Source organism: Phalangium opilio, unplaced genomic scaffold (genome assembly GCF_054372755.1).
Source record: "Phalangium opilio isolate 3A_F unplaced genomic scaffold, DU_Popi_V2 ptg000014l_1, whole genome shotgun sequence".
In the NCBI taxonomy this organism is placed as follows: domain Eukaryota; kingdom Metazoa; phylum Arthropoda; class Arachnida; order Opiliones; family Phalangiidae; genus Phalangium; species Phalangium opilio.
Genome location: NW_028324149.1, coordinates 26 through 144,204, shown reverse-complemented (window position 1 = coordinate 144,204; position 144,179 = coordinate 26). Strand labels below are relative to the sequence as shown.

The window sequence follows — 144,179 nt, the reverse complement described above, 5'->3', positions numbered from 1 at the left end:
CCTCCCTAACTTGAAACCTTTTTCAGCTACGCATTATTATATAACGCGTGTAGTTTATGAGAACGTAGTTTCTGTGGACATTGGGGTGCATTTTGTGGTTTGGTTTATAGAGATTGGATAAATGAAGGCCTTTTCAAAATACAGCCTGTGGTTTTTAACCTTCTTGTTTTCATAAGTCGTCAGGCTTTCATTAGAAGAACGGGTTAATACATAAAATTCAATCTCACCTTAACTTGGGTTTAAATACACTCTATATCGTTAATTACTGTTAGTTAAAGCTATATTTTAATTACGGTAATTCCGATAATTAATTCTAACTTAAACATAAAAATTTTACCACCGATTTAAAATACACGATTGGTTTTTTACTCCTCTCAGCCATTTTTTAAACAGAAGCAGACGATTCATTACTCTGAATAGGTTAGAGGTCAAGACTGGAAATAAACCTCATCTTGGAAAAATATTCATTTTCTTATCTATTTATTTTTTTTTTTGAAATCATAAAATTCTTAATTCACTGACGATTAAACCATAAATATAAGAAACATAAAACTGTCAGATAAAAACATAGATATATTAATAAAATAATTGTATGAAAACCCAAGAAATATTGAATGTTTTCCTGAAGATAGGATTTATCAAAATCTATATTTATGGTCGTAAAATGAAAATCGGCTAGGAGGTCAAATCCTTGAAAATCCGGCTTAGCCTGCCCTAGACAGCGAAGCGGCTGTGAAAAGCTAACTTCATTTATCATTGAGCTAACACCTGTCCTTTGAAATGCAAAAGGTGAACTCAATCCCTGACTAGACTAGATATACTATTTGAGTCTCTTAGAAAAACACCCCAAAAATAAAGGAACCCCGATTGATTCTCGATCGTTACAAGCTGCTAAGACACTACATAATAAATAGATCTAGTAAATGTAAGCTTCACTAACGTTGGATATAGTTTGTAAAGAGATCATATAGGAAAAAAAAAATTATTTTAGAAACTAAACTTGATTTTATGGGGACTTTTTTCCTTACTAGCTACTTCTTCAACAATATCTCAAATTTGCTCTGGTTGTTCTAGTTCTAAAGAAACATCAGGCATAGTCACCGTAATTTAATTATAGTATATAGGATGAAACTACTACATTATAGTAGGATTATACTATCCATGATAAGCGCGGCATTACAAGCTATATATCATGCTCATCTTATTACAAGCGAAGCGTAATGTTTTTAAAAACAAGGGCAATTTTTCTAGTGAAGCGGAGCAATTCATAAAAGGCAGAATTTTCTCGATTAAGATTCTGGCGACGCGACATCAATTTAATTAGCGGTGCGAGCACCAAGGCAATCAACATATTACACCTGTTAAAAGGGGCAACCCCCCCCCTTCCCTTCCCTCCGGCTTACCTCTCTTAACGTCCGTTATAGCCAATAGACAACGTTACTTGACACTAAAGGCTATTATCTACATATATAGCATATATACCTGGTATTAACTGACAGGTTAAAAAGACATTTACGGGCTGGCTCTACGTGCTCTTGTCCAAAGGCTTAGGACTCTTGTTAGTCAAGCAATGTTAGGAACTAGTTGTTCCAGGAAATAAAGCTCGGCCATACCCCCACTGTTATTTGTTTGGAAAAATTACTGGGACAATAATAAAAGTTAATTGTTTTTTCGTTCTAGCATAAGTCTACCGTCGTAAGTCCACGAGTCTTATATGGGAAAGACATAATACGGAGATAAAGAGAACGTGTAGTCGTTAAGCCTAATCTTAAATGAAAATTTAGAACCATGAGTAATTTTTCTCTCGAGCGGAACTTGAAAGATACTCTAGATGTTTTTGTACACGTTTTTCCGCAAGAAAGATGCGTAACATAGTGGCTACCCACAATTCCTCGGGTTATGTGGTATAAAATTTTGCACCATTTAGGTACAAGTGCATTGTGGGATTATTTTTAGTAATCTATATTGATAAAGATGCACAATTCCCCGGGTTATGGAGGTACAAAATTGTACAAGTGCCTTGTGGGATAGTTTTCAGACGCGAATTGTATCTCAAATTCGGTATAAAAATCGTTCATTCTTTGTACAAACGATACCGATGTTAAACTTTCCCATAATTCCACGCTTCGTAGCCTTTATCGAACGAGTCTCCGCGAGGGGGCCGTAACCTTCTAAGTCCCTTATGGTGGATGAAGACTTACGGGATATAAACCTATGGTCCGTTTGTTTTTTAGGAAAAATTTCGAATTAGGCGCGAGTCGTTGCGCGGTTTGCATTAAAGAATGTCGCTTCTCTCTCTTTTTTCAATTAGCTAGCTGCCTCGTTCGACCGTTGGTCTTACGCTTGGACGATGTCCGTCCACCCGACAAGGATAATTAAACTCTATATTTATATAGGAATGGAAGGTCAAAACTCGGACGAAAACACCCTAACGCATTTTACCACTTTTTATATAATGGCTTTTCATATTTATAAGGACTGTAAGATTATACTACCACAAAAAATAAGCCTTGGCTTAGCTATTCGAGGAAGGTAGTATTTCCCTACTGCAATATAGGGGTTTTCACCCTGCATAATAGGAATTAAAACCATAAAAACTATTCAAATAGCTAAGCTACTCTGTAACGAAAAAGGCGTGGCAACTTCTAATATGAGATATGACGTCATAATTGCCAGTGCCGCGATTTTTAACAAAAATAAAACTAGAGTTTCATTTAACACCAGCTATGTTTAGGAAACTAATTAATAGAGGTATTTTTTAATTGCGTGCTAAGATAAGAAACCCCGCACGCTCCGTTTTACCCTAATGCGTAGAGTTATTCAAAACACGTGGTACTCTTAAACTTAGAATAAACCGTTGAAGGACGCTGCCTTGAAATCTTACATTTTAGTAAGACTTTAAATTATCAGAGATATTTAGCGATTTAGTAAATTTTAATTAACCGCACCGGTCGCCGAAAATTGACAAACCATCCAGTAAGGATATTTGGGAGCCTTTGGGTGTCCTTTTAAACCAGGCGGAAATGGACTGAAAATTCGTCTCCAGTCAAAGATAACATCCCCCCTCCGATGGTGTAAAATTCACGTATGCTTTACAAGGAATTTCTCCAGACATTGACTTTGTATTTCTGTCAGGACCGGCAAGGTAATAACGTCGCGACCATAACCAGTCAGCTTAGGGGAATACATTCTTTACTCCCCCCTACCTTTACAAACAGTGACTCTTTTAAATTAATAATTTTAGAGTGACCTTGGTATTCCAGAAAAAAAAGTGATTAGCTCAATATAGGGATTTCTGAAATTAAATATGTAAAATTTGCCTTGAGATCTATGCCTATTAGAACGCTAATCTTAATATCTTTCTCGTGTATTCCGTTATTATATATTTTTGTATCGACAAATTAAATAAGAGATCGATCTGCAGTTTTCCAATCCCGTATACTCAGTAAGGTTTGTCAGATCCATGTTCTAGTTATAATTGAAAAATATAGAGGTAGGTTGTTTGGGATTCCTTTTGAGAGGAGATACCGTGAGAAAACCCTGCGGATTTATTTCAAGTTTGTCAAATGGAGGCCTATATTATGGTTCTACTTTGCGACGTCAGAGTTCAAGACTTTTCAACTTAGCGTAAACCGTCGACATTTGGCCCATGCGCAGTAATCCTCACAATTTTAACCCTTAAGGTCGCAATCCACACTTTCCTTCCTTAGCCAGTCGACATCTCCTTTTATCCTCCATGGTTCCTCGAACTGATAAGAGCCCCAAGGAAAATTTCCCCGAAATAAACATTTACACTGTATCACTATCACATTTTCGTTTGTGTGTTAAGGACACCGCCGATTACAATTATATAACTTAAGTTACAAGATTCCGCTCGACTGATCAGTGTTTAAGTCGTATCGCGCTGTATACCATAGAGAATATATCAAAAGGAGTAGAAGCTTAACTTTGAGACAGCGCTAATGAGGTTTCAATTTCTATTTACGATTAGTCATCATAAATTTTTCCATTTATGCAGTAACTCTGACGTCAAAAGACAACAAACCAATAAGAGGAGTCGCTAATAAACCCTAAAACGGGATGTAGTTCTCTAAAAATATGCTAACTTCCTATTCCTTTGGTTAAATTTTCTCTGTCTGTAGTAACTAAATCCTTCATAGAACAATTGATAATGAAGGGAATTATGGGAAAATGAAATCGCTGCAGATATAGAACGACTATGGCTTCATTAATTTTTCTATATTAATATTAATACAAATTAGTTTTAATATCCATATAAATTTTAAAACTACACTGAATTTCCCTTAGAAATTTTATGATTTAAGATTTTATCATATAACAATAAATATTTTCCATAGGTTAAGAGCCGCAATTTTCAGTTTAATTCTCTATTTAAAACTATAAACCCTTACGAGAAATCCCTTAACCTCTCTAATCCGTGACTTTTCTTAGCTATATTTTGTGTTAATGTTAGTTCACAGTTAGATAAAGGTGCTAAAATGGTCTCTTTAATATTGACCCTGATGTAAGGTGACCCTTTAGTGGGTCTGGAATAATTGCTTTGTTAAAAGTTTCACTGCTTCGAACTTTGGTATAGAATCATAATAAAAGGCGCCTGTGTTGAAAATAACAACCGTAAAAATGTTAACGGGGTTTCCGACGGACGAAAATTCGTTTAATATTACAACATTCTTGGAATAGGTTGAATTTTTAACTGAAATAATTGATTTTCTACCTGGATTTCGATGCATTTCAAGAGTGAGATTGCTACGGAATTCGGGCGGTAGTCTATGATGCTGGGTAACATCCAGGATAGGAGGACACACAGGAGGTTAGGTTTATGGCCCAATAAGCCTTGGTCTTTGAAAGACTTTAAAAAAAAGAAAGACAGAAGGTAAAGGCTTATCGTGACTTAGCAGGTAAGGATTTATGCTTTATTTATGCTTTTCCGGCTCTTTTTTTACTCCAAACATCCGGTTTTGAACTTTCTGACCATATTCCTACTTTAGAGACCAGAACCTATATAAGACCCGAGAACGTATCTTAGGTTTCCGCAACATGGCGTCGATGCACAAGGGAGCATTCAATTGGGGAGCTAGGGGTCAAGAAAGAGAGTGTCTACAGCTTGTCGGGCACAGACTCAGAGACTTGTATCCTTTTTTTTTTTCATTTTTCGAAAAGGCTTGGCTAATTTGAATGAGTAACAAAGATTTCTACGGAAGGGTGCTTGGGGGGTACGACCCCATTAAAGTTATTGCTTCGCCTGTTCTATTGAATAAAATTATGTGTGTTCCCCCTTAAATATTTCGCAAGAAGAATGGAAGATTGGCTTTCCCCCGTGAGCCCACCGAGGGTGTTATAGATATACCCCATACACCAATTCCCGCCCTTACAATCCCCCCTCCTGGGCATGGTATGGTTCTCCCTTTCCGTTGGGTCATTTATCAAGAAATCTGGGAGAATAATAGAGAATCTAACTCTCTCTCCGCTAAGCCTTTGCCTACATCCTAAGCCTTACCATGACCAACCTGAACGTCGAAAAGGGCAGTTCTCCGAGTTTTAGACTGATGAGACGAACAACCGGGAACAGTTAGAGGTTTCCTCACAGTTTTTGTCAAAAAATCTAGCCCAATTTCTAACAATATAGCCCAATGTTATTCCCAACATTGTACATCGGATACGGACATATTACGAAGAAATTTCAATAAATGTTTTAATAATTCAAAGAATATTAATAGATTATAGGTAGGTAGATTTAAATAATTAGAATGTGAAAATTTAACCTAACAACTTACTTTTATTTGAAAATCAAAAATATTTTGTAAAGAAAAAAAAATAGAAAAAACTATATCGCCAAATAGAATAAAAATCCCGCCAAATGTGATAAACTCCAGCCAAAATTGGCAACCCGGCAAACCTCATAGGGAATTTTATACCTAGCTACGGGACAAACGTGATTTTCATTACAAATCCTTAAAGGCCATCCCAAAAAACGAAGGGAAAGAAGCTAGAATGAAAGGCGGGAGAAAAAAAGAAAAATCAAAAGACGTGAAATATCTCCGTATTTAAATCTTTCTATAGCTATACAGCGAAAGGCTCGGTTTGATATAGTGTATATATAGGACGAGAGAAAAGATTGAATACATTTCGGGAATTCCTTCAGGAGGAGTGTATGGGGGAAAAGGTATGTAGAAAAGGCGGGAAAAGGTAAAACCCTTAAAAGGCGCGCGCGGGACAAGAGGACCTCGAGCACTTTGATTTATTACAATCTTACGCCTTACGCATATTCATTATTGAAAAATTTCCAAATTCCGAAAGAGAACTGCTTCCCGTTTTGCCCAAAAATCTAATACAGTAGGTTACATTGTAAGAATTAGCAAAAATAACCCAATAGTATTTAACTTCAATGCCAATAGGTGGCTCTTTTCAAAAGTCGGGGGTAGAATGAGATGTTTAACCGCCTTGTAGCTATTTCATTAAAACCAATTCAATATTCATGGAATTATTGAAAAAGGTACTATCTTATATTTAATATAAAATTGGTATAAAAAAGCCAATTAGTTTAATTTTTCTTTTATAATACGATATGAATTTTTTAAGGATTAGGATAGTGTGGGCGAGAAATTTAATTACTATTGCAAATGAGTGACTTAGAAGGTGATCAACTTTGACTATAAATATCACAGGTCACAGATGGAATTATTTTTGAAATTGGGAGCGCTATCTTTATCACGACACAGACCATGTTTTTAATTAAAAACAAAAATAATTATTGAAAACGCCCAAGTCATCACTGCATCCTTGCATTTCACCCGATAATTTTTTGGTCAAAGCCACTGAGAGAATATAAGAAACATTATCCGAGCCGAGCTCTAATTAATATTCTATAGGCTATGGCCGTTTCGCAATATTAGAACTTATGTTAATTCTTTTTTAATAGCGAATTAATCTATTTTTGATAATATGTGACAGTATTTCCAGACTCGGTACGAGTCGCCTAATGTTAGTCGAAAGCGTCCATTAAATTTTCGTACCAAATTCACTGTTTAATTGAGAAAATTTAGCAATTTTCTAGGTGTCTATATGTATTTTTATTATTTTCGGTCGGGAAAACATAATATTTGCATAATCCGTAGTTTCTCCCGTTTGCTTCTGTTGTATGCTTCGGTTATTAAATAATCCTACTATACTATGGGGCGAATACAAACTCGTAACCTCGACGACTCTAAGCCGAACGTTCAGGGGGCTACCAAACTTTTCCAAGTGGAAATTATTTTGCATCCTTCATTCTAACGCAATACACAACGCGTTTCGGCGTAATAGTATACGAATATACCAAGTGGTTTAGCTATCACCAAAGTGGTGTTAGTTTTAAAAATAAATAAACAATATGGGTATCAGGTCTCCGGGGTAATGTAGTACCACTAGGCCCCGATTTTCATATGAGCCACTGAGCCTGTGCCCATCTGGCCCAATTGTTAGATTAGGGTAAGCAAGTATGGAAAGCGGCGTTCTGCTCTAAAAGGGTATGGGACTATGGGAGCAGTGCTCTAACCTTTAAAGGTATGGGACTATGGGACGCAGCGCTCTAGCCTTAAATGGTACGGGACTATGGGACGCAGCGCTCTAGCCTTAAATGGTACGGGACTATGGGACGCAGCGCTCTAGCCTTAAATGGTACGGGACTATGGGACGCAGCGCTCTAGCCTTAAATGACACGGGACTATGGGACGCAGCGCTCTAACCTTAAATTTTGTAAAGGCAATATTTGGTACTCACGTGTAAATTTTCACATCCTGATGATTTTATAAACAAGCTTAATCGAAGGGGGTCGCAGCTCATGACACCAAGTTGACCTTTGACGTCATTTGGTCAAACAACAACCTGTAAAATAAAATTAATTCCAGGATTTCAGTTAAAAACCATAATAACAGTTCGCGTAAATATAAAAAATCAAGCAGCTACAATACTTAACGGAACACAGATGTCAGCATTTATTTTCAAAAACTAAATTCTACGTCCTCCAAGTACAGTAGAAAAACCACTAAATAATACTAGCCCTCGAATAGCTAAACCAGTCTGTATAAACTTTAGAACTGTGGTTTTGGTTTTAAAAGTGGAGCGGCTATAGTCCCTCGCATGGTCATTTGTTAAATTGCTGACCATTTTGGCTGGGAACTCCTCCCTCTTGTAAGTAATTTTCTCCCGCCCTTTTCGCGGCACGGTGTTCGAGCTCACACCTTAAATTTTGGTATTAGAAATCCGCCAAAACTCGTTAATTTAACTCTCGCTGGTCCATATAAGCCCGTATAGATAATATAAACGCTATTGAAATGCGAGACTCAGACCAGCGCGCTTTGTACAAAATTGAACTTCGTATAATATTCCCATACCATAAGTAACCAAATATATACGTAAGTTATATTGCTATAGATTAAAACAAAAATCTGAATGCCACAAAATATTCAAATTCAAATTCTAATTCCATAACTTCTGTAATTTAAGTATAACCTTTATAGGCCAAAAATTGATTATCAATGTAAACAATTTAAAAAGAAATGTCACTTAAATATTTAACTAATTTGAAAGAATAATTATTAACCCGTGATAGATCAGGTTGGTCAGAAGCGCGTTACTCGAAGTAAACTAAACCCTAAATTGAAACCAGAACCGTAAAGTGTTGCGCAAGAGTCACGGTAAACCGACAAGGAGTTCCATTTAACCGAGTTTTGGCCATGCAGCACCTTATTTCAAAGCCTGAACGCGACCCAAACTATTTTTAGTGTCTTTCAAATGTCCGTAGCCGTGCTTCGTACATATATGTGGGGCTTAGATACAATCGTACTTGAGCCGCTAGATGACCAAATGGCGGCCGAGCGCGCGCCTTCCGTTGGACTAATTGTCGCCGAGGTTTCTCGCTTACAAATAGCCTGATTGAATCAAAAGAGACCCCGGAATTATCCGTCCCAGTTAGGGAGTTCTGTCAAGGTTCGAGTTAACCGCGGCTTCATACCTTAACGGAATACTTCAAAGTTGTCCAGAAGGGAAGGCGAACTGATATTTTTATCAGAGAATATGAATTCTAAGGTCGTCGTGTTATTCATTTTCATTGCAGTTTTTCGAAGCTGAAATTGATATAAGCAAATCGTGATATCGCAATCGCAATTTGCTTTTGTTTTAAATGTCTACTATGGGATACGATTTAATCTGCAATATTGCATCCGTGAAAACACTTTCTACCGCATTGGAAAATGGCGCAAAAGTATGTCTCTATACGCATTTAAAGTTTGCCAGTCTCAACGTGCAATATTGCACCCATAAAACAATACATTTCTTCTCAATCTGCAGTATTGTTTTAAATGGTAAAATGACTCGAACATCTGTATCCGCAATATTGCAGATACAGATCTCCATCCTCCCTTTAAACTAAGACTTGACCGGCACGGGCAATTGGCAAGTGAACCGAGCGACGCTAGGCAACTATTACTGAAGTACATATACAGCAAGGGAGAGAGCGAAGGGCGAAACCGAAATAAACTCTTAGCTATGCCATTAAATTTTATTGCCTCGGGGTAACGGACGGCACACGCCTAGCTGCTTTGATTTGAAAACCATTAAGATCTCGACTTAAATGCTTTAAATTCATCAAAATCGAAGTTATCGTTCACTCGTGCTGCAAAGCTTGCCGTGCAAGTACAAGTTTAAGAAACGATATTCTTTCAGACGTATCTCAAAACCTCCAATTGTATTTTAAGCAAAAAATTCCCAGAAACCTAATTTCTATTTTCAAACACTGATAAACAATAAAAATAATTACGAAATACGTGTCTTACCTAGTGAGCCACCCCTTCATTTATAGTTAAAATGTTCTACAACAGATCTGTAAAAATTGCTATCAATATAAACTTTTCCAATTCAACTTCTAAGTCACTTGGATGAAAAACTTTTGAAGAATGAAATTTTGTACAAAACCTTTCGGCAAAATAGAAAATGCGAGTAATAAGCAATATCGGTATAATCCGAGAGCTCTGAAGTCTACTTTCTTAGAAACAAAAAGCGATCTCACGAAAAGAAACAAGAAAAAGAAAAAAATAGAAATCCGTTGAAATCGAATAAGTCAACCAGTTCAACGATCCGAAAAATTACGTGAATCGAGTTTGCGATATCAAACGTTCGAGTTTGCAACGTTGTTCTAAGTATAGATCACGGTTTAATTTTACAAAGGAGCTTCGCTTCTAGCGTGCTGCAAATTTAAGCTGAAACGAACTATATATCTTTGTTTGTTTGCGTAAGGAGGGACGATACAGCGGAAGGATACCGATCCGAAAGAAAGGGGTGCATTACGGAGTGTGTACAACAAACACGAGCAACACACAAAAACTATATAAAGTACCGTGATTTTGGCAAATTCCAATTCCTAGTTCTAAGAGCTAAAACTGAGTAACTAGATAATACTTACAATTTTTCAAGTAGGCATTTCATATACGTTATTGGCAAAATAAATCACCTAACCATGTCTTGAATGGACCCTGCGCATGACGATAACCATTTCTTCAATTAACCATACCACTTTACGAGTCGTACTCCTTCAAATATTATTTGAATGGATTTATGGTTAATTTAAACCTTACTTACAAATGTATTTAATGTTATAATAAACTTAAATATTACCTAACCATTTTCTCAATAAACACAATAGAGTCAGGGCAGGATTTACTTATATAGGAAGCCTAGACTAATACATATTGAACCTCCAAAATACCTGGAGTCGTGGGTATCAGACACCTAATCCAGGTATAGAACTTTGGAGTTACAAGTTTTTGGCGCCAAGCTTATAATTCAGGTCCTTATGTTATTGGTGTATCGCAGGCCATATATGGAACCGGAAAGGGTTTATACTACCGGAAAAAAGTATACAAGTTCTTTTGAAGTTTTTCTCGAACCTTTCATACAATGTTATATTGACTTACAGCTGCTAAACTCGAAACTATTTCTTTTTTTCCCTTACAATGTCCTTCCTAGCTTCCTTGGCGGAATCTATCAAAAACATACATCTATAGAAGTTTCGTTACCCATGTATTTGTATTTGTTTTCCTAAGCCTTGGTTCTTATATAAAAAAAAGGCTGCAGTGCTATATGTACAAAAACCATTTTTCGCTTGACATCTTTCTAAAATAGGCCTTGGTACCAAGATCTATGCTGGTACGTTACTGCGGATCCAGAGATGTTTGGTTTAGCTTCAAACAAAGGGATATTCCATCTTAAGCCTATCTCAAGCAGACGATACCATGCCCCGCCCCTTTTCAAAAGGTTCCCTTACTTCTAATTATATACTTCTGATAACTTTCAGTAGAGACCAAGGCCTAATATTAATACCTTCATTGACCTCTTTTAATTAATAAGCCTTCTCCCACTTAATAGTAGTAGCAAAGTTTTCACTAATTAACCCCCTAGGCCTTTTATTATGGAACGATTTCGGTAAATATTTAGGTAGATTGTGTTTAATTAATTGGCTAGATCCTTTATTAAACTTAATTGGAGAAAAGTTAGTTAGGCTTAGCTACTTCTCAAAATAACTCCTAATCGTATAAAAAATTTGTTACAAATAATTCTAATCTAGCTAAAGTTGTTTTTCTCTATTTATTTATTTATTTATTATTTAGTGCTTTTGTGTTACTTGGAGTTAATTAACTTTAATTCACAATTATTTTACTTATCATAGGACACATAATATTATAATAAGTTTATGGATTTCCGTGACAGTATCACGCTTGTCTAGAGGTAGATTTTGTATATTAGAGCTAATTAAAAATTTAGCAAAAATAAATAATTCTTCAATGCAAGCATACCTTGGTTTCTCGTAAATACGTCAATCACAACTAGTTCAATTTTATAATATCTATTCAATTAACCCAAAACCTTAAATATCCGTTGGTTTAAAATTGCTATAAACGTTTCTGGTAACTTTGGTAAAACGTGTGGGAGGGGGAGAAGGTGTTTAGCAAAGAACCTTTACTAGTGATTAATGCGCCCCTCTTGAAACATTCGAAAGGGGTTGGTTCTGGTCTTGTACATAGAAAAGCGGGAAAGGAAGAAGAGAAAAAAAGACGCGGGAAAAGAAAAATTTCCCGCCATTTATCAGAATCCCGTGGAAATAAATTACCAGTGTGTTTGTTAAAGGTCTAGCTAGAGCTTGCTTCGAGTATAAGCCAGAATTTCTCTTTAACAAGACCTGTCCCCTCTTCCCGGCTTTGAGACGGACGGAGTTCAGTCTACCCTTACAAAAATCTTCTTAAGAACTCTTAAGAAAATTCCTTGGGAAATTTCTTTGGAAATCCTTAAGGCGTTCTTTAGAAAATTGGGGAATATTGGCCCCTTTTTCTTTGGAAATTACTTTGGAAATATCTTTGGAATTTTCTTGGGAAATATCTTTGGAATTTTCTTGGGAAATATCTTTGGAGTTTTCTTGGGAAATATCTTTGGAATTTTCTTGGGAAATATCTTTGGAATTTTCTTGGGAAATATCTTTGGAATTTTCTTGGGAAATGTCTTTGGAATTTACTAGGGAAATATCTTTGGAATTTTCTTGGGAAATGTCTTTGGAATTTACTTGGGAAATGTCTTTGGAATTTTCGTGGGAAATGTCTATGGAATTTTCTTGAGAAATATATAGGGAAGATTATGGGTTAATTCATTTAGTCACTTGAAACGAGGATAGTTCTCACATGGAAAACCATATCCCAATACAGGGAGTGTAGTTCTTATATGCTGAACTACACCCCTTATAGCGAGGGAAGTTCTCGCATGCAGTGTGAAATTGCTTATAAAGTCAGACATTTAATCGACTTAAAAACATCCGTAAACGGCAGGAAGCTTTAAACCTGTCCAATTGTATGGGGTACTAAGTGGGTTTTGGAGGCTTTAATGGCCAAGCAGTAGATACAGACGTTGTTGTTAAATTTAATAATGTATATTCACTGAGAGTTTTTCGAGTATCAGAAACGCGTTTAACCTAATTTTCTCTACAATGTTTTTTAAAAAACATTTATTTTGGACTCTAATTACGCTCGAAATAAAGATAAAACATGCCATAAGAGAATTAAGCAAAAATTCCGACTGACAGCTTAGATTCCCTGTAAATCTAAACATAACGATTTTAATTACTCTTATTTTACTTTTAATCTATTTCATCCTTTACAAAAACACCTCACGGATTATTAAAGGCAAAAAAAAGATAGAAAAAGAAAACAATAGGTAAATATAACATTCCATTTCAGCGCTTGCTGAGTCTTATAGCTACGGGACAAGCCTTCGTGAAACGTTTTTAATTTTCTTAAGCATCAAGTTAATGTCTATCTGGGAAAACTTTAGCTAAACAATTAGGGTAAAAATATTGTTTAGATAATTATATGTAAAGCATAATTGCAATATATCTGGCCCTTTGAAATTCATCTCTAAAATTCTAAACTAATTTCGTTGGAAAATAAACCCTAGACCTTCTTTCGAAATTTATCTCTTGAATTCCAAACGAATTTCATTGGAAAATAAACCCTAGATCTTCTTTGGAAATTTATCTCTAGAATTCTTAAAGAATTTCTTAGGAAAATAAACCCTAGAGCTTCATTGGACATTTATCTCAATAATTCATAACGAATTTCTTTGGGAAATTAACCCTAGACTTTCTTTGGAAATTGATCTCAAGAATTCCTAAAGAATTTCATTGGAAAATAATCCCAAGAAGTTCTTTGGAAATTTATCTCTAGAATGCCTAAAGAATTTCTTTAGAAAATAGTCCGAAGACATTCTTTGGAAATTTATCTCTAGAATTCCTAAAGAATTTCTTTAGAAAATAATCCCACGACATTCTTTGGAAATTTATCTTTAGAATTTCTAATGAATTTCTTTACAAAATAATCCCTAGACCTTCTTAAGAAATTTATCTCTAGAATCCCTAAAGAATTTCTTTAGAAAATAATCCCAAGACATTCTTTCGAAATTTGTCTCAAGAATTCTTTAGGAAATTCCAAGGAAGTCTTTGGAAATAGTTTCTTTAGAAAATTATCCCAAGGGCTCCGTAGGGTTCCAAAGAAATTCCTTTAGAACTCTTAAGAAGATTTTTGTAAGGGTAAGAGCGAGAGAGAGAGACCTAGCTAGTTTATTGGCTAGAGAAAAATCTTGATCGTTTCTTAATTGGCTTCTAATTATTCACGAGCCAAACGAACCCCATTCGAGACAACTTCAATCATTCCTCTCTATACTAAATACAACTACCGCACGAAAAATACTCGATGGGGTGGTAAATCAATTCAATGCATTCCACTATTTTTCAGATGTTTTTCTTACAATGGTTAGAGAGTTTTATTGGTTAGTATCACGAAAACTCCCCCGACGTAAGACGTTTGCGTAAATTCAAACAAGATGTTATCGCATTGATCACTATTTTATCATTTGATTCAATTTTCCATAGAATGTTTGGCCATTTTGAAGACTCAAAACTGCATGAGGTTTCGATGCCGATTAGAATTAATTTTAGTTAGGTTAAATCATGTTAAGAGTATTTAAACCGTGATCGATTAAAATATGATTAAATCGTGGTTAGCTCTTGACGCTATGACGCACCCTTACTTAAAGGTCTACACTTTACATTAGACCCAGACTAAAATTGGCTGCTTTTGGCTAAAATAAACTCCTTTTGGTAGGTGAGTAGTCTTAAATCACCTCATCTATTAAGCAACAGAAAGAATCTTGATCGACTCTTAATTGGTGCACGAGCTTCTAAATTATTCAAGCGCGAAACGAAGGAACGAACGAACTCGTTCTCTCTTAATACGCTGCATGGAGTTTCGTTGATCGCTCGTCGGGACAACTAGCTTATAACCGCCTGTTTATCATTCATACTAAACACAAATGAACAACAACAAACTGTTCACGACGTGGATTAGTTAGTTTCCTAAATATCCCCCCTTTCAACTAGACTACGCAGAGCCAACAACGGGAAGGAGTTGATAATAATCCATCATATTTATTCTGCTTCGTTTACCTAGAACCCACTCTCTCTTCCCGAGTCACCAAGGCTTAAGTATTCCAGTATTCCCCCCCCCAACCTTTATAGGGTGATGCGGGGGAAGTATACAACATTTGATTAATTGGGACTGTTAGGGATTCGAAGCCTTTCTTAAAAGGGACTAAAATGAAGGATTAGTGTACGTACTAAGCCTTGGTAGCCCGAGGAATTTGGTCGGGACAAACGTTTAGTTGGTTCGCTTAATTCCTTCCCGTTTCGTAACTCTCTTAAATTGTTTGATGTGTTGAATCATTTTAAATTGCTTCCAAACTACACATCTAGATCATCAGGGTCACGAGGGAATGTTTGTCAAAATAGTAGGGGGGTTAAAGGTCTAAAATTTAATTAGATTTTTAATTACGGGAAAGGGTTGTTCAATATATTTTTTGTTTCTTTTAAGTTTTATCGAACGTCATACTTATTGTTGTCACGTCACTTATGGATGGCATAAAAAATATTGGAAATACATATTTATTATTTAATTCAGATATTCACTATTATATTCTAGAATAAAACGTAAACCACACTTTTCGATTTATTCTGAACTCCTTTTTGAAAAACTCAATCTCATTTTGAGCAACTTTCGGTCCTTACAAAATTTTTAAAATCTAATTTAGGGTTTATATTATAGTACAACAATATTCTTAGATAAATTACTTCACTCGCAAAGTGACGCCGCCGTGGGGGCAAATACTATTACACTAAGGAGTTTTGTGGGAGGATATGGTATAGTCAATCCAGTAACGATCTCTAAAGTATCTATACAAGATAGGTGTCTGTATGATGTAAGCTCGTTTACAACAAAAAAGGAGATTCCCAGCATCGATTTAGAAAGAGGCTAGCTATGCAGCATGCAGTAGGAACGGTTCTCCTTTGATTTCTTAAAGACTTCTCTAACAATCTATATCGGGAAAAATCACGTGTCTCTTAGGTAGCTTCTTTAGCTTAAGGCGCTAGCCAAGTCCCTGATGCTATAGAATTCGTCCCGGGCATAGTAAACCCTTCAAACCTTTAGGTTCCCAGGTATATTTTTTGGAAATCCAATCCTTATTGTACGGAAATTATATTTCTAAAATATGAGGGGTTAAATGGAGTTTCACCATCTTGGTTTAAAATAACTCATAGGTTTAAAATACTTAATTTAAATTCCAAACAATTCCTAAGGATGATTTTTTTCTATACTGTGTAATTCAAATTCTGATAATTTCAAAACAGACGTAAGTGAACGGTTTAACCGAAACTTTAGCCTGTTGCATTTTTACAAAAACACCAAAAAAAGGGAAGGCAACCAATTTAAAATTGTTTAAAAATCAATGCAAACTAATGCTTGGGTAAGATAAATTAACATTTTTGAGTCTATTCTAGGCTGATTTAATAAAATCTCAACCCTTCATCTTCATGTGTCATTTAAAACGTTTTTTGATACCTTATAAAGTTATTTAAACCTTGTTGTAGATTGAGATCAGTCAACTAGTAGTTTAAAACATAAGCACTTTATTTAAGTTTAGTCTAACATGATAAGAGTGACCTCGACACTGCGGGCCTAGTTTATATAGCCGTTCCTTATCTAACATTGGTTTTTTATCTAAGGTCTATTATTGCGTTAGGCCTATTATAACATCTTTCTTTTCCTTAACAATTAGTTTACAATATAATAACTGTAGTACGTAAATTATTATTATTATTATTTTTTTTTTTAACGTTAAGCCTTTGTAGTTATAATATTATAGTATAGTAGCGCGATTATGTTAATAAGAATTTTTTAACTTGTTTGGAGTCGGTGTTGTAATCTTCTGGCCTATATCGTTTAGGTGGTATAAGCGGTCTGCCACTTCTTGTTGTGGGTCCACTCCTTTTCGTGTTTGCTTTCTGAACTGCCATGGCCGCTTCCGGATGTTCGGGCGACCGTCTGGGTCTGAATGCAGGTGGTAGCTCAGGCAATTCCTGGAGAGTGGCCTTTCGTTGTGTCGTTGCTATCCCTGGCGCTTCTCGCATTTGGCTGGTGAACGCAGGTGGTAATCCAGGGGATTTTTGGAATGTCGTTGCTGGTCTTGGAACCTCGGGTATTTGGCTGTTTGGGGATGTAGTTGCTCGATTTTCGTTGCTCGAAATTGACTTGGTCCTCGATTGACGTCCTGTTAGGGGCCCTATTTTTGAGATGGCTCTTGGAGTGCTATCCGTATCCTCTGCTTGTCTATGGAGTTCCGGAATGGCTTGATTTAAGCATGAAGGGATTTGTCTATGATCCTCTCGAAGATGGACTCTTGTACGTCTGAATGTTTGACCCCTTTCTGTCTTTATTTGATATGACCTTGGTTCGGGGCCTGTGTTTAGGACTCTCGCAGGGATCCAATTCCGTTGACCCGCTTGGTAGTAGATGGCCTGTCCTGGTAAGAACGGTTTTAATTGTTTTGATGTTGATGCTTGTTTTTTGTTAAATCGTGTGACCATGTCTTCTTGTTGTTTGGCGATAGCTGCCCTTTCGTTTCGTAGTGGATAGTTTGGTTCCAGTACTTTGTTGGTCACTGTGAGTGGCGTTCTTATTTTGCGGCCCATGGTGAGCTCTGCGGGAGATGGTCGATTGCTTTTTGGAGTCGTACGATATTCTAGAAGTACGTCTGATAAGTCTTTCCCGGACTCCTTGGCTTTGATTATGGAGTTTTTCAGGGTTTGGATGCTCCTTTCAGTGAGTCCGTTTGATTGAGGATAGTACGGGGAAGAAGTGACGTGTTTCACGCCCCAATCGTCCATGAAGTTTCGGAACGTAGCTGCGTTGAAGGGTGGTCCGTTGTCGGAAATTAAGCGTTGCGGTGGGCCGTGTCTGGCAAAGTGTGGTTTTAAGAATTCTATTACGGATTGGGTGGTGGTATTTATTAGCTCCTTAGCCTCGATGAACTGTGAAAAGTAGTCCACTAGTATGATGTAGTTTCGAGAGCCAATTTTGAAAAGATCCGTTCCTGCCGTCTCCCAAGGCAAATTTGGTAATGGATGTGGTTCCATTATCATTGGTGGGTTTGCTCGCTCGCGTTTTGCGCAGGTTGGACAGGTGCGGATGAAGTTGGTTAGGTCTTGCGTGATGTTGGGCCAGAATACGTTGAGTCTCGCTTTCGCTATGCAGGAATTGATCCCTTGATGTGTTGCGTGTAGCTTTCCCATTATTTCCTTCTGCATTGCCTTGGGTATGACCAGACGTGTACCACGAAAGACTAGACCGTTGTCTACGCTTAGCTCATCCTGGTATTGCCAGAAGGACTTCAGTTCGGATGGAAGAGACTTGTGTTGTTTAGGCCAGCCTCGATGCGCAAACTCCATAACCGATTGTATCGTAGGATCGTTACGTGATGCCTGTTGGTACCGGGCTTGGATGTGTTCCGGAAGCGCGGTGATAGCGTGCACAGCGGAATGAGGTCCTTCTAGGTTATCGGTGTTTATCTTTGTGTCTTTCTGGGGTGCCCTTGAGAGCATGTCGGCTATCAGTAGCTGTTTTCCAGGTACGTAGGTTAAGTTGATCTGGTACCGAAATAGGCGCATCAATAATCTTTGCAATCGTGGCGATATGATGTGTAGAGGCTTCTGTACCAGTCCGATTAATGGGTTGTGATCTGTTTGTACTGTTATTCGGGCTCCTGTTACGTAGTGATGAAAGTGTTCACAGGCATACACTATGGCCAGCATTTCCTTCTCTATTTGTGCATATCTGGTTTGCGTGGGTGTGAACGACGTGGACGCGTATTCAATTGGGTGTCCGTCCTGTAAAAGGACCGCACCTACCCCGTGCTGGCTTGCATCGACTGAGAGTGTGATCTGTTTCTCTGGGTTAAAGAACGAAAGTACTGGAGCTGTTGATGCTAGGTCCTTCAGGCGATCGTAATGAACTTGATGCGTTGGTTCCCATTTGAATACAGCTTCCTTCTTCAGTAGTGCTCTCAGCGGGGCCGTGTCTTCGTTGGCGTTGGGTATAAACTTGATGATGTAATTCACCATTCCTAAGAAGCTTTGTAGAGCGGCTTTGTTTGGTGGCGGTGGTAGAGATGTGATGGCCCGCACTTTGTGGGGATCTACTGTGACTCCGTCGGGACTTAGTATGTGGCCAACATATTGTGTTCTGGAAACAGCCAGTTGTAACTTCTTGCGACTGAAGGACAGCCCTGATATCAAGGCTCGGTCTAGGATCCGTATCAAAGAGTCTGTGTGGGTGGCCATATCCGGAGTTGCAATAAGGAAGTCATCCGTCGATATGTGAACTTCCGGAAATTCAGCTTTTGGGTAGATGCGACGCATTACTGCTTGACAGATCTCCGATCCAGTCGAGATTCCCATCGGTAGCCGTTTAAAACGAAATTGACCTTCCGGTGTAGCAAAGGTGCAAAGCTTTGAGCTATATTCATCGAGTTGAATTTGCCAGAATGCACTTTGAACGTCTAATACCGTGAATACTTTGGCGCCACTTAGCTCGGCGAATATTTCCTGCGTTGTAGGAATGGGAAACGGATTACGTTTGATGACCTTGTTTAGTCGCCGTGGGTCTATGCAGATTCGTACATCTTGTGCATTTTCAGGTGCTTCAGTTTTGGGAACAACCACCATTGGGTGAACCCAGTCGCTTGCCTCCGTGACAGGAACTATCACCCCGTGTTGTAGCATTCGATCCAGTTCCGCCTTGACTGGTTTTAGAAGGGCGAAAGGAATTCGGTGGGCTGTCGCAGCTGAAGGTGTTGCGTTTGGCTTTAGTTGTATGGTGTGCTTCCCTGGGATTTTTCCTATGTTACCGAATACCGTGTGATATTGTTGAATGATGTCTTCTGGCGTGATGGCTGGCTCTCGATCGCTGCTGGATTGCCCTTGCGATGTGTCTAAAGCGTTTATTACTTGTGGTGGTGGTCCAAGGTGGTTCCGGTGGTGCTCGATTAGGCCTAGTTGAAATGCTGCGGCCGCTCCCAGTATTGGGGTTCTTTCCTCCGTGGTGACGTAGAATGGGTGCGTAATGCATGATTTATAAGATGTACATGGTGCGTCTATTATACCGGCGATCGGGACGGTGTGACCGGAATAAGCAGTGATGACGTGCGATGGACTCCGTAGTGGTACTTTTATCGGCAGGGCTTCGTACATTTTGTTGGTTATAATGTTCACCTGGGAACCCGTGTCTATCTTGAAGGTCATGGGTCGATCAAAGATATATATCTGGTCGTAGATTTCGTCTTCTCGGTGAAGGGACTGTTGCAACGTGGTTTCTGTTAATTGACAGGTGGTGACCGGATTTTCTAGCGTTATTGCCTGGAGTGTTAAGCTGTAGTTGAGGTATTCTTGACTTGGAGCTTGCGAATCATCGTATATAGGGTAGGTTTCTGCGTCGTAGTCCGGAGTGTCTGCTACGTAGCGCTGTGTGTGGTCATATCTTGTTTCGGCAAGAGCGTTAGTGCTGCGACACTTGATCTTCCAGTGTCCTCGTGCGTGGCATCCCAGGCATCTGGCATTACGGGCAGGGCATGGTCGTGTGTCGTGAAACGTACCACAGTTCGGGCACTCTGTTTGTGGGTGGTTGGAATTTCGATGCGAATGGGCATGTCGAGGTGACCTTTGCCGCTGGAAGTTGTGAGTCTGCGTGGAACTCCCGTGTTGGGTTTGGTAGTGGTAACTGCGTGGTCTGGAAGCTCTTTCATGGTCGTGACTCCGTTGTTTAAGGAATTTTTGTCTCTTCAGCGCGTCAATGCCCGGCGTTTCCGAGTGAAATGTGGTTCGAGGTGTTGACGAGTTCATGGCTACTGCGTGAAGAGAGGAAGTTTCTTCTGCTTGACAGGCCGCTACAGCAACATTCAATGTTAGATTTGCCTTGGAGAGGAGCTCCTTTCGTAAAGTGTCATTTCGAATTCCGACTACGATGAGTGTTGTAATGAGAGAGTCTGTGAGTGGTGTCAACTCGCAGTCTTGGGCTTTGGTCTTTAACTCCGTGAAGAAGTCGTCAAATGTTTGAGATTCGCGTTGTACCGTGGTAAAGAATACGTAACGAAGATAGAGAAGGTTCTTGTAGGGTTTATAGTAGGTATCGAAAGCTGCTAATATTACCGCTACTGTCCTTGCGTCGTTTATTTCGATGATAGGCAAAGTATTGTAAATCCGACGTCCTGCCGGTCCTAGGATGTGCAAGAATGTGGCTCGTTGTGTTGCGATGTCCTCCTCGGCTAATTTCGCTGCGATGGCATAGATTTCGTAGCCTTCCTTGTATTCACGCCAGCTTGCTGCTGGGTTGGCACCTGGTACGAACTGGGCGGGACTCTTAAATGAAGTCATGCTAGGGCTTTAATTGGTGCTTGTTGTGGAATGTTGCGATTTACAAGTAGTCAGGCTAGGGTGTGGTCATATCCCACCTCTATCACCATGTTGTAGATTGAGATCAGTCAACTAGTAGTTTAAAACATAAGCACTTTATTTAAGTTTAGTCTAACATGATAAGAGTGACCTCGACACTGCGGGCCTAGTTTATATAGCCGTTCCTTATCTAACATTGGTTTTTTATCTAAGGTCTATTATTGCGTTAGGCCTATTATAACAAACCTTACGGAATATTCGGAGTTACATTAAAATAACAGACCCTATGATCAAAAGTCGTGCTATTGTACAAAGGGACTTAGATGTATATAATCCGGATGCATAGAGGAATCCGGGAATTTCGCCTTGGGGGAAAGAAGAGGCTGGCAAACTTTGTCAAATTAGTGTTTGGGTTTTCACACCTTTTCTCTCCTTTAGCTTGTAGTTCTGTCGTGGCCCTTCTCCCATGCAGCATCCCCGGTCCGTCTGTCTCGCTTAAGACGGTGGAAAGAGTTTAGCCATTGGTAGTAGATATATATATACAGGGATCTTTTCTTTTTGGCTGGGCGACGAAAACCCGAAGAAACGCGCTTCATTAGTTACCAGAGCTAGTCGAGGAGTTTCGTGCCTCGGGGTTTATCCAGCACCAAATTTTCCCTCCCTCCCTCTCCCCCCTCTCTCTCTATCCTCTTCCTCTTTTCCAAGAGTACATCCTTCATCCCTCCATCTTTCTTATTTTGCTCTTGGACTTCCCTTTTTTATTCTTTCTCATATTCGCGCATTGATTTTTTTCAGCCCTGAGAAATGGGTGGGTGACAGCTCATACATTTTTTAATAGCGTAGTACGTTAAGGAACCGCGCGCACATGAATTTCGCAGGGCTAAAATGGCCAACGTTTCGACTTTTCACGCGGTTTATCAAATTACGGGGAAAAGATCCTCAAATAAATCAAAGTGTTTTTTTTTTCTTTCATAAAGTTTCATCTTAGACTTGAGATATTTTGATTTCAAAAATGATATAAATAATTTGGTGTTTATAAAAATTTAAATAATTCGTTTGCAGAATGGATAATTTTAGACGCTAGTCTAGAAAAAATAAACTAGCAGTGGCAATTGAAGAAACAAACCAAAATGAACTAAAGTCATTATTACCAAACTTACAAAACAATTTGTAAAGAAAGCTAAGGTCAAAATATTAAAGGTGTAACCATAAGTTTATAAGATATGTTTCACAAGTCACAAGTATGACACTACCTATACTTCGTAATGCTAGAGACTTACAGCTCGAGCTAGTTCGAGAACGACGAGCGAGAATTGAAGTACTACACTCGGTTAGTTTTGCATTCCATTTTCCTATTTAGTCTGTGTTAAGCCTTTGACAACGCCTCACCAGGCGTCGCTTTACCTCGAATCTATGACCTACGTCACTTCATGACAAGCTCCAGTTTGTAACCAGTGATAAACTTAAGGAACATATCTTATGATCTTATGGTGTAACATATCTAGCCACCATTTTCCAATTGATGACTGACATCTCAAAATTCTATCCAATCTATGAGATTCAGAGACATATGAAAAACATACCGTTTTTCAGCGTATGGTATATGGAGACCAAATTACCAATTTCCTGCAAAATACTTCTCGAGCTAGTAAAGGCCTATAGTACTTCTACTTGTAAATTGAAAATTAGGCTTGGCCAATATCGAGGCGTGCAAGAGTTGTAGACGTACGGGCGAGCGTATAAGAGAATTATCGGGGATTAGGGGGTAATACTAGTGGCACTAGAAACACAGGGGCGGATTGTTAATTGATTCCGTCATCAAAGTTCTTGACGCGCGCCTTCAGTATATCGTATAGTTTCCCCTATCTAACGTTTAATTAGACTTGTGGCGGTCCTAATTCGGGGGTTCTCCGGAGGGGTTCCACCTCCTCCCCCCCTGCAGCGCGTGAAGTGGAGCTTCGTTTATACCATGGCAGGCCATCGCCAGCTAAGCTAAATCGGATTAACTCTAGGCTAGCTCGACGATGAATTCAACGAGGACAAAAGCCAATTCTCAACACCGAGTAATATAAATGAAGCAAGCTGCAGACTGCAGCCCTATAGTCGAGTTGCCAAAATTACAACTTTGGATGAGCTTATAGTATTCCACTCCAAGATCAATTTAAACTTAGACAACGTGGCGTATGATACAGGTTTTAAGGTTATCTGCCGGTTTCGAATCGATTAATTGAACTGACTGATCGATTATAATTTAAGGAATTTCGATATTAATCGCTGAGAGGAAATAATCTAGTCTGAAAATATTTCAAACTTAATAATGCTTATAAAATATAAAATTCTCATTCTTGTTTCTAATTATTACTATTTTATGTTAAATTTCAGATTATTCTTAATTTTGTTTGGTCTATTTGATAAGCATTTGCATTATCTTCGAAAAATTGTTTTAGTCGAACTAGTTTTATAAAACCGATTAATCATTGCACGGTGAAAATAATCCATATTTTTAATCGATTAAAATTCACAAAGAATTTACTATTAGAAGCTAGTTCCACTAATAGCAACTAAACACCTTTACCGCGTCAGCAAATAGCTTCAAAACTAATACGTTAAAAAATCGTAAAGCTATTTCTAATTATATTCCTGGACTGAAACTAATAATTAAATAATAATCTAATTTGATTAAGCTTAATCCTTTCGTCGGTAAGGCTTAACTAGAATTATTTTTATTAATTTTGTATATAGGAAAGTCTGCAGATACCTCCGAGGATCCTATGGAGAGGGGTTAATTACACCGATCACTTACGTGAGTAGAATCATTAGCACTGCCAACAGCTACTACGAGTGAACGGCCCCTCGAATCTCATTGAAGCCAGTTGGATTATCACCAAACGTATACGTACAATGTAGTCTTTGATACATTGGAACTTAAACTATACTAGACAAGGAAGGAGCTAGTTGTTATACATAATTAGAAATACATCAATTAAAGTAAAATCATTTTCGGCTATGGGAAGAGTTAAAAGATTTCGATTGAATTTTTACCAATTTACATTATTTGTTGAACATCAAATTCTGTCCCGTATTCTCTGTGGATTGCCAGGGAAATTTCCCCGCTAAAACTCCTGGGGCTAAATTTCCTTAAGCAAACTCTTGAAGAATAAAAGCAAAGTCGTTTCTACTTACTTTTATGTTCACGGAAAGACTCGTATTTAAATTAGTGATAGTGCAATCATTGTTTTACGTACTCGAAAAATGTGTAGCGTCGATTCAATTCCATTAACGCGGCCATCGCGAATAAAGAATTAAATTGTAACCCTCAGCAGCTTTTAGTAAAGGAACTTTATGTACTGTACATTTATGTACATTATAGATTGGAAAGTATAATAATTAAGCACGAGACAAACAAGTGATCATTGTAAAGGGTAAAAATCAATCGCAATATCTCAGTAGGTTAAAAGTCGGGGCATGAAGCTCGTTCAAACATGTTGATTTTATAGTGCCAAAAACGCTACTTAAGCCCAGAAACATTAACATTTTAATTGCTTTGAATTTTAAACTAGCATATATGCTAGATGCCGATACCTAAATGATTTACCATTTTTATATTTGGAATAAATTTTTCCACAGCCAAATTTAATAAAATCATATTTAAAAAGAAATTTCATTAAATTTGTCAAACATACTTGTAATTTATAGCGTAATTAAAGCACTAATCATTGTATCAACTTCATTTTAAAGTATCATCATCACTTGCTCGCCTTTCAGCAAGCTGACACTTGGGTTAAAAGTTTGTGATTAAAGTTAGGTCTATTTTGCTGTTGGCAATTTTTCAAAAATTTCTTGGGGGACGGGGGGGGGTAGCTTTGTGTTCTTCTAAGTATACAAGACCATCCCAATCTCGCATAGATCAGTCTTTTATCCCAAATGGAATATTCAAAAAAGTCAAAATTAATTACTTAACAATTAAAGCAAGGTCCAAGGCCTACCATACTGACTTCCGTAATTGACACGAGCGAGTGGAAGGGGGTTTCGGGGGTTTCCCCCAAAGGGATTTAATCACTATCCCCAACCTCTATTAGGAAAAGCGTGCCAGAACCACAGACAAATGCAACGAAGCGTAAATGTAGAGAGAAGAGAGAGAGAGAAAAGAGAAATCAGAATAAAAATGTCTTAAGGGTTGTTAAGGCGAGGAATCTGTTCCAGAGTACACTAGAACACATTTAGAGTTTTGGGTGAAACCGGACGGGGCAAAGCAGCTAGCTAGCTAGCTTACTCGCCGCAAAACACTTAATTAGGCAATTTATATCGTCAGATTATAGGCGTTAAAACGAGGACCGAAAACGTTCTCAGAGCCAGATAACCTTCCAGAAAACGCTCTTTCACACGTGACCAGAAATCGAGATGAACTCGGCTCAACTAAGGTTTTCCTGAAATACGAGGGGGAAAACACTCGCGAGTAATTTTACCAAAATTTACAGCGTGGCTATAGTACAGCGAATTAAACATAAGCCTTTGTTATGGGGTTTTCAAAAAAGTGTCTTAACAAATCTAAAAAGGAAAACTTTTCAGACAGAGCCCGAACCTTTCCCAACCCCAATCCAATAGGAAGACGTCCTGGCCACATTTTTGAAGAATTTAAATTGTAATCTCAGCAAGCCCTCCTGGGATAACCGGAAGTTCGATTTTCGGCTGTTTATGACGCCAAGTTTCATATACGAAAAGAAAATATCGATAGATTTCTTGGAGCTAAATCCAAGAACAAATATCTAACGCGAGTGTCCATTCCCTCGAGCAGGAAAGAGCTGGCGATACAGAGTTAAGACCCTGTGGTCAAGATTCAAGTAAAGATAGGTGGGGAATGAGGAGTTGGAGAGAGGGGGGTGGTTAAGGCAGTAAAACCGCGGGGAATCATGGGATACGTGATTTTGATAATGAAATAGCACCCGAATATTTATTTTGCTTCAACAGTGAATGACCTTAAACGATTTTGTAGGTCATAATTCCGCTTCTCTAAGCGCGGCGTGTACTGAATTCCTCTATTACATGTTTTTCATTAACGGTTCCTCAAAGGCTATTTCTAGAACAAGGGTTACGTCGTCAAAGCATATGTTGTATCAAATGCAAATAGAGATAACAGAAAGTAATTAGGCACTGGGGAGGTTAACGAATGCCTTTCATGTGGTGCCCAGAATTATGTTTACAACGTTCTCCAAATCTTGATTTCTTTCTCTCTAGCTTCTTTAGTCAATCAATCAGAGCTCTACTTAATTTACATTTTTAAATTTCTCTAAGACTAAATAGTGTTTGCGTTTTGAAACATTCGAGGAATGCGTTAGAATTTTTTAGGCTATTGAAGATTATCATAGATTTAATAATGCAAACCTGGTTATGCCCTAGAATACCGCAGAGGTCAATTGCTTCAAAGTCAACGTGAATCACGTGTCTTTCTCTCTACACCTTATACAGCCTAACTTTCCGTTATTCGTGTTTGCCTTTGTTTATATCATATAACCAACGTTACAAAGTTATACGAGAAAAGCTGGAATTGCCGTCAATATACCATGAAAGGAATCTAGAATCTAGGCCGACCGTTATTGTCCGGAGAACTAGAATGACCCTATACTTAACTACCAAACTACAATGGAGAAGATACGTATACAAAAACGGAAACACTGAAAGCCATAGTCCGCGAGTTGCAAACCTCCATCGTAATTGCTAGAATTGCTTGTCTACGTTGTGCTTGTCCTATAGACCTAAAGATTGGTCGCAAACAATACTGGCAATGTCCATTGGACCTTACAGTACACTTGATTATTACTCCTATAGTCCAATGGTATTCACCTACAAGGCAGTATATCCGATGGGTCAACTGACCTAGCTCCCCGAATAGAGAATCTTATAATAAACCCATAAAGTTGCAACTCCTACTTGAACTCAATGTTGGTATAACTTAACTTAATTCCCCATTAACTTTAGTACGTTAAAATATTCAATACCATCTTTCGAACCAAAAAAAATATTAGAACCAAAACCAGGAAAGGTTCATTCCATTTACGTTATAGTAAAGTATACTTGAGTACACAAATCTCGGAAGGAACACAAACATATAATATCTAAATATTAATTTAAACATATTGAGTGAAATTATTGGAGTACGATATTTAATTTAAAAGATCCCCCTTATAAGTATACGGGAAGGGCTTGACCCTAGGGTTCAAATCAAAATTAAACCAAGCCCAGGGAATTGGTCTTCGAAACTCAAACTTGAAATGATGGCTACACAATTAACGAGCCGTAAATGGCGTCGAAACGAACCCCAGCATCCCCGCGTCACTCCGGTGTAGCATTTGCATTAGTGTAAGTTTTGGCTTTCTCCCCCTCGCTTTTCTATAGAGAGACCTTGATGTACTTGAGGGCCGACGCGGCTAACTAGTTGACAGATTTGTCGGGAAGGTTCAAAGAGGAGGCCCCGGCGGAAATGCCTAATTTAACAAGCTTTCCTTCATCAATATCCGGGATCGATTGGCTTCTGACTCCCTTCACTCCTCTACGGAGCTGACTTCCACGCAAGCATCCGCCGTACTGTTTAAAGGATTCTACAATCTATACCTAGATCGAATCTTAACTTAAACTGAGGTCCGACCAATTACTTCCCTTTCCAATATATTTATCGTCCTTTCAGTGTTACATCATAAGTTAATAAACACGCGTAAATCTTCATCTATAAATGCGAGAACGCCTTCAGTGTTATTTGGAAAACAATTGGGCTTGAGAAATATGCAAATAAGTTAAGTTCTTCAATCCAAATACTGGTAGATAAGGTATAAATTTGGGACGTCAGAACTCTGGTCAAAACTCAAACATGGGGCTCGAGTAATCAATCAAATTATCAAGAAAAAGAGCTTATTCTCCTAAACCTAATCCATATGACATAATACTTTGAGACGCCAGAAATCTGACGTAATTATAGAGAAACATAGAAACTCTTCAAGTACTTGATAGCCCTAATTTTCCTCTATCCAACGGTACTAAATACATGGAGCTACATTTTTCATCTGGCCTCGAGAATAAATACAGCGTTTACCTCCAGGATTCTACTAATATTAAGAGATACGTGTAAACTAGATACCGAATACTTTTATACATAAACTTATGAAGTAACCTAGAACCTGGGGGGCCGGGCCTCGTGTAGGAAGTTATAACTTTGGACTCGAACGATTTTCAGTCATCTCAAATTTCTATTACGCCTGTAACAGATTCCACGATGTAGTACGTTACAAGGTTAGGTTATATAGCTAAAACTAAAATGCACGCTATAGCTTACAGGAATCCTCAATTCTGGCCTTTCAAAATCCGATAAGTGAGGAGAGCGGAATTCCTACAACCCAAAAATGATGGATTGATTTAACCTCTCGGTAAATTTTTACTATACAAGAATTCAACCTTCAAAACCATCCACCTTTTTCAATACATGTTTTTAAAACACTATTTTCATATTCCAAAATAGGCGCCAGAACAAAAGTGCACCGCAAAATAATGAGGTTTATTTGAGGATTTCAAAAAATTAGCTACGATAATAAACCTTTTCGTCGTAGAAAAGGGGAATCATACAAGAGGTTGATACAATGCCGTCTCTGCGCACTCTTATGATACAAAGAGACTACAGCGCAGGCGCCAAAATGCGAGATGAAAGGTAAAGTTTTACCCCCGTGTCTTTCCCTCTCTGTTACATAGAAATGGTCTATAACCATAATTTACAGAATGGGGCTCTTAGTTACATCGAAATGGTCCATAACCTATAGTTATAGTTCACAGAATGGGGTAGTCTTCCAAGAAGGCGACTATAGCCAATTACCAACTACTCTTAACTCAAACCGACACGTGAACAAAATATTTTGCAATCTCAATCTTAGCGATACGTAATTAAAAAAAGGAAATCAAGCGTAGTAGATATAACATCAAAGCTTGGTTGTATTGTCTAACAAAATAGTTCGTATTAGCTGATCAAACATTATATTCAAGACTCGAAGCTATTTAAACAAGGAGGGACAATACAGGAAAGTATTCTACGCCCTGAAGGGGCCTTACGTTGCCCGCGCCACACTTATACCTTGCCTACCTTCCATCGCCTCGCTTTCCGACAAAGAATAAAAGTTTCAATTTAAAAGTCCCAAGGACGTTTGTTCCACCACTTTGAAAAGCGTTCCGACTATACCATCTTAAAGTGGTACTATTATTTTGACCGAATGTTGCCCGTATATAGAGGGACGAGGCTTAAGGAAAAGGGTAACCCCTATTTTAATTCGCCAACGGTTGGATATAGCGAACGGAAATAAAACTTTTCAGGTTCGGGGCGTAGTAGGAGAGGTATGAAAAATCGTCGAAGCAGGTGAGCTAGATCGATCGACAACCTATCGATATCCAGGGCTAAAAGGTCGTAATGGGTACTTTTACGGAATTTCAAAGAGGTAACTGGATTACTAAGGTCGTAATGGGTACTTTTACTGGATTTGAAAAGGATAACTGGAATAGTAAGGTCGTAATGGGTACTTTTACTGGATTTGAAAAGGGTAACTAGACTATTAAGATCGTAATGGGTACTTTTACTGGATTCGAAAAGGGGTAACTAGATCAGTAAGGTCGTAATGGGTACTTTTACTGGATTTGAAAAGGGTAACTAGACTATTAAGATCGTAATGGGTACTTTACTGGATTCGAAAAGGGTAACTAGACTATTAAGATCGTAATGGGTACTTTACTGGATTCGAAAAGGGGTAACTAGAATATAAAGGTCCTAACTTTGACATGAGTTAGTAAAATATACCCTTTTCAAATGTCCAGGGTAAAATAGGTCGGTGTTTGACCATCATGCATCCGGTATGTGGTCAACAAAGACGTTAGACATGGCTTCAATGACTTTGGTGAATTGTTAACGCGAAAAAAAAATAAAATTCCTCATAAAGACCATTGACCTATCGTGAACTTTGGGGCGTTGTAACTTAGCCAATTTAAAAGATATGGTTGAACGCCTTCATAGTAATTTAACCCTAACTGTCCTCTATGCAACAATGCCGAAAACATGATTTTACATCAAGCGGTTGTCGAAAAAATCGTGTTACAAAAACACACGTCAACATTTCGAGTTACTGTTTTTTACCTCTGACTTTATGTATAAGCAAAAGGAACACGGTTATATTTGCTATCAATTCCTTTTACAGTTCTAAAGAAAAGGATCGAAATAGGGGCGCTTCCGGGCAAGCAAGCAAGTACTTTTAAGGGAGGGAACCCCTTTGCCTTGCCCGAGCGGTCGCTATAAGTTCAACTTCAACATTGTTGCTCCAGCCATCTTCCCGGGCGGGCGCCCGTGTTAGCCCAATCTTCATCCTTTTCGCTTTTAACATTCGAGCTTAGTCGGCACTTTGTCCCTAGTCGCGCGCTTCTAACCCTTGGCTGCCGCATGCCCTTTCGCTCGCGCTTCAACGAGCGAGAATGAAAAGCTGGCTAACGCACTTTCGCACCATGTCTAAAGTAAAAGATCCCAAATTCATTCAATATATCCATGAATAACTGGTCACCCATCGAGTTGAAAAAAGTAACCCGAAAAACCTGCACGCCAACAACGTGACTCCAACTTCGTTAAGTTGATATTTCACGTTTTGAAAATAGATATTCCAGGCCTAAATCACTACATTGATCATTTTCTGAAGCTGAAATGCGTGTATATTCTTCCATATTCATGGGAAAAATAGTCTAAATTCGCACTGTGTAAAGCTTGGGGTATCGATTCGTGGAAAAGTCCGATATAATTAAAATTTGCGCCCCGGAACGAGCCAGCGAGGAAAGGAACGGGGTAATTCATCATTTCCTAAAGAGACATTTAACTCCTCAGCCCCGGACCGACCCTCTAGCCTCTACCGACCCCAATACGATAGGAATAAAGCTATGGGCAAATTTTCAATAAATTTACAGGAGACGCGAGAAGCTAAGCCTATACAGTATATACATTTTGAAGAATTTAACTCTCGCCCAGGCTGGTTCAATTCGATTCAATTCGTTTAGAGCTTGCATGGGATGAAGTTGACCATCGTTATAGGCCTAATCGAGTTTAAATCCAGCTCTCTCTCGGATTGATTGACCTCTGAACCCATCGCTTACCTAAACTGTTAAAAGGACCGCTATTAGTTGAAGCGAAAATCCTTTTCGTCATTACGATGTTAGTGATGGAAAGAGATGACCAATCAGGGGGGCTTATCTTATATAAGATGTGATCCCGTTATAGCGCGGCGCAAACCACCAATCGCCATGAGTTGAATGCTAGTCAAGACGTGATCAAAATGGATACGTGGCATTTTATATTACAGCGTATATATAGGTTAAGTCGAGAAGAACAACCAACCGACTCATCACGAGATGATAATATTAATAGAATATTATCGAGGGAGATTCGAAAACGTTACTGAATCGAGTATAAATAAGAATTTATCAAAAATTTTAAATTGTATCTCATGCGTGTCAGAGTTGAAACTAATTTGCAGATTCAAATTCTATGACTTTCCCTGACTATTTCTTGAAATAATTTAAAGAAGATTATTTCTAAATGTAAACTGTTCAGATTGTGTATTTTGAATTTTCGAAAACACAAAACCCACTAAATCAAAATTTCCAAACCTTCATCAACCTTTGTTAAAACAATTAAAAAACTCTCGACTTTCCCTGAACATTTTAGGCGACCTAAAACGCAACCCTATAAACAATTAAATTAACTTTCCTTAACAATAGATAGAAGACGAATCGAAAAATTAAAAAAAAAAAACCAGGAAACAACTCAGGACTCCGCTTCGTATAGACTACGATCGGATCTGTTTTGATAGCGAGTGTAGTCAGTCATTGAAATCCCTAGGCGAGCTCTAGTTGCTTAGACACGATCAAGGGGGGATTAGATTCGAGTTGACACTAACTTAAGCCTTGGATCTCCCTCCCTCTCTCTCCCCTATGTAATCGTCAAAGCCTAGAAGTTATACATTATACGATAGATTACGGTATATTACTGTAAACTAGTCTAGTTATAGGTTGACGCCTGGCGATTCTCGAACGGTGTTTGCGGGAAGGAGGGGGATTTTCAGGTTTCGTCATTAGGCCCGCCGCGTCGCCTATATATCCGAAATCAATTTCAAGTTCGGACCCCGGATTTTCGTCAATCATCGATTTCAAGCATTAGGACTAAATCTTCCTAGAGCGAGGCGGGCGGCCTTTCCGGTCGCCGCCGAAAGATCTCCGCTATGATAGGCGATGCGCCAGAAAAACCAAGTGTAAAATAAATCCAGTAAAATGGCGCGAAAGAAGTGTCCCTTACTCTCTTTTATCATCCATAAAAACCATAAGTTTATCATTCTGATAAGTCTGCGTCCCTAAATATATTTCGAGTAAGCGTAGTTGGATTTCCCGGGAGGGTGGCACATGCACTCCTTGTAAGTCAACATTCTGGGCGACAAAGATTGAGGAAATGAGCCTTTTCGATGTAACTAAGAGGGAAGGGCACGGGAGTAAAACATTGCCTTCCATCTCGCTTTTCGGCGCCTGCGCTCTAGGCGGTTTGGGTCCAGAGAGTGCGCAGAGATGGCTATGGGTCAACACCCCTTTATGCCCCAATACTCGGGGTTGCCTATCCCTATTTTCACATCGAAGAGGCTTAATGAAGCAGACTTGGACGTTCAATACCTTATGCTTTCTGAACTGTGTGTTTCGCGCCCAAAAGAAAACTGAGCCCAAGCAAGTATCGTTTTTAGAAAAACTGCCTTACGTGATACCATTACATTCCGATTCTAGCAATTTCATCTCGAGGGCGGTATGGGGACTGCAAACGACTTCTCCTTTCCTTTTCGGGGACCCCATAGCTTTTCTTTCCTTGTACAATACAACCCTATCGTCTGTCTGACCCCAGTTGGTCAAAACCCCTTTCGTTTGGTGAAGGAAAGGAGACCAAGAGAGTGTAGACGAACCTACAATGATTATTATTTTTTTTACTCGAGCCTCTCCATTTCAAAGGGTCCGTCCAGTAATTGTTCCGGCGAATTTGGTAAAACCACCTTCAGAGTTAATTCAAGTTGACAAATATAGTATTAACCTTTTGTGAGTGAAAATGTTGGATTGCCTCAAAGTGCCTTAGTTGGGTTTACGTTTCAAATTATTTTTGGTCTCTAGCGAACCCTTCAAGGCCGGTCTAATTTAGGACAGAGATCACATTTCAAACCAATGTAGTGTACATTTTCAATAGGCCATTTTGAAAGCGGGCCAGCAGTGTCGCCCGCTTGATGTGCAGGAAATCAAGGACCTTAGATAAGGCTTACAAGTTACCAGTCAGAAGTCATGCCTAACGTCTTTGGAATGAACATACAGGGTGTTTCATCTTAAGAAAACAAGTCTCTATTTTACCCCGGATTTTTGAAAAAGGTCTATTCTAAAGAGAGCCTTCAGTATAAAGTGAAAAAAATAAGAGTTAGGCTTAACAGAGCATTTCTTATCTTTAAGCGTGCAAGAGATTTATCAGGGAAAACCTCCTACAATAGATTTAAATACAATTTGGCTACACCCAAAATTAGAACCATGGGTGAAAAAAAAACTAAACGGTTCGAGTTTCGTAAATTAATACAGTTAAAGGCGGCTTTTAAACTTTGAACTTTATAACTTATCCTCGGTTAGGTATCATTAACGAGGCTGTATCGAACAGAACCGCGTGACCCTAATGGATCCAGAGCGCGCGCGGGAAAAGCTCGAGCGCCTTGCAATGAAGATGTCAACTATATACTTTTAATCATTATAACATTGCAGTACTATCAAAGTTAGGGATTATCCTCGGATCTCCCTTCTGTTATTGCAAGGTAACATTGAGACTACGGGCATTGCATGATTAAGGGTGGAGTTAAGCTTGATAAAGACTTAGAAGAAAGTTAGTGCAAAGGGAATTTACTAAAGCGAAAAAAAAAAGGTTCTTCAGGAGTCTAGGATCCAGATTATAAAAGAGAAAATCAAGATTTGTAATCACGGTCGGCAACACCTAAGTTTTTACAAAGAAATTATTAAAGAGAGAGTGAAATGCCTCGGTTTTAAAAATTCCATACAACAACCCTTAATACAGGGTTTTCCAAAATCGTGTTAGGACCGAAGTAAAGTGGTTTCTATGAGATTTTGCTCCATGGGCCGCTGTAAGCGAAGACAAAATGTAATAGAAGGTATATTTTTGACTCAAAATCAGCCATAGAACCCGTTGTACTTCGGGACTCCTAGCACCCATTTTGGGAACACCATATATATACGCACAAATTAGGCTTAAGGATCTTAATCTACGCTTTGAGCATGCGTACTACGTTAATCATAATTGAATTGGTAGTTTATAGAACCGCCGCGATATTGCGTACGCGGGATCGAAGTCGGGTTTACACGGAATTTACAAACGATAATGATAATCAAACGCGACGTACAGACGTCAACACTAACTAGTAGACATCAATTAGACCCTCCCCTATATTGATTCCCAGCGCGTTAAGTCCTTGGTAAGATCTAAAGACGTTATGTTCAGTTGGTCAAAATATTCAAGTATTTCTTTCCACCTGCAGGACGTACGAAGTCGGGCCAACGCCAAAGAAAATGAGGGGCCTCTCTAGAAGTGTTTTTTTTTTATTTCGTACCCATACCTCGAGTTCAGAATCTCGAAGCTGCATGGGTTACGTGACAAGGGTTCAATACCGCCCACCTCTCAAAGGCAGCGGAGCTTTCCAACAGGATTGCCATGAATCCGTTTAATTCATCCTGAATTTTGGTCAAGTAAAACTTACGTTTACATAGTTACGACTAGATAAGCTTTACCCGGCGATTGTCCGGATGCTTTAAGGAACCGGAAACGGGGAATAGTATACAGCTTGATTTAGGGTTAGGACGCAACATCCGTTATGACTAAGTCAACCCAAGGACCATAGATAGGGCTTCAACCCAAAGTCCTTATATACTGGATATGAAGTCGTATCTAATTTTTTGGGGGAATGTCTCTTCTTAAGACAACAAGTCTGTGAAACATCAGACTGTATCCCCGACGTTTTGGAACTAGGGTCTATTAAAACCTGGCTACCCTGACTTTTGAAAAGGTCGCGATCTTTTAACTTCAGCTCCAAGAACCCCTTAAGAGTTACCGCACGAGGCTTATTGCGCATATTCATATAATAATTGCACCGATTCACATCTAGGCAAGGAAAGCGAGCGAGTTGGAGCGCGATGGTTTAGCCACTCAACACTGGTCGAAGACGTAGGCCATTAGCGGGGTAACGACCACGGAAACCAACAATCACACATTTCAGAAGGTAAAAAGGAAAAAAGAAAAAAAAATACGATATACACCTATATATAGTCATAGGTGCGAGACTGTAGAAGCTGTGAAAGCCGTTGAAACGACGTTTTGTTTCTCGAAGCTAATTTGGTCTCGCAGCCAAAACTGAGGAAAGTCACGCACTCGTCTTTGATTCCCTGGGTGCTGCAGCCTCGGACGCTTTCAACTCCCTATAAGCTAAACCAATGTAGAAGCCTTAAAAACAATTTCCTAAAGACGTATATACAGTATACGCGGAAGAAGTAATTGAACCTTTGATTCTATAAAAACAGTTCTTTTATCAAAAGAACTGAGAAATTCGTGGCTTCCTATGTCAAAGAATCAATTAATTATTTCCATTAAGTTAAGCCTTGGTCATTTGAAGGATCTTTGTTTGCTTGTTAGTTCTTCATGAATAGTCACAATTGGTTAATTTCCAAATTTAACTGCGTGCTGTTAATATCAGTAACACTATGGAAAGGTTTCTTTGGAATTGGTTTATAGAGTGGTACTGAGAGGAGAGGAGATACGGGAACATGACGACAATATTGGTAATCTAAAATTTTCGGACTGATCTGAACTGACGACTTCCAATATGGTCGCCAAAACCGAGGTAAGAGCTGGGAGGGTGTGACGTCACGAGAAACTTCGTAGTAAGCAGACTATCTTCGAGTTCTTTAAAGCTGTTAAGAACGTGCAGCAACAATTAAATTTTTAGAATTAAAGGCTAATTAATATTTGAAACTCCAATTCCAAAAATCCACGACACTATATAGAAAAATAAAATTCTTGGATCTTTTAAAAACCAAACAACATGGAACAGACTGCCAATATCAAAGGCCAACTGCGAAAATGAGCAGCATACGCGTTAAGTAAGGGACGGGTAAGTACACTGCGCGAAGGGGTACGTAGAACTGGTTACCCTAAGCCTTGGTAAAGGGGAAAAGAAAGAAAAAAATAAATAAAAACCTTACATTTATTTACCATTATTTAGAGTTCCCGCTGGGTTAACCCAGGTATCCTCCTGAATCTATGAATATTGCATGAATCGGAATGGGGCTCTAGCTCCCGTCTATCTCAGCTTAGTTAAAGGGAAGATGGAACGAATGAATATTTAAAGAGATAATCGCGGATAAGGTATCCCGTATGCCTCTTCAGGAATCTGGCTTAGAATCGGCAAAAAAACCTTCTCGACAAGGCAGATCTATTATTTTTTTGTCTTTTTCCTGTTGCCTTCCCTTTAAAAGAGACGTAGTATGTCTAGAAGAAAAATGTTGGGTCGGGTTTTTTTTCCTTTTTGCTTTTTCTTAAGACTGACTAGGGGACTAGTAGCCCTACGAGTATCTCGGGCCTTGGGTAGCTAACTCCTAAAATCATGGACTTTAGAACTCTAACGAGGACTAGCAACGAAGTAAAGTTTTTCGACCCAGCGAGCTCAGGGTAATACATCAACTTCATTTACACCCCCCGCCCCAATGGGCCTATTAAATAATTTTAAGTGACCTTGATATACCATAAAAAATACAGACCGGTCCCCTCGTGTCTATCCTTAAACAGCGAATTCTGAAAATTACCTTGCAAAATTTACTAGAACGTTAATCTTAATATCTCGCTAATGCGCATCGTTGAATTGTACCGTTTATTTTTGTAATGTTCTCCAGTCCCCTCTAGGGTTTATAATGTCCATGTTAAACCGTTGAAATATTTAAAAGCTAGGGATGGGTATACCGTATATATTAGAATTTCCGGAACCTGGAAAGATAAAAAACCGGGTTTTTTTTCTAACTTTTCAATATCTAAATCCTGAATAACATTTAAAATGTATCCGATGTCTGTATACAGGGTGTTTCTGAAAAGTCCATCACAAATTAAGGGGCGTGTTTATGGGACCAAACTGAGCGGAAAGTACCAAAGAACATGGGGTGTACAACATTTTGTTACGGAGATATGGCCTTCCAAACATTCGCCCCTAAAACAAGGAAATATCCAAAAATGAGGAGTAACACTTAAGACCGACTAACCAGCTTGTTTAAAATTACTAGACAATTTCAATAGCCTTTAATCGAACAATTGATTTCTACCTTTACTAATCAGAAGCGTATAAATGAGTAGAAGTATGCCTACGGTGGTAATGTAAAATTAATCCCAAGTGACATGATGTTTCAAGATCTTCCCAGCACCAAGTAAAATGGTTCTGATTGAAGGGACTTTTATTAGCACAGCGTAAACAACGTTATTTTCAGGAATTAGTCCAAATGTCCACGGGCGGCATTACAAAAACGAGGCAGTCTTTCGAATGATACTTGGACATGTTGGAAGATCCCTGGCTTGTTCCTGTTATCTCAAACCGTAAAAAGCTACGCAAATCTTCATCATCACGGACAACACTCTTGTACGTTAGGTATGACCTTGAGAAAACCTAAAAGGACATCTCGAATGTATTTGAAAAACCCATCTCCAATTAAGGGGCGTGTTGTTTGTTTCCAACAGAGTAAACTCGCCCAGAGAACAATTACAATGCAGAGCCACGTTTCGGCGTTAATGGCCCACAAAGGTGGTCCCAAACAAAAGAACAAACTTTAATTTGTTTCGTTCAGTAAGTGTTTCATGTGTCATAGATAAAACGCCATGATTAATGAACAAAGAAAATGTTATTGACAAGTTTTCGGACCGCGATGCTGAAATGTGGTGGTGCACCATCGTGCATGAACCACATTCTGTTTATTAAACCTAAGGGTACGTCTTCGAGTAGTTCTGGTAAATCGTCCCGTAAGAACTACAAGTAAGCCACACCGTTTAACCTGGGCTCTAGGAAATATGGCCCAATTAAATTGTCACCCACAATACTACACCACACGTTTAAGCTGAATTGTACTTTGTGAATTCTAACGCAAGTTGCGTGTGGTTTTTTCTTAATCAGCAAACCAATTGGCGGCTGCTTGTTTTTGGATCGTCCTCGAAAATAGTGAGAACTTCGCCTATTCTTAAAAAACAGAGCACTAAAACAGAGCACTATGTTTTTTAAGAAAGGAATAAAAGAGGTTTCACGTACATGTGTTTGTTTTATTAAACTCATAATTCAACGAAGTCTGTTACAATGCCTTTCTTCACAAATGCCGAATATGCGGATATGCACCTAATGTATGGACTAGCCGAGGGGAATGCCGCTGCAGCTGTACGCTTGTATCAGGAAAGATTTCCGCAGAGGCGACTACCAAATCGACTGACGTTCGAGGCTGTGGACAGACGTTTGAGGCAAGATGGACGAATCCAACCGGCTGGACCTCAACCTAGAGCGAGAGCCATCCCAGAGGCCGTAGAAGACGAAGTTCTCACCATTTTCGAGGACGAGCCTGAATCAAGTACCCGCCAAGTTGGTCGCCGATTAGGCGTAAACCACACGCTCGTGTGGAAAATCCTCAGAAGCCACCGGTTTCATCCTTTCCATGTTCAAAAAGTTCAAGGTTTGAATCCAGCGGACTACCCACGACGCACGGCGTTTTGTCAGTGGTTTCTGGCTAAAGTAAACGATATCGATTTCCCACGGGATTTGTTGGTTACTGACGAAGCTAACTTTTCACGGGATGGTATTATTAACTTACATAATAAACATCAATGGTCCCAGCTAAACCCCCACGCAACTTGCGTTAGAAGTCACCAAGTACAATTCAGTTTAAACGTGTGGTGTGGTATTGTGGGTGACAATTTAATTGGGCCACATTTCCTAGAGCCCAGGTTAAACGGTGTGGCTTACTTGCAGTTCTTACGGGACGATTTACCGGAACTACTCGAAGACGTACCCTTAGGTTTGGTAAACAGAATGTGGTTCATGCACGATGGTGCACCACCACATTTCAGCATCGCGGTCCGAAATTATCTTAACGCGACCTTCCCTTTGCGGTGGTTAGGTCGAGGTGGACCTGTGGAGTGGCCTGCTCGATCACCCGATCTGAACCCTTGTGATTTCTTTCTTTGGGGCCACCTGAAAGACTTAGTTTATCAGACTGAAGTGCCCGATGTTGAAGAGCTACGTCGACGAATAATTCACGGCTGTCAAACAATTCGCGAAACTCCAGGCATTTTTCAACGTGTAAGGGAATCATTTGTAAGACGTGCTAATGTGTGCCTTAACGCGGGTGGTGAACACTTTGAACAATTTTTGTAACTAGTTGCAATTAAATGTTAAAACTTGTCAATAAATTCATTTTCTTCGTGCATTAATCATGGCGTTTTATCTATGACACATGAAACACTTACTGAACGAAACAAATTAAAGTTTGTTCTTGTTTTTGGGACCACCTTTGTGGGCCATTAACGCCGAAACGTGGCTCTGCATTGTAATTGTTCTCTGGGCGAGTTTACTCTGTTGGAAACAAACAACACGCCCCTTAATTGGAGATGGGTTTTTCAAATACATTCGAGATGTCCTTTTAGGTTTTCTCAAGGTCATACCTAACGTACAAGAGTGTTGTCCGTGATGATGAAGATTTGCGTAGCTTTTTACGGTTTGAGATAACAGGAACAAGCCAGGGATCTTCCAACATGTCCAAGTATCATTCGAAAGACTGCCTCGTTTTTGTAATGCCGCCCGTGGACATTTGGACTAATTCCTGAAAATAACGTTGTTTACGCTGTGCTAATAAAAGTCCCTTCAATCAGAACCATTTTACTTGGTGCTGGGAAGATCTTGAAACATCATGTCACTTGGGATTAATTTTACATTACCACCGTAGGCATACTTCTACTCATTTATACGCTTCTGATTAGTAAAGGTAGAAATCAATTGCTCGATTAAAGGCTATTGAAATTGTCTAGTAATTTTAAACAAGCTGGTTAGTCGGTCTTAAGTGTTACTCCTCATTTTTGGATATTTCCTTGTTTTAGGGGCGAATGTTTGGAAGGCCATATCTCCGTAACAAAATGTTGTACACCCCATGTTCTTTGGTACTTTCCGCTCAGTTTGGTCCCATAAACACGCCCCTTAATTTGTGATGGACTTTTCAGAAACACCCTGTATAGTCAATACTCGTATGGAAAATCCGGCTTAGCACCTTTTTTATATGGGATTCAGGGACCGTCCAATTAAAAGCCATTCTAGCTCGGTTGCTGGCAAAGTTAAGCAAGCGTATAAACTGCAACGAGCTATATCATCATTAACACCTTCGTCCAAAATTGGTAAAACTAGCTATAAGTGAACTGATAACCCACTAAGTTCATAATATAACTTGTACGTAATTGTCCAGAATAATTCGCACGTGACCTCTGACCAATAGCTCATTCGACGTCGAGCTGTAATTCCATAATCAAATCAAAAACTTAATACCGAATTAGTTTCCTTATGGTATAGGGTAAGATACCCTGGAACCCGAGAGCATCGTCCAGTACAAGTTCATCGTAAATTCGCCCTCTTATGAGGTCGAAAGGGATGAAAACTGGAACCAAATTGCTTAGAACGCGCCATACAACCTTATCCAAGCCATGGAAAAAGGTGCGATAATGTTGGAAAAAGAAAATAAATGACCTAAGCCTTGGTCTTTGAAATGGAAGAAAACGAGCCCTAAATGAGAAGCTATTGTTGTATATTTCCCGTTTTTAATTTCTTTCGCTAAAGGTCATTACACACACACAGGCGGCCCGCCGAAAATGGAAAGAAGAAACACACATACCTACGTTAGAAATTAATTATTAAAAGTTGTATAGCTCGCTAATGAGATGGGGGAGAGAGAGAGAGAGAGAGAGAAGATAAGAAACGAGGAGGATAAAGATGGTTTGCGGGAAAATTTTCAAAATTCAAAACGTGCATGCTGGCGCTATTCTTTTTGGAAAAACATTTTCTTCCCAATTAAAGGCCTTATAACTAATTGTGAAAATTACAGGGTGTTTCTGATAAGTCTGCGCATAAACTAAAGTATCAAACTGAGTGGAAATTACCAAATAACACGGGGTCTACAACATTTAGAATAACCCTTTCTTTAATTTATAACAACCTTATCAAAAACACATTGTATAATTTTCAGGGATATATTTCCTAGGTAGTAAATAGTGTTCTAGTACAGAAAGTAAGATTTTTGAAATTTCCCAGAGGGCCTCGCGAATAAGAGATAAACCAAGGCAAAGAGACGCCGATATGGACAGCAATAAGTAAATCTTTCCCAATAAATCGACCCCCCGGTCTTTAAACTTTTAAAGTGAGCGGGAATTTTCGTCGCCCTAAGAAAAATTGCCACTTTTCCTCTTGATTTAATAAAAATACATAAAAAACAAGGTGGTTTACTCTTTCTTAAATTATGTCTGTCCATAATTATAAATACAATTCCATTTTCTCGTTCCACCATTACACGGATTTGTTGAATATCCTGCCTCTATTAACTGTTAATATCTAAGTATATTAACTTCAAAAAAAAAAGTCCAGGTTATTACGGTGCATCCCGTTTAATTTTCTTCCCTCGTTTTTTTTCTCATTTATTTAGTTTGATTTTCCTTGGAACTCTTATTTTTTTTTCTTCCTCGGGATCAAGTACATATAAGGTAACTTTCCTTATGTCTTAAGACTCGGATAGCCTACACAGTGTGTACAGGATGGGGGTGAGAGACGCTGCATTTGACAGAAGACAGAGAGGGGTCAAATCCCCCATTGGCCCCACCCGGAAAAAGGAAGACTAAAAAAAAAGAGGGTAAAAACCCACTAAATGAATTCTCTTTTACGACTCAAATCCATGGGAGATTACCTTCCCACGCCCCTACGCTTTTTCTTCCTTGAGATCAGACAAAATAATATGTCATAAGGACAAATAAACATCCTTAAGGAAAACACTAGATGGCAGACGCTCGTTCTTTTTAGTTAGAAATTAAAAATGTTTAACTTAACTTTTAATATTTAAAATTACTATACGATTCCAGGTGTGAAATACCTGACCGGTGAGATTAAAAAAATATTTAAATAATTTGTCCTAAGGACAAATAAAATTCCTTAAGGAAGTACTACTATCAGGCCTTTGGATTAAAATTAAAAATATTCAATTTAAAATTCAATATTTAATATTACTTCATAGTTTAACATCTGGCAAAGAAGATAACCTTAGGAAAAAATATTTTGTCCTAAGGATAATGGGAATTCGTTAAGGAAATTCCACCAGTCCTTTCATAATTATTATTAAATATAAAGTTTAAAATTATTTCGTAGTTAAACATGTAAGATACTCGACGACGATATCAGAAAATACTTCCTTACTATTAAAATATAAGATATTAATCGTCAAACGTCTGAAATACTCGACGACGGGATCAGACAAAAATTATATACCCTAAGGATAGGGGATATTCCTTAAAGAGATAGTTGCACAATATTTAAAAATAAGGTATCTTTTAAATTTTATTTCATCGTTAAACGACTTTATGGTATATTTATTTGTCTAAAAAAAGACAGTAAGCATATATGGATACTGGGGGTATCTTCCCCGTAGTTTTTTTTTATATACTTCCTTTTCTTTGAGTGGTATTAATTAGGGATAGCTCTCAAACCCCTTTCCCCTTCCACACACACACACACACACCTTGTTTCCAAAGCGAGTGAGCAGAGAATTGGTTAGAAACAAATTCTAGACTACGAGAAAAATATATGAAAAAAAAAAAACAGCTTGTACGCCAAAAGCACGCGCCAATTTATATGGAAAAAGAGATTTCAACAAGACAAGCAAGAGCTTATAGAAACCCCTGGAAAAGTGGGAATAACGTGAAAGTTTTGAATTTCTTTGACTTTTGTTACATCGAAGACAGACACAGAGTGTTAAAAAAAGTGGTACTACCAAAGAACTCAACTTTGTACTTCCAGGGTTGCCACGGAATTTTCAGAACTAAATTCCCTGACCATTTTCTGAGATTTTCCCTGACCTTTTTAGGCCGAAAGTGTCAATGTTTAAGTGCTTATAATTAAATAAACTCGACCTACATTAAGTTTTTCAATATATTTGTTGCACCAAAATGAATAAGAAACATTTTAACTATAAATAACAATCTAAGTGATTTTTTTAAAGAGCATTTACTTCACATAAAAACAATTCAAGACATTTTTAAGGATTGCTCTAGAGTTTTCTGTGGTAAGAGAGGATGAGGAGAAACTTTCCTGACTCTTTCAATAAAGACTTATCCCCAGAAATTTTACCCACTAAAATCTAATTCCCTGACTTTGCTGAAGTTTTTATAATTCCCTGACCTTTTCGACCCATTTTAAAATTCCCTGACTTTTCCAGGATTTCCAGGTACTGTTGGCAACCCTGACTTCTGTCCATTACCACCCTTTTTGGATCTCCCCTGTATGCATAAAAGAAAGTTGGGATAGTTTGCAGGTTGAAATCTTAGGGCTGATATAAATAACTTAGAAAATATTCCTTTAGAAGAGGGGTACAATAAAATGGTCGGAAACAAGGGTATATTCGTCAAATAAATTGAAAAGACTTTACTATGGCAAGTAGGGAGTTTCTTTTTAAGCGATGTCAATCAGATTCAAAAGCTGATTGGCTATTTTTTATAAAGAATCTAGGGAAAGAAAGAAAAAAAATAAGCTTTTTTTCTGAGAACATAGCTTTTTTTTATTTATTTATTTATTTATTTTGGCTTCAGTGTCGACCCCAAAGGGACCAAGAGATATATTTTACTATATACAGTGTGGAAGAGATTGGATCTTGTTTTATTCTTTTGAAAATCGAGAAACCGCCGACATATTAAATCGGTATGGTAAATTGCAGACCTTTTAAAACTAAATGAGTGTACAATTAGAAATAAGAAATTAAGACCAGCACCTTAATTATTAATTGGAATTACTAATTAGATGATAACTGAAGGTGAAAAGAAATCAAAAACGTACATCGTCAATACTTATTTCAAATTAAACGCCTTCGCATTTTCATAGATCTGCAGTTTTCCATACCGAATTCTACCATCTGCAGTCTCGCGATACACGCAAAATAAAAGTTGATCATATCTCTTCCACACTGTATATATATTTAGAAATAAAACATATATACGGTTTTCTAGGATACGTGGTTACGTCATCATCAATAAATGTAAAAATACACAAATCAATTCTTATCAAATAAAATAAATAAATAGAAACAAAAACCTTATTAATTCTATTCCTAGAACTAACCCCTCAATAACTATTACGTTATTCAATCTGACATATTACCTCCTTGAATTATTTACACCATGACCTTTCTATAAATCAAAAAGGAAACAAACAGACCACCGAATATTTGTTACTCGGCGAGTAAGAAGTAAAAAAGCACTATTGCCCAAAACGAAAACCCCCCCAAAAAAAATTGTACATTGTGGTTATGTCAACAAAGACAAGAGGCAAGGACTATATACACTGCTGGATACAGTCTCTTCGGATTCGAACTATGAAAAAAGGAATGAGTAGAGCTGGACTTCTAAGACATATAAGAAAAGGACCCTTGACACAATGAGAGAACAAATAAAAAACTATAACTGCAAGACCAAAAATGACGACGTATTCCGTATAGGTCTTATTACGAAACATAGTTGGATATAATCAAAGGGCTTTTCATACCTGAAAATAGGACCAACTTCAATTGTCTCAACTACTTGAGTTAATAAAAGTAAAATAAATAGATCTAACTAATTAAAAATTGAACCTTTAGATGGGGATCCAAAACTTGTAAAGGCCTTTTCAGACGATACAACTTTTTAATTCATTTAGACGAGTCAACTTGAGTTGAGTAAACTTGTTGGGTCGTGTGAATTAACAGAAGTTGGACAAGTTGAATTACCAAGTTAAAAATTATTCACTGACCAATTTTTATTTACTGACTCAATTCTTTTTGTCGCATCTAGTTGAATCAAAAGTTTTATCGTCTGAAAAGACATTTAGTATGTTTTTTAAGTGTGGGTAACTTAAGACGGTAACTTTAATCAAATCTTTATTGATAACCCTAATAAGAACATCAAATAATCGAACCAAGTAATAGTAAATTAATGGTTCTGGCTGAGCTTAACGATATTGAGAATTAAGAAGTTAAATCTAATAAAATATCCTTACGTAAGCCTTGGCATACGTAGAAGAAGAAGTAAAGAAAAAAAAGAGCCACTCTTAAATGAAACGCTCGAGTAAACGAACACTGATGGAACGATAATTGCAATTTTCCCTTTTCCTATAGGTGAATACCGTGTATCCCAAATTGGGGGGGGGGAGAGGGGGATTCTGGCTACGTATATACATTCGCCACATTAAGATCCGCTAAACTACACAATTAAGGCTCACCCAAAAAACGAAAGCCAAGGCTTAAGAAGAAGAAGACTTATAAAAAAAAAACCGAAGAGACTTCTAAGAGAGGAACGAAGTAACATATTCTTCTCAATCCGATTACTTTAATTGGAACTGTTCATTCCGCTTGGTAAAGCAGCTAACCCTACTTTCCTACAAAACCAGAAGAACCCAAACTCGTGGGTGGAAGTCTACTAAGAGGTGATGCTAAAATCACTGTAAAGTGGTACCATCTTTGTCCAGTCATATCGGGACGTTCACACTAACGTTTATTTGAACTGAAGGTGAAAACCGCGCGTTACCGCAGACGGAAGATGGCTATATCAAATGCAAATATAATTAACAGGAAGTGTATCGGAAAAAAGTCCGGAGGCAACGTGAATCTTTCTCTCCTTAGCAACGGTATACTGGGGGAGAAACTGGCGTATGAATACTACTAGTACGAGGGCAAACCGAATTACATATACCAACCACGATTGCAATACGAAACCTACGATAATCTACAATAAATTTTCTATCGCATTTCCACGCAGATCATTGCCTCAAATGGGCCGAAAGTTCCAATTTATTCATGGATAAGGTACTATTAAGTAGAGCGATCACTGATTGGTCGACCCAAGAAACTGAAGAAAACCAGAATCAAGACGTGGAGAGAGTAAGTAAACCATACTGGATATGCACTAAAATTAAACCTTCCCGGTACCAACCTCACTTCCTGTTATTTGCATTTGTCTTTCATGAAGTCCCGGAGCAATTCCTAAATGAATTTCCACATCACCCATAATTATCATTAATACTGGATGTTAAATATACGGGGGTAAGGTGTTCAATGTATTACTCCCCTTGTCTCTCTCTCTCTCTCCCTAGCAAACTTAGGCAACTGTCTTAATGGACCCGGGAATTAAGGCTTCGCACAGAACGCGCGAAATTTGGGGGGCCAAGGGTGGTCTTCCATTTGAATGGAGGCATTGCGCCGAATCCGTATACAGGCTATACCCGGGATGCATTGCATAGAGACTTAGCTTAAGCGGGAAGACATCTGCCGCGTGTTTGCCAATGTCAAATTGAATTAACGAGAAGCTTCTTTTGCCAAGGAGATAGAAAAAGAACAAAATCAGAAAAATCACTCTCACTCCATACCAACCTACCCACCCTTTTTTACTTTGTAACGTTACGCTTCAAATATTTCTAGACGATTTTCAACTATTTTCTAGCTGGCCCGAACCATGGGCTAATCAAAAAGGGGGGATATAACGAGAGAGAAAATCGAAACTAGCAGCGACATCTAGTGGCATTAAATTAAGAAAAAAAAGCAGAAATACGTCATATCTGTAGCAATATTTTAAATTTCAATATCAAAGAAGATACCCAGTGAAGGTGATAAGGGCTATGGAAAAATTAGGCAATAGGTTAGTGCTGAAATTAAATTTGAAATGACCTTGATATACTATAAACCTAGTCTTACTGGTGCATATCGTTGTTTTGGTTTTGACCTAAAAAATATCTTATAGGTTCCCATCCCCTACAAAGGTTTATAAGAAACATGATCTGAGACTCGAAAAACCTTTGAGAGTTATATCCTCCGCTTTATTGGCCCATGCCCGAACCATAACATTCACTTACGAATTTTATTTTTTTCTCTCAGTGTTACCATCATTGTAATTCCCAATAATATTTTATGATTTATGAAATAAATCTCAGCATTGTCATTACAGTATGATCCTAAACTGGCTGATGGTAGGTATAGCCTATAGTAGGCGAAAAGTTATACAACAAATCCAATTGGTTGTAGGTTTCCAGAACGTATAAGTTGGAAGACTCTTTTCAAAAAGCAGTATCTCATTTCCAATTAGGAACCCTTGTGCAAGTTGACCCAATTTCGTAGTTCCCCTATCCTCACTTTGAAGAGGTTTGTTGGGCTAACAGCGCCGAAACCCCCTTGCCCTCGACAACGTGTCCTCGGATATAACGGAATTTCTTCTTTCCTTCCCTGATAGCTAGTAGTATAAGCGTGTTAACAAGCTTGTTACCGTGCTTCCCCCTTCTCCCCCTCCCCCCACACACACCAACGAACCTTCTTGGGACCTACAGGCTTAATTTTTTTTCCCCTTCGAACGCTCAGAAGAAGTTTCGAAGTTGTTGTACCAGCTTGGATTGGTCCAGGAAGAAGGAGGTTGGGTTAGGCCTGACGTACGACCAGGTCCTAATGAAAACCGATACATATTGAGGCAGCCCTAATGGTGTAATCAATCGAATCTATTGAACCATGTTCTTTCCATACGTCGTCGGAAGTTCAAGGAAACACAAATCAACATCAACCAATAAGGGAACTTGTATTTATAATTATTATTATTATTTTTATAGTCTGTCAAACGAAAGAAGAGCCCTGAGAAATTTGTCCAAATTGGTGTCGCCACCATCGACCCCATAGTAATTTATCAACTTGTTTTGTTTTGTCAATAGTCGTCTGTAATATAGTCTGCTATAAACAGATAGGCTTAAGCGCAATAGAACCAATAAATTTTGCTATATATATTTAATATGTTTATGTTTCATGGTTTTTTACGATCATCGAGTATTAAAGAATATAAAAAAAATAAACGACAAGACACCAGTTTTATCTTTGTTGAACTAGGATTGCAATATATTTTAATGGCATAAGTTAAAGTACTTGTCCATAAGTCTAAGTAGTAAGTAGTTCAGCATCAAAGCGTCTTCAGTCCACATCTTCATCAGAGTCTTCGCTGTCTTCTTGCATATTAATTTTAAGAGGTTCAATTGTGGTTTCGATGATGGAATCTTTTTCCCAATACTCGTGCATTATATTCTCGACGTGAACTTTATGAAATAATAAAGCGTCACAAGTCCAGACCAGAACCCTGAAGTACGAAATTGACGAGGTTGCTAAAAGTAGAGGTCACACGGTAGTGAGGATTCTACCGTACCATTGCCAGTTTAACCCGATTGAACTAATATGGGCACAAGTGAAGAACGACGTTGCGAAGCAGAATTCTGGTTTCAAACGCTCGACGGTCAAAGATGCAACATTGAGGGCCATTGAACGTGTGACACCATAGAATTGGCGTAGGGCAATAGAGCACGTCGAGAATATAATGCTTGAGTATTGGGAAAAAGATCCCATCATCGAAACCACAATTGAACCTCTTAAAATTAATATGCAAGAAGACAGCGAAGACTCTGATGAAAACGTGGACTGAAGACGCTTTGATGCTGAACTACTTATGGACAAGTACTTTAACTTATGTCATAAAAATATATTGCAAAGCTAGTTCAACAAAGATAAAACTGGTGTCTTGTCGTTAATTTTGTTTTTTATTCTTTAATACTCGATGATCGTAAAAATTCATGAAACATAAACATATTAAATATATATAGCAAAATGTATTGGTTCTATTGCGATTAAGCCTATCTGTTTATAGCAGACTATATTACAGACGACTATTGACAAAAAAAACAAGTTGATAAAGTACTATGGGGTCGATGGTGGCGACACCAATTTGGACAAATTTCTCAGGGCTCTTCTTTCGTTTGACAGACTATAGGGTTGTTACTAATTTCTCCCTTTCAAAACTTCAATTTCATGACCTTTGTTAGTTTTTCATGACCATCTGAAGTCATTTTCCCCGATAGATTTTAATTGCCCCTTAAAAAAACAATATCTAGGTCTAGTACCAAGCAATGACAGAAGTAACATTTCAAGCATAAGTATGACACACAATGAAATACGTTAAAAAAGCTTTGTGGTTGTGATTAACGTATTATTTCGGATAAACAATTTATTATTTGTCCAATTAAACCTTTGGTATATACGTCCAAGGTTAATGTCATTAATTTTCTTACTGTATTCCTATGATTATACGTTCAACAATAGCATGCACGTGACGTATATTTTATCTTTTTTCATACCAGGTGTTCAGTCCTTTTCGTTGAAAGCGGAGAGAGTTAAAAGAACGTCTCTAGCAAGTAATCAAGTATTTCTTTTTGTGTACATATCCGTGTCCGATACTTACTAAACCCTCGTTAAGGAAAGAAAACGTGACTAAGAACAGTCAATCCCCATCGTCCTACACTCCCTACGTATACACGTGACAAACCGTCCTGCCATTTACAAAATACATAGCGATAGAACAACGGCGACTGCTGAATTAATTTCAGTCCAAAGAAAAGGCGCCTTTAAAAGAAAATGAATAGAATTCAGACGATGTACTAAGCCTTGGTGGATATAATTTAAAGTTAATGAGTCGTTTCGCCCTCTTGTAAAATAATGAAGAGAATTTTTGGGCTAGCTAGAAGTTTTAAGGGTCTAGGGAAAACCGTAGCGGTCAGGGCTCAATGCAGACTGCCATTCGCGCTGCCATTCCAGACCAGGAAAAGGGAATCAAAGAGAAGAAAATAGCTAGGACCAGGCACTAGAGATTGATATTTAGCCTTGGTTAGTTTCCCCGCCGGTTTCCTATTTCAATTATTGATATTTCTAGGCTAAAAACACGCGCCAATTTACGTTGACCCGGGCCTTTTCCCAAGAATCACCCTCTTTCAGGGATTCAAGTGAAACTTAGTTTGCAACATTAATAGGGATTCCATTTCAGCGATGATACATGTCAGAGCTTAAACGTCGTATCTCCAATTTATAATTGATCGACTTATATTTATAATTCAACGTCCAATCCAAAAAGTTTACGTTTTACCTTGAAAGCTGAAACGTTACTCTTAATTGAGTAGTATCGGATAGCAACAAAGAAATATTTTTAAGATTTATGAAATAATTGCCAGAAACACTGGAAAACATTTAGCTTTAGGAAAAACTTTCGTACGCATGTGGTATGGCGAAATCTTTAAAAAAATGGAATGCAAAATTTAACTAAGACATTCTGATAGCATAAAGTGTCTGTACAACATTATGTTTGGATACTAACTGATATATAGTTAACTGGCTACTTATCCATACGCATGATTTAATTGGCGGTCATCTTGGAAAATGGCTAATATCCCAAGAAAAAGTAACCAATTCGTAATGAGAGGATAAAATAGGTACATTTTAACGAAATAACTTTAGATAAACAACACCGGTTACATCTCAGCTTATACATACAGGAAGAAGCATCGGAAATAAAACTAATTTCTAATCCTGTATTTACAACATTCTTACACTGGAATAATCGTCGCTGTATACCTCATAAAGATACGAACCGAGTGAAAGCATCCAGCTTTATGCTGACCTTAAGTTCGCGCCAAAAAGAAAGCGTGCACTTTTCCCGCTAGCTGCAAAAAAAAAGCGCGGGAAAAAGTGAGCTCACCTATTCGATAAGGGGATATAGGGGCCCCTTCGATACTCGACAAACAAAACCCTTAGAATTCATTATTTACGATACTTTTTTCCTTCATAGGATCAGAGAGAAGAGTGAGCTGAGACTATACTCTCTTAGAGCCTTGGGATTCGATAAAAAGGTTGATTTCTCGGTTACAAAACAATGAAAAGTCAAAATATAGTTAAATATTTCTTGGCAAGATGCTAAGGTTATTAAGAATATATATATACTAGGATAGAAAAATAGCGCAGCCAATGCGGGGGTGAGTTGATTCCATTCCCTGGATCTTGATAGGTCGTCGCTTAATCCCAGAAATGAAGCGGATACTCCATTAATTGTGTAAAGACCTCTTGTAGAATCGATGGATGAAACAAAAAGTCCCTAAAGGCCATTGGTCAACTAACCCCCTTTGCCACTCTGCCCAAATCACGCCATTAACACGGATTTCTACCCAAATTCTAAGCATATAACGAACTGCAAAAAACCTCAAATCAGTTGCACCAAATCTTCGATGTCCCGTTATAGTGTGGCGCATATAACAAAGTTTACACTGGTTTGCACCAAAATTTAACATAATAATTCACAAGGTTTCCTTTACAAATGTGAAATCTTTCAAAGCATTGGAAGACCCAGTTACATAACTTACACCATCGAAAAACACATCAACAATTAAACCTATTTTCACCCAAAATTAACTAATATTAAAAACCACTTTATAAATTTTCAAACAATTCCACTCAAAACTAAGAGAGACATCGCGTCACGAAGTACAAAACCTTTTGACACCATCTACTGACGGACAGACATATCATAACCAATCCACAAGACCACCAAAAATTTGAGAACCCTTTAAAGAGCTATCTTACGAGAAAAAAAGGTCCACCGGAATAAAGGCTATCTTTTAGCGAACCAGTCTTTTTTTTTTCTTGGGAAGTCTCCTCGTAAAAAAGAAGCCCTGAAACCCTGTTCCAGTAAAAAAAGGTGCATTCCTTGTCGTAACCTCTACAATAAAGGAAAGTTGTTTTTATAAGCTCATTTTCTAGTTGGCCTTAAGCTGAAATGCGCGCAAAAACGGTGCGATGGTCCTCCATAATATCGACCAATAAAATTTCCACGAGGGGTACCCAATCCCCGAATCCCTGGGACGTGGGATCTTTCAGATGGGCCCAGTGGACACTTGACTGTCTTTCCCATATAGTGTATTTATCCCCCTCTCTCAAGAGCACACGAAATCGAGCCTAGAGCCCTCTGTACTTGGGGTTCATGCCACCCTTAATGGAATACGTCTTGTACAATAAAACAAATAGTAATTTAAGCTTACTTATTTAAATTATAGGTGCTTGCTTGATTTTTCAAACCAATGTTTGCGGATTGATATCTTTTAAGATAAGTTCTCATAAATTCGAATATATTTTTTGATATACATGGTTTTCAGACTAGGAGAATTGATACCATTTACACCAAGAGACCAGACTACTTGGTGATGTACTTTGTCCGCCAATTAGCCTGGGCTCCTGATGTAAATGGTTCCAATAAAAACTATGTATACGCAACCGAAAATGCCCTCAAACCACAAAAACACTTCGTATAAAACTAACATTATCACCTGACACTAAAAGGGCACGACATAGGTACCAATGGCATTTAAGGTTTGCTAACTTCAATGGTTTTTGAAGCTAGTATACTACACACATGTATTTCCCAATGGTGTCAGGCGGCATGCTTTGAAACAATAGTACTCGAGTGTGATGCTATCTGACGGTACAGGCCCAGAAAAAGTAAAAGGTACGAAGCCTAAAGTACCAGTCGCTACAATACAAAGTTTTTTTAAAAAAAATTCTTGGTTTCAGTTTTTATGCCTTGGTCAGGGGTTCTTCCCTGAAGTAAAAACGTGACCCGAATTTTGCAAAAGGAGTCGCAAAATAATACGGGAAAGGTTTTGGGTTTTCTGTTTTAGATCTTTTAGTCTTTTGTAGACCAATAAAGTTCGATAAAATAATGTACTAAAATTATTTTGCGTTGATAACGAAATTTGTGAATAATTAGGCTTAATGAAAAAAGGAAAAAAATAAATCCAAGAAGAGAAATAAGGAAATAAGGTAAGAGAAAATAAGGAACACAGTATAGTTCGTTAAATTCGCAGGGAACAAGGATTCAAAAAACATAAGGGTCGCGTTCATACTAGATATGGAATTTTAAAACATAAAATTATTTCTAATTTAACTAATTCTGAGCAATTTTAAACTAGTAATAGTTAGTCCTTGGTTACTGTTTAATACAATAATATACTTGCAATTCCTACTCCATGATTAATAATCCTTCATTTTACACTTAACATATTGATATTACATCAATAAACAGATTCCCAATCAAAAATTATTAAATAAAATAATTAAAAATTGACTTACCCATGATTAACGTGTATTCAGTCCATGAGTCGACGCAATTGCTTCTTATTCATCTATAAATAGAAATGCAAACCATAAATAAAATTGCCAATTTAAAGAGAGAAAACGTTGAAATATTTCTTTACGGATGACCCCCTAAAACAAACAACTAATCAACTCGCAAAATATTCAAGTCTAAGAAGGATGCGAACCATTTAAAACCTTCGTACATATTCCCTTTAAAACAGGTATGGAATATCGTCTGGTACATTTCATCTCATTTCTATAGGTTAAGACATTTTACCAGTATACCACGATAGCAGCTAGGGTAAGTATAACTCACCCAAAAACTAGATTTGCTTTCATATTCCCTTTTAATTATAAATTTTTAAAAACCATAAGTCCGAACGTAAACCTCGATCTTAAGGAAGTTGCAAAAAATGTTTCGTTTTCATCAAGTATTTCCTTGTCCCCGAGGGAGAATAGTCAAGAAAAAGTAAAAAAAAAGTAAGAAGGAAAGGAGAAGGAAAAAAAAATATAGAAACCAAACCAAAGGGACCCTTTCGTTTCGCGCCAAAAACGCTTCGACCAAACAATTTTCCAAAAAAAAAAATCCAACCTAGGAAAAACCTCTAGAGTGGCATTTTTAATAACCCTCCCCCCTCCTAACTTAAAACTTAAGGAATGGCCCAAGTCTTAGCTCAGTTTTTTTTATTCCACCTTCGTAGCTACTTCTTCACCATCAATGTTTTCACCTCCAGGCGTGTTTAATGGAACAAAAGCTTCTTAGGTTTCGTAGTATCTTTCTGGCAACACTGTAGAGAGAGAGAGAGAGAGAGAGAGAGAGAAGAGCGAAAAATTCTTGAATCCCAATGAGACAATGAGACCCGGAACAGATTGTAATATCCAAGAAGGCTTCGTTCTTTCTCACTATTTTTTATTTCTCTTTCCTTACTTTCTCTTACTTGGGTTTTTATAAGAAAATAGCTAAGACTTGGACCGGACCATACAAGGATGGTTGTGTCTCTCAGAGATCGAAAGACGCGATATACAATTTTTTAGCTCAAGTTGTTAATGATTTAATTAGGAGAGGTGGAAAATATTTTTTTAAAAATTGGTAAATATAAATAGACCAACTTTGAGACGAAATAGACTTAATAGCTCTGGAAATTTACATATCATTAAAGTCTCTATAATGATATACTTAATTACTTGGCTCTATATGAATTAGTAAATGATGTATTACGGTTTTGGGAACAATATTCATTTTCAGATGTCGTGCCACGTATGTCAAAATACAGACTAATTTTAAAACGTTGTAACTGTAATAATTTTAAGGTTAACTGGAAACGCTTTGAAGATGTGATAGATAAGATTGCGGTCTTTCAAATGGTACCAAATACTTTAATCTACATCAAACAGCACTGGAGTTATTAAGGTTCTTAAAAAAAATAGGAGAAACAAATCAACTTTGGGACATGAAATCTTTGATAATTAAAAAAAAAAAAAATAGGGCCTTAATCTTTCCAGGGTGTTACATCCTGTACCATTATATAATACTAAAATAGTTTGATTATTTCAAAACAGGAGTAATTTTTCATTAGGCATTATCCTACCTTGTAAAAAACAAGGGAAAAATAATCATAATCACTTGTTAGTAAAGGAAAATAAGAATACACGGAAGAGCGAAGAAATTGGGATAGCGAAGAAGACGATCTTTTTACTACACCGACCGGAACCTCTAATTAGGAACAACCCTATCGGAGTGCACTCTTGGGTTTCAACGATGGTGGTGGTTGCCAAAGGGGGGGGGGGAGAAAGAAAAAGGATAATAAAAAGCTAACAAGAAAGCAGTATGCCTTGGAAACACATTGGATTACATGGAATTCAAAACTTTTTACATTCCTCTAAAACAGCAAAAGTATATATGTATTATAATAAAAAGTGTCGCATTCCCACTTTTGTACGTTATTGCCCACCATATAAACGTAGCAGACGATGCGAGTCGAGTTCTTTCTCAATCATAGACAGTTTTAGCTTCGTACATTATTTAAAATATAAAAAACCTTTTTACTTTTAGGTGCCTTGGAAACCAATTGGATTACATGGAATTCAAAACTTTTCATAATTCTCTAAAAAAAGCAAAAGCATATATATTTTTTGTAACAGAGAGTGTCCAATTCCAACTTTTGCACGTAGCAGACGATGCGAGTCGAGTTCTTTCTCAATCACAGACAGTTTTAGCTACGTACGTCATTAAAAAACATTTTTACTTGGGTACAGTAAATAGGCTTATTTCTGGGGGTCGGAAATTGGAGAAACGCTTATGACATGACACCATTTCACTTACTTTTTGTTATAATATATATTTACTTTTGAAACTACAACCCTATATCGAATTTCGAATATCTAAACCACCCTGTATAGCTAAGCCGCGAGTACATTAATTATCGTTGCTGATTTTCCTTCCAAATACTCGACTAAATCACCTAAGCCTCGGCTTCTTTTTTCAACCCACCCACGACAGGGTCTCGACTTAGTCAAATGAAGTAAGAGTCGTCGCCTATAACTTGATTAAAGCACACGTGACGAGCCTAATTAATTGCTACACACACTCACACACACCATCTATCCAATGAAAAGCTTTCAAAGCTTACACTTAAGCTCCACTCAAAGGGGAAGATGTTCCGAGAAGGTAAAAAAAATATGTTTAAACGGATTTAATGATAAATAATCCGGGAACGTCATCGCCATATTGGATAGTGACGCAATACGCGTAAGAAATAAAGCTATAGTTCGATCGTGGAAGAAATTGGATTATAAGGGTCATAGTTGATTAAAAATTAATCCGGATTTAATAATATCAGCCCTTTTTTTAGCTTATTCACCTTTTTTTTACGAGTTCTAAGTAAATTACTAAGGTAAAGATGGCTTATATCATAAGTTTATAACCTATGTTCCATAAGTATGACTCTACCTTTACTTCGTAATGCTAGAGACTTACAGCTCGAGCTAGTTCGAGAACGACGGAAGCGAGAATTGCAGACTACACTCGGTGGTTAATTTTGCAGGCCTTCCATCTAGTCCTATTTTGTCTGCATTACTAAGTCTTTGACAGCGCCTCACCAGGCGTTGCTTTACCTCGAATCTATGACCTACGTCACTTCATGACAAGCTCCAGTTTGTAACCAGTGACAAACTTGTGAAAATAACTTATGAACTATAACAGGAAAGGTTCAAACTTAGGGTATAAATAGCCAGAGTTTTCACGCCAAAGAATTATACTCCATCTGAATTTAATCAAAATAAAAATAACTAATAAATAAATAAATGTTAAAATAGGTGGTAATAATATTTAGGTAAAATTGAAGCTAGGAGGATAAAAATACTCAAAAACTAACTCGAAAACAAATATCAAAGAACATTTAAGTCTCAAAATTGCCCAAAGAACATCCCCCTTAATTTAAGGCAGTCTTATCAGAAACACAGTGTATAAAAAAAAGTACAAAAACATTAATAGTACAAATACTCTTCTTTCTATAATTCTACAAATGAATATGAAATTAGTTAGCTAGTAACAATCGTGGCAACAATATAATCATTCTTACAGTTTGAAATAAAAAAAACAAAACAAAGAAGAAAAAGCAAACGAGCTGGGAATATCTCAGCAACAAAAGCAGTAGCAGTAGTAGTAGTAGTAGTAATATCACACAAAAATGAAAATTTCCGCGTAATGTAAGGCAAAAAGGAATGGGGGGGGGGGAGGTTGAAGGAAGGGTAGGTGCGCGACTCCCATTGCAATTAGATTAATAGCCCCTCTCTTGTAGTCAATCCTTGATGGGCTTAGGGAACCAAAGGTTGAAACTCGGACTTAATTACCGTACGCGCCAGGACCAGCGATCGGAGTTTCGGCGCTATCCATCAAAATATATATTCGGGTATGTGTATGTGTGTATGTGCGTTAGGGGGGGGGGAAGCCTCCGATTTGCTAAAAAGTACGCGTAATTACGATAAAAGCATTACCGACCTGATCTAAATTAATTTTTTACTCTCTTCTCGTATTATTTTTCCACCATAATTTGAATGATGGGTTGGGTCCGTTAAATAGAAAAATACAGACAGAGCCTTCAAAAATCAAGTTATACGTTTCGCCTCCTCCTCAGTGGTTAGTTAGGCTAACGTTTTTGATCCAAATTATTATCGAAACTATATCTAATTTCTTCTTCGATTAATTTCGTTAAAGTGAGAGTGGAGGTTTAATTTTGACTACTGAATATGGTTTTTACCTCTCCGAGTGACGTATGTCACGGAGAGGTTCTAATTTCGACGTGTGTGTGTGTGTGGCTGTTGTTATTGACTTACACCCCACGTGACCGCGTTCGCAGTTTCCAAATCGGAGCAAACGTGTTCGCCATTTCCGAACTGCTTTCAAAAGTCACGGAAATGGCTCCTCTACTTGAGTTCTCACACCACCATCTTCTGATCTTTGTCCATCCCACACGGACACCAGTCTGTACATACTTGCTTCTAATCACCACCATCTTCTGGTCTTCGTCCATTCCACTTGGACACCAGTCTGTACATACTGGCTTCTAATCACCACCATCTTCTGGTCTTCGTCCATTCCACTTGGACACCAGTCTGTACATACTGGCTTCTAATCACCACCATCTTCTGGTCTTCGTCCATTCCACTTGGACACCAGTCTGTACATACTGGCTTCTAATCACCACCATCTTCCGGTCTTCGTCCATTCCACTTGGACACCAGTCTGTACATACTGGCTTCTAATCACCACCATCTTCTGGTCTTCGTCCATTCCACTTGGACACCAGTCTGTACACCTGGCTTCTAATCACCACCATCTTCTTCTCTTCGTCCATTCCACTTGGACACCAGTCTGTACACCTGGCTTCTAATCACCACCATCTTCTGGTCTTCGTCCATTCCACTTGGACACCAGTCTGTACACCTGGCTTCTACTCCATCGTCATCGTTGGGTTTAATGTTTAAGACATTCGCGGCGATCAGCTAGGGTTACGAGAAACGTCTAGCCTCCCTAGGGTGGGATCACCACCAAAGGTTTTCGCAATTGCGGTTGTTCTTGCTTTTAGCTGTAGATCGACACCCTTATATACTACCTATTTGAGTAAGGCAAAGCAACCGGAGTATGCTTCATTTCAAACGCCAATATTAGTCAAGTCTCTCAAGAATGTCTAATTGTTCTTTATCAACGCGATGTAACGCTCAATAAGGCGAACAACTAACGAAGAAAATATTTAATATTAATTATATTTATTTTAATATTTAAGATAATCTAGTTTCTCAACTCAAAATTAAAACGGAAAGAGTTAAAAATTAGCCTATGTTTTAGTCTGTGTGTGTCCGTCCGTTAGTGCACCGCGTTAGCAGTTCGCTTTGTTTTGTGGAAAAAATCCTACAAAACCTTAATATTTGGTTTTCTCATAATGTATAATTAATATATGGAAATATTTTTCGTAATTTCGATGCCTTTAGTGGTTTTGTAGCTATAAAGCTCTGTTTCATTTTGATATGCCAAGAATATTTTTTATTATTATTATTTGAAATCGATGTTTATATATTACTTAAGCTATACTACATCTGTTTATAGCATAATTTTTTCTAAAGTGATTTCAAGACGAACGCATCTATATTGGTCAAATGAACTTTTATTTGTCAATAGGCCTATCGAACCAAAAAGTAAACGCTTGGGTTTGGTTTTCGTTTCTGTAATACAGAGACATTAACGGTTCAGAGTGAGCCGAAAGTTAAATACACTTTTAAATAATTAGGCTTAGACTTTATAATCATGGTGGAAATCTGGGCCGCGTTCAGAAGAGCTCAGCGCTGTTAGCAGTGTCCTACAGAACGGGATTTTGTTATTGAATTTTGACGTCACGGTGCTCAGCGCTGAGCCAGCACGGTCTTCAAGGAAAATAGTCGGGTTTTTGGATAACGTGACGTAAAACGCGTAGTTCTCAGCTTGGCGAAAAAAGCATGGAGGAATTAATACAAATAGCTCTTGCTGATTATGATGGGACTAGAGCTATTTAATTAGCGTGAAACAAGTTGATCACGCGAGAAGTTTAAGAGACATGTTAGTTTCTAATTTTAATTATAAAAGTTGTTGTTATCTATCTCTTAAAATATGTTATCATACAATTTTTGTTAAGCCTTGGTACCTTGCACGCTTTATTGCGCTAGCGTCATTTTTAAAACACCGATGACCGGAGAAAAGCTATGACGACAGAGCTCACAGGTAAACGTTTTCCAAATCCGCTGTCTTTTTTGGTGAGCTCTGCTGAACGCAGCCCAGATCAGAGAAAGGTCTGATCGCAATCGGATTATAGCTTCGTGTTTTCATGCTTTTTATGGTGCCCATTTACCTTCAGTGTGTGTGGCCACAAATTAGCTTTGGTGTTATGTAACGTTAACAGTCATGTTGACAAACGAGAGAGAGAGGTGAAACGAGAGGATAGTGTTTACATGGCAACCCTGTTGTGAATATGGCTTTGAACATAGAGGGTATACAGTTGAGGAGTAGAAAATTGGGCCTTTACAAACACGTAAAGGTAATATCCCCCCAAAGTTTTATCTCTTCATTTCCCGTTTTTCCCCCATCGGATGATTTTAATGTGTACAAGTATATCCTTATTGGATGTAAAATATCGTCTGATTTACAGTATATTTGCTATGCTTTGTATACTGCTTTAATATTTCATAAATTTTAACTTCACTATTTGCTCATAAAAAAAAAAGAAACATTTCCATATCTGGGTAAATAAGTTTGTAAGTAGTCCTCTTCTAGACTCGGAGAGGTAATATTTTGGTTTTCCCAACTTGTGTTTTGATGTGTAAAGAAATCCTACAGAACCATAATATTCCCTTTATCCTTAATATAAAGATAATATGTGGAAATATTTTTCGTAATTATGATGCATTTAGTACCTTTGTAGCTTTAAAGCTCTATTTCATTTTGATATTCCAAAGATTTTTTTTAATATTATTATTTAAAATGGATGTTTATATATTACCTAAGCTATACTACATCTGTTTATAGCATAATCCTTTCTAAAGTGAATACAAGCACAACGCTACTATGTTGGTCAAATGAACTTTGATTTGTCAATAGGCCTAGTGAACGGAAAAGTAAACGCTTGGGTCTGGATTTCGTTTCTGTAATGCAGAGACATTAACGGTTCAGAGTGAGCCGAAAGTTAAGTACTCTTTAGGCTTAGATATTATAATCATGGTGGAAATCTGGGCCGCGTTCAGCAGAGCCCAACGCTGTTAGCAGTATCCTACATAACGGGATTTTGTTTTTGAATTTTGACGTCACGGTGCTAAACGCTTAGCTAGCGCGGTCTTCAAAGAAAATAGTCGGCTCTTTGGATAACCTGACGTAAAACGCGTATTTCTCAGCTTGGCGAAAAAACCATGGAGGAATTAATACAAATAGCTCTATGGGACTATAGCTAATTAATTGGCGTGAAACCAGTTGATCACGCAAGAATTTTAAGAGATATGTTAGTTTCTAATTTTAATTATAAAAGTTGTCATCTATCTCTATAAATATGTTATCATAAATTTTTGTTAAGCCTTGGTACCTTGCACGCTTTATTGCGCTAGCGTCATTTATAAAACACCGATGACCGGAGAAAAGCTATGACGACAGAGCTCACCGGTAAACATTTCCATAATCCGCTGTCTTTTTTTGGTGAGCTCTGCTGAACGCAGCCCAGACCAGTGAAAGGTCTGATCGTAATCGGATAATAGCTTCGTGTTTTCATGCTTTTTATGGTACGCACTTACTTTCAGTGTGTGTAGCCACAAATAAGCTTTGGTGTTATGTAACGTTAACAGTCATGTTGACAAACTAAGAAAATCGTTGAGATGAAACGAAAGGATAGTGTTTACAATGCAACCCTGTTGTGAATATGGCTTTGAACATAGAGGGCATACAGTTGAGGAGTAGAAAATTGGGCCTATACAAACACGTAAAGGTAATATCCCTCCAAAGTTTTATCTCTTCATTTCCCGTTTTTCCCCCATCGGATGATTTTAATGTGTACAAGTATATCATTATTGGATGTAAAATGTCGTCTGATTTACAGTATATTTGCTGTGCTTTGTATACTGCTTTAATATTTCATAAATTTTAACTTAAGAAACATTTCCATATCTGGGTAAATAAGTTTGTAAGTAGTCGTCTTGACTCGGAGAGGTAATATTTTGGTTTTCCCAACTTGTTATATTAGGTCTACAGCGTGAAAAAAATTGATATTAAGTTAGATAAAATTTAAATGGGTACCTACATATTGACTGGGTGATGACGTAATAATCATATCGATTTATAAGCTACTTTAATTTTTTTAAGTAAATTTCTGATAAGTAAATTAAGCTGAAAATTTAAAAAATGTTTTTTTTTTTTTTTTTTTAATTTTTCTGGGGTGACCATCTCTGAATTTGAGGCATCGTAACTCTTCAAATTTAATACACACCGGAAATCCTTTGAGGATGCGATAGCCCTAATTGTCCTCTATCCAAAGATATCAAAGATATGTTACTTACTAAGTCTAGCTGTTGTATTCAAAAGCGAATCTTCATTTGTTAGATTAACCAAATTTTATTGCAATTCTGAATGTTTTAGATTAAATGTCTTTAGTGCGCGATTCAAACCATTGCTGTTACTTTGATGGTTCTTTATCAACATTGTGTTTTACCAATTAGGCCTAATTTTATACTTTTTCAATGTTATCTATATTACCTAGTTTTCTTTTTAGCTTAGGTCTACTACAACAACACAACCTTGCAATATTTGACCACCCTAAATTACGAAATCGGGGTCAGAAAACAAAAAATATATTTAGGACATCAAAACCCTCGAGAATGTGATAACCCTAATTATCCCGTACCAAATATTTGATCCTATATCTAAATCAGAAGTAAAGAATAAAACACTTTCAAGAAATCACAAATAAATTAATAACCCACGTGGGTCAGAAACGTCAGAACTCTCGCAATATACAAGCAAATTCAAATCCCTTCACATGGTGTTATAGCCCTAATTGTCCACTATACAATGATACTAAATTGGGGATTGGGGTCCGAGACACTTCAAGGATAAACTTCAAAAGCATTCTAATTTTACCCCGTGTCTTATGTAAGTACCATTATACTAAAAGCGCCCGTCTTAAAAGAGATCTCGTAATAAGTCCCGCATTCACGCGGTTGTTTACATAAGCCTAATGTCAACAAGAAGAGTGTGTCATAGAGACAAAACATAAAAGAAGAGTGTATTAATTATGGCAAAGGCCCTTTCCATCCATTCACTCATCGCTTTTCAACGGAACTCCGTTGTCATGGTTACGAAAAATCCCCATCCCGAAACTCTCGCGCCAAAACCAAACCAAACCCAAAAGTCGAATAGTGGGCGAGTAAACATATTTAATTGTTTACGCGTTGCGCGAGAGCTAGTCTCTTTAAAAGGAAAAGTACTTGGCCTTCTTTGTTTATTTTAGAACACTTTGGAAGATTGAAAGACGATGGGGTATTTCGACCGGAGACACGGGATACTTCGACCTTAGCGTAAAAGCGAGCTTATTTCCAAAGGATGAATTCGCGCGATTGGAGTAGAAATTGAAATAGTCTATCCCGAAAAACAAACGAAAATCCTGACGGCCCTGGAATTAAACCAGTGTTCCTCTCATATAGTTTAGTTTATCTGCCCAATAGAAGACTTGTCACGCGCTCGCAACTAATTTGGAAACTGTAGCTAAACCTTAACTCCCGGACCAATAAGCTAAAGTCCGCCGCGCTTATGTCTTCGCTAAAGGAAAAGAGTGTTAGTTTGTATTACTAAGGCTAATTAGTTTCCCGTGCAGGGAGTCTTACAAACCCTCCAGCGTTTTGTAAAAATAATACAATACAAAGGGACCAACTTATGGTTGTAATTCCAAGTATTTAGTATCCTTGGGAAAGGGGAGAAATTGAACTACAATGTATCTTTCATAGAACCAGAGTTAAGTAAGTACATCATGTTAAGAAAATGTTTTTAACATTTTGCTTAATTACTCTGGACCTGAATGTTGTAATTCCAAGTATTTAGTATCCTTGAAAATGGGAGAAATGGGGCAATAACATACTCAAAGGACTTCCCCATTGCATTTAGGTGTCCCTAATAACTTCTCCATGATATATTGCTATCAGTCAATAGTAAACGGCATTACAGTTAATAAATACATCCACACCGATACCCTTAACTTGATTTGTAAATATAGGTAAGTGTATTAAACGCCTATACTAAAACAAAACGTAGCAGGGGGTAGGGTCTTATCCCTGTCCCCTACGTTTAAAGGGAGTCACACCCGAAAGACAAAGGCCAAAGAATCATTACTGTCCCTTGACTCTAAATGATGGTTTGCGCTGCCTTTTTCTCCCATCCATTTTACGAACGATTAGGCTTAGCACGGTGGATGGGAGAACCTTAAGCCTTGGTTCTTCTTTTTCTCCTCCTCGATTTTTTCCTTTCTAACAGACTAGTAACTTTTTTATCCCTCAATGCTGCCAGACTCTGATAAAACGAAAACAATGAAGTCACTTAAGCTCTTCGAGTCTGTCCTAAGTAAAGAAATTTTAACTCTATAGTGCGGAATTATGGGGTTTGCACTCGTAACATTACGACATTGTCTCATCAGAGTTTTATAGCGTTAAGGGAGAGATTTATGCTATTAGTTAATTAATGCCGTTGATCCACTTCCATATTTTAAAATGGCGGTTCGAAACGTAACAAAGTTGTACCGAACACGGTAACTTTGCTGCTCTTTCGAAACAAAAAAACTAAAATATTTTAGAATATCAATCAAAATTAAAAAGCGTACAAAAAAAATAAAGTTTCAAATTAGGAGCTGAAGCAGACGACAAGACAGGGGCCAGTCTCGAAGACAAGGCTTAAGTTCTAAAGGCTTCGGAAGCGCGCATTCCCGGGAATCCTGGGTAATTTATCGTTGCTGTCCGCGTCGCGTAAGAAGTCTCCCTCTGGACTGTTTTCTTTGCAATAAAAACGGACCCCAACGCCAGATTTAATACTCTAAATGGCAGTCTCATTGCCCATAAAGCCGTGCTTGTACTAAAACCAAGGCCTAGCTAACATCCTTCTGAACCCTGAGGCGAAATGAGTAGCTTACTACGTCGTATATCGTAACAGCTAGTTCCCCCAAGACTCAATCTCCTCTTGTCCCGATGCCCCTTGTTATTTTTCTTTTATGAGATGGAATCTTAAGCTTAGTGTCCGTTCCACTCCACCTTCTTCCTATCATATCTCTCGAAAATACCACACCCAAAAGCATTCTGGGTACAAAAAAAATTAGGAGCGCGAGACACGAGAAGAACAGATTTTAAATCAATTTAAAAACACGTTTTGTTAAGCCTTAAATTCCAACAGCGTTCATAACCATGCAATTTCCTTGACATTTCCAGGTTTTTTCCCCCTAAGTTTCCCTGATATTTCCAGGTGAAAGGCATACCTAGTAACGGCGTGAGTGGTTTACAGGATTGGTTATATTTAGTTGGACCAACCCCATCAGGCCTTACAAATTTCATTAATTTCCCAGAATTTTACTAAAAAAACTTTCATCTGAATTTATAGTCAACAATTTACTTCCCTGAAATTTCCAGGTTCTCCAGCTTTATACGAACCCTATCTAATTAGGCCTAAGACGAAAGGGATATTCCAAGAAGAACATTGGAAATAATAAAATATAATAACTCGATCATCCTTATAAAACAAACTAAATTTGAACGACATTTTCTTCCAAAAATTGAGGAATATTCTTATCCTTATCATCTTCAAGGGAAACTCTCGCGGCGTTTTCTTTGACACGCGATCTCAAGGCGTAATTATATCAAGTGGGGCAAGCGCCCACTCTCTCTTTCACACTCCCCCCCCTCAACCCTACATATTGAACTGAACAAGTTTCACCTCTAAATTACCCATAGATATCAAAAATGCGTAATAGCGCCCCATTTGCTCGAAATAAAAACAATATTCTTCACGATAATTAATTTAATCTTACTTTCTCGTATCTATGAAAGTATCAAAAGAGATACAAAAGCTTTAGTGACGCAAAACTAAAGGCAGATTTTCCTGAAAGGTTAAAGGCGGGTGTCACTAAGAATGAATATAAGACCTTAAGTTGAAAGATTTCCCGCGCGTTGGCAAAAGTTTGTCTTGTACAATGGACTTTGTATTTTAAAAAGAGGACTAGCAAAGTTGTAATTAATTTGCCTAAGTAGGGGAATAAGTCTCATTTACTTCCATCTCATCCTCCAAAGTGACCTTGATATACCAGATAAATACTTATTTAGGTCATCGTCCCGGCTCACCCACCTAGCCTACGAAATTTTTACTATGTTGACGCGGTTTACTAAGCCAGAGTTTTTTCTATCCCAATAATAATGGTTTATATAATATCCATGAGCTGCCTTAAAGTTATAGCAAGGTCTTCAGAAATACTAAAGTTGGACGTTGTTGTAACGAGCTATGTCGTTGGTTCCCCGGCTAAAGAAAGCTAACGATCTTAAGGAAAATTAACTTTGGACGTTTACTGGCAGCTTGAACATGCCCTGAACAACAGAAACTAATTAATTAGATATCCAAGAAGAGATACTATATACATATACACATACCATATGTCTCTTCAACAATATATACATGCATACTTTTATATCCAATTAGAAGGGCAACTATGGTGTCAAAGGTCGAGGGTAAAACATTGACCGCCTTGTTCTTTTGAGACGGACCATGCGGTGGTATGTGGACAACAAAGAGGTTTGATATGTTTCAAAGGACTATAGTGGACCAACGTCTTTGCGTCCGTCCACACTGCGATTCCCCAAATATTTCTATATATCCTTCGGAGTATCTTACCCCTTACTAAAATATATTCCGGATAAAGATATCGACTTGGAAGGAAGTAACCAATCGTAAATCTCTGAGAGAGAGAGAGAGAGAGAGAAGATAGTTTCACCATGGAACCAAGGCCCAAGTTAGAGACTTCTGTAGCCTGTAACTCAAGCCTTAACCTAAGGAAAACCAATGGAAAACCAAGAAGAAACCGACGAAAACGCAACAACTTTAAATTTATAGAGCAGTTTCCAATTCCGACCACTATAACCTCAGCCCGACCAAAAAAGAAAGAGAAAAATAGAGAAATCCTTTCCCCAAATACCTTATTCCAGTTCAACCCATTTTAGGTTGTAAATTCTATTTCCGAAAGTTTAGTGCACATGGGGTGGGGGGGGGGATTTTCCAAACCTTACCGATAAATAAGGAACTTACGAAGCCGATAAACTATTAAAGAAAATCTTCCTTGTAATGTAAGGAAATAAGGAAATAGAATCTGGAATCCTGGATAAATTCAACTGTAGATTTAGAGGAAAGGGTCCATCTGCTTCATGCAGGATATTTTGTTTCTTATTTCAAATAGAATTTAAAATAATTGATAATGAATTACATTTGTGTCGATATTAAAGAAGATATGAGCAATTAAATTAATTAATTTACTTTAATCTTATACGGGGTGTTTCAAAAAAGGGTAATGCTAGGAGTGAAGTTCATTAGGGTTCCATGGAGTTCAAAATTATCTTTAAGATTTTGCCATGATTGGTTTTACGGATGACCCATTAAATTTAAGCAAACTTTTTTTAAAGACAATGCTAATTCTATTCAGGGGTCATCGGTAAATCACTCTAATCACAATCTTAGGGAAAGATTCCTTTATTCCAACCACAGGAAAAATCGTCCAATAAAATTTTTATAAATTTCCCTACGTCGTCCGCTTAACCCTAAGTCTTATATTCCATGATCTTATACGCGTTTCCTGTTTTCATTTTTACTTGATAACAAAATTTTTTTAAATTACACTTTTTTTTTCAATCTCAGAAACTTTGAACGAAATTAGAAATTACACGCGTCGATCGTATATCCAAGGCTTCAGACCATGCATGGGGTCAGAAGAACGGAAATAGTAAACTAAAGAATCTAAGGCTCAGCCGCTAAAACACGGCTGACGGCCAAATTAATATCCGGAGAGGGTGAGAGGGAGAACGAGGGAGCGAGAGTGAGGAAGAACACGTCAAAATGAAAAACAAGAAGGATCGGAAATTGGCAAAACCCGCCAGATTTACTCGCTTCCCGTACGAAATGTTCCGTCGCTAATGTTTAACTTCACGAAACAATGTGTAATACTTTACAGGACGGCTTAGATTACGTCATGGATTCGCAATTCAAAAGAGGATTTTGGCTATAAAATTAATATCGATTTTTAGACTTTCGAATGCATGGATCAGATTTGGTCGCGTCCAACCCACTCAAACAGTATACAATTAAATCGAAAATATTCATGTTCATATTTACTTCGATTACGACTTGAGGCCTTTTCAGATGATAGAACTTTTGACTCAACTAGATGCGTCAAATAGAATTGAGTCAGCAGAAATTGCTCAGTGAATAATTTTTAATTTGGTAATTCAACTTGTCCAACTTCTGTTAATTCACACGACCCAACTAGTTTACTCAACTCAAGTTGACTCATCTAATTGAGTCAAAAGGTTGTATTGTATCGTCTGAATAGGCCTTTGTTTAATTAAATTTTCTTCAATTTCATTTCAGACACGAAAAATACTAACGTTACCCAAAATTTCACAAAATTACCAAACAAAAAAAATTGGTAATTTTATCACGTTTGTAATTAAATAAGTTACATTACAAACATTGTTTCGATTTAGAGTATAATTACTACAAAATATTCATTATTTCTATTCCTGTCTAAATGTCATTTAAAAAATATACAGGGTGTTCGGTGGTAGGACCGAAGTGATTTTAAGTCGAAAATGTAACTCCTGTGACATTTTGTCCAGTAAGGGACACCCCAAACAAATTATGACTGGAGCAATTTAGGGATGACCCCTGAAATTTAAGTAAGAAACTGAAAGACAATTCAAATTTAATATAAGGGGTCATCCGTTAATCACAGATACAATCATAACTTATAAACTGTTCAAAATGACATTGAAATTACATTTGCGTCACAAAATTGATTGTACCTATAATTACCCTTTTAGCAACACCCTGTACTATTTTTATAAATTTATAAATGTATAATTAACTAAGCCTTGGCTATGAATACCAATTAATAGAGTGACGTCATAGTACCCAAGCAACACGGTAGAACGAAATAACTACGGGGCAGGGGCGAATTTACCAGGGCGTAACGTATCTAGCTTGAAATAATAAGGTACCTAATTAAAAATTTTAATCTTAATGGTTCCACCCCTAAATTCTTTTTTTCTTATAGTTAATTATTTTTTATTTTGGTGTTTTTCAGTGATCGAGTACTCTCCTTATTTCGCCGCTTGTACGTCAACGTCAGAAATGTATCGTACGTATATAGTAACCATGGCGTAGGCCTACACGTTCAAACGTCTAGAATCTTTTTTCTCTTCTTAATTTCTCCCATAGGACTTTGAACTGGAGGGTTGCAATTTATTTCAAAAGAGAGACTGTAATAAAAATTCAAATGCGTGTGTGTGTGTGTCCCTCCCTCCCCGTCATGAAAATCGAGGGGCCAATCACTGATCGATGCACAAGGCTGTCTCTTTTGACGAAAACCCTGGACTATGTACGCGTAGTCTTTAAAAAACCATGTCATTGAAAGTGCTAATACGATTCAGAGTAATCCGTAATGTAAACTGTACGTGGGACTTTGAGAGTGATTAGCCCCTCGATTAAAATAGATACCCGAAGATAAATTGCGTGCAAGGGACCACGGTATTGTTATTTATTCCTTTATTATAAATAATAATGTTATGTTAATTTTTTCATTAATTTATACCAAAGGTATAAAAAATAACAGTTATTTATTTTATATTTGCCCTTGCCAGGGATAGATTTAATTTTAGAAGCAGGAATGGAGAACGGTTAGTATTTACTTCAGTCCGACTCATAGCCCAGTATAGAGCACGTAACGAAAAGTTTAAATTATCTTATTGGCTCACTTTAAATACGCTTTGATGACGTTGCTGACGGGGACGTGGAAAATACGTAATACCTTTTTACCTCTGTCGCTGAATGACCCGCCTCTTCTTTCATACCCCTCTTTCCCGTGGAGGGGGTCCGGGACTTTGACGCTCGTTTACATTACTCTGTTCTACATTCCTACTTCTAAAATTAAATCTATCCCTGCCCTTGTCTATAGCGATGTTTCTGATGATAAGTCTGCCATAAATTGAGGGGGAATGTTCTTTGGTCGATTTTGAGTCAAAAATTTTGTCGTCCATCTTGGAAAATGGAGATACTTAAAAGTTCGTACACTGGTACAAGTATCCTTTATCCCGGAACTAGTAATTATTATAATTCTTTCGGGTTCATGAATACACTAAAACACTTGACGCGTTAAATTAAGGTTACACCTGTATTGTCTATCGCGGATGGGGTCCCCGTGACACTCTCTACGCAAGGAAAAGTGAACATTGTTCCAGCGGGAATTAAGGAGGACGACGCCCTAGGGACCAAGGAGCGCAGCGCGACTTTTCTAGACACTTTGGCTGTAATTAAAAGTTAGCCCAACTAGGAATATACCTTGTACCTCTTCCAGCCGCACCATATAGTCCGAAATTTTCTGGCTTCTCCTATTCGGGCTAGGCAAGCGAGTAATGTTAATTTCGGTATCCCTTCCGCTTTGATATCAAGACTAAGAGTTTTCTTATTTTTCACTTTGAATTGACACTAGCCTCCCCGTTTTAAATAAAAGATAGGTTAACATATAAAGAATGCCTTTGTCCTCGCTATCAATTTAAGGTAAAATTGTATAGACAGGAGCTGCACGAGACGTTATGAGTTCTCGTTAACTCCACGTGGAATTCAAAATGAATAAATATCTGACAGACTGTTCGTGATCTTTAAGTTAATACAGTGGAAGGTATATTATTGCGTATCGTTTAAGATGATGAGTCACCTTTTCCTGTAGTAACAGAGTAATTTTGAACACTATGAATAACCCGTTCAAGGAGAATAAGTTAATGGAATCAAAGGCGGTTTCTATAGTAACCCCGGTACGTATGGCTAATTCAACCTTTATTACTTAACCCGAACGAACGAATTTATACTCTTGGCCGTCGCTCATTTGAAGGATCTTAGATGTCGGTATGTCTGCCATCAGTTGGCAATTTCCCGGATTTCATTCATTAGGGAATATATGGATGAAAATATGGAATTATATTTATTTGGGCCTTCATCGGAACCGAGCACTCTATTTTCCAACGACAGAGAGAGAGAAAGGTTTGAACCCTAGAGGATCAACTGATGGCTTTAAAATTAACTTGTTCCAACTAAATTATGGATGGATTTCAGAAATCGAAAAATCAACACAATTCGTCGGCAACTGCACATTTTCCGGGTTATATCAATTTCCTAAATAACTTCCGTAAATTTCAAACACATCCGATTTGACTTTTGAAAAACAGGTTTATTACATTTTAAACGAAAAAACTTGTATATTTTGGATTATACCTGCGTCCATCTTGGAAAATGGCGGATAAAAACACAGAAATGATAGACAATCAGGGAAAAACCTCGAAAATTGTCTTAAATTTAAAGCGATTACGCTTTGAAATTTTGTATACTATCTCATTATATCTTATAGAAAACCCGTATAAATTTTGGTTTTAATCGGGATCCATCTTGGAAAATGGCGGAGAGAAATATTAAACCTGACATCATCGAAAATTTACTGCCTTAAACTTAAAACTATATTCGACTGAAATTTTGTACAATAGCTCATAGCAAAAACCAGTATAAATTCTGATTTTAGTTTAATTCGGTAGCCATATTGGAAAATGGCGGACAGAAAAACATTACTAACATTGATAACTGCCTTTTATATGGCGTAATATTCCTAACAAACTAGTTTGTACCAATTTTGGATTAAATTCGAGAAGAACAGCTTTGAATTTAAGCAAACTAAATTAACCAGCCAACAGTCTTCTTTATAAAAGAAAGTAAGAAAAACTAAATAAAAACCCAAGGATGTATTAACCATATTAAAAAGCAGTAGAAGAATTAAGCTGAGTGCAATTTTATACATCAAATTAAGCCGAGCTTATAAACGTTGAAAAAAAAACGGAGGTTCTTATATGGGTTTCTTTTTCTTTTTTTTTTTTTTACTTCCCAATCTTGCTTTATTTTTTTTCCGACAAATTATTGGCGCCCTTTTTATTCCCAACGGTAATTGTTTCGTTGAATAAAAAACCCTAACAGTCTCAGAAAAAGCGAAAACTACACCTTCCTTCCCCCCTCTTCCCTCAACTAAATTCGAGTTTCGTGACCCTTTTTTGTGTAACTTTGTAATCGATAGTTTCGGGTTGAACCGAGGGTCAAATCACTAGGGAGACCACCAAAAAAAGCCATCAGCTGATGTCCCTATCGTCTGCTTTATAAATGGTTACAACGGAACATCCGGTTTGAGACAACACAGGGCTTCAACGTTACCAGTTTACCAAAGCCCTTATCCGCCATCTTTGTTGTCCACATACCGGAGTGGTTATGTCTTAACAAGACAGGTAATTAAGTACCTGACCTTATTGGACCGCCACCCCCCCCCCGGTACTTTTGAAGAGGGTCTTTAATTATGGCCTTTCATAAAAATTTCTATTTCTATTTTATTTTCGCTGATTTCGAGAGTGAGTAGCCCCTCGAGGTTGCAATGTCCCAAATCCAAGGGTTTAAAAAGACTATTAAAGGAATGGGACCCAGGTTTGAGGAAAAGATCGTATCTAATATTGGACTTACAACGTTTTTGAAACTGAAATATATTGCTTAATGAACTTTGTGGTTCTTAAAACGACCAGCAATTAAGTAATTTCTCGCGAACTGACCATGGTGAGCTTTGAAATAAATTTCCAGTGACCTTGATATACCAGAAAACTACAGATCCCCATTTTTTATGTTCCCTCCCTCCCTCGCTCCTAGTTTTGAACACAGACTTCTGAAATTTAATTTAGGATGACCTTAATTTAGAAATCCTTATCTTAATCTCAATCTCTTGCACGTGTATCCCGGTATTTTATATCTTTGTATGGGCAAAGAAATAACACGGTTTGATGTGCAAACTAACTTACGTACAAGAGTCTGCTAGAATCATTACCGCCCTCAATTGGGTAAAACATTTCAACTGAATATCGACCCTAACTGGAACTAGAACTAGCTCCATCTGGGCCTGATTTGATTTTTGGTTAAGTTTGATTTAAACTTTATGTATTGGAGATCCAATGAGTTAAATAAACCGTTAACATTAGAATACATTCAACTTGTATGTGATTATTTAATTATGTGTGTTGAATTTCAATTAACTAAAAGGTGGGGTTGGTGTTTCTAGACCACCCTAGACTTTGTCAAAGTTTTCCATCTTGCGAATCTGACCCCACACATTTGGAATATTTAACCCTACGCAAAATGTCATGAAACCCCTCAGACAAAAATTCAAATTCTCTATCTTTGAATCAAGAGGTCAAAGGTGAAAGTTGAGCCCAGCTCCCTGATCCATGGACTTCATCTACTTAAAATTACACTAACAACCAAGACGAACTTATCTTCTACCTGTCATGCACTAACCATAATGACTATATTTAAATTGATAAACTTGAATTAATCTATTAATTAAAATTCTCGGACTAACCGTGACATTCCTTTATGGTGCTATCCTTTGTTGAGTCTTGTTATTCCTTTCAATAAGCTTAGCTCCTTCTTTGCAGTAACCACGATTAGAATCTATTTCACATATTAATCAACTCGAATTAAAGTCTTAAAATATAGTCACGAACATAATAAAAACGGTAATTTAACAAAATACAATATACTTCATTATTCACCCGAAAAACATTTAAAGTTTGAAAAAGTTAAGCCTAATTTTGCCTTTAGCGCACGTGCGGGACTCCGATTTCACTATTAGGCCTTGAGCACCAGGAAGAACTGAGCGGGAGACCCTACGCGGCCCAGCACTGACGGGGGCCGTTAGGTCGTATGTGTATAAGCAGGGAAGGAAATGAGGTTTACTTGGGAGGTGACGGAAGGTGGAATTGGGGTAAGTCACCTCCGGCGGACACGGGACAGTCGGCACCTATAGGGTAGGATCGCCGACATGTGTCGTATTCCCTCAAACTTTGCCGCCCAGAAGCTTGGCTTACAGGAGTGCGCCACACTCCCGGCAACGAGCCAAGTTCAATTCATACCCTAGTCATAGCCCATTCGATCACGTGCTCAGAGACGCTAGCTGCTGGCGCTACATTTGCAGCTTGCGTTTGTATGCGCATGATCGAATTGGGTATGCCCGGGTAAAGCTATTTTCAAAATCAAAGATGCAGAATTAGACGGCCGACTTGAATGACAAAAAAACATGGGAAATCAAACATGCCTATTTCCACGGCCACTTAAACAAGGTGCACCTTATAGACGAGCTACAAAGTGTTAGAATTATTTTTAGTAAATATAGCCTAGTATGAACCGAAACAAATTAAACCTTTCTAGTCAAGAATTGACCCTTAAAAACATACTGAAAAGGTTATGTAACTAATAAATATTTTGATTTGTTGTAGCTTTCAATGATTATTTATTTATTAATCTTTCAATTATAATAGAGTAAGTTTACTCCTAAGGAAAATGTCTTACTATATTTCCATTTAAAATTATTAATGGTAAAGTTTTATCTAGACTTGTTTCACTCAATTCCAGCGCAACTAACGCGTTAAAATAAAATATGTTATATCAAAGTTACGAGAGAAATATCTTGAGGTTACCGTAGAAAAGGTCTAAGTTTCAAGGCGCAATTTTCCCAACACGCACTTTGGTTTATAGAATTTCCTGAAATTCTTGAAAGTCAACTAAAATATTTATGAAAACGTTGGAAAATTTTACGCATTCTGCCCGGGAATTTTGTAGGGGTCATCCATACAGAATTTAAAGGTCATTCACGTATATATAGAGTTCCGTGAATATTTATGAAATATCACTCTGGTTTAATGTAGAAATGATTTTTTTCGTATAATTATGTAAATACTGGAAATTTTTGGTTAGGCTTAGCGTTTCAAACCATATTTAGATAAAATATTTTGTTATTTAATGAATTTAGCTTCCAAATATCAAACGAGCGTATCACAGCTGTGAATAATCACCAAATAAGTTAACGAAACTACTCTTATTTGACTTTCAAACTAAAATGGCCAAGGCGAGTGATTAGGCTTAAGACATATCTAGGCCTAAAATCGACCTCTTCGTTGTTTCTATGGCAATAGACAGACAGAAATTTAAGACAGGTAAAATATAGATTTCTTAACTAATATAGCCAAGGCTTAAGTGGATAATTAGGCTTAACACATATCTAGACCTAAAAGCTACCGTTTCTATGGAAATAGACAAAAATTTAAGACAGGTAACGACATGCAGGAAAATATTTCATCGAGTTAAATAATTAGGCTTAACTAAAATCATTAAAACAACATCTACTGTTGAAAAACGACTTCCTTAGCTGATAATACGAAACAAGGGCGATAGTATCTTATGAGTTTTTTCATATTTAACATGAATATACTAATTTTTCCTAAGATTACAGTAGGTTTTATGGGAAATCAATTTTGAACCGAAAATGCATGTAACTTGTACGAAATTTTGACCCAAGTACCACCCTAAACAAAATATCAAACCACTAGAAACCCCCCAAAGAACTTGGGTCCTAACTAACCTTTTAGGAACACCATGTATATTCATGATGAACGCTAATAAATTCACGCGCTGGCTGCGGTTTAAAATACTTCCTTCCTAGCGTTCTAATTAATTCACAGGGTGATAAAAAAACCGATGGTATACGCCTATACTAGAACAATTTATTTTACCAATATGCAAATTTCCATTTTAACTTAGCAATAGAAATAAACCTCTTGTTCTCTTTTTGAACCTCCTTCAACCTTACAAGGAGCAAAATTTATCAACGTAAAGAATATAGTTTCTACAGAGAAATGTACCCTTTCTAAGACAGTAAAAGGGTTTGTGCAAAGATAAGAAAATGAAGAAAGAATTGCTATTAAGAGACGTAAGGGTTCGAAAAAAAGGACTGTTGGAAGATGGGGGTGGGGGGGGGGCTGGAATTTCGATGTAAATCGGCTTAGGGCCGAGGAGATTAATGAACGAACTCGATCTTAAAGCTGACGCCGCGAAATTAAGAAGGATTAGTGTCCAACGTCGAGAAATAAAAGCGACAACCACGAATTAAGGACAGGTTCGTTTCACGTCGAATGTGCATTCGAGTTTCATTATAGTTTGAAAATTCCATAAATTGAATTATTCGATTAAACATAAGTGTGTATTTAAGTAAGAGTCCTAACTGCATGACTTCAACCATAAGTTCATAAGATATGTTCCATAAGTTTGTCACTGGTTACAAACTGAAGCTTGTCATGAAGTGACGTAGGTCATAGATTCGAGGTAAAGCGACGCCTGGTGTGGCGCTGTCAAAGGCTTAGTATAGACTAAATAGGACTAGATGGATGGCAAAATTAACCACCGAGCGTATGGAGGACTTCAATTCTTGTTTGTCGATCTCGAACTAGCTCGAGCATTACGAAGTATAGGTAGTGGCATACTTATGGAACGTATCTTATAAACTTATGCTTCAACTGATAATCACAGTCCAATCCCAAATTGCTTTACTACTACTACAACGTGCCTAGTGCTAAACTAACAGCTCTATAATAAATACAAGATACATGGCTAAAAAACCGGGTTTACAATAAGTACGCATCAAAGGTGGACGCAAAGACAAAAGAATTAGAAGAAGATCGTTTTTTTTCTCCTCTTGTTGTTGAAAGGTGGTTTCTTAGCATTACAAGTTTTAAAGTGATAATGAAATATCATAGATAAAACTTCGATAAGAAAAACCCGTTGCATTGATAAGGCTTGAAATATTAAGACATAACAGGAAGATTTCTCGGTTACATTTCTGGGCGCCATTTTCCGTGATAAGTAAGGTAAACTTTCTTTTGGTAAATTCAGTTTTACTGAGCGTCGAATAAGCAGTCGATTATGACCTTTCCTTATTCGTGTGTTTCAATTTCCCTTTAAGGGTTTTAGAGAAACAATTTTTATTCCAGGAAAAAGGGATTAAAGTTTCGCCAGAAAGGATTTAAAATAGAGGAAAAATTCGGTCCAATTTCATCGTGGATTTTCGATTCTTAACACGGCTTAAATTACCGCGAATTTCTTATTCAACTAAGCCTAACTAATTCCAAATTCTAACATTAAATAAATCCCTCTATTTTTACATGTGGTAATAATTAACTTTTAACGCTATATATATGGATTAAAAATATTATTTATCGGGATGATGATAATTGAAAATATGGGATAACATATATGATAATTAAAAATATGGGATAAAAATGTTAGTTAAAAATAAAGGATACAAATCATGTTCGTTAAAAATGTGGGATAAAATTGATGTTAGTTATAAATGAGGGATAAAATTAATGTTAGTTAATTATATGCTATAGAAATAACGTTAGTTAAAAATATGAGATAAAATTAATGTTTTTTAAAATAGTAGTAAAATTATTTATAATAAATTAATTTGAAACAAAACAACTTGCTTTTTCCTATTCTTCGCCTAGTGGGTAGCTTCACCTCGAACATTAATGTGTTGCGTGGTAAACATTTCTACAGGGGCTATGGGAAAATACATGGACTTGATTCATCCTAAATGTTAGCTTCCCCTGAGAAAATTATTCGTAAATAATGAAATTCCATTCATTTCTGATACAAAACCTAATACATAATGTAACCGTAAGTAAGTGAATTAGAAACGCTCCAGTTAATTCGCTAGCAAAATGTCAATTTTTAGACTTTGCACAAAAAAACAAAAAAATAGTTTTGCCATTACGTCGTCTAGGTCTGTAGGAGGATAAAATAGATTGGGATCACCCAACTACGGCGTCGCCACTCGAGAACCTAATTAGTTACGGTACAATCGTCACAGAACCAGACGAAAATGTTGCTGACAATTTTAATATTTGTCGCCAGGTCGATCGAAACATTTTTCACCGAGCTTCTTGACATTTAGGCTTATAATTTTTTTATATATATATAATTAATTAAAGAGAACATAATCAATATGTGTCGAAATTAAAAAATATTAATTAAATTAAACTAAATTAAATTATTGGAGCTGAAGCGTAAGCTTTGGCCAGAGAGAATATAGCAAAGAGGAGTAGAAGCTTAAAATTGAAAGATAATTCTGCAAAAGTTTTCCGTTCAAAGCAAAAATTTAAAGATACTATATATTAAACCAAACTAAAATGGCAATAATCCCATTTAATTTATCTCCCTTACAAGTCGCTTAGAGACTATATTATAAAATTACCTTTGTATTAACTTTAAAACTGTTTGAAGAAAAAATATCATGACGTTATTTCAACGAAAATGGCAAATTTCTATTTAAATTTCTCTCCCATCTAAGCTACTCAAACACTATAGTGTAGAGAGAATATAGGAAGAGGAGTAGAAGTTTAAGATTGAGAAGAAGCGTCTTCGTTATAGGTTTCTCATATAAAATTATACCAAGTCAAAAAATACACATTTAGATCCCTTACAAGACGCTGAAAGGCTACACGATTATAGCTAGTCATGAAAATCTTAAGGTAAAAAAATTATATGTACGGAGAAGGTAGGTGACTGAAGAAACAGTTCCCTTAAAGGTTTCTAATTGGGTCTCTTCACTAATCTCACGCCTACACTGACCCTAAACGTTGGCCCCTAGCTCCTAGGGTTAAAATGGGTTTTAACCTCCTTTATAAGACTTCCTTTAAGAAAGAAACAAAAAAAAATCTAGAGATTACAAAAAATGGTGTATAGGTGTCAGTCCCGATTCCGGGGGGCTCTCGGAGTAGCTCCAGAGTAGCTCTAGAGTAAAACAACACTTGCACCGGCTGGTATCCAAATTCATAAATAAAGTAAATCTTACGTAAGTTCAGATCTTTCCTTTTCTAAGTCGAGTTATAGTTACTTATGTCGGTTTTATATGAATCTGTCTATTTTTATCGATTAACCCATACAAAAATGGGGCAGTTTCTCTACGCTATAGCGGTACCTAGCGGATTGTGCTGGAACTATACTCGAGCTGATCTTCTAAAACGTTAGGAGCGATCCTGAACTAAGACGTAAGAGTCCGGAGCAAGAGTTCGTGTGTTCGGTTGTTTCGTGGAAATTTTCCGAGCTATATCCTCGTGTTTTTAACCAAAGTACAGTTACGTTTCGCTAAGAGTGTCATTTGTTCGGGAAAAACAATTATAATATTCCCTTGATTGCTTATTGACATTTAAAACTAATCACGATTAAGTCCTGGTAGATTCTTAAATTTTGTGATTCTAAGGTAAGATACATTTTATATTGAAATTTAATTATACCTTACTAAATTTAAATTAAATAACGTTTCGCTAAGAGTGTCACTTGTTCGGGAACACAGTTATCATATTCCCTGATTACTTATTGACAATTAAAACTAATCACGATTAGGTACTAGTAGATTCTTAAATTTTGTGATTCGAAGGTAAGATAAATTTATAATTAATTTTAATTATACCTTACTAAATTTAAATTAACTTAAGAGTGCTATCGTTTTAGTTTAATTAAAACGTTTGAGCTAAATTAAAAATACTTCCGCACTCACGTATGTCGCGGTCAATAAATTTAATGGAATGAAATATAACGTAATGTCAGTTGCCGGGGTGGTCAAACGCATCGTTGACATTCATAAAGATCGAAGTATTACATTTTTAATAGATTACGTACCAAGGAGACCACCTGTTATAAAACAAAGTGACAATTAATGGCCCCATCATAAACCCATAACCGGAAAAGGGTTGGACTACACGAAATCAAGTGATACTTTATGACAAAAATCGTTAAAAACCGGAGGGCTTTGACCTACGCAACCGAATAGTTTCACTCTTGTCCTAAATATAAATACGAGCGTAGGAATGCATACAGTTACAAGGAATCATTGCGCCCCAATATATCCTTTGTTAATTTCTATGCGGTTTTTGTGGGCCGGGCTTGAGAATATACGTGACATCACGCCTCATAATAATTCTGATGGCGTTTATCTAACTGTGACTTCATTCGTCGGTAACAAGGCGAGGTAAAATTCATCATAGATAATGATTAGTCTAGCTAACTCTTCTCACAAAATCCGCAGTTCTCGATACGTTGAGAAAATGAAATGTACATACACGCAATGCATTATTCTTATTAGATATATGTATTGCTGATGAAAGTTAATACCAACAATAAAGGTACTCGACTCAGAGATATAAATAATTGTGGTTGACCTGATTGACATTTCTTTTTTGTTAACTTTGTGTAAGACAGTAAATAGCGAAAAGTGGAATCTAGTTAGCCTAGTTTATATATTTACAAAGAAAAATTACGTATCTACGAAGCGCCTTATTATATTAGTCAAACATAGATTTAGTTTGTTTACTCTGTTAACAAAGTTAAAGATAAATAGTATTGCATACATTTAGTACTAGTTAAGTTACCTGTCTTTGCCCGTGTATTTTAATGGGGCCTGCCCGCTCGTATCGGAAAACAAAGGTAGAATAGACATTCGTAACATAAGTTCGTAGTCTCAATTTTCAGAAATTTAACCAAATCCCTTCTCTATCAAATATCTTGTTTAGTCGAATCAAATTAGGAAATTAATGAATTTTTATGCATAAAAAGAAAACAAACAAACAAAGTAACAAACCCGAGTGCATACCTCAGGAAGTTTAAGTTTTAAATACGTAGGCGGAAAACCTAAATTCATAACGAGATTCTAGTACTTAACGTTGAGATCAAAGAGTGCCGAGGGGTCAGTCACTAAACGTAACCTTTGACTTTTAACAGCCTATTGCGCGCATTACATAATCACAATTTAGAATTCTGTGAGTGATTAGCCCCTCTTAGTAAATTCAAAGGGGTTTTTGAGATACATTCTTCAACAACACAAATCACAAATATTTATATTTATATAAATAAAAAAAGTTTAAATCCAAAAATTTTACTTTGACCTTGACCTGACCCTGTGATCGATACATTTTCTTTTTATTTATTCCTGAATTCTTGAAGTTCCCCTTTTTGCAAATTGGTTTCGAAGTAACTTTGCTATACAGGGTGATTCTGATAAGTCTGCATACCTAAATTAAGGGGGATGCTTCTTTGAGTACACGATTTTGAGTCGTAAATGTAACTTCTATCTCCATCCATTTTGATTGCCCCAAGTTCGAGTTATGATTTGATGGTGCGTTTTAGGGATGACCCCTTAATTAAATTACCAATCATTGTCTGTTCAGTTTCGTAATTAAATTTAAGGGGTCATCCGTAAAATACTCGGTTCAATCTTCAAAACAGTGTCCCTTGGGGCAATCAAAAAGGCGATAGAAGTTATTACATTTTTGACTCAAAATTGATTTCCCAAAGAAGATCCCCCTTAATTTATGGATGCAGACTTATCAGAAACACCCTGTATATTGCCGTAGTTTTCTCTGTGTTACTAAGTATGTTGACGTATAGCTTTCGACTTATACAAATTTTCCACTTCAATGCGTTCGGTTTTTTTAAAGAAGTTGAAAGAGTCGCGGTTCTGAATACCGCTCTTTGGTTGGTAAATACGGATCGCTACAGTTTTTACTTTTACGCGTAACTAAGCCTTAGCTAAAATATTTCAAACGTGGGCATATTTCGGAGTTAAAGCTGCGATGAAAATTCTAGCATTTAAGTAGCTTGGATCACGGTTACCGGTAAATAACCACTTCAGAACTCAATTTTTTAGATTATTTTTAAGAGCTAACGCTTAGTTAAAGTATTTGCAATGTTTTTAACTATATTATAGTGTTTAAGTGGCTTGAACAACAGCGATTATTAACTCGTATAATAATGGCAGGTAGTCTAAGGCAAACATTGCGTAATATAATTTTTAATAACTTAAAGGCGATCATTATTAAAAATTTATGAAAAACCTGCAATACCATTTATGAAAAATTAAACAGAGAATTCTAAAGGCTATTAAATTAATTATTATTGCCTTATTAAATATTTAAAAAACCTTACAGTTTGCCTTAAGGTCTACGTCCTCAACTTTTACCTTTTGACTGCACGCCATTATTCCTAAAACCAACTGGGAATTAAAAACAAAAATACTCGGTTCAAGAGTATTATAACCAGTCATTATAACTGTAATGGAACTTTGGGATATTAGAGAAAGGTATACCAGCATTGCGCCCTAAGCCTTGGGTAAAGCTTAAAATCTATACGTCAAAATGTTTGGTTACTTTTCTTAGTTTCTAGCCTTCATTTTCCAAGATGGTGGAAGGTGATGAAATAAATATTAGAAGAAGAAAAAATCGAACAAACTTGCCGTAATAGAATTCTCAATTTTGCTTCACGAAATTTATTGAATTTCCGTGCATGATACCACGTGGGGGATTTACCGTTCTAAGCTCAATTGATGAAATTAAAAGATAATTTTAACGTCCCATAATAGCTTTAGTTTGCGCTCTTTATTGAAACCGGGATTTTAAAATAAAGGCGGGAAGAAAGCGCGCGCGGGCTTGATGCTGAGAAAAGGCGGGAAAGCTATTAAGTCTAAGAAAAGATCCAAATTATCTCCTTCTAGAGAGCGTGAGAATGGCGGGAAGGAAAACGCGCGGGAAATACGGAAATTGCGGGAAAGAGCTCGAGCCAAATTTATATATAGAGGCTGCGGTGTAAAGTGTCTCTTAGATGACATGGTTCAACTTTTGAGGTTTTTTTTTGTTTGTGCCATGCATTTGCGTAATCACTCCAGCCTTGATTGTCGTAGCCCCAAGTATTAAGTATTGTTAAAAAGGGAAGAAATAGGGCTATCACATATTCAAAGGGGTTAATTTTCTCTCATAAAAAGAGAGTTCTGACATAACAAAGTAAGAGAATTTGATGAAGAAAAAGTTATCTTTTGCTAATTTGTTTAATGTTTAATTACTCGGGCCCTGATTGTTGAAACCACAATTATTTAGTATCCTTGGAAAAGGAACATATAGTTCTATGAAATATGTAAATTATTTCCATGTAACTCTTATCAAACTAGAGTTAAGACTGTTCAAAGTCCAAAACCATTTAAGTCTCTTAGCCATGCCATCTACGGATAGTCAAGATATTGAAGATGTGAAGTGTCGGGAAGGTGAGGGATATGTCAGGGCTCAGGCCCGTGTATGGTTCTAGTGCAAGCAGGTGAAATATTCTATACCACCAATTTTGGTTTGGCGCATGCATGGGCTTTGACTTCTAGAAAGAATTTAAAAGCGATTGGGTGTAGGACTAGCAATTTTCCCTCCTCGTATCTAGTGTCGGTGCGTGCGAGAAACTGTTCTTTTCGGGGTTCGAACCCCCGGGATCAATATTTAATGCGTGAAGCGCGTGACATCCTTTTTCCCCGCCTTCCATACAAACTCCCAAAAGTTTCCAAGACTAAAGAAAAGCTCGGGATTGAACTCTTCGACCTACTTAAGTGATATTGCCCTTTACCAAATTAAATTAAAACAAACTAAAGTTTTCAATGCGATTGATCCTCGCTTCTAAGAAATAAAAAAGAAGATGCAATTTCCAAGTACACCTGGGTTGATACAAAAAAGGTATATACTAGAGTCAAAGTACAATGGATGAATTTGAGTCTAAATTATTCTATGGTATTTTGCCCTAAGGATTGAGGATGTTTAAGCATGGAGTGGAAATAAGGATAAGAGTTGGTAAACCTATATATAAATCAAAGTTCTGACTGACTGACTGATAATCAACGCCCAGCCCAAACCGCTTGCCCTAGAAGGCTGAAAATTTGCAGGTAGGCGCGTACTAAGAAAGATTTTTCCAATCCGCCGTCATCTTAATAAATGGCGCCTATAAATGTTAAAAATCTTCTCTATGCAACAAAAGTCCGCGCGTTTCAACCGATTTCGCAAATATTTAGTACACTGGTTTCCTTTAACCTACAGACGGGCTGAATGGTCTTTTGGGTTCGATTTGTTGCCATCTTTTTAAATGGCGGCCACAAATTTAAAAACCCTTCTTTATGGAAGATAATGTCCCCGTGAAAAGTAATAAAAAACGTCCCGACGGGCTGACGGGCAAGGAATAAAAACCAAGATCAATCAAACAGCCTGAGTATTTGAGACTTATTGCAACTGTTAAGACTAAATAGTTAAACAAGTTGGGAAAACCAAAATATTACCTCTCCGAGTCGGGGAAAAGACTAGTATACGACACAATATCGAAATACTAGAGCAACATTTTTTCCCTTTGTTTTGTCTAACGAGGCTTAAGTCATTGAATAGTTCTCTCTACATTGTAAAATATATAATCATCCGCTAATCCTAGGTTTCAAATCATTATTTACAAAGAATATATAAGTTCTATGTTAAATTTTATTCTCCGATGCATACCACTAACCCCATAACGATTAGCCCTTTCACTGATCTAATGCTACCATGATGCTTTCTTCTATTATAAAATCTATATCTGATTATTTAAACGTGTATTTAACTTTCGGCTCACTCTGAACCGTTAATGTCCCTTCATTACAGACACGATAATCAAAACCCAAAGTTTACTCCACCTCAGGTCTCAATTATTTACTCTTTGGTTTACTAAGCCTATTGCAGATCAAGCTTGATTTACCCGACAGAATCCAGGCCTTAGCTTTCTTCTTGAAATAACTAAAACAAGGATTATTCTATATACAGATGTAGTATAGCTTAAGTAATATATAAACAGCCATTTCAAATAATAATATTAAAAAATATCCTTGGAATATAAAAATGAAACAGAGCTTTAAAGCTACAAAAGTACTAAATGCATCGTAATTACGAAAAGGATGTCCACATATTCACTTTATATTATGGAAAAAGTGAATATTAAGGTTCTGTAGGATTTCTTAACACATCAAAACAAAGCGAACTGCTAACTCGGCGCACTAGTGTGACAACGGACAGACACACACAGACAAAAAAATAGACTGCTCCATAACTCTTTCCGTATTAATTTTGAATTGAGAAAAGAGATGATCTTAAATATAAAAATAAATATAATTAATATTTAATATTTTTTTCGTTAGTTATTCGCCTTATTGAACGTTACATCGTTTTAAAAAAGAACAATTAAACATTCTTGAGAGACTTGACTAATATTGGCGTTTGAAATGAAGCATACTCCGGTTGCTTCGCCTTACTAAAATAGGTAGTATATAAGGGTTTCGAATCGCAGCTATGGATAAGAACAGCGCAATTGCGTGAACCTTTGGTGGAAGCCCCACCTTAGGGAGGCCGGACGTTTCTCGTAACCCTGGCCGATCGCCGCGTATGTCTTAACCTTAACGATGATGATGGAGTAGAAGCCAGGTGTGCAGACTGGTGTCCATGTGGGATGGACAAAAACAATGACCAGTAGATGGTGGTGTGTAGAAACCAGTGTTTACAGACTGGTGTCCATGTGGGATGGACAAAGACTAGAAGATGGTGGGGATCTCATTAGAAGCCAGGTGTACAGACTGGTGTTCATGTGGGATGGACAAAGACCAGAAGATGGTGGTGATTAGAAGCCAGTGTGTACAGACTGGTGTAAATGTGGGATGTACAAAGACCACAAGAGGGTGGTGATTAGAAGCCAGTGTGTACAGACTGGTGTCCATGTGGGATGGACAAAGACCAGAGACTGGTGATGTTAGACAGGCAATGGAGTAATAGCCTGTAAGTGTAGTACAATTTCCGAAATTTCCGGAAATTGAGAACACGTTTGCTCCGATTTGCAAACTGCGAACGCGGTCACGTGGGTGTAACAACAGACAGACAGACAGACACACAGACAGACACACAGACACGTCGAAATTAGAACCTCTCCGTGACATACGTCACTCGGAGAGGTAAAAAGGCTTAGAGAACGATACTACAGCCCAGACTTATAGTGCTAACTGATCCGACTGCACTAAAGAGCAACCAGACTGAAATGGGTACTACTATATGTAGGTAGGTGCTTATGATATGCGTTTGAATTAATTGCTAATTAGGGGAGCTTGTCGCGCACTCGAATTAATTACTATCCCGTAGCTCTTGTTATAGGCCTTCCCTAATACTAGCTAAGCTTTACGCCTAACCTCGCCAGAAACTGCGAAGTTAATTTACAAATATTAACTTTACCGGGAGAGACCTTACGGTATGTGGTTGGTAGCGAGGGGAACGCCACTTCAAATATTTGAAATTTAATCGAGTTCATTTTAGTTATGGCAGTTCATTACGTGATAACGCTGAAAATTTTGAACAACGGAGTGATTTTCCCCTCGTGTAGTTTTAGCACGAGCTTTAAAGGAATACCGAGTGGGTTAGCTATTTGATCTCCGCACCATGGATCTCAAAACCCCAAAGGGGATTGGAAAATGTGTGATTTCTATGTCGAAACAAAATTATACAGCGAGCACGTTATTAAAATTAGGTAAATTTTCTAAATTAAATTTTAGAGATTCATGTTAAAAGGTTACTCTTTAAAATTACGAAGATCAGTCTTTTCTTACAATAGTTTGAGTATAGCTAATCCAGCCTGTAGTGTGGGAAAGTTGTCGTTAATCCAAACTTACTAAATATTATTATTAAATTAATTTGCATATATTTAATTTAACTAAATTCAGCGTTGTTATACGATCTGAGAAAGCAGAAATTACAGGGCTATGAACTTAATTGCAATTAAGGTCTGTGATTTAATTCTAACACGAATTGTTAATTTAAAATTTGTCTTCTCTTAATTTATTTCTACGCACTCTCTGAATTTAAATATTAAAATACTAAATTCAAATACGAAATCAAGGTGCACTAAAACTTACCATCGTCCATGGGTTGAGGTCGTAAGTTCATATACATCTGTAAGTAAACAAAGAAAAATTCGAAATTCAAAATTAGTTTATTCATATATAACTGCTTTGTATGATCCTACTAAATTCAGAAATATTCCAACTATATTTCGTAGTATTTCTCCTACTTTTTGTAGTATTCCTACTCTTTTTCGTAGTATTCCTACTATATTTCGTAGTATTCCTCCTACTTTTCGTAGTATTCCTCCTACTTTTCGTAGTATTCCTACTATATTTCGTAGTATTCCTACCATATTTCGTAGTATTCCTACCATATTTCGTAGTATTCCTACCATATTTCGTAGTATTCCTACTATATTTCGTAGTATCCCTACTATATTTCGTAGTATCCCTACTATATTTCGTAGCATCCCTACTATATTTCGTAGCATCCCTACTATATTTCGTAGCATCCCTACTATTTTTCGTAGCATCCCTACTATTTTTCGTAGTATTCCTACTATTTTTCGTAGTATTCCTACTATTTTTCGTAGTATTCCTACTATTTTTCGTAGTATTCCTACTACTTTTCGCAGTATTCCTCCTACTTTTCGTAGTATTCCTACTATATTTCGTAGTATTCCTACTACTTTTCGTAGTATTCCTCCTACTTTTCGTAGTATTCCTACTATATTTCGTATATTCCTACTACATTTCGTAGTATTCCAACTACAATAATTTCTATATTTAACTATATGGAAAAATCGTTCGTCCTATATAGTTTTCGTTCCCTTTAATTGAATTAGTACATATACTGCCATGTACTTCCACTATCGGATTTCTTTTTTATACAACAAACCTGATGGAAAAACGTTTGTTCTTTCCGAGTTGTCAGAATTAACGACATTCGCGGAAATAGGGAGCTGTCACCAAAATATGCAAGACCAATTTTACTGATTTAATTACGTTATTCTACGACCCTAAGCCTTTGCAATAACAAAATCCTAAAAAAAAAAGAATAATACTCCAGTCAGCCTATAAGGAGACCGGATATTACCATTTTTTTATAAATAATATATTATTTTTGGTTTCCAAGGTCTATATTTTACAACCGAATCTTAAATTTAGTAGTTTAATATAGAAAACAAAACCGGTTTTTTTAGCGCATTTCAGTTCAAACTCGTATATGGCTCTTAAAACCTCTCCAATCACACCTAAATTTTTATACCTTGAAATTAGTCTATAATGCGATTCTTAGACCTATCTTTGAGTATGGCGATATCTTTTATAATACGGCCTGTAGTACTAACTTAAAACGAATACAGATAATGCAAAACCATTGTGCCAGACTAATAACGAAAATGCCAAAGAGATCTTCAGCCTCATTAGCAAGAAATACTGCGCAATTTAATGAACTCTATCAAAACTATATTAAAAATTTATTAATTTTGATGTTTAAAGTTAAAAACTAAAAGGTACCCCTATACATTGCGGAAAGATTCCCTGCGCAAAATTCTCTTAATAACACTAGAAGCCAAAAAACTGACTTTGTGGTTGAGGACTTTAAATCTAAATTTAGAAACAAGAGTGTTAAAATCAATGGAATCAAACATTGGAACTCTTTGCCAACGGCTGTTAAAAAATTGAACAATATTGGACAATTTAAAACAGAATTAACCTTATTCTTAAACGAGAAAATCTATTGAAAATTTTTGAAGTTTTAAAATTTTAAATTAACCAGGACCCTTTTGTAAATAAGATTCCATCTTAAAAGGATATCCTCAATAAAAAGCATTTTATTATTATTATTATTATTATTAATAATTTAATTGCGTAGGTAATTAACCTATTTTTGTGTTACTTTAAATAAAAATCAATCCACGAATCTCTTACCTAAGATGGTAAATTTTAGTTACAAATCATTAACTTTTTTGAAATTTTTCTGGTTAGAGAATAATTATAATAGGAGCGCCCTGATCTTACTCCTCTTATTATAATTCTCTTTATACTAACAGTGTTTATCTAGAGCAACACTTTCAAAGTGTTTTATATATAAGGCTTTGTCCACAGATCTCGGGTGAATGTATTGAAATGTTGCCACAAGGGGATATACTACTAATCACGCGTTATCCTTAACCAATTCGCCTTTCTTCCGTGTACATAATCTTTCTTCACTCTAGTAGTCCCTTGATCATGATTTATGAAGACGAACTTCGGATGATCGTACGTTCTTATTGACCCGAGTAATACGGTTTAGCCTATAACGAATCTTAGGAATTTTCCCATTGTTTTAATACATCTTTTATTCACGGGTTTAAGTCGGATTCTCTTAGCTTTTCACGCGAGGATCGGGATCGTTTTTCACACCGGCATCTCTCGAGCGAATACACGCGCCATGGGAAATCCTACGCCAAGGCCTAGCTTCCATCGTGCTAAGCCTCGGTTTGCAACGCGTCAACGACCGAAAACCCCAGCATGAACTCGCCTTAGCTCCATTCTTCTTACGATGGAAGAAAACCATCGTTCTGGAAGATACATTACCCTATACGAAATACCAAACTTTCACTAAAACAGACAGAAGAGCGTAAGTTAAAGTATCGAAGCCGCTTATTTTAAGCAACGAACACCAATGTTTTTGGCAAAGGCTTAGCGATTATTCCAAAATTCTCCTAAATTATTACCAAGTCTTAGCGTTTATTCCAAAAATCTTCAGGATTATCTCCAAATCCTTACATTTCATCCCAATATCTTCAATATTATTGCAAAGGTTTAGCATTTAATCCCAATATCTTCAATATTATTGCAAAGGTTTAGCATTTAATCCCAATATCTTCAATATTATCGCAAAATCCTAGCGTTTACTCCCAATATCTTCAAGATTATCGCAAAATCCTAGCGTTTACTCCCAATATCTTCATGATGATCGCCAAGGCTTAGTATTTATTCTAAACATCTTCAAGATTTTCACCTAGGCCTAGCTCATATCTCGAAAATCTTCAGGATCATAACCAAGGCTTACGGTTTCTCAAAGGAAAAATATAACAAAGCTGTATTCACACACTACAATTGTTTTACCCGGTACCTTTACTCGCGTCCGGTTTAATATTTTCAGTAAAAAGAACTCAATTATACAGTTCAATAGGTAGCAAAATAATGAACGGAAAAAGCAAAGGGTAAAAAGGAAAAAAAAATGCAGGAAAGAGAAATTCGAGGAAAATGTTAGTAAGGGGGGGGGGTAAAAGAGAATTTCTTTACTGGTGGGAACGAAAGCGACTAAAAGAATAAAAAACTAAAATGTTTCAAAGGGCAGATGGGAAAAGAGAGAGAGAGAAAAGAAAATTCTATTTTAAACGAAGCAGAAAGTGAATCATTTATTATTCGGAATTTTCCTGAGAAATATTATTTTTCTTTAAGTTAATTTTTATTTTTTTTTTTTGTGCTTAAAGTTTTTTCCCGAATAAAAATCTATATATGAACATATTGAAAGTATTTTTACTCTATCGGAGTTAAGTGTAAATCAAGGAGAGAGAGAGAGAGAGAGAGAGAGAGAGAGAGAGAGAGAGAGAGAGAGAGAGAGAGAGAGTGCCGAGATAAACTCTTTTAAAAAGAAGCATTGTTAAAAACCCGAAAATTCATCTGTCCTATATCCTGATTTATTAAAACTCAGGATTTTAGGGAGTGGTGGTTATCTCTAGCAAACCTTCCTTCTCGCTCATCAATCTCAGGCTGTCCAAAAATACGGACATAGTTCACTTACTAATTCAGTTAAAGATATCTATACCAATTATTCATGGTGTTTTATTTCCCTAAGCCTAATTTATTTTTGTGACGTAAATTATAAGCCACTCCTACTTATTTCAACTGGACAAATGTCTTGACAAATTTTTGTATTACTTAATTAATGAGTTGGAACCTGCTTTACAACTTCGAAATTAAGTTTTTTGATCGATAAGAATTTGTCCAGAAGCAGATGGATCGCGAGGCACGTGATCTGTGAAGTTTTTAAGCCCCTTCTTCTTAGTTCAACTAGATAAATACCAATTTTATTCGTCTATGAAGTTACTAGCGGGTTGAAACTATAACCTTTAGCTCCAAAAATGAGTTTTTAATCGATAAGAATGGGTCCAGAAGCGGATGCATTGCGAGACACGTGACGCGTAAAGTCTCTAAGCCCCTCCTACTTAGTTCAACCAGATAAATACCAAAAAAAAATTCGTCTATAAAGTTACTGGCGGGTTGGAACTAGATATAACCTCGAAATTAAGTTTCTTAATCAATAAAAAATGGCCGAGAAGCGGTGGGACGGACTAACTTGTCATTTATACACTGTTAAACGGGGGGATATTTTTTTTTCTTATTACTAAAGAGATTTTCGACTCATTTCATCAAAAAAGTGGGAGAGAAAATAAAAAAAAATGACCTCTCCCTCCCTGATCTCATCCCGGACCTCCCCCTCATCTTTTTACTAATAAAGATGACTTTTTTCAACCTGTACTCGGGACTGAGTACTCAGGAAGGGCTCGAATCTTTTCTACGACCCCCCCCCCCAGTCAAATTAAGGGAATTATTCGGAGCTGGTTTCTTTCAAAATTCAATTGCACCGGAAATAAGCGACATTTTTTTGTTCTTTTTTCCTTTCTTTTTTTTAAAACATTTTTGGAATTTGAAAACGGAGGGTATAATGACAATTTACGTTCGACTTTTCTTTTAAAGAGTTAAAGGAATAGTATAACCTAAAATCAAACACAATATGAAACCTATAAATCTTCCAGTCGATTGCCAAGGTTGTAACGTCATATTCATTTCCAAAATTACGCGATTTTTTAACGAATTAGCGTCCTTAAAATTCTTACAGGCTCCAATTGGTGATATCAAGGCCCAGTGAACAGTAGGTCATGATGGCAGAGCTGTTTTTTTGAGGTGTTTCTATACCTTTAACGGGGGTAGTAAGAAGTGTACTAAGTTGCGAGCACGGAAATCATTTAAATTAATATAAAATACCGGAGGAAATAGGTCCCTCGTTACGATGTTATATGTATAATAATTCAATTTCCAAAGGCGGTATTTACTTTGATGATATAGGCCTAAATTCGTTTCTTTCATATGATAAACCTTAACCCAATTGAGTTCTACACTAAACTACCTCGATTAATCATTGACTTAATAATATAAAGAGGACCAAAAATTATTTGGGGGTTTTATTTTTTTTTTTTTTGGAACCAAAATATACGCGGTGAACTTAGGGGAATAGATTATTTACTTCCCCCAGCGCGTCTAGGCCTACCTTTAAACAGCAATTTCGGAAATTAAATTTTGGAAAATTTACCTAATCTTATTTTTTTTTTCTTTCTAGGCCAAGCCTAGTGCATACCGTTATTATATTATATTTTTTTGTATATCGACAAAGAAATCACGTGCAGTTTTCGTAAGGGTTTTAAAAGATTCATGGGTTCTAAATCATCGTATTTAAACTTACGATATAATGGCTCTAAAAATGTCAGAGTAATATCGTAATAGATCGAGTTATGGAAGGGTTTGGTTACTTTAAGTACAAGCAATGTACTCGATGGAATTTTGTACTAAGCCTTGGCCCGAGAAAATTTTTCCCCGTCGTTTTCCCAAAAGCCTCCCCTATTAAAAATTGATGGAATGTAAGAGTTTATCGAGGTCAACTCTAGCTGTGGCGCCAAACTAGGCGGGGAACGAAAGAACCCGAGCAAAGGCCCAGGGTCCAAGCGTAAAAATGCATGGAAAAGAAAAGTAGTTCAGAGGAGGGACTATCTTTTATTTATAAAGGGGACACACTCTCACTCTCTCTCTCTCTCGCTTTCTAGTCGGACAACTGTCACCCTTGGGAGTTAAAAGTTATTCCTTCTTGAAAAATGCCTGTTGAAGCATCGGGAAAACGCTTAAACTTCGACCAGGAAAATCTCCCCCACTCTAGCTTCCCGCCATTTTTCCAATGAACCAAGGCTTAGGTCCGAAGTCAGAAAATATTCCAAGAATTTTGTTTAGACCGAAACAATTTTACTTTGGAATGAAAAGCGCGGGGCGCGGCGGTTTTCCCGCCTTTTATATACATATATATATTCCTGAATGGATAATGCAATCTTGTTTTTCTTTCTTCTTTCCCTTCATATTTGCCAAGGCTTACGTAAATGAGAAATCCTATCTAATTCCACGCTCGACTCTGAGAGTAGGATCTTGATTAGGGGTTGCTTTACAATTGTTGTTGAATTTTAAAACATTTTCGACTCAAAATGACCCGGTTCAACCACTTTTTTTTTTGAACACCCCGTATAAACGCATGCGCACTACTTCTCCCCGAGTTTCTTTTCCAAGGCAAATATGGCCTAAATAATAAGTTCGTAAATATTACAACCACGATTAACCAATAGGAAAATTATCAATTCAAGGAACGTTCATTTCCTAAATTCTCTTGGGGGATATAAGATTAACCAATAGTCGATAAAAACGCTGCAAAGGCTTAGCTACACGGGTTCCTATCAAATACTCGCATTTTGATTCGTTCTCTGTCGAATCGCTTAAAGAGAGCTTAAACTCCGCGTGGTGTGTTTCTGTTAAGCCTCGGCTTCTGTTGGAAAGGGAAAAGAGATCCTACAGCTATAGCTTCCTTGCTTGAGTTATATTAAACCCTGCAGATAGTTCAGTTACAGAAGGTCTTAGATAGCGAAACTATTTAGCCATTACGCTTGCCCCCTAGCGAGCTTCTTCCGTATTAAGCTTTGCTAGAATGTTACTGGAACCAGCAGCTTATACGCCGGAAAAGATGTCAGGGGAAAAAAATATAATGATAGTAAAGAAAACGAAAACGAAAAAAAAAAAGTTTAACGATCAAACGTCGCTACATGGACATGGACCTAACGACTTTAGACGTCGATTCTAACCTAAGTTTGAACGTCCTACATTTATGGGTTTTGCCGCCCAAGCTGCTCAAAGGCTATAGTTAATATTTACTCGGAGAATCAGCAAGTACAATACTAGGGGTCAAGATACTGTCGCACTTTTGGCTATCATAAGATTTAACAGTTCAATTTAGACTGCTACCAAGAACCCACCCTCCTATCTCTTACCTCGATTTTGGCGACCATATTGAAAGTCGTCAGCTCAGGGCATACAATTTAGACTACCAAAATGGACGTCACGTACCCATAACTCCTCCCCTCCCAGTACCACTCTATTAGTTATTGCTAGTAACAATGCTGACGTCAAGTTTCGTAGGTCCTTCCCCTTACATCAGCTCACATTGAAAAACAGTTCCTAGTAATCCAAGAGCAGTTAAACAAAAACAAAAAAAACAGAACTACGGCTTGCACATTTTTACATCCCTTGCACTTAACTAGTTAAAGAACAAATCGTTAATTCCAAAAAAACCAAGGCTTAACAACTTCACGTACATCCATCGTAACTAAACTAACTCATACTCTCATAAGATCCAGTATTTTCGGTCCACACCATCGCCCAAAGTTTATGTAAGAACTTACAGGTTTCTTTATTCAGGCATTCCTACAAAAGTGATATAAAAACGAGGAATTCGGGCCTTGGCCGTATAAATATACATATAACAGCGCCATCTATTGGGCCTCGCTATCTAAATCTAGGCTTCTCTCTCTCAATAACTATTTGGCTCCAAGGAAAGAAGCAAATTTTTGCCAGAGAGAGGAAAGTAGTTCTGACCATAGATACTAGATCACGAGGGGGAAAGAAAAAAAAGAAGAATAGAAAGTGAAGCGCAACGTTTATTACATTTTGGGGCCCTGGGAAATTGTATTCAAGAAAAGTGATATATCCAATTTTTTTTCTTCTACATAATATCTATCTACATGTTATCGATGTAAGGAATATAAAGATGAAAAAAAAAACGTATTTCGGAATATTATTCTATTTTAAAATCAAAATGTTATTTTTCTGGATAAAAAAAATTCGATATAGTGCATGATAATAAAAGTTCACAATCTTCAAAAGGGGATTAGTTTAAGATGTTTTCCAGTAAAGAAATTTCGAATTTCTAAGAGTGGATTTTACTATAACGTAGATTTTTTTCATGGCCCGCCTGAGATTACATCATTCCTTTAAAAGGAAAGGTTCCTTTTTAGAATTTGCTTTGATATTTGAAGATGCATATTGAAAATAAATAAAAAAAACTACGTGCCAATATTGCGTTGGAGTATAAAATTCTATTGAATAACTCATAAGTGTAGGCACCTGAAAATTCAATCTTAATTAGTAATATCTTCATTAATATAGAAACATAGTTCGTTAAGTTCTTTAGAATAAAAACTAATATAGATTCTAGCAAACTTAATTGTGCCTTACATCTTACAAGCATTTATTTGTAGGTCATTGAAAGGTCACGAAATATTGGATAATGCTGATCAGAATAAAAAAAAATAGTAAATTCTAGCTTGACCCTTTTGGGTGTTTTACATTTATTAGTAGTTGAAAGGTCATGAACTATTAGAGCATACTTTTCCACAAAAGCTAACAAGATAAATTCAATTAATTAAACCTATTGTCACCCATTTTTCTCATTATCTAAATTCCATGTCTAGACGATTATTTCCAAACAAATCGATCTATAGTTGATTTTTAATGATATAAATACAAGATATTCAATCATATCAAAGCGACTCGAAAAGTAGAGAAAAATCATGCTCGTAATAAGATAAAGGTGTTCTATTTGGAATATATTTTTGGCTGAGCGCCTCTCGGAAAAGGGTCAAAACGGATCAATTCCTAGAAACGTAAATTGTCCCTATCGCCTAAATTAGGTCCATCCGGACCATGCAGGGATGAGAGGGAACAAACACCCAAAGAGGGCGGGGGTGGTGGCAATATTGGAAGGACCCCAAGGAGAAGGACCCACTTTTCCGGTGTTTATAACGCGAGGAAGAGACCAAGACACCAGGGAGAAATATAGGTATATCTACATAAGTAACTTAATTGAGGTCTAAGTTTAAAATCTTCCCATACCATCTTAGAAATAATAACTTTAACCACGGACTTTGTAATCTAAAGAAGACGTTTCTGAGACGCGAGCTCAGATCTTTAAACAGGATCATTCCAGAAAAACATAACAGATCCTAATTTTTAACGTCCCCAAAAGTGATTTAAAAAATTAAATTTAAAATTAATGACCTTGATATACTCTAAAAGAGCACTAATCTAAACCTCTCGCTCGTTCATATCATACCGATATTATTATAAGAAATCTCCCAGTTTTCGGATCCCCTATAGGGTTTATAAAATACTAAGTCCGCACCAAGCTTACAAAGTAGAAAGAAGACAATCCCTTTTAGCATCTTACGCTTTTAGTCGTACGAAGGTAGAAACTTAGGGGAGATTTACTTTACTTAAGACGCAGAAGTGAGTGTCTGTGTGCCTCCGTTTTCCAGGATGGTATAGAATCCAAATTTGTAGCTAGGCTAAGCCTTGGCCAAAGGAACTAGGCTAGGATGAATATTTGTGGTCGGTCGCTCCCCTCTAGGTAGACATCCCTAGAGACGTCAGTAATGGTTTTGGCCACGAGATATTTACGGCGTCCGACTAAAAGCATCTCTGCCTCCAATCGTCAGTTCTCTCAAATTCTCTCTCTCTCGACTAGTTCGACAGTGTGGAAGGGATCAGACCATACCCTATTTTGTCGAAAATAGCCTTACTGCATGTCGAGGGAAGATAAACTAAACTGAAGACCTAATTGTTAGTTTTTTACGTTTAGCATTTAGTTAATTTCCTAATTTTATCTGTCCAACTGCACAGATTACATCAGTAAAACTAGGTAATTAAAAGTTGTTTGTTGTTAAGTTCTTCTCAAAGTTGAGAAGGTAGCAAACCCCTAACCTTTAATCCCGTTAAGAACGTCCTATTCTAAACCACTTACACTTAATGATTAACCCCTAATTAAAAGTAATTTTATTTAATTTGAAAGTTGCAACAAAATATTAGTTTCTAAGAAAACCAAAGCATGCACATTACGAGTGAGTGCAAGTGTCTACATAGACGCCGGGTAGCTTATCAGCGAGCTGACTTTTCCTTTCAATTAGTTTACCATTTATTTTATACCTGCACGCATAATACTATCGGTTTATCCGATCTTTTCCACCCTGTATAGTAATACTCTCACCGCTGCTAAAATGCAATAGGTAACTTAGTGGTCTCCTATGCATCGCAATACCGCGTGACAAGTAACCGAGAGTCAAATGTAAGTAACTCCATCTGAAATGAAACCGTCTTCCCTGTTTGAAGATTAGGCGATCGGGGACCTTACTACCTTTTTGCACCTTAATATACCTTGAACAGGGCGTACCGAAACGTACACGTATTCTATTTCTGCGTTTTAATAAGAAGATAAATTTGGTTCAGAGAGACATAGAGGCGCGATTCTCAGTCGGAGGTATTAGATAACAAAGAGAATTATAGCGGGAGTGGAGACTTTTCTATTAAAAATCTACTCGATCTGTATTTTTTCGGATAACTCTACAGGGAAATCCCTATTTGTAAAATAAATTTATATACACTCCTCTGGGAATAATTCTCTATTAAAAGGTAGACAGACGCGTTAGAAAATTTAAATTTAAAAGTATAAGTTAGTATTGTCAGACACAAAACAGTCTGCGGCGTGCGGTTGTATAGATGATGAACCTGACGACCCAGCATGCATTGCATTGGATTGCGAAACTTTAAACTTTTGTTGAATTCACTTCAAAACTTAAATTTGCAAAAATAATTTATGGTTGTATTTATATATTGGCAAAATTAACGAGTGGAATTATTTTAAAAAATTAAAGTTTTAAAACAACTTCGTATAAATATAGTACTACATTGTTTGTGTAAAATTGATATTTCAAACTTTCAAATGAACCCGAGCTAAAAATTAATTACCTTTAAAAGGCAAAAACAGTAGTAAATTTCTACGTAGGATTAAATGAGCAACGTTCAGGAATTATTCCAGTAAATTCTCTCTTCTTTTTTTGTTCCTGGGGCTATTTATAATAAAGATCTGATATCAGAAGTCATTATATACGAAACTAAACGAAACCCTATGCTTGCCCAGTTTTGTTGACAAGTAACGTATGTATCATCAAATAAATAAATAAATAAGAGAAAGAAATATATATATATGGATGTACAAACAAATCGAATTACAGCCTAGGAAAGAACAAATATTCAACGTAAATAATGCAATTTTTATAGAAATCTAAGCCTGAAGATATTAAATACAACTCAGTAAATAATAAATAGGAAAAATGTCAATTCTGTTTGTTAAAGGTATTCCTTTCCAGTATAGGAAAAAAGTAAAAAGAAAAAAATCAATGGGTTAAAACTTCTAAGAAGGCCACGTCTCTCTATCTTTGTATTGGTGTCACAATGTTGACCTTTGACCCGGAGTAAAGAATAGCCTCTAGATTAATATCGTTCATAGAAGGAAGAGGTTGCTAGAGTGAGTGTATTATTATCAAAAAAAGCAAAATGAGTAATAGAGAATAAGGGGGTTTGAGTTGTCATTAATACGGTACTATAATAAACCAAGGCTTAGTTAGCCTCGACCAAGGCTTAAGATAGAATGCTGCTAGTTACTAGCTCAATGGGGATCGTTGAGAACAATAGAGGAGTAAATGAGTTATAGCGTATTGTGTTCGAGTTAAATGAAGTAATGAAATTTGTCTTCAAATTCAAAAATGAACCGCGATTTCCTTACGCCTTGACCGTATTAACACGAAAGACTCGAATATGGTATCTTATCTTCAACGTACATTTTTATCCGATGCTCCCCTTTTGTTTTGAGGTGGTACAAGAGCTTTAACCCACATACAGAGTGTAAAAACGGTAGGCCACTATCCACATGTGGGCCAATACAAATAATAATTAACAACAGGGATCCTGTATTGGTAAAACAGGTCCCCAAAGTACATTATAAACTATCTATCCCTTATATACACGTCCACCACATGTGGTCCTTTAACAAACAATAAAGGGGGGGACCCCATATCGGTCATCTTACCCATAATATCCTTCTTATAACTATACATCCATTATAACCACAAACGCCACAAGGGGTCCTTTACTAATTAACACTATTTAAAATAGGAGACCCCATACTGGTATTCTAACCAGAAAACTATACCACTTATAACCACGCCATCCACATGTGGTCCTTTACCAACAAACTCGCTATAACCATGGCCTAAAGTTTACAAGATATTTTCGTAATGCAAGAGACTTACAGATCGAGCTAGTCAAAGACCTATTTAGACTGTACTAAGCCTTTGAAAGTGCCTCACCAGGCGTCGCTTTACCTCGAATCTATGACCTACGTCACTTCAAAATTACAAGCTCCAGTTTGTAACCAGTAACAAACTTATGACCAAACATATCTTATGAACTTATACCACGGCTAAATCAAATCGATATTGCTCTAATTTGGTATCTGGTGTGGTATACACACTGTATACAGCGAAATAGCCAATAGTCTTTAGGAGTACATTCAGTACTAGAGCTAGCTGGCGACAATTAGAAATAGAATCTAGCCCGGGGCGAAACAATGTACCGGTGGTAAGGTTTTACAAGGTTAGATTGCTTCCTGGAATCCGTAGAAATTAGACCACATTCCATGGGTAATTTAGACCATTCAGAGGTCGTATATAGCCTATTTTTTCTTCCTTCAACCAAGCTTTTCTTCTTTATCTTATACAGGGAATTGTATAGTGGTCCTTTCCCCCGAAAAAAAAAGAGAAAAAAGGGTAAAAAAGAAAGAAGGAAGAGAGCCGGACGTTTTCGGAATAACACGCAACCGCACTCAGAGTAAGTTTCTAGCAACCCGACCGAACACAGAAATAATAAATGGCTCCCAAGTATAACTAGCTAGAGGAGTCCTATTTCTCTTTTCTAACCGTAACCCCTTTTTACTTTGGTTCTTATTAATGATTTACATTGATCTTATACCACCGCAGTTGTTCGGGAATTTAAAGATTTTTCTAACTCGAACCGAGGCTTAATTCGATTTATTCGTATCTAAACAAATGTGCGCCGCGACTTTTAAATTAATCAATAGAAAGTAGTTTAGGAGAAAATAGATTTAAAGCGAAAGGTGATAGTACGGAAAAGAAGAATTTGTGATTCGCAATCATTGTCTCTTAGCTAACAAAAAGTAATACCGTCATACTGGTGTTGCTAAAACTTACGTATGAATGGTAAAAAAACCGACCATTCAGATTTGCACTACTACGAAATCTAATGTATGATAATAATTTGCATGAACCAAACATATAATTATTTTCTAACGCATTCCCGGATCAAATGAGGCATCAATAAGTTCACTCAAGAATCAAACTTTCCTTCTCCAAGCTGCGATGAAAGTTTAATTGATCAAAAAAATAAATAAAAATCACGTGCACGTTTCGCAAAGGCTTAAGGCGGCGCAAAATTGGAATAAAGCCAAGATAAGAGAGCAGACGACACGTCACGTATACTATAAACGGGAGGAGGTATATTTAAATCACCATTCTTGTTATTACGAATGAATCGTTAGGCATAAATTTATTACCAATCAACACATACTGGAGAAAAGTCATTACGCATATACCATATTCGTTTATATAATTAGCGGCTTTGGACAAGTATTAATATACTTGGTCTAACGCCTATACCGGTTCTAAATCTCGCAAATTACAGTTGAATACTTATAGTATAACAAGCTTTCATCTTTCACCTTGTTACGTTGCGGGACCCCTCATTGACCCTTTCTCCTTCTCCCTTGGTTCTCCACCACGTTTCCAGGCGCATTATTTCGGGATACGGGAAGGGGCGAAGGGGGAGGGGTTATTAATTGAAGTTCGTACTAATTACATATGGAAAATTTACGAGCGCCACACGTAACGGAAAAGTGGAACAGAGCTCTATCGATTTCCTACAGAGTGTAGGATTTGTTATATAAACGAAATCGTAGATCTGATAGCAAACCTTTCTTCATATGAGATTGGAGAGGGTAAAAAAATGGACGCTAAAGAAACCGTGCCACGAGCAAAGAGATTATGATCTTCAAGGCAAGGTCAAAATTAATTTTCAGAAATTACTATTTGAAGAGAGAATTAAATGCTCAGATAAACCCTTTTTTCAATAGATTTACATTAATAAAATTACATCGAAATGTATTGAAATGTATTTCACTAATATTTCACATATATTTTTTTTGTAAAATAAAGTATTAGGAAAAGCCAGCTTACAGGGAAAACAAGTCTATGTAATTTTCCATAGCCCCTGTAAAAATGTTTAACACGCAATACACTTATGTTCACGAAGCAGCACCCCACCAGGCGTGAGAGAATTTTTTTTATAATTTTTTTTTGTAAAGTTTATCTTTCCTTAACTAACTACACGTAATTTGAATAAGTAATTAAACACGTACAACTAACCTTAATTATTTAATTAATTTTAGGTTTAATTAAGAGGATCTACGATAATTTATAATTTTTTTTCTAGCCTTAATATAAATTGAAATTTAGCTTATTTGGCTAATGCAAAAATGAAAGAAAAAAAAAACACAATTTATCTAGTAATTAAACCGTATATATATATATAGATAACGTGGTAAAAATTCCCAAAAAAAAGTTCACTTTTTCGCCTTTTAGTGTAAAATGGACCTCAGGCTCGGTCTGTGTATAAAAGGGACAAGGTTATATAGTGTAGGTCTATATCGAGGACGCGTCTCCCAGATAATCGCGTGTTTAGCTAGAACCCGTGGGGGTATTCCCCCTCTTTTTTCCCCCTTGCAGTTTTGATTAATAACCCCCAGTCGTCAGGCGACACGGTCCCACCGACCACTCTGAGAATTTTACTACTATACTTGTACCGTTTAACTTGCGAGTGTTTTTTAAACCCTAAAGAATTTCTTCGGGTGCCCGGGGTTTGTTGGTGTGAAAGTTATTACCAAGAACAAGTGATTTTTGCCTATTATTATGGATTAAATTCTACTAATTATTCAGAAAAAAAGAGTAGTACAAGGCTAAGGTAATACTGGCGTATTAATACCAGTAAACTGAATTATATTTTCCAGCCAGGTAGGTTTTAACCACAAAATCTAACACTATAAAAATTTCCAAGATACAAAAATATAATTATTTTCTAACACACACTCCCGGATCAATACCTCAAATTAATTACCCGTCAGTTATGGTAATATTAAATAAAATGGAGCGCTGATTGGTTGACCTAAAAAGCTAGAGAGTAAGAGATCAAGACTTGGAGAGAGAACGTTGTAAACATACTAGACACTATAAGGAAGGCTTCCTACTACCCCAGTGCAACTATATGTGAACATTATTTCTATTGCATTTGATGATAGCATAAGATATGTACCATACGCATGACACTACCTCTATTTCGTAATGCTAGAGAACGGTTAATTTTGCAGTTCATCTAGTCCTATTTAGTCTGTACTAAGCCTTTGACAGCGCCTCACTACGCGTCGCTTTACCTCGAATCTATGACCTACCTCACTTACTTCATGACAAGCTCCGGTTTGTAACCAGTGACAAACTTATGGAACATATCTTATGAATAATGAAAGCGCATTACCAAAGTTATAGAACATTTTTCTTTGAATTGTACGCGAGGTTTTTAAAGTATGTTTTAATCAACTTGATTTCGTCGCAGCACTCATTAAGACCGTATTCTAAATGTAACCTCGCGGGTTTTTTATAGTCAGTCAGTCAAGTCAGTCACACGGAGACGACGTTGCGAATAATAAAAATTCTTTTGTTTGGGTTACAATTATCGCCGCAGCTCGTTTTAAGGGAGGGGGCGTGAGAAAAACGTTTTTAACTACAACGCCGTATTAATAAAGCGTATATAGATATATTACTTCCGCCCTCATTTTTATCGTATACTTATACACTTAATTTAAGTCCGTATCAACCGCAATCTTCATTAAATTCTAACCTCGAATACCTATCATTTAGAATGGAAATCACGTACGAGAACTTTCTTTTCGGTCTGGGATAGTGGACTCATTAAGCCGTATAAGGTACGGTACGGTTTTAGCCCCGATTAAATTGGCCTTAATTCAACCTTATATAATACGAGTTGGAAGTGTTTATTTACTTTGCAAATTCCATTCCAGATAGTAACTTTAATTGTTTTGATTATATTTACAAAGGACTGCAGAGTCGTTTAGTTATACTCGATGGATTGAAATTCCCTTTTAACTTCTTATTTTGTTAATTAGATTATTTCTCGAGTCCTGATTGGTTGAACCTCAAGTGTTAGGTATCGTTAGAGAGAGCAGAAATAGGGCTATAACATTCTCATAGGATTTAACTGTATCTTTTATAAAATCAAAGTTGTAACTCAAAGTGTAACTACATGTAAATAAGACCACATGTTTATCTTATGAAGAGTAATAAGTTTTGAGGACATTGCGTATTTTCTCGAGCCCTGCTTGTTGTAATCCCAAGTATATGGTATCATTGGGAAGATAATAAGTAGGGCTATATAATACTCAAGGGATATACCTGGATCTTTAATAAAAACAGAGTTCAGACGTCCTGAAATGGAGATATCAAAAAAATAATGTGAGAGGTGGCTAATTTTGTTCCTAATTGCTAATATCTCGAGCCCCGATTATTGTAACCCGAAGAATTAAAGGATTTCCCTGAATCTCTAACGAAACTAGATTGAGTTGTTCAGTCCCAAAATATGGGAGGTGAACCCTGAAATGCTTGAAAGCAATCCAACTAAGCGTTTTTCATATTTTTGTCCAAGGGGACCATTTCATTATCTAAATTAGTTATAGAAAATTGCAAGTAACGAAAAGCAAGTCCCGTTACACAATAAATGATGAATGTAGAACATATATATATATATTTAATGAATGATGTATAGCGAAAGGAGATCACGCGATCCTGCAGCGGAATACGTATGACCAAGGCCCAATATTCTCTCTAGAAAGCGCTCCATAAGAGACCCCTACATTTACTGCATGCAGTACTATGGCAACGGAATTAAAGTAAAAATGCAAGGGGACTCTATATATATATTAAGCAACCCTTAAAAATATTTTAAAAATTCTCCTTTCATTTTTACTTTAAAGTATATACACGAGTTAACCTAGAAGGACTTGAAGACAACGATTTATTGTTTCGTTTTAGAAATTAAGCCGTTTTCCTGAACCCTTTGTACGTGTTCTCTATCTTTTCTCTCACCCCTATGTTAATAAATTGAAGAGGGGACTCGTCGACTTAAACCAAGCTCAGGGAAGTTACGTCTCTTTAATGAAGTGTGTATGTTGGCATAGTGCGCGAGTGTGGTGGTGGGGTGGAAGAATAAACATACTTATTATAGGGCCAAGGCTTAAGTTACATTCCTAATGCTGATTGTTATTGTAGAAAATATCGACCTCCGTACAAGTACGTATGCCTATATACTCAGGCTAAAACGATTTCGTTCTGCAAAGGTATATGGAAGTAATAGAAAGTTAGTGTTTTAGGGATGACCCCTTAAATAAATTAGATTTGCCTTTCAAGTTTCTTAATTAAATTTAAGGGGTCATCCGAAAAATACCCCAACCTTTAAGGTGCAAAACGTCATTGAACATTTTTGACTCAAGATCGCCCAAAGAACATCCCCCTTAATTTTTGGGACAGACTTTTCAGAAAATCCTGTATATTTTACTACAAGTTACGGATGTCTACTAAAAATAAATTTAACCCTTGTTAAACACACGGATGAATCAAATTAAAATTGATAAGGAAATTTAAAATAAGCCTAATTTACAACCTTAATTATTTATCTGATACTTAATTAATGAAGCGTTAATTTTACGTTTAATCGCAGATGTAAAATAAGGGGAAAAGTCAGAGAGACCGGATTTGGCGTTCACCAAGAGCTTCAGGACCGAAGATTTTCCCAAAGGATTTCGTTATCGAATTTGTTGGAAGAGTTTTGAGAACGAAATAAGGGTGGTGCGGCGGTGGTGGTGAAGGTGGTTGTTCTTGGCGAGCGCGTGGACATATAATGTCGCGGCCCATATCTGGGCTCGTGAGCAGACTATCGCCAACTGCGTTAAACAGAAGGGGAATTTCATCCTGCGCCAGGGAATCCTCAATCGTCGTGGAAAATATTTTCTTTTTGCTCATTTTCGAAGGTAAGTTGGAAATTTATTTTTATAAATTGTGCAGAGTAGATATTTTGTTCAAGGGAAGGATTGTCACACTACGCTGTAGTGGGTTTTCTACAAACAATGTAGTGGGTTTTCCACAAACAATGTAGTGGGTTTTCCACAAACAATGTAGTGGGTTTTCCACAAACAATGTAGTGGGTTTTCCACAAACAATGTAGTGGGTTTTCCACAAACAATGTAGTGGGGTTTCTACAAAAGATTTAGTGGATTTTCTACAAAAGATTTAGTGGATTTTCTACAATTAATGTAGTGTCTTTTCTACAATGTAGTGGGTTTCCTACAAACAATGAAGTGGATTTATACACACAATGTAGTGGGTTTTCTACAAACAATGAAGTGGATTTATACACACAATGTAGTGGGTTTTCTACAAACAATGAAGTGGATTTATACACACAATGTAGTGGGTTTTCTACAATTAATGTAGTGGGTTTTCTACAATTAATGTAGTGGGTTTTCTACAATTAATGTAGTGGGTTTTCTACAATTAATGTAGTGGGTTTTCTACAATTAATGTAGTGGGTTTTCTACAATTAATGTAGTGGGTTTTCTACAATTAATGTAGTGGGTTTTCTACAATTAATGTAGTGGGTTTTCTACAATTAATGTAGTGGGTTTTCTACAATTAATGTAGTGGGTTTTCTACAATTAATGTAGTGGGTTTTCTACAATTAATGTAGTGGATTTTCAATTAATGTAGTGGATTTTCTACAAACAATGTAGTGGGTTTTCTACAAAAAAATTTGTGGGTTTTCTACAAACAATTAGCGGGTTTTCTACAAACAATGTAGTGGGTTTTCTGCAAACAATGTAGCGGGTTTTCTACAAACAATGTAGCGGGTTTTCTACAAACAATGTAGCGGGTTTTCTACAAACAATGTAGCGGGTTTTCTACAAACAATGTAGCGGGTTTTCTACAAACAATGTAGCGGGTTTTCTACAAACAATGTAGCGGGTTTTCTACAAACAATGTAGCGGGTTTTCTACAAACAATGTAGCGGGTTTTCTACAAACAATGTACCGGTTTTCTACAAACAATGTAGCGGGTTTTCTACAAACAATGTACCGGTTTTCTACAAACAATGTAGCGGTTTTCTACAAACAATGTAGCGGGTTTTCTACAAACAATGTAGCGGTTTTCTACAAACAATGTAGCGGGTTTTCTGCCAAAAATGTAGTGCGTTTTCTACAATTGGTTCTGCAAACACTTTAGTAGTTTTCTACCGTCTACAGTGGATTTCGTGCTATCTAGAGGTTTCCCACTACAAATATATTGTCTTGGAGTGCAAGAATAATAATTGGATGATATTTCAGAAGCAAAACTATGAATCATCAGTTCAGGGGGATGGGGGAGGGGAAACCTCTACAATATAAGAGAAATTTACTACCCCTTAATAGATAAGTTACTGTGTGAGTGACTTTCATAAAACACGTTGTTTACATAATATTTGACATAAATGGCCCGTTGGTGTATAGTTGAAAATGGCTTTATCGCTTAAGAGAAATAATATGAAACAGAATACCGGTCGATAAAATAACTATTTGGGTATTTGGAAGAGTAAGTTCAAATTTGAAAACATGTTACGTTGCGCAAACATGCATTTTTCATTTTATCCTTACGTTGAACAGAGTTGTTCGTGATTACAAAGCATGTCAAGCGTTAACTTCGCTATATTTTAACGTATATCTCTATATTATATAATACCTATAATTTTAAAAAACTATATTTCTCAAAAAAAAGAGGTTTCGGTACAAACCAGGTATTAGCGTCATAAAAAAATCTATAAATACTTGAAATATAGAAAAAAATTGTATTTACGAATGAATTTGCGATTACATAATGTACATATCTAAAGGTCAAATATAAACTAATATAAAATATAGTTAAAATATGGCAGTAACCATTAAGTAGTTAATGACTTGATTTGGAAACCAACCTACCATTTGTTTTCATAAAAACTTACTCTGCCATTAAATAAAATTCAAATATATATTTATTATAATCCGAGTATAAAGAACAAATGAAAACTCTGTGGTCAATTTCGATACTGACCTTTCATTATCTTTACCGAGGTTTACGAATATCAAATTTAAGGCAAATATTACGAACGAATCTTTCTTTCAATATTTAAATATAAGCTTTGTGATTTGATTTTGATGACAATTCAGTTTTATTGTATAAAGGGGTCATTGGAAAATGTTAAGGGTCAAATGAAGAAATTGGGTTACTTTAAACCAATCAAATCTAAACCAAAATGAAGGTAAACTAGTCTCTCCGAAAGTAACGAGTTTATGAGAATCGCATAGGTTTTCCCATATCCTAGCAACTAAATGTTGTAGACCGCATGATCTGGTGACATTTTCCCCTCAACTGATCCTATTATTTATGGCAGACTTACAACCGTAAAAACCCTATGAAAATATTGCTTTAATTAAAACCATAATCAACTGATCCTTACTGAAAAATTCTTCATTGAATTCGGTTGAATATGAACAACTTTCCAATTTATGTTTAAAGTTAAACTTAATCTTCAATCTCGAAAATTTATTGTAAATTCATCCTAAATTAACGGGATAAACCAAGGGAATTTTGGGGTGCTCCATCCAACTTGGCGGGTTATTCAATCCTTAGAGCAATCGAAAAATAAAACCATAGAAATTCCGAATTAATTCGGTCGTGGGGAGTTTGAGATTTAATCAGCTTGTATATAGGTGAAGAGATATTTCCAAAAGGCCCATGCACGATGGTTAGAAAATGTATACAGACAAAAGAGAAAGAGGTCAGATTAGTGTTTCTCTTACCCAACTAGAGAGAGTTAGTAGAGAGGTTAATATTTTCAACTTGACAGTGCTGTATATTGAAAATTGGAACTACTATAGGTTGCCATTTTCAAAGATGGCCTCTTGAATGTTTCTCTTGTCATTTGAGTTATTAGAATGGTTAAATGCGTTCATATTATCAATTTGAAATTCGTATTACGATGGAAAAGTTGCTTAACTTTTCTATTATTTAGTTTCACGAATGAATTGTTTGGGTTTTGAAGAGTCGGCCTAAATTACCAGTGGCTTGCTAGCTGCCGAAATCGATAAGAATTTTCCCGGGCTCATTCAAGCCTTAAGCTAGGACATCTGTAATAGCAAAGGCAAATAGAAGTAACCCGAAAGTGAAATAACAGTAAGGCGAGGTTTGGCGAAAATCACGTGATCCACGTTTTCTCTAAGTCAATGCCGAACCATTTTCGTCTTTAGAGAAATTAAAAAAGAAAAAGTAATATTCAATAAAAAATAAATCAAAACCATACTAGGAACTAATTAAAATTTAAAGGCTTTCATTAACCTCCCCAGTGATTAGTTCACTTTCCCGTTACTTCTATTTGCCTCTGACAATAGTAAGGGTATGCCCGAACGCCCCCCAAGTGGATCCCAGAAGGAATAGAGCCTTGAGGTGCACTGAAACATTACAGTTGAGTGTGGATGGGTCAAAGGAAAGGGGTTATCAACCAGGGGTCAAGGTATTAAACCATATTTTTGTATAATTTCTCTTTCCATATAGTTATATCAAAAGCGTTGGCTGTTCGTATGATATTGATGGATGTCCCCTCACCGGCCGTTTTAGGCGAATCAGTCGAATTGACTTGCAGTTTCGACATGGAGAATGACACCTTATATTCCATAAAATGGTACAAGAACGATATCGAATTCTACAGATACGTGCCCAACGACTGGCCCCCGGGTCAATATATGCCCATTCCCGGAGTAAATATTGATGTGAGTAAATATGTATCAATATATTTCCAATATATTTGTGGCGCCAAACACCCTTGAGTTATTATTAAACTTTAATATTTCGCGTGCGAATTATTGATTGGCGGGAAACCAAACCAGAACGTGCACAGATATTCCATTCCCGCGTGAAATTTTGGCGGGAAACGTGATTTATAATGTTAATATGGACCCCAGAGTTAATAAAAGATTTTCAGAATTCCCTCGCAAATTATTGTTTGGCGGGAAACCAAATCAACACGTGGATGCGCGTAACACATCAAAATTAAAAATAAATAAATAAATATTTTTTGTTTACTTACAGTTAAAGAAATCCGGTAAAACCTCTGTTTATCTTCAACACGTGGACATAAACAGCTCCGGTATTTATCGTTGTGAAGTTTCAGCCGAGGCACCATCTTTCCGTACCGTCAATGCTAAAAAGAAAATGGAAGTTTATGGTAAGTTTTAATTACTAACATGTCATTCAGTAACTTATAGGGGCGAATCACATTTACTTATGAGTACGAAAAAGGGTTGAAAGTAAGCGTGAGAAAGTTATCAGGTTTTTCCTACAACAACTCTTAAAGGTTTTAGCAAAATTCGGGCGTGGGAGTTCTAATCCCATGGGAGGAACCAATAACTACTAAAACAAACAAGCCTGCTGGACCCATTTGCTTGAAGACCCCCAAATAAGGATGACATTCGTAGGCGCCGCAGAAAGGCCTAAGCCTAAAACCCTCTTTCCTTTAAGCCTTATTCCAGGAAATAGATGCGGAAAAAATATACGCGTGTAAGGACACACCCCGACCTGTATCGACATGAATACCTTCATAGCTTCCATGAATATTCGATAATAATAATTTTATACAAATAACATCCGGTGTTAACAGTCCACCAAATTTATTCTGTATTATTTGAAGTCATATCTAATGTCTTTGTAGTCCACATACCGTCAAGAAAACAAGGTGGTCTAACACCACACTCTATTTTACCCAAATTTTTAAAGAAAAATAAAGGTCTATGCTTTTAGTTATTAAACTGATTATAATAAGGAAGACTCCATGCAATTCCGACTGTTTGTCTGTATATTAATTCTGTAGCTTTTAAACATGAATTTAGTAACATTAAAGTTGAAATAGTGTGGTTAGCGTCTGAGCACGGATCTTAGCTTATCTATGTCATAAGTTAAGGATAATTAAGAATGAATTGGAAACAGGAAAAGTTGTCAAAAATCAATAAGGAAATTTAATAATAGCGTGTAAGGGAATTTTGACTTCCTTAAAATTCCTTCAGAATAATTACCATATGTATAGAACTACTTTTATATCAATGATGAATTTTCATTGTATATTAATACACGCTATATGGGATAATTGAATCTTTTGTACGAATATTAACAAGACTTTATCGCGAATTAACACATTTTAAAACCCCCGCAGCGACGATTTTAACGTCAACCGTTTTGTTTAGGGTTTGGTATGTTTAGTGTTTACCTCTTTTATAATTTTACGGTGTTTCGGTCCTACGTTACCAATTCATTGTTTACCTTCACCTCGATAAAGGTTAAGTGTCAAAATTGTAAGACCGAACGATTAATTTCTTAATAAATTTAATTTTACAAAGATTCTGTACAGAGTATATACTAGGGGTGATTTTAAAATACACGTAGGTGTTTAAAAACATTATGTTAAGCCTAATTTTAAACATTATTTAAGTTTAAATCAAATTTATTTAATTTCCTTCTGTAGAAAAAGCATGACTCCTTTTAGGTAGCTTTTCTGATAACATTAGTGTAATGCGGGTTAAACATTTCTACAGGGGTTATGGAAAAATGCATGAGTTTGATCACCCTGTAAGTTGGCTTCCCAAAATTTTTATATTTACATAAAATCGGTTAAAATTTATATAGAAGTAAAAAGAAAATTCGTTGGACTGATACATTATTGAACAAGGAAAGTATGTGGGTCAAACATAAACCCATTTAACGTCATTTTAAAATTTCAAAGCTAAAATTCCTCGTTGTGGCAAGTTCCCGCCAAAAAAGAAACTTCTTTTTGGCGGGAAAATTCCAAACCAAATTTTCTGTTTAATATTTATGACTTCTAAAAATTTCATGGGTTGGGAATAAACGAAGATGAAAGGTTCAAAACCCCTTTTTCAATAGAAAGGTTAAGAAATTAGTTGAAAGTAAAATAAAAAAACCTTACGAAGAAGGGTTGGTTAAGCAACAATTTCTGAATCTCTCTATTTTTTTCTTTCTTTTTTCGTGATACAAATTTTTGACGTTCACGCATTGCTTAGTCTATAGCTTCCATTTCTTTATTCCGTTAAGCCTTGGTCCCTATATTTTTACTGACTGGTGACTAAAAGGCTAGGTGTTGACGGTAATACCGCGTTTGATTGACACCCTATCCTTTTCCATTACTCAAAGGCATCTAACACCCTTAACAGATGCTTGATACCCATGAAAATTCCCACGCCTATGAACAACAACGCCTCTAGTGGCCGACCAAGAAAATACTAAAAATATAAGATCTTCCAAAAAAGGGTTATATTTGCGATTTTGAGTCGAAAATGTTTTATGACATTTTTTCCCTTATACGTACATCCTGAAAAAGTTATAATTCCCTTAATTAAGTTAGAATTTTATTTGACCCCTTAATTAAATTTAAATACTCTAATCATAATTTGCTTAGGGTAAAATGGCATCACACTGTACCACTCTTTTTGAAACACCATTTATTTTTTTATATATATAAATTCTTTAATGACCAAGGGTTAAGGGCTAGCTTCAAAATGGTGACAAAATTTATAACGATTAACAATTAACAAAAATTAGAGAGGCCAGCTAGGAGTTCGCCGAAAATAAGTAATAATTTCCTGGTAGCGGAAAAAAATAATTACTGAAAAAGGTGAACAAAGGGTGTATTCATAAATGAACCGGCACAAAATTCCTACAGGGGTTTTCGTATCCTTTATAAATGGCAATTCGAACTAAACTAAATCAATACCCTTGTAGAAGGCGGGGTATTTTTTCGTCCATGCGTATGATCGAAAAGGTCTATAAGGTACTGTAATAATTCCCAATGTGCCGTCAAGTTTTAACGGGGATTCGTGTTGATGGGCGAAGTTAGCCGATTTTACGAGCTACTCCGCCTTCCCGCCTTCGAGTCATTAAAACTTCCAAGACTATAATTAGGCGTCGCGTCACGTTCCTCTATATTGTTCGCGAGCAATCGATGAATGAAACCAAAACCGGGCCAAGGGACCTTAGTTTACAAGGGTAATATTAATAATAGGGTTCATTGTATCTATTAATAGATTCCCGGCGAATATGCATCTAACGTTGTCATGTCACATTTTAGTGAAGTGCCAATTGCTAAAGCTATGTTAATTCTTATAGAGAAACGGGCTAACTTCACTTAAATTCAACATGTATTCACTGAATCACGTGGTTAGAAGATATTTAATTTATTTTCTTTATACTTTCAACTTTTAAAAAATAAATAAATGCTCATTTAAGGGTTACTCTTAAAGCTAAAATATTGCGGTTCGTTACAAGCTTAATGGCTAGGGGTTCGCGGACCCAACCTTGAGAAGAACTCGAACACCAAACCACTTCTAATGCACCTTAATTCCGTTTTGCAAATAAAATTCGGAAATTAACGAATTGCTTTTCATATTCAAACAAATGAACAACTTTCTGAAACATAGATAAATACTAGCAATTAACCCAACTATATAACCTATTAAATTTTAACATTTTCAGCTATCAAAACCTTCTGATAATCAAAATTAAACGCACTATCCCTTCAACAGACATTCTCAAAGTCTCTTGTTACCTTACATTCTTGTTTTTCGCGATCAGGGGTTAGAATTACCCATTAATTTAGAAAGGGGTTGTCCCTAAGACCCCCACTATTCTTCCAGGCTTAATAATATAAAGGTACACCCTAAGTAGGGGTCGGAGTGTAAGCCGCTTAAGAAATGTTAGAGATATAGTTCGTGGTAGCTTGCCCCCCAACCAAATCCTTTCGATCCTCATAATACGCCGCGAAGTAAGTCCATGATATTGGGCTTTCATTACACCCCTTGCGCCCCCGTAGAGCTTGAAGGTATCTAATCTTATTTCGTTTTGTTTTAGTGGTTCCTTCAGAAGGCCCCAAAATTACTGGGGGTCGACCTAGGTATCATATAGGGGACCAAGTAGTCGTCAATTGTTCATCTGTCAAATCAAAACCAGCGGCAACACTCAAGTGGTTCATAAACGATGTCGAGGTGGGTTTTATATTTACTTTATATACGTCGCAAATATGAGTCAGACGAAAGTACCGAAAAAAGCTGTTATATCACCGGTTTTTCTGGTTGAACCAAACTTATGAACTCTACGTTAAAACAGGCTGGTCCCGAATACGAGAAAGAGTACTCGACGACTCTATACGCGGATGGTTTGGAGTCCTCAACAGTAACGCTGAGATTCATGGCGACGGACAGACAATTCCGCGATGGTAACATGAGGCTCAAATGTACCGCCAACATATCCCGACTCTATACCATGAGTAACGAAGAGCTTGTCTTTGATGGAAGACAACAAAATTCTAATTTTCACGTAGAATCTGTTCCCAAAGAAGGTAAGAATCTATTTTCATTTTTCTTTGCTTCTAATTGCTAAAAGAATATGGTGGTTAAATTTTTCTATAACAAAAAAAAAATCCCCGATTCATAAAAATTTCACATTGATTTTAATCATCACTAATTTGTTTCTAAATTTTTCTTTCTATGATTTTGCGTACAAAATAAAATTATAAACACTACGTTTATGTAGTGAGAGACAGCTCGAGTTCGAGTTCGCGATTGGTTCCTCGTCCTATTATTCCTTTTCTGTTATTGGTGCTCGTGATGGTGCTGAGCGTAACGTCATTATGTGACGACAGAGTCTTTGTTTTACGTAACGTCCTCGAGAGGCGCACGTGTTCAATGAGAAAAGCGCGCGAAAAATAAGAGACGAACTTAAGATTATCTTTTTAAAGCGAAGACTACGCGGTTGAGGAAAATGTAATATTTACGAGAGATTATTTTCTTTGAGAAATGGTGTAAAAACAAAAGACTCCGGATTTCATACTACAACAAAACATAAGATTCGCGCCTCCGACAAGCTAGACATGTAAACTACAGTTTTATTTCGATTAAAATGTGAAGAAACTTTCCGTTTTCTAATTTTAAAACTTTGAAAACCTACTGTTCTCCGATTTAAAACTCCCAAAAACCTACTAAAATCTTTTTTGAAAAACCTTCTAACTTCAAACTCCCAAACCTACTATCTCCTGAAATAAAACTGCTAAAACCTATTATTTTCCGTTTTAAAACGCCCTAAAACTACTATCATATGATTTGAAACCTCCAAATCCTACTACACTATGGATTAAAACTACCAAATCCTACTATCCTATGGTTTAAAACGCCCAAATCCTACTATCCTATGGTTTAAAACGCCCAAATCCTACTATCCTATGGTTTAAAACGCCCAAATCCTACTATCCTATGATTTAAAACTATTACAACCAAGACTTCTTCAACATTAAACGAAATAAGCCTTCACAGTTTACACATGGACTTGATAAATATGATGTTAAATAATTAAAATTAAATTAAACGAGAAAATATCGGGCTTAACTGTGATAACAACAAATAAATAAATAAACCACCATTATTCGGATCTCTCCTCGTGCCTATTTTTGTCTGTCCGTCTGTTTTACAAAAGAAAAAAAAATTAATAAATTTAAAAATGGCGGACGCGGATCTAACCCAATTTGGGAAACAAAAATTAAAAAAAAAAACATAATAATAATAACAAAAATATTTCGATCGGTTTGACGTTGTTTATGAACGAGGAAATAAGTATAATTATGTAAACAAGTAAATAAACAAAGTCCCCCTTTTTCCTTCCACTAATTTTTCCACCTCCATCCCCGTAAAATTAAACAAATAAATAAATTAATTATAAAAATAAATATATATCATTGTTTTAAGAGATTATTTTGATCCTTTCCCATAAAAATAAAAAAAGGAAATAATCTTCTATTGTAACAATGTTAGTAAGAAAGAGACGAATAAAAACTAATTATTCTTCTTAATTAACGAGTCTTTATTTTTATTTTAATTAATTAAAGGGATATTCTACTAACTTTAATTGTGGGGACATTTAAAGGAAACTTATATCCCAGAATACCTTTTCAAAATTCGGAAGTATAATAACAGTCAGGTGTTTGACCACCTTGTTTCCTATTGTGAATAATCCAAAGACCCAATCAATGATCTGTCTTAACCCTATTACAAGCAGACGATACCAAGCCCCTCCCCTTTTTGAAAAGGAGGTCTGTTAATTTAATTAAAAATCAATTTTTAACGCAAAAATTATGCCTAAACAGGACGTAGAAATCTAACCCTCAGGAGGGGGGGGGGTGAATTTCCATTTCCACTAATTCTAATATTGCCTAATATTGGAACAGATATCTGTAAATTGTAAAATTCAAAGGCATCGTCTAACTAAGGCTTAACGAATGTGCCTTTGCTTATCACACGCTCGAGAATCTAGCAACTAAGATGGTCGCGAGAAACACACCGAGAATTCATAGAATTTCTCAAATGAGTCCGCCGGCGCAATCTTTGAAGGGTAAATTGCTTCGAAGGATGTACATGGTAAGATAATACAAAGTCCTCAAGCGTCGAAACCTTTTGAAATACAAAGCTAAAAGATACGATAGGCTTATACCCAACCTGGTTGGTTTCCGGCATACGTAATCAAAGGCCTAGCTCCGTAATATTGAATCGTCCAACCATCCGTTCAAAACAGCTTTATGAAAGCGAGTCACCATCAGAAATCTGAGAAATTCCACCAATCAAACATTGCCTTGTAGATAAATCCTTGTAGCTGGTCGTATCTCGTTTCTGATAGGAGACTGGCTGCGAGGCATTCTTAACATTAAATACTTAAAAGGAGCTTCGATAACACTAGGGTTTTACATTTCTGGAAGGTATCAAGTATCTCTTGGAGTAAATTAAACCTAAGGAGGTTACATCCAACGTTAGGGACTTCAAACTTAAACCTAACTTTAAGACTAATTAACGACACTTTCAGGGAAATACTTTGAGTATAGTTGGACTCTACCTTGAATCAACATAACTCTTGTTTCTGTAAGAGATACGTTGAAATCCTTCGAGTGTTATATAGCCCTTCTTCTTCTCTTACCAATGATACCTAATACCCTTGGTTACAACAACAATCAGGGATCAGGTAATTAAACAATTACCAAAGTAATATCGTTTCATCCCTTTACCTATTTTGAAAACGTCATAACTCTGGTTTTATAAGAGATAAGGGAAATCCCTCGGGATTTGGTATAAGCCTAACTGTCAATGGTCGTACTAAATACTTGGGTCTAAGTCAATAATTTAAAGAGACATCAGAGTGAAACTTAATGGAGCGTCCCTTAAAGGTATCTAACAAAAATTAATTGAAAGTATTCCTTGAAACTTAATTTATTTTTAATTACTCTTTCCCATTCACTCTTTAAAATTAATTAACGAACTTTTTTCGTGCAAATTCGCGTCAATTAAAAACGAATTTTAATTACGCTATTTTTCCCAGAATTATTAAAAAGAGAGAAAATTTGAATCGATTTTGAAAAACGTGCGAGAACTCGAGTTTCCAGCAAATTGAAACTTTTCTTTCAGTTACTAGAAATTTTTCACTTCATTTCGCTGAATCATCCGTAGTTTTCAACTTTTCGAATGAAGAGACGAAATCTCAATTTTAATAAAAAGTACACCAATTAATTTTTCCTTCTTGTTTATCGGAAATTTTAAATTAAAAATTAACTACTCAAAGTTTCAAATTATTGGAAATATTTTTTTTAATGTATTGACGTTAAATTTTCGTTTTTTCTACTTTAAGTAATACCGTATTTTTTTTTACTTCTCAACTAAAGTAATTAGTACTGATTAATATCTTTAGTTATTAATTAGCCGTTAAGGATTTAATTAAACACTTAATTTTTTCTCAGTGTTAAAATTAAAAGAATATATATATATTTAACTTTAAAATTTTATTTTGTTTTAATTAAACATAATTATGGTTAAATATTCCCAAACGAACCCTTGAACCATTTTTACATATATTTAATATCTATGGCATGTATTAAATTATAATTAAAACATTCACTTAACTTACAATGAATATAAATTTCCATTGAATTAAAACTAAATTCCTAATTAAATTACAAAGACAAAAGGGCATTAAAGTCAGACCAGGTACTGGCACGAGTTCTCAATTGAAAAAGCCCATATAAAGGTGTGTATGAATAATTAACTGAGAATATAAAATGTTTACGATCGAGTAATAAAGATATCTTTGGGAGTTTAGGGACATTAAATGTATAGTACACGCAAAATTTTCAAATACCAGGAAAATAATAAAATCCTTATGGGCTTAAGATAGCGCGGCGACGATGCATAATTAAGAGGTTTTAAGCTAAGGTAACTAAAGATTCCAAGCAGACGACAGAATAGGTCACTCGTAAAACCATTCAAGGTCAATTTTCACTGTTTCGTATTTTCGGAAAACTAGCAATATTTAGTGTTTTCAGCTAACTAAGGAAAGAGCTGTCGTTGAACTTGAAGGCGTTCAGCGAGGACAACCGATCACGTAATCAGTCTCATTGGTATGTGCACCGAACGCCCCTGCACTGTGTGACGTCGACAGAAACAGTAAACCATGGGAAAACAAGCTAGCAATTATCTATTCCCCGAAATGAGGGCAAGAAAGTATTATCAGGTTTAACTTATAATGTCAAATGATTCACTTATGGTGAAAGTACATCCGGGATATTTTTAAATATTCTCTCTCTAAAAATATACGTATACAAAGTTTGCCACAACAGCAACTCGAAAAGTTGCAACTTTTGGAAACGTTTGGGTTATCCCTTTTCGAGTGTTTCCAATAAAGGGCAATGTCAACAGCGCCTGAAGGGTCTGATTTCGTATGGCTAGCGACGTCGAAAAGGAAGAGGATGAGGAAGAGGAGACTAAAGAGGCTGGAGGCCAGAAAAATTCAATCCCGTTCTCACGTGAACAGCAGCAGCAGCAGCGCACGGAGAAAGAGAGGCGCGAGAGCAAAGATGGAGACAGAAGGAGATCCTAGGAGGGGATTTCCCGCATCCGCGTTTTCCCTGTCCCGATTCCGCGAAAGATAAATAAACGCCCCGGGGTCTTAAAGTCGTCGAGATTTTCTAATTATCGAAGCCCGGAGTGTCCGGTGCGCGCGTGGACGAGCTATTTTATGGCTGCAGTCGCTTAATAACCATCCGATTCTAAGTCAGCCTTGCCGCCATGGACATTGTATTTCGAAAGAGGACCAGTATAGCAGTGACCAGGGTTCGAACGAAATATTCATATTGAAAATCCTCTCTGATCAAATTCCATGACCCTTTTAATGTGTTTACCAAAGTCCACTTCATAACTACACCTGCAGCCCAATGCTCGAACCATGGTTTGATATGCTAAACGAGATCCCTGACTTATCCCCGACTTTTTAGGGAAAAAAACTTTAAATCCCTGACTTATCCAGGTTCCGTACAAACCCTGGGTGAGATTTGGGGAATACATCTCAGCTACTTCCCTACCTTCTTTAATACAAGTGACTTTGGTATACCATAAAAAAACAATACAGATAATAACGTCACAGCTGTCGGTATGGACTTTGTTATTCACCAAATTTTCACATCCCATATAAAGATTAATATCCACCTTTACAATTTGGGTAAGTACAAATATAAAATGATTTATAGGCAGGCTGACGCCGATACAGTTAAGTTTGACCAACCTTTTGGCGCAAACACACATACACCCACTGGATGGGTGGGTGGTATTCTAAGTAAGGACAGCTTGACCTAAATTAGCCTAAAGCCTACAGAACATTTCGGTCAAAAGTGTGGAACCTGAACAATTGTTTACTTAATATTCACACGCATATACGCCTATTCCGAGTTAATAAAGAAAGGTTATAACTTAAAATGTCTCAGGTTGCCTAACTTTAGCCGCATTCACAATCTAAGTGTGAATAATATGATGGCGAGCCTCCCAGGAACGGGAACGGGGGTTACTGTTTGCAACCGGAACAAATGAGATGGGGTAGGAACAGGAATCAGGATAAACACAGACTCCCCTTAAAATCGAAAGGTAATTTGGAATGGGGAAACGTCGGGGGGTTGGGGCTGGGGTCGGGGTCGCGGAGGGGATGGGAGAGGAAGTGAAATACGCCAAATTCCCTACATACATAAACTAATCTTAATTCCGGTGCCGTAATTGAAGCCGCCGCCTTCTCCTTCTCCGAGTGTCACGAGCTGTTAAACTTAAACAATTCGATCATACGCCTTGAGAATTAAACGCATTCGTATTCACTAATCACGTGACATTACGTATATACCAGCCCTCTAAACACGCGCGGAATTCAAAATTGAAACGAAAGTCTTAATTAATATTAACGTATAATCCATTCCTCTAGATATTTGTTAAAGAGGGCGAAATTTATAAAAAAAAAAGAAAACAAGGATAATGAGAAACATTCACGTTTATATTTATACCTTGGAGGAGCTAGAAAACTTTGATTCTGGAGTAGCAGAACATGAGAGGGCCCTTCCCATGCATAGACGTAAAATTTACTCAGGTTTTGTTTGGGCATAAAATACGCTTTAGGTGCCATCTGGTTATAGCAATAAGAACTTTCATTAACACGTGACATCACTAAGATAAAGTATTTCTATCGAGAGATGGCCTCACTTAATGATGTCCAACCATGCAGAGCATGCTGGGATTTTTGAACAGCCACGCATGGCCCCAACTATCCTCTACCCCATTATCAAAGTTCCTTCCTCTTAAGTTTATACAGCTTCCGTTTTATTATAGCTACAACGGCATTTTCCGCAAAACCTGTTCTTCATCATCACACAGTATTCACTAATCACTTTCATAGATTTTCAAAATATGAAACTAAGGCTTAAGGAGTATACATTAATTTTCCTTAAGCCTTGGTTTTAATTTAGAATTACGAGCGCTTTAACACGAAGCATTATTTATAATCCCATCAGAAAATTTAATTTACAAATCTGAAGTAGTAGTTAGTGACGAGCCCCTCGAGATGGAACTTGAAGGAAGGACCTTTTCGACCTCGTAATCTCAATAGCCACGACCCCATAATGAGCTCAAAGCCTATCCCTAAACTTAGGGGCTATTAGGCTAAACTTGAAGATTTTTTCCGGTGCCCCAAGTAAACAGGAAAAACTAAGATGGGGGATAAAAAAAAAAGAAAAAAATAATAAAAGGGGGCGCGAGCGTTCCATACAGGCCGTTTTCCCTCCAATTAATTTTCTTTCCGTGTCAGCAATTTCCAAGTTTAAACCCTCCCGGATTAATCACCTTGAAATAATGACGAGCTCCCCTTTTTGAGATATAAGCTTTTTCGATCTAAAGTAACAGCCTCTATTCCGTCTGCCTTCTATAACGTTTAATTACTTTAAAATTGATTTACTATTTGAAGGTTGGGTTAAAAGGACGTTGCTCTCTTAAGTTATGGTACGTTTAAAAACCAACCAAGTCGGAAAAATTTAATTTTGGGGAAACACCATTGGGCTTAAATAGGAAGGAATTCTTTGGGATTATGGTTAAGCAATGAATACCTTAATTTTTGTTGAAAGTTCTTTATATATAGTATATACTTTTAAGAGAGGTCGAAAAATTGATTGACCTTTACAACTTTGTAACGATTTTACTTTGGAAATTTAAAAGATATGCGTAAATCTTGCGAGGTTTGATTTAACTGATTCATATCTATACAATGGTACCATTTTCTTGACCTTTACCACCAATAACAACTCCAGAAAAAACGGCATAAACCTGCAACGTCTTAAGCCGTAATTCTTTAAATTTTTTAAGACACTAAGACATTCTTTGTTAAATTATACACCATTTCATTATTTCCTACAGTGAAGCAAACACCCAGGCGAGTGGGCGGTGAGCCCACCATATAGGGTACTTCCCACGCACCAAGAAGCACTGCGCGAGTCAGAATATCCACCTCAAGATGGCTGTATCCTCGCCCGAATGTTGGTTTCTCTGCGCATAATTATTGAAATGGTCTATAGACCCTAAATCATACCCTACACAACGATCCCAAAACATTTTGTTATACTTTAACAGGGGGCCGAGAAAAAACAGTTCAACTTTGCAATAGGCCTACCATCTTTTTTGTTGGGGGCAAACTTCTCTTAAACGTACCATGACTTATACCATTCAATACAAGACATATATATAAAGAATAACCTTTTTCACGCGGGGAAGCCTTTTCGAGCGAGCTTTAAGCAATTTCTTCACGGGTGTAATCGCGATCAACGAAGCGGGGAGAACTCATTTCCGTCCGGGCATAGGAGTCCCTTCCCCTTGGACCGCTGAACCCGTTAGAAATCGACTCCCAACCGGTACAGAAAGGGAGCCAGCGACTCTATACCATACACCATCATTGTCCCGGAATCCTTCCTTAGCCGGTGACCCCCTCCCCTCACGTGGTGGGGTTTATTCTCTCGTGCAGCTATAGCGTCTTCCAGAAACTTTGTATGTAAACTAGGTGATCGAGACTCTTTTCTTTCCCCCTCTCTCTCTCTCTCTCTCTCTAAGATGGGAAGAATACCAAGAGCAGGAAGGAAGATGGGGATGAAAAAAAGAGAGTTTTCTTAAGACTTTCTCCGCATCTTCTTCCTCTTTTTTCCCCCGCCTTTAAACTTAGCGCCCTTTCTTATATAGGGGCCGGGGAAATCAAAAAATACCTTCAACAAGATCTGCCAGAACAATTTAAATAACCCATTTACAATCAAATCCGGAACTTGCAACTTCTAAGCTGTTTTTAAAGTAAGCTTTATGCATGTGGGTAAGCATGAACTTTGACCTCAAATATCTCACGGTACAGATGAAAATATTTTGGAAATCAACCTACTTAAAAAACAAAATAACTATACAATCTAACTTGGCGCTAAAACCAAACCGTGGTCTCGACACTTTTCGCGCCAAAACTTATACTTCTTCCGGTATAGCTTACATATAATTTTTGATAAAAATATTTTTTCTTCATTACTAATACCTCTATCCTCCCGCTAGGCTTTCGCGCCAAAATTCAATACTAGCGCCTTTTTCCCCCCTTTTATGTTTTGTAAGAAGGCGTCAGCTGCTTTGTATTTTATAGAGCAGAGGTCAGTTAGCGAGGCGCTCTGCCGAGAAATACTAATTATGTTCTTTTTGAATTATTCATGCTCAACCTAACTGCGAGGGGCTAATCACTATCAGATTCCCAGTCAATGGTTGAAAAGATACTCCACAAGGAAGATTTTAATACATTATGGCAGCCATTTTCCAAGATGGCCGGAGAAGTTTCAGCTTCCCAGGTAAAGCGGTATGGTCCCAGCACTCACGAATCTTGTCAGTCAGTCGATAAATACATATCATTATCCGGAGATTTCCCGCTAATTAATATTTAGCTAGAAAAACTAGGCCTATTTCTAGTTAATTTCTAATTTGGAATTCGTAATCCGGTGCAATAAGTGGGGTTGGGAATACAAGCTTCGTAACAATCCGGGGTTGGGCTGGAACTTATTTTAATAAAGCCATGCAGGGTTCGGATTGAGCTTGTGGCAAATGGCTTAATATTAAGGTCCTCTCTTTACTAGGAATTCGTACATCGCTCCTCTGTGCTTGGTAATATTAATTCCAAGGCTAATACAAGCATAACGCCCTGATTAGCCGAAGCAAAAATCTGACAGCAATTATATCGTAACTCTCAAAGTATTACTTGCGTGTATTTATTGAATATACTTTGTTTAAAGGCAGCGAGCTAATTCTACTTCTCCCTTAAGTTAGGTTAGGTTAGTTAAGGGCAATATGAGCGGGAAACATGTAGACGTAAGATGTTTCAAGTTTACTAATTAAGCTTAATGTAAAGTATTTTCAAATTTGTCGCGAGGAAAACTGCACGTGCTTTTGAATTTTTAGTTTTAGGGGATAAAAATAATTTCTTCACTATCCATTAGCTATAATTTCAGTGGCCCCCTGTGTAAACCAATTTAGTCCAATAATAATATTGATATTGGACGATGACCCTAATTAAGAGGTGCTCACTACTCATACCAACTCAAATTGCACTACCAGCCTTTCAGCGGGTAAATTAACACTTGGGAACGCCAAAGAATAATAAAAAGAAAACTTTTTTAGTCAAAAAATGTATAATATTGTTTGAACTATACGCTTGAATAAGAATTCTTCGCGATTTGAAGCTAGTAGAGTCGATATTACGCGTAGAAAATTGATTTACCCCGTTTTTCGTATAAGACAGAGAACTCGGAGAATTTGTATAGGAAGGAGAGTGAGCCTGGAAAGAGAACTAGTTCGAGAGAGAGAGAGAGAGAGAGAGAGAGAGAGAGAGAGAGAGAGAGAGAGAGAGAGAGAGAGAGAGAGAGAGAGAGAGAGAGAGAGAGAGAGAGAGAGAGAGAGAGAGAGAGAGAGAGAGAGAGAGAGAGAGAGAGAGAGAGAGAGGAAATTTTTGGGCCGCTTTTTAAACCTTTACCTTTTTCCATTAATATGAATGATTAATTACCGAAAGGCAAATGTTTCCTCTTTTAAACGTTACAAGGCCCAACTGTGTTTCCGTTTCTCTCTCTCCCTCCCCCCTCTCTCCCTCTCTCTCTCGCTCTCTCGCTCTCTTTCTGGTACAACAGGAACTTATTACTAAGTACAGCCTGCTATGGAACTCCTATATAGGTTCCCCTCTTATAGCGCGTGATAAGAAGAAGGCAAGGATACAGGACGGAATCTTGGGAGTATAATTAAAAATAATTTTGGCTCTGTTCACTGATTGGTCTAGTTCCCATTGTACATTTCATTACTACCTCTCATTACCGGTTTTTACATAAACCGTTGCGTAACACGCAGATTTTCATACCAAAATTTGGAATTGACTTTTACATCTTTTTCTGACAGTCTAAAGTGATTTTTCATGACCAAAGTTTGTTGAAAAAAGTCAGAATGTTGTGGGTAAAAATTACTATATTACCATGAACTTTTAAATAAATTAATTCGTGTTAGTTTTCCCATAAGAAAGTTACAAAATTAATATGAAATTCCCAGACTTAATCACGTTTGTCAAAACCCCGTACGGTTCGTTTGAAATCTATTAAAATCTCTCTCAAAAATCTAGAAATCCCGAAATCCCACATTAAAATCTGAAAATCCCGAAATCTCACATTAAAATCTAAAAATCCCGAAATCTCACATTAAAATCTAGAAATCCCGAAATCTTCACCTAAAATCCCGAAATCTCACATTAAAATCTAGAAATTCCGAAATCTTCACCTAAAATCCCGAAATCTCACATTAAAATCTAGAAATTCCGAAATCTTAACGTAAAATCCCGAAATCTCCTTCAAAATCTGAAAATCCTTAACAAAATCCCGAAGTCTCCTTCAAAATCTGAAAATCCTTAACAAAATCCCGAAGTCTCCTTCAAAATCTGAAAATCCTTAACAAAATCCCGAAGTCTCCTTCAAAATCTGAAAATCCTGAACAAAATCCCGAAATCCTGAACAAAATCCCGAAATCCTGAACAAAATCTGAAAATCCTGAACAAAATCCCCAAATCCTGAACAAAATCCCCAAATCCTGAACAAAATCCCGAAATCCTGAACAAAATCTGAAAATCCTGAACAAAATCTGAAAATCTTGTTTCAAATCCCGAAATATCCTTCAAAATCTGGAAACTTCATTTAAAATCCCGAAATCTTAGAATCTTGGAGTAGATTTCAAGATTTCTAAAATCTTGGTCAAAATCTTGGAGTAGATTTCAAGATTTCTAAAATCTTGGTCAAAATCTTGGAGTAGATTTCAAGATTTCTAAAATCTTGGTCAAAATCTTGGAGTAGATTTCAAGATTTCTAAAATCTTGGTCAAAATCTTGGAGTAGATTTCAAGATTTCTAAAATCTTGGTCAAAATCTTGGAGTAGATTTCAAGATTTCTAAAATCTTGGTCAAAATCTTGGAGTAGATTTCAAGATTTCTAAAATCTTGGTCAAAATCCTGGAGTAGATTTCAAGATTTCTAAAATCTTGGTCAAAATCTTGGAGTAGATTTCAAGATTTCTAAAATCTTGGTCAAAATCTTGGAGTAGATTTCAAGATTTCTAAAATCTTGGTCAAAATCTTGGAGTAGATTTCAAGATTTCTAAAATCTTGGTCAAAATCTTGGAGTAGATTTCAAGATTTCTAAAATCTTGGTCAAAATCTTGGAGTAGATTTCAAGATTTCTAAAATCTTGGTCAAAATCATGAAATCTCAAAATTCTGTACACTAAAATGGCGAACGTCCGACCCCCTCGGGGCCGTACTATCAGGGTTCCGTTTTTTTTTTATCTTGTATCCTTGGGCCTCCACCTTTTTCCTTTTCCTTCTGATTAAAAACAGACTTCCTTTAAACCGGGGAAAATATATACCAGTAATATAAATTATACTTCGTGGAATTCGTGGATTTTCTTTGCCTTATATATTTGGCTCGTTTGTGTGCATTTTTACTTAGGATTAAAGTTTGTCAGCATTAAACATGTCTTTCTTTTATGACTATGGTCAGTTCTTTTTCCCCAATTGGGTTATTTTTCCGACTCCTCTGGTAAGTAACTATTAATTAAAAAGTTTTAATTTATTTGATTACTTAAATTACTAAGGATGAATTAAGAGCAATAATATTTGCCCGATATATTTTATTGTTGTTTTTTATTTTTTGGGAAAATTCACTTTGTTTAAAATTATACTTTGGAGGCTTGGTTCTACTAGAGATACGGGGATTTCCTTTGAGTATGTTATAGTCCAATTTGTCCCCCATCCAACCATACTTAAACCTTAGGGCTACGACAAACAGGGGCCGAGTAATTAAGCAAAATGTTCAAAAACATGCCTTAGGAACAGCATCACACTAAACTTTGGAGGCTCGTAACTCAGGTTCTACTTGAGATATGGGGATGTCCTTTGAGTATGTTATAGTCCAATTTGTCCTCCATCCAACCATACTAAAACCTTAGGGCTACGACAAACAGGGGCCAAGTAATTAAGCAAAACGTAAACGAACAACCCACCCTGTCACTCGTTTAGCTAACCCACTTTTGATTTTTAACAATAAACTTTGGAGTCTCGTAACTCTGGTTCTATGTCCTTTGAGTATGTTATAGTCCAATTTGTCCCCCATCTAACCATACTAAAAACTTAGGGCTACGACAAACAGGGGCCGAGTAGTTAAGCAAAACGTAAACGAACAACGCCCTCCCTAGGAAAAGCATTACACTAAATAATGCTTAAATTAATTATATTTACAGGACTCTGTCCCGGACGTGAATGGTACTGTGCAGGCTGTAGAAAAAACGATGTCATCGGATCCTTCATATATCCAGCTCTTAAAGGTACTATTTGACTTTAACCGATATGGCATCGGTATCGGTTAAAACTGGTATCGGCCCATCTCTACAACATATATTATAGCATCTATTTTATTATTGATATCGGTTAATATATCGGTATCGGTTTAATATCGGTTTATTCGAAGGATCGGGTAAAATATCGGTTTCCCAAGTATCGAATGATGTCGGTATCGGTTAAAACTGGTATCGGCCCATCTCTACAACATATATTATAGCATCTATTTTATTATTGATATCGGTTAATATATCGGTATCGGTTTAATATCGGTTTATTCGAAGGATCGGGTAAAATATCGGTTTCCCAAGTATCGAATGATATCGGTATCGGTTAAAACTGGTATCGGCCCATCTCTACAATTTAGACTACCCATATTGACGTCACGTCCCCCCCGTAGCTCCTCCCCCTCTCAGTACCACTATAGTCCTTGCATTTACCAAAGTGTGACGTCCCAAATAGTAGCACCCCTTCTTTCCTCTTTATCACGGATAGAGATGTGAGTCGGTAATTATTATATCTTACCGTAATTTTAGAATGGAAGTTTACCGGTAAATTACGTAAATTACCGCGGTAATAAGCCTGTTAAAACATAAAATACCATAAATTACGGTAATTTTTGTAATTTCAAAATTTTAATCGGTAATTTACCGGTAATTTTTCGGTAATTATATCTTACCGTAATTTTAGAATGGAAGTTTACCGGTAAATTACGCAAATTACCGCGGTAATAAGCCTGTTAAAACATAAAATACCATAAATTACGCGGTAATTTTTGTAATTTCAAAATTTTAATCGGTAATTTCCCTGGTAATTTTTCGGTAATTTACCCGGTAAATTGCCATTTTTAAAAATCACGGTAATTTCACATCTCTAATCACGGACCATCATAAGTTTAAGCCTCATCCCTCCTCTAACAGAGTAAAGTGGTTTATGTATGGTCCCCAAACCTTTGAAGGCCCTCATTTGTAGTTTTAATTACCCTAGTCAAAAAAAAAGTATGGTCTCGTATGGTCTTCATTGGCCAACAGTTTTCCTCAGTCTTTTGTTTCTGATCTGTTTTGATGACATTGTTGTTGGATCGAAAATAATGGTTAATTACAACACGGAAGAGCCAACTAAAATTGGACACCATTACGATTTCCATAGGTCCACCTTTGCCGGCAGGACTAAAGAGTGCACAATAGTTCCACCTTGCTGGACGAAGGAATCCTTTGCCTGCAGGGTTAAGGAGTGTACCATAGTTCCACTCCTTTGCCGCCGGCCGCAGTACCGAGTGTCATTTGTCAACCCATCCCTGGGGTGGATGGAAGTCGGCATGTCATGGGAGCATAGGGTGGATGCTGCAGGAACGGGTGTACATGCTCGGAAGAGAGAAGGCGCTTTCTCCATAGGTTTTTCAGAGGGCTACGATGGTGATAAACAAAATGACTCTGTACCAGAGGGGGTGATTGGTGTACTGTCCCGGTTGTAGAAACAATGGTGATTTCGTCTCACAAACAAATTGTTTGCGACAATGGCAAAAATGCTATCACCTCTGGTGCCTGAATCAAAAATTGGATTGTGTACCACCAGAGGGTGATTGGTGTACTGTCCGGGTTGTAGAAACAATGGTGATTTCGTCTCACAAACAAATTGTTTGCGACCAATGTCAAAAATGCTATCACCTCTGGTGCCTGAATCAAAAATTGGATTCAGGTACCACCAGAGGGTGATTGGTGTACTGTCCGGGTTGTAGAAACAATGGTGATTTCGTCTCGCAAACAAATTGTTTGCGATCAATGTCAAAAATGCTATCACCTCTGGTGCCTGAATCAAAAATTGGATTCAGGTACCACCAGAGGGTGATTGGTGTACTGTCCGGGTTGTAGAAACAATGGTGATTTCGTCTCACAAACAAATTGTTTGCGACCAATGTCAAAAATGCTATCACCTCTGGTGCCTGAATCAAAAATTGGATTCAGGTACCACCAGAGGGTGATTGGTGTACTGTCCGGGTTGTAGAAACAATGGTGATTTCGTCTCACAAACAAATTGTTTGCGACCAATGTCAAAAATGCTATCACCTCTGGTGCCTGAATCAAAAATTGGATCCAGGTACCAGAGGGTGCTTGGTGTACTGTCCCGGTTGTAGAAACAATAATGATTTCGTCTCACAAACAAATTGTTTGCGACCAATGTCAAAAATGCTATCACCTCTGGTGCCTGAATCAAACAAACAACCCCCTCCATAGGAATAGCATTACACTAAACTTTGGAGGCTCGTAACTCGGGTTCTACTAGAGATAGAGGGATGTCCTTTGAGTATGTTATGGTCCAATTTGTCCCCCATCCAACCATACTAAAAACTTAGGGGCCGAGATATTAAGCAAAATGTTCGTCAACTTATGGTATCGTCTCACTTATTGTTATTATGTTACTTATGATTTTGACACTGAACTTTGGAGACGATGTCTTTTGATTAAGTTAACATTTGCACCATAGGATACTCCATATACGGAAAAAACCTGGAAATATCAGGGAAATTTGTTTTCCAAAAATTGTATGAACCCTGTGTTAAAACATTTACCAAAGAAAAGTGTTATTTATAAATTGTAGATTAATTGTTTCGTATATTATTAAGATTTTAACAACTGTTCAAAATTCATTTGTAACTTCTATCTCCAACCAATTTGTAATTATCAAATAGTGGTTTTTGTAATTCAAGCGTAGTAAAAATGAGTTGTTTTTTTTTTTGGAAAAAATATTTTTATTTTCAATTCAGCGGTCCTATATAATTCCACATTAAATCCGGGGGGGTCGAACGTTTGTCAAAATCCCGTACAGTTCGTTTGAAATCTATTAAAATCTCTCTCAAAAATCTAGAAATCCCGAAATATTCACCTAAAATACCGAAATCCCACATTAAAATCTACTATCACTTTAAACTTGTTAATAAATTTATTTTCGAAAATCAAATATATTTGCAGTTACGGCTATTTAGCTCCGAGAAGCGACAAACTAAAATTACATGAATAAATAACGAATTACGAGCAAAACGTAAGCAACTGAAATGAAATTTAAATTGTATTGGTTGCAATTGCAGTTAAGGACGATAGAGCGGCCTCTCTTCAAGAAGATGCGGCGTTAATACCCCGTATATATTTTAAAGGATCCGAAGAGACGAATGAGAAATGGTCAAGCAGCGGACCGGCGAGGGCGAAGGCGAGAGAGAGAGAGAGAGAGAGGGAGGGAGAAGGGGCAAAGTAAGGAAAAGGCAATTTCAATTGAATCGCTAACGATATTAGCAAGTAGAACAACATCGCATCGGATCCGCCCTACCAATTTATATAGGAATACAATCAATTTCCCACGGTTAAATATCGAACCCATAATTCCTCGGTGCCTTCTCTTCCCTCCGCAGTCTTTGACATTCCTACGTTACACGTTGACGTTCAAAGAGTCTAAATTAATAGACGGTATGGTTAAGAAATGTTTTAAAACAGAATCATTCTCACATCACCTATATACTATTCTTTCTGATAAACAATAAATACTAGACTCTGTAAACGAGAACTGCACAATATTTGCGATTTCTTCCTTTCTTCCAACTTTACAAGGATCTTATTTCACCATCCAATCTCTTAACATTCGGTATAAGAGGTTGAAATTGACGGAGTAAGTTTGAAAAGGGGTTTTTGTGCACATCCCTCAAACGAGGACGTTAATTACATTAAGATAACGATGTGTTTATTAACTTCCAAGCTAAAACACCTCTCTCTCTATCGCTCTCCCTCCCTCTCTCTCTCTCTCTCTCCCTCTCTCTCACTTTGATGTAAGAGCAACGCTAAGCCTTTGCTATTTATACATAAAATTAATAGGACGGGTTCATTCAATTTCAAGAATTGCTGCTGGGCTTAAACGAGATAGACGTATTTACATGAACGTGATGAAAGGTAAGCACAAGTCAGGTGAAACGCGGGTGTAATACGTTTAGTATTATTCTACTATATAATAGTGGTTTCCTACTGCAGAGTAGTAGAAATTAATAATTTAATTGGCCATATCGACTCTACTCTATCGAGTCACGAAACATGGTAGTTTTTGTCTTCAAGAAATTGTCAAGAACATTACATCATCAAGCTGTTTAAAAGGCTGTAGGGGGTAAACCACTAAATTTTCGGATAATAATACTAAACCATACTCTGGAGATAATTAAGGATAGGGTGATAAACTACTTATTAGTTGGAATGGAGAATGAGACGTCTGCAACCCGAGTACGTACGGTCGGTGTTGTCAATTATAAGTGTCTACTTGGGAATAGTGTCGTTGGACACAAGTAACTTTATACTAAGATAAGCACTATAGCTTTAAGTAAGCGATTATGATGAGCCGTTGGGTGAAAAGGCGGGAACTCGTCAAACCTTCCCGCGTGCATGTGTATTTGGCGGGAATTCGAGAAATTGTCTCGAGCTCTGAGAGTCTTAAGCGAAACGACACTGATGTTTAGACTCTAAGTGAGATGGTTAAATGATACCACCAGTCTGTTACCTAATTACAACGTTGTCTCCCAGCTTTAATGTCTGTGTCGAGACGAAGCTTAAACTAGTGTCCATGCAGCAAGGGGACTAGCGTATAGTTACTGATCCTCAGGACATCTTTTTTTCAAACTCGAAAAACTTAAAGCTTCTGCGCCAATTAATTTTGTGTTAATTTTAGCAATGAAATTCTAAACTACCTGATCTATATCAGCTCATCAGTATATATATAGGAAAGTGGTGAGATCGCGTCGAATCTCATCGTATTTCAGGTTCGGATTTTGATCGATACGGCGAAATTATTATTACAAGAAGCAGATTATAGCACGTGGAGGATTCCGGCAACCCTACATAGCAGCAATAATAGTTCCAAGTCGCTGATCCGAAGCGCGAGCGGGAATTCGGCAATACCTATATATAAAGCGCGCGAGCTATAGATTAATCTAGGCATGGGGGGAAGAAGGGTTAGGGGGGGCAAGGGGCGGGGCTAAGAAAACTGAGATTAAAGCACCGTATAAAGGGAATTAAAGACGAAGGGGACTTAGCGCCAAGACTTATTTATCCATATAGATAATAAGGAATTTATAGATAATATTGAAATTGGAAATTATATCCTAAATGAGCGACTATTAACTAACGATAAGATATAATGATTGCGAGTTAAGTAATATAATATAATATATATTATAATTTAAGGACTAAGATGTGATATTATATAAGCCATAAATTAAAGACTGCGCTAGCGAAATAGGTTAACATTTGCTGTATAGTTATTTAGAAATTAAAATAATATAACATAAGTCTTTAATTCGTATTATAAGTATCGGTCTGTGGTGCCTATGATAGGAATTGTAATGGGCGGAGCTAAGATACTATTGGTTTGAACGCCAGAAGAAAGATGAACCCCATTACCAGTATGGCTATGAAGAGCAAGACGTAGAATGGTGTGACGTACCACTCACGAGACAATAATTAACGGACAACCACGCCATCTTCGTTTAAATAATTATCTTTAAAAATAAATGTCACATGATCATAGTGAATACCATCGATGGGACGTGAGAAAGAAGACGTAGCCAAGGCTTTAATACTTCATTTAAAAACAAACTTTATTCGAGACACTCGATCCCTTAACATAATGGCACGTATAAAAACTTGTTTAATATTTGGGCCGAGCTGTTTATTCTAAAATATCCTTGGGAGGGAAAATTTCAAGTGAACGAACTTTAGTGGTAATAAAAAGAGCCATTAATTAAGAATAAAGGCTAGCGACGGTAATTTGGAAAACTACGTATAAAGTAAAGAGAGAGAGGAGTGAGAGAGAAAGATCGTTAGCTTGAAACTAAATGGGGCAAAGCGGCGAGCCGAGCCGAGCCCGCATGTCGATCGCAACTTAACTTTAACGGCCAGCTTCCTCCTTTCCTAACGATTAATTTCGATAAATAGCTTGAAATAAGTGTCTACTGGACACACGGCTATTTTCTCATCACTTGCGCGCGTTTATTGAGTTTCGAAAGGAAAACCATAGGTAGCTTAAGTACATAAAAATGCTCGTCCCAATAAGTCCACGTGTTCTACGACATTTTGACACAAAGGTCACTCTAAAATTAATTTATGATTATAGTGTTTTACGGATGACCCCTTAATTAAATTAGCAAAAATGTCTTTGTTGACAAATGCTAGATAAAGTAAAAGATAAGTGGACAAAAAGGAATGACTGAAGTAACAGATATTAAAAACTTTCATTATAGAGACACGATTATAAAATATCAAAAATTGCTTATCTTTGTTACCCAAATTATTTTACCTTGCATTATTTTTGGAAAGACTACGTGAGAGGACAGAGTCTTCGTTTTACATTCACAGATATCTTAATTTAAATAAGGAAGGGGGTCATGCATCCGTTAAACACTCAAATCCTAACTCGTTTACTACAAAATGTAATAGAAAATTTTCAATAAGGATGAACGACTCCCACATAGGAAGCAAAAATTTGAGTCTATGATAGTGATAATTGGAGACTTATATTACTGATAAACTTATGATACAATTACTGATGGAGCAGACGCTCAAAACCATATAAAGGTAATTAAGAAAGTTCTCAAGAACAATCGCGTCTAACAAAACCGAAAACAACAACAAATATTGTGCTGCAACAAAATAAAAAATGCAAAGGATAAAAATAGAAATAAGAAAATATTTCAAGAAAAATAAAATGGAAAGAAATAAAAGCAATATAAAATATAAAACATAAAACATAAAACATGCGAGAAACTATCGAATACATCCGAAAAAATGCGCATTGACGTTTCACTATTGTGTTTGTTTTCCAGTCTTGTAGAGCGAATGATATCGTGATATAAAATTCTATTAGCCAAATGACGCGTTAGGACTTATCATACTCTTAGACCCCATGACTTAGGCCTTATTGCTTTCATTTAATTTAGTTCCCCCTTATATAATAATAGTGGCGATCCCCTCTGTATCGCGTCAAAGAAATATAACATTTCTTCCAGGATTAGTACGACAATCACGTTCGTGTATGACCAAAAAAAAAAATAGTACATCTGATAAACCATAACGGACTTCAAATAGCCTTACGCAAAAAAATAAAAAGAATATCCTCAAACTTGTACAAATCAGAAGTTCATAAACGAAAGTATGAAAGTAAAAACAGAGGGTTTGGACACTTGTATAAATGTTACGGAAACTTTCAGATCTTGTGTATTTTTCCCCAAGAAGTATAAAAAGTGGTTTCTATTTCTCGTAGCATTATTTTTCTTTTACTGACACTTGGCACTCAATATTTCTCTCTTTTTAACAGAAAAAATTCTAAAAAAAAAAATAAATAAAAAACCTCCAAACTAGAAAGTACCGATCGAAAGTCAGCGCGAACCACCAAGAGTTGAAACTTGAGAATTTATTCAAGAATTTCATGAATATATACAGGGTGTTCCAAAAGAGGATGGTTGGTAGGACCAAAGTGCAGTGGGTTCAATTGGAAATAAAATTTATGTCGAAAATATAACTTATATGGCTGTTTTTCCCAAAAGTACATCCTGAATTAAAACCAAATTTCTACATTGGTTAATTAATTTGAAAATTTATTTCGTGCAATATTCACGAATAAACTGAATCAATTCATGTTACGAAGCGCGCGCTGAAAAAAAGGGTAGAAACGAAATCGGGAATTGGAAGAGAAGGGTCTAGGGCATTGTTAGGCGCAATGTAAGAAGGGTTATACCTTGGCTATTATTTCAATGGATTACTAAGCGATCATCCGACCCATTCCAAGGTTGCGTGAAAAGGAGGGGGAAGCTGATTTTAAATATGAAACTAACATTTCCATATCGATTGAGAGTGGCACGGGGGGGAAGGGGGGGCAACGCTTGACAGAAAACCAATTTCGACAAACGGGCTGTGTGCCGCTACAGCTTCCCGAACCTTCTTCCCTAATACTAAAAGGTCCTTTACTCTATATGGAGATACGGACCCAAAAGGGTTTAACCCCTTGAATTCATGACCAATATTGAGGAAGTTACCACGTGTAGTTACTACTTGTAGCACCCGGCGTTGCTGACTTTACAGGCATTTTTATGACATTGCACAAATTAAGGGGATGTTCTTTGGGAAAGCGATCACATTTTGCCATAAGGGCCACTGTTTTCGAGTTATGATTTTAAGACTTTTTCAGGGATGACCCCTTTGTTAAATTTAAGGGGCCATCCGTAAAATACTGTGATTAATCAAAACATGAAAACAGTGGTCCTTAGGGCAAACAAAATGCAGATAGAAGTTACATGTTCGACTCAAAATCTTTCTAAAGAACATTCCCCTTAATTTATCTCAGACATAAATTTTAAAGAGGATCATCACATAAATTCGACATTAACCCTTAATAATCCACCTTGAAAACTGACCCCCATACTTAACTTAACAGGAGTAGGGATGGTGATGCCCAAATTCGGGGGTCCTGGCTGCCCCGTTCACGTTTTGACAGCGATCCTACAAACCCTTATACAAATGTTTACCATATTGTCTACCATTAAATCGCATCGCGTCTCCTCGCTTTGAATTAAATCCTAGAGGGAGACGTCCCAGCTCCCGCAGTAATTGATCGTCCTCATTGACATATACGAATTAAGTTCATACACCACAGGATTTACTCTGACAATTAAGAATTATTTAGATTGGGGAGAACCAAGAGGACCTTCAGGGACATTTCTATATCCATCCCGTTTAAATTTAGTTACAAATGTCCACCAAAGTCAGACAATTTATCTAATTCCCCTCCCCTTTGGGTCACGTCACTTTGGTCCATAATATCTTTATAACGAAATTATTAAAATTAACTACTGTATATTCGTTTGGCTTTTGTTGATGAAAAGTGAACCCCAAATTCAGAGGTCAGGGCGATATCGTGATTAAAGTCATTTTCATGGACCAATTTGAATTTTTACTTTTATTCAAGTGGAAAAATAGTGTTGTGGGTTTTATAAATGACTACTAACGTCGTAAGTTCATAAGATATATTACCACCATGAGTTTGTCACTAGTTACAAACTGGAGCTTGTCATGAAGTGACGTAGGTCATAGATTCGAGGTAAAGTGACACCTGGTGAGGCGCTGCTTTCAAAGGCTTAGTACAGACTAAATAGGAAGATGTAAGTCCTGCAAAATTAACCACCGAGTGTAGAACTTCAATTCTCGCTTCCGTCGTTCTCGAACTAGCTCACAGTAAGTCTCTAGCATTACCAAATATAGGTAGTGTCATACTTATGGGGCATATCTTATCAACTTATGGTAATATGAACTAATAAATATCAGTTCACGTTTGGAAAATTATCAAAACCAATATGGAATTCCATGACCGAAGGGTGACTCCGATAAGTATGAAATAAATTAAATGACCAATGCGCATGTTCTTAGGGTTAACTGAGTAAAGTGTCACCAGAACATGGGCCCCATAAAACAAGGAAAAAGTCATACACGTGGAGTAAGAAAATAACACCCTGTATACGAAATTTTCCTTCCAACTTAATTCTTACAGTAGAAATAGAAGCAACCGGAACTAGGACAGTATCTGTACTTCCTGTAAAAGTCTTCTTTTATATTTATAGCTTCTATAAACTGGGTGCTATTTCGATGGAAATCGGGGTTCAGCGAGTTTCGACAGACGGTGCTCGGCAGATAGAGAGCTGAGCCTCGCTCCTTACGCCCCGTGCCCGCATACAGTTAAGGCTCTAAGTAAACTTAGATAGGATAGGTTGAGTTATAAGTTAGCTATAGCTGCAAGCGATATAGCAACCCCCTTTGCCTAAGAGATTTGAATGGTAATGCGAATTCGTAAATTCACTTCCATAATAAGGACATACGGAAAAGGGGTCTGACATTATTCTCAAAGACATTCTTGCGCCTTAAGATCCATAAAATTGAATTAAACCAAAAAAAAAGGCAAAAAAAAAAAACTTTTTTCGAATTCTGATATTCATTTTCAATTTTCTTACAATTCTAGATTATTGAAGAGAAAAAATATATATTTTTTTTAATAAAGTTTCTGGTTACAAAAATACTGGTGCCAAAATAATTAAAGTTGAGGATTATTTTATACTAAATTTTTTCTTATTTTTTTAATTAAAAAGAGTTTATAATTAATATCAGAAGTGTAGGCCTTTCTGTGAAGCAAATGAATTAAGTCAGTGGGGTATACAATTCTGTTAGTTGTTTTTCCTGTCTGCTCTAAAGAAGTCTATGTGAAAGTTAATTATTTATACAGGGTTTTTCTGATGAGTCTGATAATAAATTAAGGCGGATGTTCTTTGGGAAATCAATTTAGAGTCAAAAATGTTCTGTACTTCTATCTCCATTTTGTTTGCCCTAAGGGACACTGTTTTTGAGTTAAGATTGGATGGTGTATTTTACGGATGACCCCTTAAATTTAATTAAGAAACTGTTCAAAAGACAATGATTTCTAATTTAATTAAGGGGTCATCCCTAAAACACTCAATCCAATCTTAACTCGAAAACAGTGTCCCTTATGGCAAACAAAATGTCATAGATAGAAGTCACATTTCCGACTAAAAATTGATTTCTCAAAGAACATCCCCTTAATTTATTATTAGACTTATCAGAAACACCCTGTATATTCTTTTGAATAAAAATAAATTATTCTAGTATGTCTCTTTAACTTTTCATACAAAACTTGATTAATAAAGAAAACATGTTTTTGTTTACGAGTTCGCATAGGAATATTATAATTAGAAAAATAATCAATATTTGATGTTTCATAAAGACATACAAGCACAAACATTTCATTTCCATTTTGCATATATATATATATATATATATATATATATATATATATATATATATATATATATATATATATATATATATATCCTAACCTCTTTCATTTTAATCTACAGACATATAGGAGTTACCTTTGCGTATCACTCCGCCAATTCATTTTCTAAAGCTACATTTTCCGCTTGATTCTAACTATAGAAAATACTTGTAAGTTCCTTAAGTAAATAGAGTCGGCACGCGAGCAACACAAAACAAAAATGAACGATGTCACATGAGTAAATAAATAGAAAAGACAGTTTATGACTATATTATAAAGATATAGGGAAAATTTTGAAGGTATAAAAAAAATGGAGTTATATATTGAAAAGTGGCGTCTCAAATCATGGATCTTCTAAACTCTAAAATGAGGGAAAACAGTGCACGAGCAAAAATGTAACCTGAAATTTGACAGAACTATTTAAAGCTAGGCACACGTGACACGCCTTGCAGGTCCACGTAAAAAACATATGATCTCTATTTTTCTTTTCTGGTATATCAAGGTCACTTGAAAATTCAAAAGCTCTAATATAGATGTTGGAAGAAAAACGCTTAGAGCGCATGCACGGAACATTTTTAGAGATACAAAGTCCGTGGTCAAACCAAAAACAAAGATCTTTCTTTAACACTTTTCTACTCAGTTTTACCCAAAGAACAGTGCACCCTTTAATTCACATCGGACTTATCAGAAAAACACTTTGTATCTCCTAGAATTTCAAGGTCACCAGAGTAAATGAAATGTAGAACTGTTATACAAGTTCTCTTTTTTAATCCCTTTTATAAATACAAAGTCCGTGACAAGTCTAACCTATAGACCTAAGTTAGGGAATCTACAGGCCTAGCTAACATCTATGATGCAATATTAAGGGAGTTTGTAGAGTTAGTAGGGAACGGTACGTGCGGGGAATTTCACTCCCCATACCACACAACGCTTTACTAAATTAGTTTTTATTGATTTCCAACCGTAGACGTTTTTACGGTCTAAAAACTTTCAAAGGAAACTAATCAACGAGCGCTTCTTTTCGAGTCTCCACGCGCTACAAATACGAAAGAAGAAAAAAAAAACCTGAATAGCGCGTTGAAATAAACAAGATACTTAAACCCTGTGTCATTTCAAAAACCACCATTTCTTTATCGACTCCAAGTTTCAAGTTGCGTAAGATATTATTTAATAATTTTGGTTACGTAAGGGATTCAGGATTTAACGCGTACGACAAACGCAGGGATTCTCAAGACATTTTTACGATTGTGAATGGGTTACGAAGAACTTATATAAGACCTGAGAACAGTGATCAAGATTGAATTGAGCTGTAGTCCAACTGATCTAAGGGTTTTTTTTAACTCATTACCAAGATTCAAAATCGAAGATGGCATTTCATAGATTCATAGGTCTTATTTGGGTTTTTGGAATTAAGGACAATTAGTAATTATGTACTTGATAAATTAAATTAATTTTTTGTTAGGTTACGATAAGTTAGGATAGCTTGGTTAGGTTATGTTAGCTTAGGTTAGGTGAAGGTGAGTTAGTATAGCTTGGGTTAGGTTATGTTAGCTTAGGTTAGGTGAAGGTGAGTTAGTATAGCTTGGGTTAGGTTATGTTAGCTTAGGTTAGGTGAAGGTAAGTTAGTATAGCTTGGGTTAGGTTAGCTTAGGGTTAGGTGAAGTTAAGTTAGGATAGCTTGGGTTAGGTTATGTTAGCTTAGGTTAGGTGAAGGTAAGTTAGGACAGCTTGGGTTAGGTTATGTTAGCTTAGCTTAGGGTTAGGTGAAGGTAAGTTAGGATAGCTTGGGTTAGGTTATGTTATCTTAGGTTAGGTGAAGGTAAGTTAGGACATCTTGGGTTAGGTTAGCTTAGGTTAGGTGACGATAAGTTAGGATAGCTTGGGTTAGGTTAGCTTAGGTTAGGTCACGATAAGTTAGGATAGCTTGGCTTAGGTTATGTTAGCTTAGGTTAGGTGAAGGTAAGTTAGTATAGCTTGGGTTAGGTTAGCTTAGGGTTAGGTGAAGTTAAGTTAGGATAGCTTGGGTTAGGTTATGTTAGCTTAGGTTAGGTGAAGGTAAGTTAGGACAGCTTGGGTTAGGTTATGTTAGCTTAGCTTAGGGTTAGGTGAAGGTAAGTTAGGATAGCTTGGGTTAGGTTATGTTATCTTAGGTTAGGTGAAGGTAAGTTAGGACATCTTGGGTTAGGTTAGCTTAGGTTAGGTGACGATAAGTTAGGATAGCTTGGGTTAGGTTAGCTTAGGTTAGGTCACGATAAGTTAGGATAGCTTGGCTTAGGTTATGTTAGCTTAGGTTAGGTGAAGATAAGTTTGGATAGCTTGGGTTAGGTTATGCTACGTTAAGTTAGGTTAGCTTAGGTTAGGTGAAGGTAAGTTAGGATAGCTTGGGTTAGGTTATGCTACGTTAAGTTAGGTTAGCTTAGGTTAGGTGAAGGTAAGTTAGGATAGCTTTGGTTAGGTTATGCGGTTATGCTACGTTAAGTTAGGTTAGCTTAGGTTAGGTTAGGTGAAACTTTGTTAGATAAAGTTAGTTTAGGCTGGGAACTTGAAAGACGGAAAATTATCTTGGGGAGGGTCCAGTAGGTTAACTTGGTTTAGATAAACTTGGCCTAGGTTAGATTAGCTTAGTATTTATCTCATGATGTACGCAGGGAGCAAAGGGTAAAGGCTGACATTTTGTTTAGGACAACGTTGGGTTATGTGTAGGGATAGGGAAATCTCTCAAAGCAACACCCCATAAAATCCGTCCATTTTCGTGGTCTTATTTTATATTATATTTCTGGGCGCGTAGCCATGCATGCACAAGGAGTTCTTGCTACGACTATTCTTTTCCAAGGTATACATACAAAAAACACACAAGATGGAGGCTTACAGCGTCTAAAGGCTATCTTTATCTGACCGTAAAAAAACCCAGATTGAATGAAAAAGAAAGAAAAAAAAGATTACGCCAGGGGACCTCTAACGCTTTCTTTCATGGAGAATTTTTAAGATAAGGGCCTAGGTCCTCCCGAAAACAATGCAAATTAAAGCCTCTATATTGAAGAAAAAGAACGTGGCACGGTACTTTGAACGTTTAGGGACCCCACAGATTATAGAGACCAAAGTTTAAATAACCATTAAGTTTGTTTTTTGTTTTTTTTACTGGAACGTTTCTTGAACAAAAGCTATAGTCGGTTCTATTCAATATTACGAGACAATAAGGCTTAAGTATTGCCTGAAAGGTTATTGAATAAAAAGATCTTAATTGGTTTAAAATTTATAAAGGTTCGTCGCGGAAAGAAAGGTATTAACTCTATTGTATAACAACAGGAACTTAGGCTTAATATTCTTCACGAGCTTCAAAAGACACCATTTTATAAGCTCTACTTTGACTTTGAAGAGACATAACTCTGGTTTTATAAGAGATACGGGCAAATCCTTTGTATACGTGATAGCCCTACTTCTTTCCTTAACAGTGATGCTAAATGTTTAGGGTTAAAACAAACGGGGTTAGAGTTATTATGCAAATTAGTAAATAATAACGCTAACTCTATGAATCTTAATAATTATTGACTTTTCACTTTGAGACGTCAGAGCTCTGGTTCTATAAAAGATACACGGAAATACTTTGAGGAGCTTATAAGCCAACTTCTTTACTTTCTAATGGTTCTTCATACATGGGCTTACAACAATCAGGACACGAGTAAATATGTAAATTACTCCCTATAAATTTCTCTCTCAAACTTAATCATTACTGACTCATCTTTGAGTCTTCAATGTCAATTATATAAGAAATACAGGGAAACCTTTAACTATGTCATAGCCCTACTTATTTCCATTCTTTATAACGACACTAAATACTTAAGTCTTTTCTTTAAAAACAAGGTTCTTAAACTAAGGAAACTAAATTGATTTTAAACTGATTTACATTTTACAAGCAACCAAATTAATCTGCAGATCATGTCGTCCGCTAACGGTATCTGATTAATTCAAACTGAAGGTAGGAAGAAATGCGGTTGTTATACTCGATACGATAAGATGAAATTTAAAAGACTATGTCTTCAACCAAGATTAAAAGTTATGTTATGGACCTATCATAAAGAAAAAAAATTGAAGAAAAAGAAAAAAATCAAGCACGTTTCACGAGATGATCGTGAGATTATGTTAAAAAACGTAAGAAGTGGCAATTATAACACGTGCGTTTGTATCTTAAAAACGTGGCAACTTCGCAATAATCACTCTTTCTCTTGCCTCTTTTAGAATCCATATTTTTAGGGGGAAAAACACACAAAAAGTTTCTCCTACACGTAAAACGAATTACTCTTCATCTTTTTTTTTATCGGAGAAATTTTAAAGGGGTTCATTCGAGGATCCATGGGTAAAATACCTTCTGGGTAATTGGATTGAGCAATGTACCCTCTCTCTCTCACTCTCACTCTCCTTGGCGCGGGTATTTTTTGTTTGCGAAAAATTAAGCCATTTATTGCTTTTTTTTAAATTTAGTACTAGACGCTAGGCCTTTGCTTCTATTTTTTTTTTTTTTTGGGTAGTCGATTCTAAGCTTTCAGTAAGGCTGTTAAAATTTTGGAGGGGGGGGGGGTTCTATATGGATTACGCCTTTGGGGCACGTGGAACGGAATTGCGGGAAGAAGGCAAAAAGGGCGGGAATAAATTAGCGCCCAAAATAAAAGTATATAGGATCATATATATTTTAAGCCTGCCTTGGAAAAATATGAAATATTAAATTATTATTCATTCTTAATTTATAGTTACTCTAGAGAGGAGTCAGCTAATGCTAACGGTACTCGCGTTTAGCGGGAAAAGGATATGAGTTCAGTGCAAGTAATCATATTAACCGGTTTATGGAACTTATAGTTTCGATGTAAGGATACTGCTATTTTTCATTTATAGTTTGTTGATTCAGGGAGAAGAAGGGGTGGAGTCAATTAATGCTAATGGAAGGGGGAAAAATGCATTGTTGGGTTCAGTGGGAGTAACCGGTTTAACCGCTTCATGGAACCAATAGACATCCGGTCGGCTACTTCCTCCATCTTCCCTGATTTAATTAACTTTTGTAGATAATTTGAGTAAAGATGCCTTGTCAAAGTTACAAAATCTTTCATCTTCATCTGATTGTAAAAATGCCCGCAATTTTTCCCTTTCCCTTAGAAGAGAAAAAGCTCTCGGGAAATTAAGTTATTAACAAACAAAGAATAATTTTTCCCGCCTTTTCTTTTCCCAGCTTATTCTGTTTTCCCGCCTTTTTTTATAACACGCGCTTTATAAAGAATTTATCAATTAACTTTTCCACGGAATTGCCAAAGAAGAAATTAAACATACAACAGTCTAGGCTAGCGCGGCGAGAACGTGGACACGCGCACTCGTGTTTTAATATTACAAGACCAAGGCTTAGGGAAAGGGTTCCTCTTATGTAAAAACTAAAAAAGAAATTGCGCGCGAGAGCGCCAACAAATGAAAAAGAGAAAGTTACATACTTCGAAGTAAAGTGATAATGAAATAAAATTTATGTAAATATTATTGACAGACAGCTTTGTTATACCGTTGGTTTATATAATACTAAATATTTGAACTGGGTTATTTCAGTCTCCCTTTGAGACTCGCCCAAGTACTTTCGCAAATTCCGGAGTAGATGGGTTACCGAAAAGAAGGTCAAGAAAGAAAATGATGAAAAGTACTGCCGCAATGCATGCCGGGTACAAGAAATATCTTTGAACGAAACTCTCCAGCGAGTAAAGTGCAAAAAATACAATAAACTTTAATATTTTCTTAGTGTTCTTTATATTCCATATAATATCTAACCTAAAATGCTAAACTAACACAGTCTAGCCTTTCCCGTATTAAAATAAGTTTATGATAAGCGTAAGTGCGCCATGAATAATTATAATTATTATTTGATACAATCTTAAATGGAAACTAAGTTTAAAAGAATTAAATGTGTTTAATGAAAGTTATATTTTAGTTATTATCAGCTACAATCCTTCGCCATCGAGGCTAGAATTATTACATTTTAATTAAACTAATCGAGCTATATTTTAATTTCCAAACGTATAGATAGATACCTTAATAACCTTAAATGAACTTTGCATAAATCTCTCGTGATTAAATGAATAATAAGTCTATTCGTTCAAAGTAATTCTCAGAAAATTTGGAGAAATGGGTTTTCCAAGAAAACGGTTTATTCGAGAGCTGAACTCTGAATAAATATGTTTAAATATATAAATCCAGACTTCGCTATTGAAGTCCCCGAAAATATTTTCTCGGAATTTGCAAGGATTAAATGAAAAATAAAGATATAAAATTTCTGTAAAAGGCTTCCGAATTGAAAAGTGGAAATATATAGTAAAATTCGGAGAAAATCTGGGTCTATAACAAGAAATAGAAAAATTAAAAAAAAATAAAAAATTGTCTGCAGTCGAAATCAAAATAAGAAACCAAGGAGGCCATTTCTACGTTACGAAATGATGAAATGCGAAAATAATCAAGCGGTATTTTTTTCTAAAGTAAGACTCAACTGCGCAAAATTCAACTCAATATCGGAAAAGACTAATAACCAAATTTAAAAGGCTGGGTCACGTGATCCAAAATTACGACCCAGTATCAAGCGGACGAATCTAAGCCCATCAAGGGAGTCTATTCACTTCAAATAATGAACTTCTAAGGAAAATCTAGTTCAGGCATTGTACGTAATTAGATTACGGACTAGTAAACACCAAAGTCCGCCCCGGCAGTTCAGACTAGGACGTAGCCTAATTATTTAATTATCTATTAGGGGTGACGATCAATCGATTTTGGTTTGCTTGTTTTCCCGACACACAGTGCACTTTCCTTGGTGAGAAACAGGATATGAGAGAGAGTGAGAGAGAGAGAGTGAGTGTGAGTGAGTGAGTGAGAGAGAGAGTGAGTGAGTGAGAGAGAGAGTGAGTGAGTGAGTGAGAGAGAGAGTGAGTGAGTGAGAGAGAGAGTGAGTGAGTGAGAGAGAGAGTGAGTGAGTGAGAGAGAGAGTGAGTGAGAGAGAGAGAGAGAGTGAGTGAGAGAGAGAGTGAGTGAGAGAGAGAGAGAGTGAGAGAGAGAGTGAGTGAGAGAGAGAGAGAGAGAGAGTGAGAGAGAGAGAGAGAGAG

At 36.7% G+C, this 144,179-nt stretch overlaps 1 protein-coding gene and 3 long non-coding RNA genes across 20 annotated transcripts; all 4 read left to right on the top strand.

Annotated features, from left to right (window-relative positions):
* Window positions 1-44,808: 44,808 nt before the first annotated feature.
* On the top strand, window positions 44,809-48,366 carry LOC149704932 (uncharacterized). The gene is made up of 5 exons (XR_016381465.1): window positions 44,809-46,212; window positions 46,296-46,450; window positions 46,545-46,666; window positions 46,755-46,828; window positions 47,204-48,366. It is a non-coding gene; the product is annotated as an uncharacterized LOC149704932 (long non-coding RNA).
* A 19,276-nt stretch (window positions 48,367-67,642) lies between these two features.
* On the top strand, window positions 67,643-71,773 carry LOC149704931 (uncharacterized). 6 transcript variants are annotated; one of them, XR_016381462.1, is made up of 7 exons: window positions 67,643-68,478; window positions 68,948-69,045; window positions 69,136-70,150; window positions 70,213-70,459; window positions 70,540-70,607; window positions 70,714-70,861; window positions 70,939-71,773. It is a non-coding gene; the product is annotated as an uncharacterized LOC149704931 (long non-coding RNA). The 6 variants fall into 6 exon arrangements; XR_016381459.1 differs by having other exon boundaries at window positions 67,643-68,126; window positions 68,421-68,478; window positions 70,213-70,861; XR_016381460.1 differs by having other exon boundaries at window positions 69,136-69,189; window positions 69,270-70,150; window positions 70,213-70,861.
* A 7,254-nt stretch (window positions 71,774-79,027) lies between these two features.
* On the top strand, window positions 79,028-114,758 carry LOC149704930 (uncharacterized). 3 transcript variants are annotated; one of them, XM_089865062.1, is made up of 7 exons: window positions 79,028-79,218; window positions 104,545-104,854; window positions 108,444-108,658; window positions 108,978-109,113; window positions 112,800-112,933; window positions 113,055-113,286; window positions 113,481-114,758. In XM_089865062.1, exons 2-7 carry the CDS (start codon window positions 104,725-104,727, stop codon window positions 113,654-113,656), a joined length of 1,023 nt encoding a protein of 340 aa, XP_089721188.1. In that variant the 5' UTR covers window positions 79,028-79,218; window positions 104,545-104,724; the 3' UTR covers window positions 113,657-114,758. The 3 variants fall into 3 exon arrangements, with proteins under 3 accessions (XP_089721188.1, XP_089721190.1, XP_089721189.1); XM_089865064.1 differs by lacking the exon at window positions 79,028-79,218 and adding an exon at window positions 83,657-83,703; XM_089865063.1 differs by lacking the exon at window positions 79,028-79,218 and adding an exon at window positions 99,400-99,516.
* A 223-nt stretch (window positions 114,759-114,981) lies between these two features.
* LOC149704929 (uncharacterized) lies at window positions 114,982-128,973 on the top strand. Of its 10 annotated transcripts, XR_016381447.1 has the most exons (5): window positions 114,993-115,949; window positions 116,030-116,151; window positions 116,304-118,472; window positions 126,108-126,191; window positions 127,354-128,973. It is a non-coding gene; the product is annotated as an uncharacterized LOC149704929 (long non-coding RNA). The 10 variants fall into 10 exon arrangements; XR_016381450.1 differs by lacking the exons at window positions 126,108-126,191; window positions 127,354-128,973 and having other exon boundaries at window positions 114,982-115,029; window positions 115,165-115,949; window positions 116,304-118,461; XR_016381456.1 differs by lacking the exons at window positions 126,108-126,191; window positions 127,354-128,973 and having other exon boundaries at window positions 114,993-115,354; window positions 115,794-115,949; window positions 116,304-118,461.
* The last annotated feature ends 15,206 nt before the right edge of the window (window positions 128,974-144,179 follow it).

What these genes read in the sequence shown, in the direction of transcription:
- LOC149704930 (XM_089865062.1), top strand. Translation starts at nt 104,725, where the DNA reads ATGTCGCGGCCCATATCTGGGCTCGTGAGCAGACTATCGCCAACTGCG. An exon ending in TTCCCGGAGTAAATATTGAT is followed by an intron (nt 108,659 to 108,977) that starts GTGAGTAAATAT and finishes GTTTACTTACAG; the next exon opens with TTAAAGAAATCCGGTAAAAC. An exon ending in AGAATCTGTTCCCAAAGAAG is followed by an intron (nt 113,287 to 113,480) that starts GTAAGAATCTAT and finishes ACGTTTATGTAG; the next exon opens with TGAGAGACAGCTCGAGTTCG.